At 38.6% G+C, this 122,782-nt stretch overlaps 1 protein-coding gene across 3 annotated transcripts; it reads left to right on the top strand.

The window, feature by feature from the left end:
* The first annotated feature begins 38,132 nt into the window (after window positions 1-38,132).
* Window positions 38,133-107,115, top strand: SYT9 (synaptotagmin 9). 3 transcript variants are annotated; one of them, XM_057410946.1, is made up of 8 exons: window positions 38,133-38,400; window positions 70,900-71,251; window positions 74,158-74,704; window positions 101,826-101,946; window positions 102,973-103,144; window positions 103,760-103,889; window positions 104,463-104,619; window positions 105,685-107,115. In XM_057410946.1, the coding sequence occupies exons 1-7, from the start codon at window positions 38,253-38,255 to the stop codon at window positions 104,568-104,570; spliced, it is 1,578 nt and encodes a 525-aa protein (XP_057266929.1). In that variant the 5' UTR covers window positions 38,133-38,252; the 3' UTR covers window positions 104,571-104,619; window positions 105,685-107,115. The 3 variants fall into 3 exon arrangements, with proteins under 3 accessions (XP_057266929.1, XP_057266930.1, XP_057266931.1); XM_057410947.1 differs by lacking the exon at window positions 104,463-104,619 and having other exon boundaries at window positions 105,685-107,113; XM_057410948.1 differs by lacking the exons at window positions 104,463-104,619; window positions 105,685-107,115 and having other exon boundaries at window positions 103,765-103,889.
* The last annotated feature ends 15,667 nt before the right edge of the window (window positions 107,116-122,782 follow it).

Below are 122,782 nucleotides of genomic sequence, written 5' to 3'. Positions count from 1 at the left end.
CTGCCAGCATTTGACTCCTAACAGGTAATGGCAGACTCCTGCACTGAAAGCAAGCATCCCAGTTGTGCACACAGCACACCAAATGGTCAGCCTCCCTCCTGGAGGAGCATGACCAGATACAATGCGCTGTGGTGACTATTATAAACAGTTAATAACAGAGGTCATTTCAGGTGCAGCATTTACAAAAAAAAAAATCATCTAATTAAACCCCCAACATCTTACTACTGCAGCCAATATGAAACTCGGAAAAATTACAGGTAGCTGCTATTAATCAATATAGAAACAATCAAGAGTTTATTAATTTATATTAAATTGCCTTCTTGAGTGAAGAGAATTGGCAGAGAGGAGCCCTGAGACCAAATGCCTCAGCAAGGTAAGTGGGATTTTTTTTTTCCAAGTGTCAGAAGAAGCTAATAAAGTTTTATCTCTTATTAATACTTGTTGCTTCTTGCCAAGAGGGAAGCTCAACCCACTTGTTAATTCTTGTTAACTAGTTTACCAAAGTCCAAACCACTCACAGGCTAGATTCGTCAATTTACAATAAATCTCAGATTCATGACTTAAACTTCAAGACGTTAGTCTACACTGGTGCCAAAACCTACAGTATAAAGACATCAGAAGACAGGGAACATACATAAGGCTAAATGTAAGCTTTTCCCCTAGCTATTTAGTTCAGGCTAACCAAGGAGCAGCAGGCCGCATGCCTTGTGGTGAACCTGTGAGCAGGAAAGCTCCTGGCTCATGTACAAGGAAGTGAAAGTGCCTCAGAAAAATATTTCAAAAGGTGGTTTTGAAGCCCAAGAACACCAGATAACCGAAGTACAGAACACGATACCAATGCTGAAACAAAGACATCTATCCTTGTCTATACTAGTTACCAGCAGCCTACTACTTTACTCTATAAATATTACTATCAATCAGGGTGATCCCAGTTTGAGCTCTCCCTGAATTGGAAATAGACTGGACATCTGATAACTTTCCCTTTGAGCAAAGATATCTCCCAAGGTTTGGGACTCCTTAGCTGAGACTAAGAGATCCTTCTTTGCCCAAGGCAGAAAGACCCCTTACCTGTGACAGATCCTCAGTGACTGATAGCATGCCGAATTAATGCTAGTGAAATATTACTAATGCACGTAGCTATTCAATATTATTATAAACACTGTATAGATAACACCATTTGGTATAAGCTTATGTCCAAGGCTGAGACTGGACCTAGCTGTACCTAGGCTCCGTAAGGATTTAGAAAAGCAAGGGGGTACACTCTGAACCTCATGACTCAATGGAAGTGTCATCAATATCAGATAACAGGAAGGTCTTCTTTATCCTTTGCACCACCGCTCTCTGTATGAATTATTCTAACTCAATTCTAGCTCAATTTTCCTTGTATGTTTCTTCCATGCAGTAACTAATGAGATGAATCTTGCCATCAAACATTTTAAACCTTGGTAAACCACTGTTAAACGTTGTTAAATTCCACTGAATATATTGAACTATGTCTAATTATTATTTTAACCTTAATATTTTTTTGCTGCTTCTCTCTTTCCAGTGATGTGCATTCCACTCATCCGAGACAGCTGCACAATGGTGAAAATGAAGATACCAGACCAAATGAAGCGTCCTTTTGTACAGAACCCAAATTATACCCAACCAAATTGCTAAATATATGGTTTCTGGGATTTAAGTCAAGCAATACAGCCAGGGAAGGACCTGGCTGAGGCAGAGGAGAAGCTACAGTTATTTGGTTAAGAACAGGGCAAGTGCTTGAGCAAGAGGAACCATGGCAAGCATTGGAAGGAGCCAACAGCTCTCTTGCCTGTACTGACAGCTAATTCAGCAGCCATTTGTAACACAAAGAAATACAAGCTATGTTGTGAACATCAGGTTCCCTCAGACCAAGCTCCGTTTGTTGAGCTGGTGAAGTGGAGAGATAGTACACTGCTGTTCATTTTCACCTCTGAGCTACCAGCAACAGTTTTGCTCAGGAAGAGGCACATTCAGCAATCCCATACAGCAAGCTCATTTTGCTTACTTCCATAGGATGAGGGCTCAACCCTGCTCTGGGAAATGAGATTTGTGGTGGGTACTGCCCACTGGAAAATAAGCAGGTGTCCTCCTAAACCAAAAATATACCCCTGAAAACAGGGATGATTGCCAAAAGGAATAAGTGAGTTTGACTGTATCAGGCAAGAAGGCACCTAGGTTTATCCATCTGGAAAGGACTGCCTATCAATTGATTTTGATACACTGTTCCTTTCCATAATGCTTCTCAAATAGGTAGATAAGAAAATTAAAAAACAGTGATTCAAAAATAATGCAGTTTTCCTTGAAAGTCTGCTTCCCTTAGATTTCAAGTTTATCAAAATCTTAGATGCTGAAAAACATGTGTCATTTACCATCAATATTTGAGTCTACAACCAGCCATTGTTTCTTATAATGTAAGGCACAGGGACTTCACAGCCAGACATACAGCATGTGGTGCTCAACTTAATTCACAAATGCTTTCTTTTCCCAGAATCACTCTATACACATTCAGAAATAAAACCCCACCTTTTCTTAATTTGATCATGTATCTGGATAATGTTTATGAAGAGGCTGTACATCCAAACCTGCCATGGGATGAGGATATGTGCAAACAGCATTACACCAGTGTCAACTCTTTTCTTCCTTTCAGAACACCGTCAGACACCAATTAGGTCTCTTTTTCTGAGGCAAGATTTGCTTCCCAAAGTTTATACCTGAAAGGTCTATCTTGACTCAGTGCAGCCTGGCAGAACTAACGGAATAACTAACCAGTAAAAAATAAGAGTTTTTACCTGTATTCTTCCTTGCCTATAACACTAAACCACTTTTCTAGTAGAAAACCATGATGATGCTTAGATTATTTTTTCTGTTTATGCATATTAATCTCCCAAAGGGAGAAGCATAATTTATAAAAGCCATAAAATATAGAAGTACAGTCTTTGTACAATCATAAATACAGAGAGCTTTTCAACTGCCAAATGACAGCTTAGCAGATGATTACCTGATCTTCTCTCTGATGGTTATTTCTCACTCTTACACCAAGGAATACTACTTTCTGAATACTGGTAGCATTGTGTAAACATTACTAATTACTTCGCACTGCTGCAGTATCCTATGGTAGTAGCCCCAGATACGGAAATCGTGACCAGACATTCCTACTGAAGGATTCCCCAAGGGCTGGCCACTGCAGCCCCACTCAGACAGTCATTAGGATGAGGCATTAGATGAAGCGCACACTTTTCTGCACAGTATGGGAATGGAAGGGAAGGAGCTTCGCAGCACATTTCTTACCAAAGAATGTTGCTAAGCAGTGCCTTTCCATCACAGAGCAGCTTAATAAAAAGAGAACCATCTTGCAGGATACAGCTGCTGATGACAGCCCTCCTGGACTCAACTGAGACACATTAAAATAATGCAGTGCAAACTAATGCAAAAAGCTGCACGCCTATTTCTAGCTCTAAACAAAGGATGACATAATTTTTAAAAAGCTTTTTTCTAAACCTATCTGGCTGCTGGATGAATAATCATCATGAGCAGCTTCATCTGGATGCTCACAGGTAGTGCAAATACATTAGAGATGGATGCAGAGTTCTGTGTAGAAGCCTATGATTAAGCAAGCTAATGATCTGAGAAGATGATCTGTGGCAGAACTGGTTCGATCTTATTTTGAACTGGCTTTGGAATTCTCAAATAAGTGTTTTGAATTAGTGGGTAAAAGTCCCTGGTAAGTAATTTGTGCTTACTGATAGATGCTAAATGCCTCTCAGTAAGCACATAAGAAGTCCCTGAAATGTTATGGAAAGCCTGTGGATACACAGTTTATTACAGCCAGCATTTCTTCCAGTTAATGTACGCAATTGACAACAAAAGTCAAAGACTAATTTTAAGGTTGAAAGGAACCTGTGGAGTTCATCTGATCTAACACCTTACTTTAAGCAAGAACTAATTCCACACATATTCTCCTTTTTCTTTACTCACAATATCACAAAATAATATTCAGTGTATTGAACAGTACCGGTACAAGTGCAGGGGTCTAGTGCAGTCTAGCAAGAACTGAAGAACTTATCAGATGACAAAAGCAATCTTTATTCATACACTCACAATGCTGGAATTTAATGTTTTGAGGGTTTGGTTGTTTTTTTTTTGGGGGGGGGGGTGGGTTTGGGTTTTTGGGGTGTGGTTTTTTTTACTTATTAAAATCAGCTTAACGGACAAGCCTCATTTCTGTCCAAGCCAGCGGCTCCCTTCTCCTATGGAAGCCCTAACCACCCCCCATAGGACGCACCATGCTCCACAGGACCAGCAGAAACAAAGATCCCATGGTGATGCAAAGCTCAGTGGAGATTTCAGAAACACAGCAATAGGTTTTCTTACCAACACTAACACAAACCCAGCATCTTGAAGCATCTTTGATTTTAAACCTGTGTGGCAACCTGTGCTACTTGGGCAAAACAAAAGGATTCAAACCAAGATTTGTCAGTTGGGAGCCTGGCGCCTGACAGCAGTATTTTCAGTCCAGCTATATCTCTTGCAAGGACTGAAAACAATGATGTGTACCAGCCAAGTTACAAAAGTGGGTTTAAAGCCATAAGATTTTTAAAGCAGAAAATGAATTCCTTTTATACAGCACTAGTGACAGCCATTCTAGCCCTTGCAGCCACTACAAAATGGGATATAGAAAATAACTGATATTTTAGTAGCACAGAATATATCATTTGGGAGTTCTAAAAATCTAATTTGAAATACCCCAGCAGTGCCTTATGGTAGCAAAGGTTCACCTCCCCCAGGCTTCCCTTTGCCTCAGCCACTGTGGAGGGGTGACATTTCCCACTGTTCATTCTCCCTTGATGAGCACATGTCATGCGCTACAGGAATTGCATGGCTGCGCATTAGATGCTGGCCTGACCCAGAAGAAAGCAGTGGCTGGTAAGGCAAACTGTATCCGTCCTAAGTTAAATACCAAGACAGCTACAGTGAACTTGCAGCACATCCAGCAAAAACATTATCTGTTTGGATTGGGGTTTTTTTGCTGGTTGATTGTTGAAAAGCATTTCCACAGTAAACAAACACTCTTGATGGACACCGAGTCAACACTACTGATGAAAAACGTCAGGCCAGGCATACTGATCACATTCTCAAAGTTTTTCATATTATGTTTTTACAAAACCAGAAGCTGACAGGATTTGAGTGCCATCTGATTAACTCCATGTTATTTTTTGCTTATTATTTGTCTTATTTTTAAAGGCCGTATTGAGACCTATTCTATGTGAAAACACTGTCCTTTGAATAACTATAATCATGAGATGGTGTATAAAATCTTCTTTCTTCTAACATTTTTCTTTCCCACCCGTATGCTTATAAGTAGGTTTTACTTGCATTGGAACATTCATGGAGTATAAATAATACAAAAAGCATGAAAATCAATAGCGCAGGTAGAAAATTAACACTTCTTTCTAGTTCTTATCTTTCAGTTAACTTTCTTCTAACTGTACAATAACTTGAAGCAAAATCTCTCCTTTGAAAGAAAGTGCTAAGTAATATTTCCAGTTAACAGTGTACTCCATCTTTTAAATATACATACTGTCACAGGATATTAATGCAACAGTCTCAATCTCTGATAACATAACACTGCTGGCTATGAAGAGCAGGAGCTAGGATAGCTAAAGAAATCCTTGCGAAATCAAGCAAAGGGAAATTCTGGTGCTTTAGCAGATGTTATGTGCAGGAAATATTAAAATAAACTTATTCCAGTCTCTGCCAGGTCAGTTCTCTCTTTACCAAACACAGCCCATTCTCCAAAACATTGTTTTCAGTTACCTCCCATTGGCTGGGTAGTTTGTCACAGGCATATAACTTTCCTTCACACCTCTACAGATACCATGCATTTAGTAGACAGAGCCTTGAGTTTGAAAACAAAATTTAAAAACAAAACAAAAAACACACACACAAAAAAAAAAACCACAAACCAGTAAGAAATTAATATTTATGTTTTAAAGTTCTGGCTCATTATTAGACAGTGCTTTCCCCAAAAACTGTTGTGAGCTTTTCAGTAGCTAATCAAACATATATTGCTTTATAAGCTATTAATATTGTATCTGCATAATTGATACTGTATATAGCAGTCTCAAAAAAAGTACAAGTCAAAGTGAATTCACTAATATTTTGAGAGTTATTTAAGAACAAACGCTTTCAGTACACTGTAGTGTGGGTATGCTATTTAGGGAAACACAAATTGAAATAACACAGCTTTGTTCTTAGCTTAATGGCTATGTCTCCTTTGCTAACTACAGAATTTTCAAAAAGCTTGCAAGCACTTAAATGAAGGTTTGGAAAAATTAGGTTATTTTAAAGCTCTCCTTTATAACCTTACTTTGCTTTATGAAACATTAATATGATATTTCAGTTTTACTCTGAATCTTTTGTTTGCCTTTTTAAGCCACCTAATACAATGAGCCCTCTAAAAGTCCCAAAACTATCCACGAGCAATAGCTGTTAACAACCTAGTGAGATTAGTTTTATTATGGAGAACCTTTCTGGGAGACTTTAGATGTTGACTATACATTTAGTTTACTAAAGTTCTTTTGCAAGACTGGCGGTGAGCATTTTTGCCATGTTTGACTATTCCCTAGAAGAGCTAGCACAACAAAACATGCTAGTAAATAAGTCAGTAATCTTGAACATCTTTGCCTTTAAAGAACAGAACATTAAGCTAAACAAAGTTTGAACTGAAAAAGCCACAACAATTTCCCCATGATAGCTTACAAGATGCAGTCAACATTTCAGGTTATCTGTCCTTTCTTCAACTAATATGTTTCAACATTATACTGTTCATCTCTGAACTCTAAAGACAGATGCTGAAGATTCATGTGCAAGTGAGCCTCAAAGGCAAAGATTGACAAAATATTTCTTGCACATTCATTATAGGAAGACAAAGTAGTTTCAGAAGTGTGGGGTAAGAGGAGAAAGAAGCTGACAATATAGAATAGGAAAAGAAAAGCAGTATTTTTTTCCCTAACATCCATTACATACTTATATTTGCTTATAAACAGTAGAGGTATTTATATTCATGGTGATAATAAAATTACAAAGGCAGTATACATTGCAAGGAGTGTTTCCATAGCTATTTCAGTATTCTTTCATAAGGTGAATTATTAACATTAATATTACCACATTTTTTAAAGCAAGGGTGTGGTATCATGAATTAATTTACAACAATATGGAAATACTGTGTACATTTGCAAGCAACAGACTTAAAATGGTAGCAATCAAGTAACACTACCTCATGTTTGCAATTGTTAAGAGTTATGCATTATCCTATTAAGGATGAATAATACATGATTTTACTTTTTTTCTAACCCAGATAGTTCAAATTTTCAATGAGAAGTACAGTCACTAGGTTATTTGGGTTTTTTTTGGTTTGTTTGTTTGTTTTTGGTTTTATTACAACCTGGTCATACAGAATTTGCTTTGTCAAAATTATTCAGCAAATATGTATATCATTCTGAAAAGCATTTGGCTTAGAGCTACCAAGTTTTGTACACGGATGTCATTTTGTGCAATTTATCTCATAAACACGTTAGCATGTTTCAAAATAAGACAAGATGACAAACAAACTGTTCTAGCTTTACTAGCTGTGGCAGATGGCAGGAAGCAGAATGTCTGGAGCCTGCCAGATAGTTGGCTTTGTCTAGACCGGACAGGCTCAGAAGGCATGGTACAACGGATGGCAATGACCATTATTTTCTCCCTCCCTCCCTCCCTCCATCTTTTTCTGTTTATACCTTCCACATCCAAATCCAATAGATTCAGGTCTTTAATTTCCTGTTGAAGAGAACATTCCTTAGCCTGGCAGCCCAGCTGAGAATGGACATAGGAACAGAAATGCCTCAGCACAGAGGTATAACTCTTTTCATCAGCTACTCTCTAACAAAGACTACAAGCATCTTTAGGGAAAAAGAAACAAGACGGGTCATTTGCATATCCTACTTGCTTCTGGAAATCTGCTGTCTGGAAACCTCTTGAACCTCAGAGGACCAGGCTACTAGATGCTCTGCCTCTCTTTTTCTCCTCCGTAAGTATATTGGATTTCTTTCTGAACTCTTAGCTTTGCCCTCTATCACATCCTGCAACAGTAAATACCATAAATTGACCATTTTTAAGGAAAACCAACCCAACCTCAAAATCTCCAAACCTCTGTTGCAACAGTATTGCCCAGGAACTTCATATCAAAGCCCTGCAAAAAGCAGCATCTCCAAACATAAAAAAAAAGATTACAAACAGAAGTTACCACAGAATATCTCAAGTTGGAAGGGACCTTTAAGGATCAAGTCCAACTCCCTGCTTCTCATGGGACTACCTAGAACTGAACCATATGACTAAGAGCTTTGTCCAAGGCTCCTTGAACTCTGAAAAGCTTGGTTATGCTCCTCATGAACACTGCACAGCTACATAGTTCAGTTTTAGCATAACCAGCACTGGAGTTATTAAACCTAGTCAAACAATCTATCAGAAGAAAAGTTCAGTTTCAAACCAGCCTGCCCCAACAAGCTTCTCCCAGTCTATAGAAACCCAAATGTGAAAGTCTCAGTGCTCCTCCCATGCAGGTGCAAGCAGAGAACAATCTTTGTCAACTCTGCTCTGGCCATGGTTGATACACGCTCCTACAGCTTAACAGAACTCTACTCCTCTCCCAGATGGCCTTAACCACAAGATTAGAAATAGGTTATTTGTGTTACTTGCTCCCTAAATAAAAGTCTTCAGTTCAATTACTAATAGCATCATCTTTTTAAGTATCATAACTCTGACTTCTGCTGGATGTCACTATTAGACTTGAATAAGGAAAAGGAAGGCAGAGATCACTTTTCACCATGCCACACCTTGAGATGAGCATTTTGAGAAATACCGTGTACCGACTGCTCCCACTCAGGACTTGTTTGACTCTGAGTGCGCATACAGAGAGCCGGGACTACATGAATAGGTTTGCTGAGGAGGTGGCGAGGCATGGAAGAAAACATCCTAAACCGCAGGGTAAATTTTGCAGCACTTTGGAAGTTACCTCTTATCTCACAGCAAAGACACTCAACACAGGAATGCTAGAGGGCAAAGGGGAAAGAAAAATTTGGTCCTGGAGAAACAACCTCCTCTCAGACCTCCTGGAGGGAAAAAGCATTTCAAATTGCAATAAAGTCAAAACACTCTATCCAGCCCTTAATAAATTTCTTTATATAGAGATAAAAGTTTGTAGCCAGGGCCCAAAAGTTCTGCTCTTTTCCGATTTTAATGTCAATACAATTTTTCTCTCACATGAACTCTTAAAATACATAAAGGTAGCATCCAGCACAGTGCTGCTTTACTCAAAAAAACCTGGACACGCTTAGAAACTAAATGTTAAAGACCCTCACCTTACCTTGAATCACAACATATGTGATTCAATGTTTTAGTACTGACTGCAATGTAAAGAAATAGAAATTCAGTTAGCAAAAACTCTAGCACCTGAGTACCCAGTAGAGTTTTACAATTTGTATCCCACACAGTTGGTGCCAACAGCTCCAAAGGGAATTAGGAAAGATGACGTTTTTCCAAGGACTTTGTGCACTTTGAAGCCAAAAGAGCTATCATATACTATTTCTTAAATCCTGCTTTCTAAATGTCTGAGAGGAGCCATTTCTGTTTGGCTCAGAAATTGCTTTAAAGAAGAAGAGGGGGAAAAAAAACAAACAAACAAACAAAAACAAAAACAACCAAAACTAATTTCCTTTTAATGGAGAGCAGCATTTTAATCTTATGACTCTCAACTTTTATTACCAATTTGCTGCATATTGCATCCAACTGCCTGCATAGGAAGATTTCAGTTTGATATACAGCATTCCTTAAAGTAATTAAGGTCCTTTTTTATACATTAAAAAAAAAAGGAGGAAATTATCCAAGTCTTTAAGATCTTTCCTCAGACTGTTCAGCAATAGCTCTAGTATTTGATTACTTTTCATATTTGTTTGTCAGATATTGGTTTATATGCATATAAGAGAATTAGTAGATGCCTTCTATCGTATTCCATGAATCATAGAACCATAGGATAGTTAGGGCTGAGAAGGATCTCACTCCAAACCCCCTGCCATGGGCAGGGACACGTCACACTAGACCATGTTGCTGTGTTCAACCTGGTCTTGAACACTGCCAGGGATGGAGCATTGACCACTTCTTTGGGCAACCTGTTTCAGTGGCTCACCACCCTCAGAGTAAAGAACTTCTTCCTTATATCTAACCTGCTCAAGTTTAAACCTATTCCCCCTTGTCCTGTTGCTACAGTGCCTAAAGAAGAGTCCCCCTCCAGCATCCCTATAGGCCCCCATCAGGTACTGGAAGGCTGCTATGAGGTCTCCATGCAGCTTTCTCTTCTCCAGGCTGAACAGCCCCGACTTTCTCAGCCTATCACCGCTTAGATTTGGTAGAAGTAAAATCCAAATAACATTTTTTTATCTAATTATTTCTGACTAGTCACAAGAAATTATAAGAAGTCACAAGCACACTTACTGCAGGATATTGGAGTTACATGTCAAAATAGCAGCAGTTATTACCTCATTTATTTCCACATGGCCAGACAAACATCCCCCAACATCCCCTTGAACACATCTGTTGTATCTCTTCCCTGAAAATACATCCATAAGTGGAATCAGTGCTTCCGTTGCTTCTTACATTGCAACTCAATCTAGCACATTTTTTACTGCCCAAAACCAGATTCTAGCAAACGGCCCTGATATCCTGATGCAGCAGACATGGCACCCTTATCTTTCTTTTTAAACCAACAAGAAAGGTTAATTGAATATTTATAAGAAACTGCAAAACTTCAGCATTCTTTAGGCTTAGTGCACTGTACCGAGTATGCTTAACAAATGCTTCAGTTTCTGTAAAACCAGGATGGGTCAATAGGATATGTAACTGTTGGTAAATTATCTTCTCCTGGCACTATTGCAGCAACAACTAAACTGCAAGAATAAGGAAGTTAGTTGCCGTCTTTGAGGAAGTACCCCAATAGAGTTCCATTTTCCCAGTGACCTAAAAATACACTGTTAAGAAAAAAAAAAAAAGGAAAAAGTGTTTGTATAAACAAAGCGTCAAAAGCCATCAGTTTAGAATTTCACAGACAGTACAGCATTAAGTGATGCAAACTAAATAACAGGCAATAGCTAAAATAAAACAAATGCATCTCTTGCGGACACTATCAATTAGAACCGGATTAAAAATACCCATATTCTCAGAAGCCCTTAGATAAACTATTAATGGAGTAAAGTCACCAAGTTTTCCATGGAGTAAAAACCTATCCACAGAACAAGGGCTTCCCAATCTGTCTTTCCTACACGCTTATGTCTATTACACAGGGAACACAGGAGGTTCTGCATCAAATTGTACTTTTTAATTAACTTCAACTGTATTCACCTCTAGCATTTTGCAAAGTTAGCTCACTTGCAATCTCCTGTAAAAGCTTTTTTGAGAAAGTATCTGCAAAAGCTCTCAAAACCTAAGTGCTAGGCTAATCTAATAAAACATCTCAAGCATCCCAAATAAAAAGAAAAGTTTCATAGTGAAACTGCCACCTTGTTGATAAAGAGCTTCATATAACCTTGACTCATGTAAATAATTCATAGGATTATGCAGTAAGTAGTTTAAAAGTTGCAGGATTTTTATGAATTTTATGAAACCTAGGCATTGTTATTTGAACAAAAGCATTTGCTTTTATTTTCTGGCTTCTTTTCAGAGTCTCCTCTGAACGGAATAAAAGTATTTTAAGCCAAGCTGCAGTTAGTTACTAGTATAATTATGTATACCAAAGAAAAACAGATTCATTAAAATATATCTAGCTATAGAGATTCTCCACAAAGCAAAGACCTATAATGAGCAATAAAATGCTAACTTCAAATAATTACCTTAAAAAAAAATGGAGCTGCATTACACAAACTTTATATTTAACTGAAATTCAAAGTATCATTTCAATCCATTTCTATCATGTAACATTTTAGAATCATTAATTCTGCTTTCTTTCTGCTGTTGAATACTCATACCAGTGCCACAGACATGGATGGAAACTGGGTAAAAATCTTAGCTGCATATAGGGAAATCAGGATTTTATCTGGAAATGAAGGAACATCAGATTACCTACAGTCAGCAAGGCTTTGTCACTCAACCTCAGCTCTCCCTAGGGCAACCATTCAGCCTTGATGATTACTCCTAATAGGTCTAAAAACCTGACAGTACTAGTCAGTTCTGCTAGGTTTCATTATCATTGCCACTGACACTGTATGTCCAACTTAAGGGTTTCTAGTTTATTACTCTTCTGTGAATAAAATAAGCATCTAGAGACTGCTCAGTTTTGTCATGTCCCCAGGTAAGATGGACCTATTTGCCTGGTGAGTCACCTGATCAGATTCAAAGGCTAGTTTATGAGACTGGCAAAAACCCCCAGAGCTTAATCCCTGGCATCGTTCACCAGCTATACAGACCCTTAACACCATGCTGGTGACAAGGACACAAAGGTAAGCACCTTTATAAGAACAACTATAACACTTGTTCCTAACATTTGCCATTTACTGATGACTCGGTTAATAAAATCAAGCTTCTCAAATTTTGTCAGTTTTCATACAAAGACATGACAATATGTTTTCTGGTAGGAATTCACATGTCTTTTGGAAAGCAACTTTGGCTTTTAAAAATATGTCCTGTTTTTTCTGCATCTAGATAGTTTCTTTTTCAAGTGTTGTACTGTATGTCAAAGTTTTAGAACAGTTATCCTAAAAATGTACTTACAGTAGCTAAACACAGACCAGCTTGCACAATAGTAATTAAAAAAAAAGTTCACAGATGGTACCAATAACATGTGGAATAAGCTAAGATCTAATGACAGTGTACCTATTAATTTTCATCCAAGATTACCCATACATAACTGAGCTTCTTATTACCACATTAAACAAATTAGACAATGGAAGACACTTATAAAAACAAATGTACACTATGATTAGTCATCCAGAAATGAAACAATTCTGATCTGGATAATTCTGCTCATTACTGTAGCTTTGCTCCTGTAATTTACTACTCTGTTTGTCATTAATTCACTGAAAGTCAGATCTATGCATTTCAGAGATTTACATAATGAGTATTTGAGATCTTCTTTGTACACAAGTAGCCATATTAACCTCATAGAACGCAATTCCCCAAAATGGCGAGTTGTGTTTTGCATTTTTTACTTACTGCTAGCTAGCTGCATTACAATATTAAGTTTGAAATTTATATTACAAATATTAAGCTGTGTTAGCCCTTGAACAGAAGTTAACTGCTTTTCCCATTTGTCCTGGGTTCAGCAGTAGCCGTCATGAACCATTAGATCTGTAACATGACTCCAAAACACTCAGTATCTCCAGACTCCCTTAGACAACTCAGTCTTTTTATTATTATTTTTTTTAATCTAAAGAAATTAAGACAAACACTGACACTCTTACCAGGACTGCTATATTACACCTCTGTGATTATGTAGTTATGTGGTTAAGGAAGAAGTTCTTTACTGTAACGGTGGTGAAGCACTGGAATGGGTTGCCCATGGAAGCTGTGAATGCTCCATCCCTGGCGGTGCTCAAGGCCAGGTTGGACAGATCCTTAGGTGGCACGGTTTAGTGTGAGGTGTCCCTGCCCATGGCAGGGGGGTTGGAACTAGATGATCTTAAGGTCCTTTCCAACCCTAACTATTCTATGTTCTGTTTCCAGCAGCCATGTTTCCAAGATTCCTAGTACAAAACCCAATGAAACATCAAAGAACGCTTCAAACAGCCTGGTTTTAATGTCAGACCCCCCCCAAAAAAAAAAAAAGAAAAAAAAAACAACAAAAGAAAAGAAAAAAAAACCAGACAAACAAAAACCAAAACAACAAACAAATAAACCTCCTAGTAATATGTGACTTAAAGAGCAAAAATTATGAAATGTTTTGGACACGCTTATCTTTTTCTACATTTAGTGTTACACAATTTGTTATTCCTTGTTATATTATCAGTCAGGAAAACAAAACAAAACCAAACACTAGTGACTTTTTCATGTGAAAAAGTAACAGCTAACCACAACAAAACTACTGCATAATATTAAATGCTAATATTGACTGGTGTCCATTGTTCCTTGGATAACTTAATTTGAACACCTCAAAACCCATTAGCAAGCTTTGCACTCACATCAAGTACTTCACCTCTTATTCCTGTTTAAGATTACAAGCTTCCATTCAAGAGTATCATCATAGCACTAAAGCTAGGCTCCAGACATTTTTAGGATGTATGAACATGAAATCAATAAGAAATCAGGTCCTCAGCTGGAAAGTCACAGAAACAACATGTATGCAAACCATTCCAATGCTGTTACAATTTCTTGCCACCTAACACTGCCATATCACTCACCCAAACACGCAACTGCACTGTCAGATCCACCAACCATTTTCAGCCAAACCACTCATAGCTCTACTGCAGTCTGATCAAAGCAGAACCCAGCAATGCAAAATCCAATCTTCTAAAATCATAATTCAGTGAACAGACACAAGATCTTTGGTGACAATCTGCAATTGATTGGCATGGTAATAGAATAAAGCCCACTAACCAGGGGAAAAAAAAAAAAAAAGATCAGGAAAGGGAGTGAGAATGCTGCCAGAAGTGGTGCACTCCAACTACACCAACAGTCTCCAAGAGCCCAATAACAACCAGAGCACACAATAAGGAGTGAAAAGGGAATGCGCATTTTGCCAGCAGAGCAAGTATTCCACATTTTTTAGCAGCATAAAAATTCAACAGAATATAGCAGCCTTGGAGTCTTCATTTTCCACAAGAGACAATGTGGATTCCATGCTATACTAATTACACAATTGTTGATAGCACTAGCAAAACGATCTGCCAGTTGGACAGCCTTAGCCCACAACAAAATGCAATGTGTGAAATAAAGTCACCTCTTGAGGCACACAAGATGGCGTAAACATAGCTGCTGTTCTAGAACAGTGCAATGCACTCCTGGCAATGAAACTAGCTATTTCTATAGAAAATGTTCAGCAATTTGTTTGAAGAAAAAAGCCAAAACACATCCTAATTCACAGAGATAAATACATTCTGTGCCAGTTTGTTCAACCAGAGGACTCTCAGATTGTCTTAGTACGTGATTTCTCTGATCAGCCTAAACTGATACTAGATTTCTGTTTATCTGGAATTTTCAGAAGTCAAAACTCATACCACCACACTGTTCTCTTCAGTCTTGGAAATTGATTTTTTCTAGTTCTTTTAAAAGTCTAGCACTGAAGCAAAACTCATCCTTTATTATAGAGGAAAACCACATTAGGAGCTGAGAAGCTCAGCTCTTTGCTGTTACCTGTGAAACATGTTATAGTTGGCATCAGGAGAGAATCAAAAATAGATCAAAGGATGAAATAATAACTTCTTTTCTGCATTGCAGCAATAATTTTATCTTAGAGTACATGCATTACACCATATGTATGTGTACATATTATACTGGAGAACATTCCCATTACATTATCATCTTTCTAATGCTTGAATACAAGTCATAAGGTCAATAGTTGTATACAAATCAAACCCAAGTAGGCCCATTGCAGGTGGTCATTTTTTCTTGTGTTATACACTGCATTGTACAAGAAATATTCTTGCAAATAAAGATGCTTAGAGACAAAACTCTCCCAAGACTGTATATGCCTAGTTGCTGCATGTTACCACAACACAGTTAGTAAAAATCGCCTGTCACACCCTATCTTTTAAAGGGAACACAGCTCTTCTTTTACATTGCTAGTGTTTCTGACCTACAGTTGTCCGACTCTTAGCACCTTCCCATGCTCATTTTCCTTGAAGTGCATTGTCAGTGTCTCCATGGGAATAACAACTACTCCAGTGATATATATTATAAATGAGCTCTTTACCATTAGCAGTCCGAGTTTTATAGAAAGAACATATTCTACAAAGCTTTTATTTCAAATATTTGCAACAAACACAACCTTGCACTGAAGACAAGGCTGGACAAATGGCAGAGAAACTCCTCAAATTGGGAGCAGCAGGAGGCAAAGGGAGCACCTTGTAATGCTTTGATTTCTAATTAGAATGCAAGATGCTTGAGGCAAACAATGTATCTGTGCCAGTCAATTAAGAGTGCTGCTACTGTTCTTCCACTGTACCCCTTGCCTTAGCAGAAGACAAAAAATCATTACAAAAGGCTTACTGCCTCAGTGTCTAGGTAGTTTTCAGGAAACAAAAAAAATTATTTATATCAAAATACAGTCTAGAGATAAAAAAATCCAGATACAACTAGAGTAATTTCATCTTCTGGTTTCCAAGGAGACAAGTGACCTCTATATACTTCTCCTAACAAGTGTATCAGGAGTACTTTGCTATACTTTTATGGCAAGTAAAGCCATAAAACCTGCAAGAAAATACGTTAATGCCACAGAAAAAAATTGTCTCCTCCAAAATGAAATTATTCTTAAGCAGAACAATTTGGGTAATTAGTTTATCAATACAGCTTCACTATTGGTGTCAGTTCACAAGCTTCCTTTTAAGACAGCATACACTGTAATGTATGTTGCCAATCTTTATTTTAAAGAAGGAAAAATAAGGCAAGAAAGGCTCCAATATGGAAGCACAGATAGTATACTACAACTAACAGAAGATCAGGGCAGTACACATGGGGCAAAACTTCCTGTGATCTGAAATCCATCTTTTTGCAGTCCACCAGCAATTCTTTGAAGCAAACGTTTATGTTGTACCAGCAATTCTCTGTTTTAGTCTTCCAGAATCTCAGGAGGATTCTGCTTTCTTCCTCAGCCAATTTCAGGGAACCTACTAGAGCCCACACTACATATAAGCGTATTTTCAATACCCTCCTAATCTACAAAAAGCAGATTCAGTTTGGCAAAGCACATAGTTAAATAGATTCCCTGTCTTCCCCTACTTCTCTATAAACATCACTCACACATTTACAACTATCTTTTTCCAGAGAAACTGCTTCAAGTTTTTCTATTAAAATTTTACCACCCATGTACAGGCATCAGCACGCATTTTTACTTTCTTGTGTCCCTTACCATCATTTTCCTGCTGTCTTTCTTCCACGTATTCATTTCAGGCCGAATACTCCAGTAATGCAGAGATGAAGATAGCAAACTGCAGGACCCAGATGTGCTGCTGTGAGTAAACAGCAAGCAAATAGCAAGCCTGGGGTAAATTAGGGCTAATTTCAGGCTGTCTCTAATCTATCTCAACTGACAGTAATAAGAGGAAACCAAGAGCTCATCAAAATATCTCAAAGCCCTAGGTACCAGTTCTACTTTGCAATTGTACAGCAGATGATCAGGTTCTGTGTGGCGCTTCTGAGATTAGTTTTAGAGACCTATACTACTTGCATAGTAGGACTAGGAAAGTGGCTTTCAGATTCGCTACTGATGATGAGTCCCTGCATCCTCAAACACATACCTGGACACAGGCTAAGCAAAACATCTATGAAATGCACTGAGAAAAAGTTTTGTTTCAGGAGACAAGAAAAAAGGCTGGAAGAGATGGTTGGTCTGGACCTCGCTAATAACACGTGTGAGAATATCAATGTCTGAAGGTGTTTTAAATGAGATCATGAGAGAGAGGTCCATGATTCTGAGGAAAATAAGAATGAGGGAAGCTGAACAGCAGCAGAGCTATAGGTCAAACTCACAGAAGCATTAAATGAAGTGAAATGTGAATAAACACAGGAGGAAAAAACATCAGCATGTAGTGCTAGAATCAGGGGTTGCAGTGCAAAATGGATTAGCACAAAGACAAAAACAGCAGTAAGAAACCTAAAAAAACAGACCTAGAAAAATATAAGCTTAGGACTTCCCCAAGAAGGCAAACAACTAATGAAAAACCGCAAACACATTCAATACCTGGTTTTTGTTAACCTTCAAAGAAGACTAAGAGATCAGATATTAAGCACAGCTAGTTATAAGAGAAAACAGAACCAAGAAAAGAATTTAAAAAATCCAGAGAAAACACCACACAAAATCCACACAATCACAAAGATACCTTATAGAAAAAGATTCCTAGTTGTTCTGTTGCCCTTGATCCCACACCTGACAAAATGCACACAGAAAAAAAAAAAACACGTAGAAGTGGCCTAGTGAATGCTTACAGTGCTAGTACCACTGAGCGGAACTTTGATCCACTACAAATTCAACAGCAGAACTGTCACCCAAGTTCTTTTACTCACCAGCTGCCTGGATCATAGACTTTCCACTACTCGTGATGAATTTTACAGACAGACAGCTTCTCTGTTCAGACTTCTTTCCACTACAGAATTCAGTTTTTACACCCTTTTGTTGACATCTACGTACTGCGGTATCCTATTTTACCCCTTGATCAGTCGAGCAGGCCTTACACTCTTATTTGGCTCATAATTCTCTCCAATTGTTTGCATAAAGTATAGTCTTTCACTGCAGAAGACAAATAGAATCACTACTCCATTTTCTATTTTTGAACATTTTTTTCTTTAGAGAAAAAGTGCTCAAATTACCACTTTTGTGTTTTCCTATCCTCAAAGCTTTCTGAGAAATGCATATAGCCCATTACCGATAGCATTTTCCTACTACTGGAGGAGCTCTTTCGTTACACAGATAGAAAGGAAAATGAAGGAAATCAGAAAAAAACTAAAATGTTGAGTGCTTCTGTGCCCACTCTAAATTCTCCTTTGGAGCACAGCCTCATCTGATTGCAAGACCCTTAGTACTCACAGATATGTGGTACAACCTGACACAGGTATGCAGCATCATTGCACTAACAAGATGAGGAACACATGACTCTTGCACTGATATCTCTGTGACAGGGCATTTGCCAGAATTCCTGTGCTGATAAGCATGTGATCATACAGAAGCTTACATAAACAGGCAGATAGACCAAGCTAGATAATAGAAGATGTGACACACACTGACGAATACATTTTTGGGGCACAAGTCTTACAGCACAGTCAGCAGAACGTCCAAGGCAAAATGGTATTTATGAAGCAAGGCTAAGCAAGGTTATTAATCCTTTTCATCTAATAAAAAATAAAAAAGGTCTGCTGCATACAGTTTAAAGAAAGGTCAGACGAGTATGAACCTTAGCTCATGGAATTCTCACTAAAACTGCTGCTCTTATAAAAAGCCTTCTTTTTCCTACAGACAAGCAACAAAGCATCTGTCTCTGTTCAAAAGTCTGCAAACTAAAAGCACAGTAACAGATTCAAAACCATGTATGCTATAAAGCTATAAATCAAAAAGCTGTAGTATGATTGGGCTGAGATTCAGTGATTTATTTTTTTTTTACTATGAGTGAAGCTCTTAAGATCTGTGCCCTTCATGACTACCAATAAACAGCTGAGATATATTTGCTGCTGCATGTAAATCTCAATCAAAGGGAAAAAAAGGACCTTCTTACCTGCAGTAAACTGTATTATGGAATTTGCTATGTTACCACTATTTATCCCAGGACAGCACAGGATCCCTGCAGCAGAAAGTCTTCCAGGGATTCACAGTTGCTGGGTGCAACTTCTTAGCTTAAGATAACTGAACATTGTCTTCAGTCCGCCACCTGGTGAGCTTTTAAGGCAGCAGGATGCTGATATGACCTTAGCACTCAGAACATCTGTAGCACTCCAGGAAACTTAGGTATTGCCAGTCTCCTTTTATTTCTCATTGTTCTCTTTAGAAGAGAGTTAAAATGTGGCAATAAACGGGTATACAGATAGCCTAGCATATGCCCCCTTGATACAGAGCATTTACTGAAATCTCTTCATAGAACAAATCTAATCTAAGAGTAGGTCACTAAACTGTGCTAAGATCTCATTCAGTCTGAAAATTCAAATGATTTTGCATTACACAAGTTGTATTAACAAACTGTGTTTATGGATTAATTCTAATCTGGGTTTTCTGCTTCCAGCCTACTCTTAGAACATTAACCTTCCCAGCTAAATTCTACTGTTTACAGCTAGGATATTGCACTTAATTCACGGTGAGTTCTTTGCAAATTAGTAATCTTAGTTTTTGCAAGATGGAATTTACTTTATAAATACACTTCATCATCTAAAGGGTTAAATATTTTTAAAATTCTACCATTCAAATGGTTAAAGACACATGCTTGAGCAGCATATTTCTTGAGAAGTAGTTTTGAATGCATCAGTGAAAAATGTACTTAGGCTGAATTCAAGCCATATGAAAAGTCACGATACGTATGCAGCTTTTTCACTAAGATCATCATGTGTCCACTGAGAAAGGCTGTACTACATACATATATGCTGGTTCACTCAGATGAAAGCCAGATTTTCTAAGAGATCAGCTGCCATGTAGAGATCATAGCAGGTTGACATATTTTTCAAGAGAGCACAGCACGCAAAGTACTCCCTATGCTCCTCCTAAAGAGAGGCGCTGCTTGGAGAAATCTAGCCCTAAGGGAAGGGAGGGGGTGGAGGGTTGAGCCTTTTACTTTATGCTCTGAAAATGTAATTTAATTGCACAAAGACAGGCTACACACACACAAAAATATCTTTATATTAGTCCTATTAGTATATATATGATACTGTTCTGTAAAAGAGGTAGTAATTTCTAACCATAAAAATGTGTATGTGTATATTGAGTTGTTTATGTAAAAACATTATATCTGCATGCTTTTCAATGAAAATTTTAGTTATGATTTGTACTGTTTAGTTATAAACTCTATTTATTTATTTACCAAACTAAACACAGCATGGAAAATAACAGTTATACATTGCTAAACTAGATTGTCAAGGAGAAGGTTTGAGTTTCAGAAAACATAATAAAGAACTAAATTCAGTAGTCCAAGGTCCTACACCTGGGTTGGAGCAATCCCAGGCACAGCTACAGGTTGGGCAGAGAAGAGATTCAGAGCAGCCCTGCGGAGAAGGACTTGGGGGTACTGGTTGATGAGAAAATGAACATGAGCTGGCAGTGTGTGCTTGCAGCCCAGAAAGCCAACTGTATCCTGGGCTGCATCAAAAGGAGCGTGACCAGCAGGTCAAAGGAGGTGATCCTGCCCCTCTACTCTGCTCTTGTGAGACCTCACCTGGAGTATTGTGTGCAGTTCTGGTGTCCTCAACATAAAAAGGACATGGAACTGTTGGAACAAGTCCAGAGGAGGGCCACGAGGATGATCAGGGGACTGGAGCACCTCCCGTATGAAGACAGGCTGAGGAAGTTGGGGCTGTTCAGCCTGGAGAAGAGAAGGCTGCGTGGAGACCTCATAGCAGCCTTCCAGTATCTGAAGGCGGCCTACAAGGATGCTGGGGAGGGACTCTTCATTAGGGACTGTAGTGACAGGACAAGGGGTCACGGGTTAAAACTTAAACAGGGGAAGTTTAAGTTGGATATAAGAAGGAAATTCTTTCCTGTTAGTTTGGTGAGGCACTGGAATAGGTTGCCCAGGGAGGTTGTGAATGCTCCATTCCTGGCAGTGTTCAAGGCCAGGTTGGATGAGGCCTTGGGTGATATGATTTAGCATAAGGTGTCCCTGCCCACGGCAGGGGGATTGGAACTAGATGATCTTAAGGTCCTTTCCAACCCTAACGATTCTATGATTCTATATACAACTGCCTCAAGGTTAGAAGCAGGACAGGAACAGCTGGACTAATTACTACTAAGGTTATGGATCTGCATAGGAAGGGTTGTAAAGCTAGAATTATTATTGGATGAGTCTTTTATTTTGGACAAAATTTACTAGGCTAGCTACCTAGAGAATCAGGTTTGTATCACTGGCTAGGCTTATTATTTGAAATAAGGCTCAGATCAAGCTATGGACAGGAATTAGGAGAGCACAGGCTAAAGACCTACAACAATTGATGCTAGCAATGATAAATGGAAATTCCCTTGTATAGGAATCTGAAGTATGCTTAATCTAGACTCATTGCTGCAGCTGGATATCTTCCAGACACCAATACTCCAAAATGTAGCTCTAATTCCAGTTCCAACCTGAGTAAGAGATACAGTTTTTTCCATCTGATACATTTATGGTGAAAGCACAAGTTAATGATTTATAGTATAAATGGAAAGTGGTCATATGGCCAGGGATCTATTCAGGGCTGAGGGAGAAAGAATCTTTAGCACTAGATCTTCGAAACAGTTACACAGCATTATTACAGAATCATAGAAGGGTTTGGGTTGAAATGGACAGGTAAGATTATTGTCATGGTTTACGTCCAGCCATTAACTCAAAACCTTGCAGCTGCTTGCTCACTCACTTCCCCCTCACTCCCAGACAGATGGGGAGGAGAATCAAAAGAATGTAAATCCCATTGGTTGAGATAAGAACAGTCCAATAACTAAGGTATAACACAAAACCACTACTGCTACCACCAATAATAATAATGATAAGGGGAATAAAAAGAGGAGAGAATATTAAAGGGGAAAAGGAAAAGAAAACAATAAACCCAAATGATGCACAATGCAATTGCTCATGATCAGCTGAGAGATACCCACCCCAGCCTGAGCAGCAGTCTGGGCCTCCTGGGTAACTCCCCATAGTTTATATACTGGCCATAACATGCTGTGGTATGGAATACCCCTTTGGCTAGTTTGGGTCAGGTGTCCTGCCTCTGCTCCCTCACAGCTTCTTGTGCCCCTCCTCACTGGCAGAGCATGAGACTGAAAAAGTCCTTGGTCAAGGTAAGCACTACTTAGCAACAACTAGAAACATTTGTGTGCTATCAGCACTGTTCTCAGGCTAAAGTCAAAAATGCAGCACTGCACCAGCTACTAAGAAGGAGAAAAGCAACTGTTACAGCTGAACCCAGGACAATTATCTAGTTTCAACCCCCTGCCATGGACAGGGCACCTTCCACTAGACCAGGTTGCTCCAAGCCCCATCCAACCTGGCCTTGAGCACTGCCAGGGATGGGGCAGCCACAGCTTTTCTGGGCGACCTCTGCCAGGGCCCCACCACCCTCACGGAAGAACTTCTTAAGATCTCCCCTCTGTCAGGTTAAAGCCATTCCCCCTTGTCCTGTCACTACAGGCTGCTGTAAAAAACTTGTCTCCACATTTCTTGTCAGCCCCTTTAGGCAGTGGAAGCTGCTCTAAAGTCTCCCTGGAGCCTTCTCTTCTCCAGGCTGAACAAGCCCAGCTCTCTCAGCCTGTTTCCATAGCAGAGGTGCTCCAAACCTCAGAACATCTCCACAGCCTCCTCTGGACTTGCTCCAACAGGTCCACATACCTCTTGTCATCTTGCCCCCCAGCTGGATGTAGCACTGTGAGGGGGGTCTCACCAGAGCTGAGGTGAAGAATGCCCTCCCTCGACCTGCTGGTTATGCTGCTGGTGATGCAGCCCATCACAGGGTTGGCTTTCTGGTCTGCGAGAGCACACTGCTGGGTCATGCTGGGCTTCTCATCATCAAATATCCTACAGTCTTATAAAGTCTAGTTTCTAGTATGGGAAGACAATTAACAGCCCAACAGTCATGGCTTAGACTGTAGCTAAGGACTGCTCAAGAAAGGAGAGCCTATGAAGCTGACATGGGTGTGAGATCATTAAATACAAGCAAAACCACAGGTAAAAGAATAAAAATGTATTAATAAGGTTGAAAGTTATACCAGATGTGTACCTGCTCCATTTTAGCCCTTTAGATTTTTAAATACCCAGCACACATTTCACCCTCTCCCGTCCTGCAAACTGTATTGTATTTTCCTCTCCTGTCCATAGCACTCACTTCAGACCTCTGAGCCCTTCAAGATTCAGCACTACCTTCAGTTCTGCAGATGCTCCCAAAATGAGAGTTGGAGGAAGCACGGCTAAGTGAGCTGTCACTCCAGTTAAGGCAAGTACTAACTAGCCTGCAAGCCTACATTCAGAGTTAGCTTACAGGGAAGTAGAGAAGCAGGAGTGAGATGAATGCTGCAGGTTAGGAGGCTTCAGGGTGATGTGAGGACTGTGGAACAGAGATTTAAACATGCTGCCACTGGCTGTCGGGTATGTTAAGTCCTACTGCATTGCTGAAAAATGGGATTAAGGTTAAGGACAAAGCTTGAAAAAAGAGAGCATATGCAGCTGAGTGATAGAACTTGACATGCTCACACAGCTAAAATAAGAGCTTGAAGAAATAGGAAGAAATATAATGTCACTCCTTCTAAAACCTGCATAAGAGTCATGGGTACAGCTCACACTGTGACTAGTCAGGGAAAGAAAAACTAGAGGTGAAACTAGTCATGGATCATGAACGACTTAAAATGAAGACACATGAAAGAAACTGTAAAGGAGTTACTACTCCTGCTAAAGCAGGCAACAATCCAGAGGAGAGGTTGAGTTGGTGTAAAATTGGAAATGGATAGCTGAAATGCCAAAATTAATGGTGAGTCTTTAAAACTTCACAGGGATAAAATGAGGCATGAAGGAAGCAGAGGGAATTAAGCTACCACTCCTTCTAAGACAGATACCAGTTCATGCTTGAGAAAAGACTGGATTTTGGAGTTAAATCTAAGGAAATAAGAGCCCACTGAGGGCTGATAATGCTCCTTGAGTGCTAAGCAAGGTGTAGGGCTGGTTCAGTTAGCATTTGTCCAACAGCATAGGCTCTGCCTTCTCAAAGATCAGCTAGACTGAGAAAGGTCTAAAGGCCTGTCAGAAATATCTGCCATAAAATACTGAAACTTTAAATTCAAATAATGCTGCACATGAACATGACACACACAAATATATATCTGTGCTTCAAAAATCAGTAATCATCAATAGCCTTCAATAAAGTGCTCTTGCTTTTAGCATTTAACAGATGTCTAATACATCTTAAGTAGTGTGGAGCGTAGAAAAAATACTGGCCTCAGATTTCAAGTACTACCTCTCTATAATTTGTAAGCATCTCTTGAAAGGCAGAGTTTTAAGTTTTGCAAGGGCAAGTTTTGCCTTAGATAGAAGAAAACCTCCTTCTCATAGCAGCCGTGAACCATTTTTTCTTTTAGTCACTGCCAAAAGATGGCTGACATTAAGATCTGCAGATGGTCATACAGTACATGAGACTTGCCTGTAATCTTAGGATTCTGTGAACTCATGAAGATGACTGATGAATGCTTTTGTTCAGGTAGAGACTAAAGAGTAAGTTGGCTGTAATTTTGCTAAAATCAGGTTAGTGGTTATGGTTACACCCCTCACAATTTAGTAAAGTTAACAGTAAGAAAATGTACTGGAAAGGCCCAGTTGTTCTCTGAAAATGCACTAAAGACTATTTTTGGTGCTCCCTAATGAGGAAAAAAAAAAAAAAACAAAACCCAAAAGAGCATTTGTATCACCTTACATCTCAGCAAGGGAGTTTATATTAATGGGGAAAAACATAGGAGTTAAAGAATCTTCTTTAAAAGTGCATATTATGAAGTCTTTCAGAATCCATCAGCTTTCTGCCTACAGAAGAAGATACACAATGACAGTTCCCATTCTAAGGTTTCACACTTTTATCTGACCCCACATGAGGATATTACAGTACTATGATGTTTTAAGTCTTTTCTCTTGGCATTCACAGTTCTTATGACAATCTACCCACCTTCTCCTTCCACAGCCTCTATGTACCAGTGCTCACCTTGGTTTATAATCCAGTCTACTGGAGTTTAGTTATATACGACTCACTGTTTTTAATTTCATAACAGTTTCTTTCATACTTTCAGTGCTTTTAGACTTACAGTACCTTCTCTGCATTGCTTTGTGTTGCCCGTCACACTCTCTGTTGTTACTGATTTTATTCAGAGTTGATGCTCAGCATCCTTCGGAGCTTTACCTTATTTTACAGACATAGGCTGTAATACTTCCTTAGGGCTTGCCTGGTCATTGCTATGTTCCTTGGTTGAGATGAACATAAAGTGCTCAAAAAGTCATTGATGGTGCACCACTGAGCCTCTCCTGCAGCAGGTGTAATCAGAAGCTAGGATGGGTGTAGCTGTGACAATATCTGAAGGTTAAGCAGCTTGTCACCCCCTTCATCCTGTCACACAGAACATCTGCTGAATCTGCTGAACTGGACACTAATGACAATTAGCCCTTCAGCGCCTCCTGAAGGAGATTAAAAATCTTCCAGTTCAACCATACTTCCAATTATCTTAGCTGTGTGCAAAGTAGAGCTATTTTACCCCAAATAGCCCAGCCTCTGTGAGTTCAAGTCATCCTGAGTTAAGGAACCTCTCCCACTTCTGCAAATACAACCTTTTTCAAAGCAGCTAGAGTGCCATTTTTCCTAACCTCTATTGATTAAGCTGGTTTGGACAACTCTGGGGGATATCAGAGATGGCTTTCAAAGACTAAATTCCAATGCTGAAGGGTTGTGCAGACTTGAGACGGACAACCACATTTTTGGGAACAAGAACAACATTGCATAATCTTGCTATCAAGTATTCTTTCAGGTAAGACTGTCACATCATCTGGCTGGGAAAAGAGAATTCTGTACACTACTCAATTGAAATGAGATATATTGGCACTGTTATGCTTACAACATAAGTAAACTATTTTATGATTGTCCATAGGCAAGCATGAAATGCATGGGTAAGTCTGGAAATATTACAAAATGCAATCAATGAAAGACAAAATACTGTATCTAAATTCCACCCTGTAAAAGCCACCAGTTTCCTGAGGCTGTGTAAAGGTATTATCAACTATACAAAGAATGCTAGAAACTATAAAAAGGGATGAAAAATATATTTGAAACTCCTTTATGTGCAACCCTTATTAATTTTTTTTTCTGTGACATAAACAAATACTAGCACACTTCAGGACTTCAGTTTAAAACAAACAAACAAAAAACTACAAACTCCACAATATTTATTATGTTGCCTTAGATCTACAGGGTATATCAAAAAAGCCACAAATTCCACAAGGCAATTAAAGTTTAAGGTAAGATGGAGATGTAGAAGCACGATGCATATCGAACTGGATCCTCACTAGTACTTGCTAAATTAAACCAAGGTGTATTGGAAGAGGCCTACCTGTTATGTTTGATTTTTTGCCTTGACAACAATAATGAAGGTGTTATTTCATGCACTTATGGAATTATAAAGAATTGGTATGGCTGGTGTTTCAGACTATTTAATCTGTTTATATCAGCAGAGGGATTCATAGGCAAAGAAAGCAGGCAGCAGAGTGAATGCTATAATCTTTTTCTTTAAAAATGCAGTTGGCACAGAAATTGTCCATTTTACTCAGGAGGATGCAATTACATTTCAGCCTTCATGCAAAGCTAGCTTCATGAAATTCAAAAGCCTGTGTATGAAAAGAAACATTACAGCAGGGAAAAAAACAAAGACTATAGCTGGCTATGGATCATTTCTCCTTCTCCACATGGTTTGAGGGAAAAAATTGCTGGATGCACTGGGTGATACCAATCTGTAGTAAGCAAGCTTGTACCAGCCCTGCCGACCTAATGGCAACAAGACGTCGAGGACTGAAGAGTACAGACTCCTGGGGAAAGCAGATAATCAACCCTTCATGTCTTGAATAAGAGATCTTATGAGCTGCACAAGAGAAAAAAAAACAAAACAAACAAACAAATAATTAAAAAAAAAAAACAAAACAAAAAACCCAACAAACAACAAACTGAAAACCCAACCCACAAAAATCACCAATAAAAAAAGACAGAAATGGGAAGTCATCCTAGGTCTCAAGGGAGGAAGAAGAATCTTGCTAATAAACACAAATCCAGCAGCTGAGGCTGGAATAAGAGAAGCCCCCCACTTACTCCTTACACTGCCAAAGCCTTTGAGAAACTGCAACACAAATTGCAGAAATGCTTGAACCGAACACGTTTCCATGAGGAAGTGCCAATCTGTTTCTTTGGTTTAGGAATGTTAATAAGAAAAATCAATTTTCTGAGCAAGACGGGAAGACAAAAAATGTATAAGGTAGATTTTCTTCCTTCCTCTCAGCTGGATATAGCAAAACTGACTGTGAGAAAACTCAGAAGGAGGTATCAGGCATTTGATTCAGGGTTCTCTGTTCCCAAGATGTGCTCCTACCGCCAAACTCTTTGGCTAAATGAAGACAGTCCCAATTTTATTAGCAAAACAAAACAAACAAAAAAAAAAAACCACAAAAAAAAAACACTCTCCAAAACACTCTGAAAAAAGCATGGTCTCTGCCCACAAGGGAACAGAAGTTACTATGAAATTCCTCAAAATTTCAAAAAACTGGAAAGATATTTCTTATCCGACTCTGGTTGTCAATAATGGAACAGAAGGAAAGTTTGGACTCAGATACAAACTATAAATACAACTTTTAGGTCAGAAACTGTCAGCTTAAGAAGTTGCACTCCAATTATGTAAGGCTACAGTAAGTTAATTAACATTTATTAAGCAATGTTAGTTCCCAAAGTGAGAAGCAGCAAATCCAGTCAGAAGACTGCTTCTACATTCACACAAATAGAGCTTATGTTGTGCGACAAGAACTGAATGCAAATATTGGCCTGTAAATTATTGAGGTCATTACCGTGTGGATTTAGATACTTTGATTAATGTTAAGGATTATGACAGATAGATGTGCACTTAGAAAATAAAGGGTGCTCACATTTTATCAGCATTTATTCTTTTTTTATGAGCATCAAGTTGTTGGACAGAAGGAAAAGTTTGAAGACCCTTTTGATGAACACCTTAAAAATGTCTAGTTGCTATCAATGATGAGATTAAAAATTCCGTACCCTTGATAATTTGGCATGTATGTCAAGAAAAAGGCAAGTTCTTAATAATTTTTTAATTGTATAAATACAGAAATATGTATATATATTATATATATAAATATATATAATAATTTTAATTTAAATATTAATAACCTCTTTGTTAAGTGAAGAAATTTAAGTCACCTTTGACAGTTCAGTGAGGAAAACTACCAATAAAAAAATCCTATCACACATTTCATAGATTGCGCACATTTATACTGGCATAAAATATACACTGAAAAGTAGGCATATCTGTCTGCTGTAACAACTTTGTATTTTTTAAATATAAACAAAAGATGAAGTGTGATAAATTAAGTTTGTCCACTGTGTGATTCAGGAGGAACTGTAAAAGTTTCATATCCCAAGCCTTTCATTCAATTCAACAGTGCAGTACTAAAGTAACCCCCTAATTATCCATGCTTATGCTACACCAGGACAGTTCAGACATCATATGAATGAAATAAATTTGTTTCTGAGGGAAGTGAAATATGCTCCAGCTACCCATTAAATTCTCTTCAACCCCAGTGGGAGTTTGAAACCATGACTGGTTCTTTGGTCAGCTTTGAATTGCATTTACAAATGGAAACCTGCAGTCCAGAGGACTAGATAAACTAAACTTTGAACTAAGATCACACAAACAAATTTCAGAACCAATTCTGCAATGTACTGAAATGTTCCTATTGTATCAAATCATACCAAACACCCATACAGATTACTTTGCTTTTACCAAATTTTATGAGTAAAGCCTGTTCTTCAGTGTAAATATAGTCACCATAGTCTTCACAATGAATTTGGTGGGAATTTTACTGGATGTTAAATGGTCTGAGGTGGGCTGCTTTTGAAATAAAACAAGCTTTTATGTTTTGTCTAAGCTTAATATTCAACAGCAACTGCAAAGGTACATTTTTTTATTTCAGAAAAAATATTTTAAATCAATTCTTTTTTTGTTTAAACCGCTTCTAAGACATCAAAACAAAATGCTTTTGCATGATTTGCATTAAATATAAAAATTCATTGCTCACCTGAATTTCTTCCTTATCCACCTAGATACCCTACTATTGCATAAAAACTTTATTTTCTTTATTATTTGTAAAGTTGATTATGTTCTGTCCCACTTTTCTATTTAATTATATTCACCTTCTATTTAAAGAAGCCAGAAAACCTAATGAACTTTTCCACAGTCAAAAGATCATTCTCTTCTTTTAGAAAAGCTTACGCAAACATCTATTTCTTTTAGCATTTGCTCACAGGTCATAACTCCAAAGCATAGTTTTCTAAGACTTTTTTGTTTGTTTGTTTGTTTTGTTTTTCTTTTAAGGAGACCCTTCAGCTTGTCTATATCTGAGACTGCAGTATCCAAAACTTGCATGAGATGAAGCCTCAACAATTTAAAACATGGATCATTCTATCCTTAGGGTAGATAATTCATTCTTCACTTTCCACTTCCTAATGTGGGGGGAAGGTGCAATCTACTTTCACACATAATCCTTGGGGACAGGCAGATGCCTCAACAAAATTCAAAACAGCTCAGTTACTGACCAAAGAGTTTGTTGGAGACAGCCTCCTCCAAGTATAGCCCAGGGGAATGCTGAGATCGGCACAGTATTTTACATTTTCCCTGTGTCTTGCGGACTGAAAGGTGGATACCATTATCTACCTGCAGTACTGCTTAGAATCCTCCCCTAAAGACAGACACTCTTCAAGGAGGTTAGCATCTAAAGATACAGCAGATAAAATGACAGAACCTCAGTATAAGAGCTAAAGACGACACTCTTCCAGGAGGTTAGCATCTAAAGATACAGCAGATAAAATGACAGAACCTCAGTATAAGAGCATCTCATTTAGATCACATTCCAAAAAGGCAAGACTAGGAGTCAATTCTTTGCAGGACAGATTTTTGCCCACAGGTTCTGGCTCACAGAAAAACTTAATAGCCCAGTTACAGACACCCTGTGCCCTCTGCCTTACTAAAGCAACCTTATCCCTTCTGGCTGAAAAGACACTGCTCTGTTGAAAAGAACTGAAAATTCACAGTGCCAAAAGAAGAATGCACATGACACTTACGGCTAAGATTAGCTGACATAGGATGGGGAACATTTCTGTGACAGCTTCAATACTTAAGAAGAAAAGTATGGAACATTGAATCTCAATTTCCTATGTAGTGGTCTACAGTGGATTTTTCTTCCTGCAGTAACTAATAGCAAAAGCAAATCCTTCTCACATAGCAAAATAGGTGCTTACCATCCTTTGTTTCTCAGCAAACAACCCATATGTTCTCCAGACACTGATAATTTGTAAGAGTTTATTTTTTAACATAAACTCTGGCAAAATATGAAAGTTCAACTGCTAGCAATTGCCAATCTTCCCTAGATTTAGGCAACAATATATTTTGGGAGTATGACTCAATAAAGCATTCACATGAGCAAGTAAAGCAGGTGGCCAGGACCTAGCACATAGCATCAGATTCATCAGAACGTCCTCAGAGAAGGAAAACAGCTCTTAACTGTTTGGGGAGATGATCAGAGGGTGGAAGAAAAACTGGTCTATGTTGTAACTATTACCAATTACATAACCAATAAATCAAAGTTCAGAGTCTATTGCCTCAGCATCGCAAAAAGATATATAAAAGCCCAAACTCTACTCTTCTATCAAAGCGTTTATCATGCTGTTGCCATTAAGTCTCAAAGAAACTCATTTACACACAGGGCCTCAGTCATAAGTTATGCCTGCACCAATGGAACAGCTTCCCTGAGTTTCTGTCAGAAGTATCTCATAGAGCCACACAATTCATTTATTCACCTGTTTCAACTGCAGTAGAAGAAGTTGGTTGTTAGTCTGTTGGGAAGGGAGATGTCCAAGCTACCCATAAAACTCCTGCTGTCTTATGCAGATTTACGCTGGGCACTGGGTCCTGTGGTTGCAGAGGACAGAAGACCAGCAGCCACTGCACTGAAGCACCGCAAGTCACACTGCAACCAAAATGGCACATTCAGCTGGAATTCTTTAACCTCCTTCTTCAAGTGAATTAAGCAGAAGAGGAAACTGAACAATGTTATTTCTGTCATTTGTTTGCTTAGTAACAAGGCTGTGACCAAGTTATGAAAGCTGGGTAGTTTCAGGATAAAGTTTTTCATCTTTAACTGGAGATTTGGGAAAAGGATCCTACCATCTTTACTCACACAAGCAGTACAGGAACATTACTGCAGTCAGTTCTGATTCAGTGATAACTTGGGAAGTGTCTAACTTTAGGGATATGGATTGTTCTATTTAATTAAAACCAGAAGTATTCTGGTGATTGAATCAAAAAAGTACGTGCATGTGCTTCAACTCTGATTTTACATTATTCAGTGCCTTTAAGGTTTGCTAAGCCTGGTTCAGGTTTTATATACAGTCCTGCATACTAGCTAAGCTCTTATTTTTCTCTTTTTCTTTTTTCCTGACAAGCTACTTTCAGTGACATTTACCACGTCATCATTCCGCCTTGCAGAAAATGGGATCTATTTTTCTATGCATTTACAAATATTCAAATGATATAAAGATTTTGGTTTTTTTTTTTGTTTGTTTGTTTGTGGTTTTTTTGGTTTTTTTGTTTTTTTTTTGTTACTTATTGACTACAGATGCATAAAGTACAGGACCAATTCCTATCTTATCTGGCTCCTATTAGCATGTTAACATAAACAACAAACTTCATTGCTATATCTGGAATGAGTAAGACACCCCATTTTCAGGAGATTCTTTTTCAATATCAAGCTTCCATCTTCCTTAAGCTTCAGCATGTGAGAGGAGGATACTAGAAACAGTGCCTCAGAAAAGAACAGAGTGATGGTTGTCCAGGTTAACGTAGGAACACTTTTCAGCATATTCCCCTTTTCTAAAAAACAGTCCACCAAGCAATGTAAAGGTCAACACTACTCCTCTTTAACCAAGAATGACTAGCTACAGCCGCAGCACAGTTTAGGGGCCACACTGTAGCAGTAAAAGACAGATATCACAGATGATGCTTTTGTTATTGGATCATCCTTTTCTTGCAAGGTAAAACTAAACTGATTATTTGATTGCTTCTGTCTGGGATATCAATTTCCTTCTTTCACACCATGCCTTCATGTGTATTTGTAAGATTAAAACTTCAGTAATAAAAGCAGCATCAGCTAACAGGCAAATATTAGGGGAAAGTGTGATAAACAATACCCAATAGCACAGGAACAAAATCACCAGACCTTAGAAGTCAGAAAAGACGGCTTCATACTCAGCATGTTGACTCCATCAACTTCCACTTGACTTTCTTCAACATTTGGGTCCAGTGTCAAATTCTGATTTACAGTTGCATAGATATACACAGAACTTCAGCTAGAGAGGAGCTCAGTGTAGCTCATACATGGCTATGGCTCCTCTTGGTAGCAGGAAGCTTTTTTGATGGTTCTACGTATGTTTATTCACAAGATCAGATTGCTGGCAGTAAGGGATGGAAAGCTGGACAAAATTGCAAAGGGGAGATAAAAAACACTGACTTGTGGAGACAAGACTTTAAATCCATGTGAGCAGTCAATAACAAAAACCACAGACCACAGACTTGGGAATTCAACAGTTCTCCTCAAGCTCAATTCACTCTCAAGACTGAATTATTCAGTACACATTTATTTATTTTTTTTTTTATTCCCCAGTAGTGTTTGCAAAAGCTGCTAAAGAAGAGATTGTCAAATTAGAATTAGAGTTAAATCAGAAGAGGTGTTTTCCTCCCTCTTTCTCTAGTTTTGAGGAAGCTTTCTTAAGATAGATGAAAATAGCAGGTGACAAGTTACAGCACCTATAGTCCTCTCCTAACAATGTGAGGTGTATGAAGATCAAGAAAAAAAACCCCAACCTGGCTATCTGCTATAAAGGGGTCATGAAAATGATTCATCATCTGAAATAGCTTGTCTTCATGTTACACTGTTTACAGTCTTCTGGGCAGTGTCTTCTACTTTGAGCTTGCATCTCTTCCCTAGGCAATAAAGCTTTGTCCAACAGCAACATGGGAAAAAAACCCTTCCCCTAAAATCCCGTTGATGAGCTACAGTAGATGTAAAGTAGCTGTCTTGCTTTTTCTCATAACCTTCAGTCAAGCAATGCATTCACTATCCACACTCCTTCAACTCACTTCATAAAATCTAGCTGAGCCCCAGTTGTATCAGGACACTGGCTGTCAGATGTATATTCCTAATCCCCTAATACAGCACAGCTTCTAGTGAGGCTTGATGGTATCTAAGAGATCTGACATACTTTTTTTCTGCTCAGTGAAGGACAGACATTTTGCTCTTCCTCCAGGACCTGCTGTGAGAAAGCAACCAACCTACCTACCATAATTCAGAATACTCTGTAATGACATTTTACCGATTCTGACTTAGAAACAGCTCACAGGCCTCCTGCAGAGGAAAGAACAAAGCTGTGTACTATCCAGTGTTTAACACTGTTTTTATGCATTATGTTTTAAAAATCTGAACAGATGTCAATAAAAGACATGTGACTCTACGTAAAAAGCCTTAAGATTTTATAAATACCTTAATGAAAATACACCACCATCCCTTCTCATGTTGCTGTAACACAGTATTGAACACTGATCTCAGAATCTTTAAATGCCTCCATATTATTGCCTCTATGGAAGAATAGCTATCAAGGTTTCGTAAGACATTCCCTCTAGTTAACACTGACCTGTGTCCATGTGACCTCTAGCAGCCAATGAGTCAAAAGCCCAAAGGGGGGCATACCTATTTGCTAACTACCTTCCCTTTAAAAGCATTCCTAAAACCTTCTGTGAAGAATAACTAATGGACCTTAATAATAAAGCTGCCCAGAAAAGCACCAGCTCACAAACACTCAGTAGTCATTACCCATGTTACTATTTCTTGTATGTTCACCTGAGCACTTTCTACTTTCAAGGAGTATAAAAAGATATATCCATTAAGAACAGAAGGTAAAGATTATATGCATCTATGAGAGACAGTCAGGCAGAAAGTCTGGCACAGCCAATAACAAAGATTTGATAGGCATATCAATCTTTGGTCCTAGAATGGCATTTCCCTTCTCCAGCTGGACTTCAGCACAAGGGCATTCTTTAACCATAGCAATGTCCTCCTTGATTTCTGCCTTTTCTGTAATCACAGAGTTCATCCACTTTGATTTCTGGGAAAAAAAAAACCAAAACCAACCTTGTTTGTTTTGTTGTGTTTAGTAAGTTGATGGCTCTACATGTTTTCCTGATTACCCAAAATACACTGGCCTCTTTCTTCCCTTTTGTTAAAGAAAAGGGCATTAACATGATGAGCTATATCCACGTATTTGTGGCCAAATGTCATTCAACCAGTTATAAATAGTTGATACTAATCTCTGATATGTTCTGGTTGCAGCATAGCCATAATAAAAACTCTGATGCAAGCTGCCTCACTTTCTTCCAGAAAGGCATTTGTTTCATCAACGCCTTAGCTTTGAAGATGATTTCATTGCCAAGCAACCCCTGTGTGACTGCCAGAATACTGGGGGAAAGCTTTATTTCAAGAAAAGAAAGAAGAACATGTAAATTGATGATGACAGAACTGTTGGAGGTCAAACAGTTAAACTTATTCTGACTTCATGTGTAGCAGTCTTGGGGATTTTTTGGGCTGCTCTGAGCTAAACAGCAAAAAATAGACTTATGGTCAGTACAAGTTGTAACTTGTAAGATAAAGTTAACAGGAGTGATCCACTGCAATGCCCTTCTAGGACAAAAGTTAATTAGTACTACATTCACTAGGGGTCTCAAACACAACACAAGCCCCTGAATTGGCAAAATCTTCAGCTGACACAGGAGAAAACTCACCACAACTAGAAGTGCCTGCAAGAACAGAAACATGCAATCGATGAGAACAAATGGCAGATAAAATCCAGCTCTCACAACAGGAAGGAAAAGTTGCACTTGCTTTGAGACACAGCAGATTGCATTTACTGCTGTTATCTCCAGAGAGAGACATGGGAAATTGCTCAGAGAGTACACTTAGTACCTGCCAGAGCTTTTGAGAATAGATGCCTTTGGTTACTAGCAGTAATGTCCAAAAATTTAATTGTCTTTCCTCCACCAGATTAAAAAATTTCCAACCCTCACCATCTGTATTTACAAACATCTCAGCACCTTCAAACTGCTGCTATTTAAAAAATTAGGCAAGATATTTTAGTTAAAGGAGAAAGATACAGAAATTACTGCTTCATCACTAGCCTGTCCAGAGCTCACTCTGCAGCAAGCCAGATTCCCAAGCTAGTGATGGGCTTGTGGTCCCACAGGATAAAAACCACAGTCTAGTAAATGCATTAATATCACATTGCAGTTGATCTATTGTCTATCCTGGACAGAGTACAAGCTATACAACAGCACAGCCACCTAGATCAGGGCCAAACTACCAAAATATAGCCAAATAAGCTGCATGAATAAGTCATGATGCACAAATTGTACAGTAATTCCAAACCTGGTCTCACATGTGATCGCTTGAAGACTTGGACTGTAATTCACTAATGTCTCCGCCTGTGGTCTTTGATAGCTCCTCTTTCCTCCTCTTTATTAGGCATTGCCAGCTCTGTCCAGGACTCGGATTTTGTGCTACAGATGTAAAAGTTCCTATTCCTAGAAAACTTACATATGCACAAGTAATTCACCAGCCCTCTTGAAACTGGTTTTCTCAGAAATGTATTCTGGTATTTCTGGTTCTAACGAGTTCTCTAAATTTTACCCTTTCTTCACTGAAGCAAGAAGAGCAGCATTACTGCTAAAGCCTCCTCCCTAGTTTCAGAGAAAGAGCTGTGATTGACAGCACCTTTGCAGAACTGTACCTGCTCATGCTCAGAGAAGTAAGCCAATCACACTGGTTATTTCCAGCACCAAATAAATATTTGTGGAGCGCTTATTGAAACTAGTAGGGAGTTTCCCCATGTCTAGATGTGAAAACATATACTTAATGTTATAATAATCTCCCAGTTTCAGAAATATGACAGCAACAATTGTAACAGCTACACATCATTTTATTACATATTTTCTTCTCTAATAACAAGCCAGTGTGAAAGAGTTGCCTGTTGATTGATGGAATTATACCGGGCTTATACAATCAAGTTTTACAGACATAATTTTTCCGTTAGAAGGGAAAAAGTAATGGTTTTAAGACACAAGCAGTGCTGCCAAATCACTAAGAGACAACAAGCTATATCAATATACAATTTTTGTTAACCTCTACTCCATTCACAGAATACACCTTAACGTTTCAATGATGCACTTTTTCCTTAAAAGAAGGGAGAAAATAAAAAGTTTCTACTAGAAGATGTTGCTGTCTACATGCTTTCTAGAACCGTTATTCACCAGCCTTCAAACAGTAGGCTGAACATCCATACCAGTCCGAACTTCCCAAGCTCATCATGGCCTCTAACATTTGCTTAAACTATGACAAAAGAGGGGAGGGGGGGAGGATCACGTTAAATGAAGCAGCCATTTCTCAGCTTTTCCCTTCATGATACCCACCAGCCTCCCTCCCTACAAACCCAGAAAGCCAAGCAGCACCTTACAAATCTCCTGCTTGTCAGGATAAACATGCTTAATGGCAGACAGATTCTCAGCCTTCAGCTCCTCCAGAAGGCTCTCCTACCTTTCCCCTCAGGCTATGGCCGGTTGGCAGGTGCCTGAGATTTCTCATGGGTGCTTTAACTCTTTCTAACCCATCACCCAGGCCAAACTATGAACTCGCTTAAGAGCATCCTCCCGTCCAGAGTAAATTTCTAACGTTTTCTCCTCTGCTAGGCTCCCGACAGTGAGGACACACATTATTTATCGACTGTAATTTCAAGACAATTAGCTGAGTGAATGGAGTAATTTCCGAACAGGCAGTGGGACGCAGAGAACATACGGTATTTATCAGACTGTTAACATTAAACGCCCACCAGCAAGGCGGAGGTCTGGGGCTGGCCGGCGATGGAGGGCAGGATGTTGAGGATCTGCCTACAGGACCTGCGCTCAGGACCATCCTCCATCACACCCTGCGCCGCTTCTCAAGTTTTCCTCCGCACCCCTTTCCAGACACGGCCGGGTCGCGGGGTGCCGCGACTGGACCCCGCCGCCGAGAGGGCTCCCACGCAGAGCGCGTCTAGGGCTGGGGGCCGCGGCCTGGGGCAGCCCTGCCCTTGGGGGCGGAGGGGCGCGGCGCAGCCGGGCCGGGAGGAGGCACGGCCCGTCCCCGCCCGCTCCCGCCGCGGGGAAGCGCTGCGCCAGCGCGGCCGCGGCCCTCCCCACCCTCGCGTTCAACTGGTGGGACCCTACCGTCCACCCCGCTCTCCACCCCCGGCAGCGGCGCGCAGGAGGCGGCGGGACGAAGCCGGCGGCGGGGACGGGGACAAGCGGCGGGCTGCCCTGCTCGGCCCGGCGGGGCGGGCGCCGCTAGCTAAGGATGCGGGTGGCGGCCCGGCGGTGCGGGCGGCTGCAGGCGGGTGGCGGGCAGCGGCGCAGCGCCTGACCGCAGGGCTCGGCTCCTCTCCGCTCCCGAGGATGCTGCGGGGCGATGCCCGGCGACAGGGAGGACGAGATTTGCGAGAAAGCGCTGCAGCTCCTGGCAGAGCTGTGCTCCGTCGGGGCGGTGGAGAACGAGAACTGCCGGGATTTCATCTACTACCTGCGGGACAGAGCCCGGCCCCGCCTCACCGACTCAGGTACGGCCGCCGCTGTTGGCCTGCAGGCACTGGCGGCCTCCCCCGTCCCCTGGATACCGGAGGAGGGTGAACATCCCCCGGCGTCCCCCGGAGGCCGGGTGCCGCGGGGCGAGGCCTGCCGCTGGGTGCGAGCGAACGGCAGGGGAAAGGGGCTCCCGGGAGTGTGTGGGAGGATTTGCCCCGGTCTGGCCGGCGGAGGATGCTCATCCCGGCTCGGCTGCTTGCCGCTACGCCCTAAGCTGCCGGGTCTCTGTTAGAGGAGTCCGGCGAGCAGCTCTTGGAGGAGAAGTAGAGCCCTCCTTCGGCAGCTCTCCCCGCCGCATCCCGGTGCCGGCAGCGCGGGCTAGCCGGCAACTTCGTCCCGCCGCTGGGGTCTGCTCGGCTCCGCCTGGCCCAGAGCGGGCCCGGCCTCCCTGCCCTGCGCCGCCTCCCCGGAGCTTGCTGCAGTGCCACAAGCCCGGGGCACTGCCTGGGCTCCTGCGGCCCTCCCCGCTACGCCGGGTTCAGTTGTAAAGACCGGTGGTGGGGGGGGGGAGGGGGTGTGTGTTATTGGAAGTGGGTGTTATAGCTCAGTTTAGATGCAGCACAATTTAACCGAACTTTCTAATTCTGTGTATTTCACAAGGAAAAAAAACCCTGTTTCTTGGTTTCTGCAGCAGATGTGGGGTTGTAGGTCTGATACAATGTACACTGAGTGTTTCTGCGTGTGCGTGCCTGGATTACGATTGCCTTTCCATGTCTTGGTATGACACAGAAACTTTAACTTAAGGAAGCTTTTTAACAAGAAAGCTGAGCTCCAGCTACATGAAAATGTTGAAAGATGGCTAGTGTTCTGTACATGTCTGGCTGTAAGGAAAAGGCAAATTGCAATCTGAAGTAGGAATCTGTTATATTTCTTTTTATACTGTCAGGTTGAGTTTGCTCAATTTGAGGATAAATCTAGAGCATGAAAGGCGAAGTTGATAAACATTTGCTGTGTTGGAAAGCTTGGCTCAGCTCAGCTGATCCTCGCAGCGCGGTTTTAATTTATTTAATATTCTCTGACATAAATTAGGTCATTTAGCATGGGGTAGTCTGATGACATGCTAGTCTTAAATCTTTTTTCTGTATTTTGTTGTGTCTGAACTAACAGTGCAATTTACTGACAAATGCTGGGATGTGCTGAAAGGCCTGGCAAAAACAAGTAAAACTAAGAAAAAAATGGTGACAAAATGATCTGCTATGATAATAAATGAATAAGGAATTTTCTGACATTCAGTTTGCTTGTATCCAAAGCTGTTTGCAGCCATTCTGTTTTCTGAGGGGTTTGTTGTTTTTTTTTTTTCCCCAAATTGAAGTGATTTATGCAATGTTTTAGAAGGATTCTTTAGAATTAGGTAAATTTAATTGTTTTGTTCATATAGGCAGATTGAATTGCTTTGTTCACATAAGCAGTCATTTTGGTGGCAGACACCTGTGATTTTCTGTAATTTTCCTTTATCAAGGGATCAGTCATGTATTTGTATGTCAGGTGATGAGTCCAGAAATGTTTTAAATCAGTACTGACTTTGAATACTAAATTACTTGAAATGCCCACGGAGACTTTAACCTCAGCTACTTGGATAACAGCTCTTCAGATTTCTTTCAGAAGCTACCTGCTTTTTTTCTCTCAGCCTTGGGCAAAAAGTCTACCTGGCATCTGTTTGGGAGCATTTTTAAAACACGGTCTGTTCAGTAAAAAATTATCACCTCTACCTAAAGATTTAAAAAAAAAATAAAAAATAAAATATGTGTTTATTTCTACCTGTTTTGCTTCAACCACTATTATCCAACAGCCTTCTGGTATTGTTGCAAACCTGCTCAATTACACAGAGCAGCGGTCCCTAACCTCTGCCAGCCAATGTGCAGCAACAGGGAGCAATTACGCTGCAGGCAGCATCTTCCTGTTGGCCTCAATTTTAACATTTTTATTTTTTGCAGCTGCATCCAGTCACAGAGGGTCTAGCAGGCAACATGTTATCTGTAAGCCCTGACTGGCAGATGCTTCTGTAGGAAAGCAATATCAGGAAATTATTAATTTACCTTGTCTTCTGTTTCTTTGATTAAAATACATAGATTGTCCCAGTAAGCTGGCTGCCCATTGGTTTGTTTATCTGGTCCTTGGCTATGATGGTATGGGCTGCAAGAAGGCAGTGTACGTGACTTCCAAAATGAATTAATGCAATTCACAATCAAAGGGTAGTACATTGACCCATCTAAATTTACTTAGTGACTTTCATTGACTTAATGATGGCATTAAAAAGCCCTGACAGCTAATCCATTTGCTTTCCAGCCACTAGTCGTCTAAACACAGGGGGATGAAGAAAGCCTTTCCTGAAAGACAGCGTCGTCTTGTTAGAATTAGGCAAAAGATGAAGCTAGCCTTGTCATGACTTTTTCCCCTTTGTGAAGGTGATGTGTACTTGCCAAACTGAGCAGCTTCCTCTTAGGCCAGCCAAAAGAGCTACCAAAAAATCGTGGGCAACTTTGTTAGGCTTGAAAATAGTGCAGCTAGACAGCACACACAGTCAGCTTTTGTACAGGAATTAAAGCCTGCCCTTATGGGAGTTTTTCTGCAATAAAGTGGCTACTTGCCTAAATCCAACTATGTGGTAGATACAGATGATTTTACAGCACATTTGGTTTGAGCCATTCCTGTGTGGAGTTTCTGTTACATGAGTGGAAGGGTGGCTGTACAAGTGCAGTAGTTATTGGAAAAATCAAACTCTAGGGAGGGAGAGCACTGAGGGGTTGCTGGGCCTTATACCAGGGTTCATCTACAAGCTCAGCCTCCTGGCACCCCTTGGTCCCAGCACAAAGCAGCCAGATCCCTGGAGATCCACTCACTTCTTGTCTGACATCTGATGCAGTTGGCTGTGTGGCTCCCCAGCATCTGGTCTGAGTATTTGGTGTGTGACTCAGCCTGGGAGGGCAACAGAAGGGGACTGGATGGTTGTGATATGCACAGCATCTTCAGGTTTTGTAATTTGCCCTGTTATGGGAACTGCTGCACAGTGCTTGGAGTGTAAGTTTAAGGGCTGATGAGTTCTAGGTTTAATGTGCTGGTCTGCTGGATTTACAGGGTGACCTGGGGAGTCAGATTTTAAAGGTTTTTGGAAAACTAAAAATGCTAATCTGGCATTTGGTGAAAAATCTTAACTTATTTCCATAAGAGTTGTATGTCAGAGCACCTATGAAAATCCCAAGAGGCATCCTAAGCATTTACATACCTTAATAAGTTGCTTCTTTTTCTGTTCCATTCCTCCATTCCCTATTTGTAAAATGTTTACAATATTTCTATATTCTACCACTCTAGTCATACTGGCATTTGAAAACCATCACTCGAGCTCATGTAATATCACCCCATGGTGCTGGATAAAGCAAATACTTGAGATGAGGAATAGAAGTTGCTTGACTAGAAGAATTATACTAATGTGTTAACTCAAAAAAAAGAAAACAAGAACCCTAACCAAAATCAAACAACAAAACCAACAAACAGGAAATACAAAAAACAAAAAAAAACCTCCAAACAAACAAAAAACCAAACAACAAACCAGAAAAAAATAAACAAACCCATGAAGTCAGAAAATCTTAATGGAGGCTCTGACTATTAGAAGCATTAAGAACAAAACCAGTTGCGTTTCCCTGTGGACCATTTGTCTAATAGATTGGTCTTACAACTTCTTCACTGAAAAACTTGGTGTGGCATAAATCAAACCTAACAGAAAAGATATATACTTGTTATTGCTGTTGTTGGAGTGAGTCTGTGTTTATAAAACACCAGCTTCATAGCAATTGCAGTGAGAGACTGGTATTGCTCTTTGTAGACCTGATGAATTTCTGCACTCCCTTTTGTTGTAGTGTTTTGCCAACTTCGCAGCAACTTGTGCTTCCGGCATACCTTTCAGCGACTGCTGGATAGGGCAGTAAAATGTTCAAGGCATAGTTGCATGTTTGCTGGCATTTGCTGAATATCAGTAAAATTAAGTTATATATAGGAAAAGTATATGAGTTGCACACTGTGGTGCTTTGCACAAAACTTCCTCTCCTTAGCACATTCTGCAGATTGAATTTTTCTTCCTTTAGTTAAAAAGTATGCAACCCTTGAAAACCTGGAAGAAAAAAATATAAAAAGATAAGAGGAAGTTGTTATGAGCCCTATACTTACGAAGATAAGGGATATAAGAAAAGTCTAGGCCATTAATCATAATGAATTTTCATTAATTTCATAGCAGAAAAATGAATAGAAATAAAAGGTAAGCTAGGAAAAAAAAAGCTCTCATTTTCTGTTGTGTTGGATTGCATGTCTTGAGGATAAGCCAGTAAATCTTAAAATGTTCTTAATTATATGCTTATAGATACTAAAACATGGTGAATCTTGTGGGCATAGTGATGGCCATTAGGCATAAAGAATGCTACGGGTTATAAGATCAGTACTGTACAGTGACAGAAAGTCAGAATTTAGTACTTGATGGAGGGTAAAAATGGTTGACAATCAAGAAACTTAAAAATGTGGGAATGGAAATGTGATGGATATTGAAGAAAATGTATAAGAAGGTGCAGTTATGGCCTTGCAGTAGGATTAAAGAATCATAGTAGTCAGTGCTGTATTTTTAAATGTATACTTTTAACTACAGGAAAGAAAAGCACAAAGAAACAAAAAGGCCTGACTGGCATAAATGTAGCCTCACCCCAGTGGTGGAGTGCAAGAGCCAAGGCTGTGGCGAGTGTCATTAGGGCAGACTTGTCATTGCCTAGGAAGCTAACGCAATTAAAAAGTATCCGAGCAAGCTTGTCTTTAATTCAGAGCTGAGTTTAAAACAAAACCTTTTTTTCAAAGGTTTTCAGAAAGTGAACTAATTTCTTAAGAAATTTTTGTAACTCAAATGACTTAGTGATTTATTCCCCCCACAGCTTTCGGCAACATATCAAGCTGCAGTTTCATCAAGATGATAAGCACATCTAGATTTATCTAGATAAATGCAAGAAGCATTTTTGGGTTGTAAAGACATGAAAAAGATCTGAGTGGGTGAAACAGCTTTCAGTATGTTTTTATTCTTATTTTACTCGTGATGAGCTCACTATATTTTTAATTCTATTTTCCTCCTGCAAAATTAATGTAAAATGCTGCCACTTCAAATTGGTTGTATTCTATATGTCGTGCTAGTGCAAAACTCTACAAGATAGAGGAGAAGTGTGAATTGTATTCACTGACATGATGTCAAATGAACAAAGGAGTGTGAGGCCCAAGTTCCTTTGGGTTTCAGGAACCAAAGTACTGTCAAGAGTTAAAAAAAAGTACAGTGATGTTTTATATTTTAGGCTGAAAGTATGTATTCTTTTTCTCTTCTGTAAAGTCAAGAACATGATTGCAGAAGGTAAAAATGATTTCCGGTTGCTCTGCTAGTGTAATTCCCATCAAACAAATAGGATCTCAGAGGTTTTCCTGTCATACTGGAAGAGCTTAGTATTGTTTTTTCCCCACAAGTCTGTTTTAAGCAGATAACTAAACTTTGAAACAAAGTGTAGAAAAGAGCAAATTATGTTCAAAGAAAAGGGACTACCTGTGTGCGTAATAATTGTTTGAAGCTGTAATTAAAATAATTTAAATAAAAGTAAAGATTTTGCTTTAACATCATTGCATATAACAGCTAACCTAAAGATGTATAGATCATTAAGTTATAATTGACACTTCAAAACCAGAGAAAAGGAAGGCTACAAAGATCATTCTTATAATAGAACTGATGTTAGGCTTTGATCAGGTTGGATCATAGTCATATTAAATACTGTTTAAATATGAAACGACCCTTGCACTACTGAAATCACTTTACAATTTTCAGTGATGCAGAACAACTTTAGTATAGTAGTACTTTCCTCTGACTTGAGAAGACAAACATGAGTAGGTTTTCTGTAGTTTGTCTGACCAAGACTCAGACCACTGCTGTCCTGTGACTGCTCTTGAATGTTGTGGGATGGAGAGCAAGTGTAACTATGAGAAAAAGACAAGAGGAAGGTGGCCTCCAGCCCTGCTTGGCCTCTGCATTCATACTCAGTATAGGTGTGGAAGCCAAGAACATTCTAGGGCTTCCATTTCCATTTTGGTTTCACTTCTCACCTATATGGGAATTGTACCAGATGTCTGTTGTTTACAGTGTGCTCTTAGGCACTACAGCATAATATTGTATTATGCTTGTGTTAAATAGACTGATACCAACTGCACCACTTTGTATTTAGTAAAAAAAAAAAAAAGTATGTTTGCTCATATGCTATATTCATTTTATATATATATATATATATAAATAGTATCTATTTACTGAAGTCATTGCAAGCAGTTTTGTGAAGTCATCCTAAAAGTCTGAGTACCATAACTGACTTCTGGTTCAGTTGGTACCACAGTTTATGGAAGTCTCATCCAATGTTCAGTGAACGTTCAAGAAAATGGTTATTTTGAATTGTAACAAAAATAGATATAATTGAAAATAATCTAATGAGTAATGATAAAAACATAAACCTTTTAAGAACCAGGATGGCTAAATAACATACAGTCTGCCTTACTCCTCAGTTCTCATCTGAAATGCCAGTTTTGTAATGCAAAACATTAGGGTAAATTTAGCTCTTATACATGTGACTTTGCCAGTAAAAGTTTATCCCTGCATTTGTCATAGATCTTATTTCAGTGGGATTTGCACATTCCTTCTAGTTAGAGGGGAGAGGGGAAAGAGTTGGCTAATTGTAGGTCCCTAAGAAATATGCCTATTTCCATAGGCAACAGTTTGTGTTTGAGGACCCAAAGCTCTGATCACCGAAGTAGAGGTGCTACTGTAACAGATTTATGGGTCATTAATTCCTAAAAAGCCGTGAACCTGTGTTACAATAATGCCATTTTTAGTAAGGGTGGAATTCTAAGTTGTTACATTTTTGTGATTCATTCCTTTAGTGACCCAAGTACAGATGATTTGCCTCACTTCCACCCAGATAGCTTTCTGGAATTTTCCTTTATAAACTAATTAGTGAGAGTTTAATTACACTGACAATTCAGAGACCTAGAAATGCAAGTCCAAAATGGTTGCTATCATAACAGCAGATGCATTTAAATTTGGTCTTGAGGCTTTGCAGCTCTATGGCATCTTTGTAATAAGTAGAGGTTGAATAAAAAACTGCAGCTTACTGTGTTTAAAACCCTGTTTTTAGGTTTTAATTCTTCCTCCACTGAAAATAATGATCACTGTTAGCTTAGTGCAAAGCTGTATTTAAGAACATTGTATCGTGCATCTTATGCTATATTTTGTAATTAATTTAAGCCTTCTGTGGTTTTATTTAGACCAAAGAGATAAAGAGAGATTATTTTGGTCTAAAGCTTTATGTCAGTTTTCTATTGCTAACAAAATTTTAGTTTGAAGGGTAAGAATTTATAATAATTAATTACAAATGGGAGGATTTTTCATAAAAATGCTGTCCATTGCAAGTTAAAGAATCTAATACCTAAAATCCATCATCTTACAAGATAAGTCTTTTTTGCATGTTCTGTAGACTGTTAAGTAGTGAGTACTTGATCCAGTTATTGGAGAGTAGAGAAAAAAATTCTGTCCCATTAAGAAAATGTTACATAGAACAGCTGATGGCTTGCACATTTGTTACATTAGCTATTATAATAACCCTGAATCTTTGATGTTCTAAGTTGCTCAGTATGTTCAGCTGCATTTTTCTTTTTTGATTTTAGACATTCATTAGCCAAGTAAAATCAATTTGGCTTCCTTTGGCAGACATGTACGCTTCAGGATTTTATCTTGACTACTTCCTATGGTTAGTTGGAATTCAGAAAGACAGTAGATGCAGTTGAAACTGACATATGCATTTGTGTGTCTGGAACCAATTTACGGTTGATGTGTGTCTACCAAAGATGAATGTTAGAATAGTTAGAATAGAATAGTTAGAATACATAACCAGTCAGAAACTGCTTTTAGATTATTGATGTAAATCCACAAAAAAAAAAAAAAAAAATCAGACACTAATGACTTTGGAGCTAAAACTTTCAGAGGACATGTAAAATCATAACAAATAGGATTTGAAATAGGGTCATGCCAATGGAGTTAATCGTTTCACTAATACATATTAAGATATTACAAAAGGTGCTTATCATATCAAAGTATATAAATAATTACAGTTTGTAATTCAGTAACAATTATCCTACTATAATATGTAGAAAGAAATGTACAATGCTAATTAGAAAATGATCAGTGAGGTCTTGTGATCTTCTGTTTCCATTTGTAGCAGATTTTTTTATCCATTTAAAAGAAGTTTATTTATTTGGCTAAGGTCTCCCTGCACAGCATAAAGGAAGAGAGTATTTCCCAAGGCTGGCTAGAAGGAAATAAAGGAGGTATTGAGTTGTTTCTCAGTGAGTGCTATTCTATTTGCTATAGTAGGGCTGATGTAGGATGTGTAGCAGTGGCATTATGGCAATTGTTACCTGCTGAAAAAAGCTTTTAGATCCATTAGCAACCAAATACAAGAGAAAATAAATCTGGTATTGCTTAAGAAAATATGGAAAGCTCTGAACAGAAAATTCTCGTATCAGTACTGCTTGTTTTTTTAAGCTTTACCAATTTGCTTGGGGTAAGACACAAGTCTAGACTAATAGCTCCAATTTAATTTTATGATTGTCCTCTCTTTGCAGTAGATCATGCTATCAGAAAAGGCTTCTATTTCTGCAGATATCACTAAGGCAGCCATGGTAACAAAAGTCTAACTTCTCCATTTTTTGTTTAAATTTACAATTACTAATGATGATTAATGTTTGTTCTAAATTTTCTAGCTGTTGCACAAAGAAGGAAGTGAGAGACCTCATGGTGCAGCAGGCATAAGCATGAAGCCGGTCGCTTGTGCTGCATAGGAGATGGGCGTGAGGAGCAGGACAGGCAGCCAAGCCTCTGACAAGGGAAACGTCGCTCATGTTCCTAAGAGGCCAAAGAGCACTAAGCAGATATGCTGTCACTCAGAAATTAGTTAATGGAGTTGAAGTCTAGGATTTTGAGGACCTGGCTAGAGAGATGTAGTAGTCAGGAAAAGCTGTAGATACACCTTGTTATACCTTTGTATGAAGTTACATTTCTGTTTTATATTGCACTAAAATTTGCCAGTTTTCTGAATTTCAAAGCCTTTTGAGCTTCTTCTTAGAAAAAAAAGTAAAAGTGGATCTGTCCAAGTGGTTTGACTGTCTCAGAGTTGCATCAGATGCTCAGTGCTTTTTTTGTTTGCTTGGTGGTTTGGGGTTTTGTGAGGATTGGATAGTTTGGTAAGCCTGACTGAGGAAGCATGATTTGACAGGGACAGCAGGGCTGTAGCTAGGCAGGAAAGAAAAAGCTTGGCCATTGTGCCTTCACCTCATAAGGAAAACCTGTCACCTTGGCCCTTCCCTGTGCAGCAGCATCACTGTTCCCACCAGCTTCTGTTAAGTGCAGAAGTTGTAACATTTTTATATCTGCTCCTGTTCTCAAGTTTATGTCTTGTTCCTACCTACCTTTTTCCTTCTCTACCCGTCTTGTGTTGTAGTTACGTTATGAAAAATTATTTGACTAGTCAAGATGATTTCTTTCATACTGCTTCTATGACCAGTGATGATAAAATAGCTAAAAGTAGTACCCAAAATAGCACTGCACAGGTACAGCTTTGCCTGAGTGATTTGATAGTAATTATTATATCTGTCCTGTGGTGTAGTGTTACGAGTGTGACCCATCACTGTGAAAAAAACCTGCTCTTTCTTCCTTCAGTGTATTTTTCTTCCTTCTTTTCTGTTTTTCTTGGAAGCTGGAAACCAGAACAGACCTTAATATCAAGAGAACCAGAAACATCTTCAGACACCTCAACTTTTTTTCCTTCCCAAATTGGGGGAAAGCAATTTTTCACCTTTAGGAACATCTAAATTCAGTCTTAAGATTCACTTCTCATCCTAAAGGCTCTGTGCGCCAAGAGAAGAAGGAACAGCTATTTAGTTAAAATGGAAGTCTTGGGATTTGACATTTTAAGTATTTTGGCTGTTTTGCCTCCTTTTTTTCTGTACCCCTTTTTATGAGGAAGATTTCCAATAGTAGTTGTTGCCATGGTACTAAGAAAGGTGTCATGTTTTACTAAACAAGGTGTCTACTCCAATCTTAAAGCTGTGTTTATGGTCATATTGTGAAAAATTATCTCTTCTACAAGTCAGGCTTGTTTATACAGAATTAATGCAGCACCACTTCCCTTATTCCAAAGTGGAGGGAGGTTCTTCAGGTCATTCCCTGTGTGTCAAGGCAAACGCGAGCTTCAGCAGTGCTGGGAAAGCCTTAGAATTAGCTCTGTCCTTCCACTCCCTTGTTAGTTGTTCAAATGAACAACCGCTTCACGCCCTGCCGAGCAGCTGATTGGCCTTGGAGGGAAGAAGCATCTGAAGCAGTATTAATGTTTCATTCAACATCATGAGAGTCAGGGAGGAGAGGAGGTGAATTAGGGAATTCAAAACCCCAAATCAGTACTGCTTTTTATTTCACCAGGCTCTTTTCTCGTAAGCAGCATCTCTAATTGTCTCCCACAATGGATTTCCTCTCAGGACGGTTCTGCTGACTTTGTGAGATTTTTTTTTTTTTATTTTTTTTTTGCCAGGGGTAAATTTAACAGTGCACAGGGAGGAGTTCAGCCCTCTCTCTTCCCTTTGCTTGTCTCTCTCCATTCTATGTGCCTTCTCCGCAACTCTGTTAACAGTACCTAGTATGAGGTATGCTGTATACAGTAGCAATGAAGCTGTGCAGTCCATCCATCCTCTATTTTCCTTTCTCAAATCATCACTGTTGCATCAAGACGTAGTATGTTTGCCATTTAAAAATCCCTTTTTATTTCATCAGAAAGCAAAACAGATCAGAAATCCATAAAATTAGTGTCTTAAAATGCTATCTCAAAGATAAAGGAGCAAGCTAGATGTGATAAAGAGATCAGTAAAGCAATGCATGACAGCAAGATCAGCCAGCTGCATCTGGGAAATACACAAGTCCTTGGACTCCAACAGTAAAAAATGTCCAGAACTGTAAAAGAGAAGCAATTCTTACTTTTCTGTAGCAGTCCCAGCAGTTTGAAATATGGTTGTCATCTATTCCAGTGTATTTATTCCAGTCATAGCATCAGTGATGTTAAAATAAACATCACCTCAGAGTGGATATTCACATAAGATCTTGGATTAATTGTAAATAACAGACCACGTGCCAGGGTTATTAAATCTGGAAATGTTGCTAATAGATAAAAGCAGTTATCTTAGGAGTAGAAAAAAATGTTAGATACAGAAGTATTGGATCACTATCCCTTGATTAACAAGGATGGACCGCTTTTACAATGTTTCGAGCAGTACTCTTGCCAGTAAATGACAGCAAATAGATGCTAAATCTTTAAGTACTTCTGAAATAAACATTAGTATTGTTTAGTTTAAAAGTATAAATGTTGCTTTTTTTTGTTTACTTATTAGTATTTGGAGAAAAGAAGGGAAAAAAGCAAGCTTTTAGTGAGTATTTCCAGACTCAGCAATTAAATGAAATGAATGATGCTGACACATTTCATTCAAGGTAATGGGAGGACTTACCCTAGCTAAGAGGAACTAGAGACATACAAAACAGCACAGGAGATGTCTGCCTATAAGTCCTGCAAATCAGTTATTACTCTATAGTTTGTTACTTGTTTGATTCAGGAATGTTGTCTAGAGACAGTATGGTTTAGTTGACTGGAAAAAGATTACTAGTTGGAACTGTGAAAACTTAGGCTCTCTTCTTAACTGTGCCAGTCACTTGGGATGTGATCTTGGAGGAATCTCTCAGTGCTGTTTTTCCCCTGTCCTTTCAGTTGCCTTTTCAGCACTGATATGCAGTTAAAATTCCAGCTAATCCCCTGTGAGCAGTGGTGAAAGCAGGGCATGTCTCAAGCATGATGTCAGTAAAGTACTGAGCAGAAAAGTGTCTAAAAAGCAGGCAAGAGAAAAGAGTGGGTCCAAGGACTTCAGTCAAAAGTAGTCTTCCTGAATACGGCATGCTCTGTTTTCAGAGTGAACAGGTAGCAAGAGCCTGTACTATGCTGGGGCCTCTCAGTACTTTACTCTTATAAATAATAAACAGAATATATTTTCCTCCTGGGTAGTTTAGCAAATAGAAATGTGCCTCTCTTATCAGCAAGGAAGCCATAATTGAGAGACAGAGATTTGATGGAATGCACATTCAGATGGAAATAAATAAAAGCATAAGAAGGATTTCAAAACTTCCGTTTCTGTGCCGCCACGCTTAATCTGAATGTTTAGCTATGGAATTTATTCATGATATCTGTTTGCAAGCTTAATGTTTCAGACCTAAATCCCACCCCACACTCTAGCCCGCTTCTGTCTGTACAACAGTATTAAAATGGTAACTTTTAGTTATCTTTCAGAAAGCCCAGCATTTTGCCATTTACTGCCTCTTTTTCAGCATGAGAGTTTAAAACATTTGCTTTCCTGGTCTGGGTTGGGCTGCGAATTAACATCTCGGCATGATACCTTTCAAGACTGAAAGTAAAAGGACTGCTATGCTGGTAATCCTGTTCACATTATTGTAGCAGAAATGTACAATGCAAACTATGTTTCTTGAAGGGAGAAGCCTTTTAATATGCCCCCATTCTCCAGTTTATCACACACACACACGATTAAAGAATGTATTTTTACTGACTCAGTTTACTTGTCATTAAGGATATATATTTGTTTACTAAAGTCAGTATACCTCAACAAGCAGGTTTTGGAAACCTATAAAGTTTAGGAAAACCTAGAAGTTTAGGAAACTTATAAAACTAATCACCCGCCCCTTACATGTGTAAGTCCACAACAGAAATTGTTTAACAGTGGGGTAGCTCTACTCAGAAACCTGCTAATAGCCTCACTTGCACAAGTCTGGAAGCTTGGAACATGCAGCTCTTTGAAGTGCATGGTCCTTTTCCCTTCTTCTTCCTTTCCTCCTTCCCTTTTTAGTTCCTTTTTGACAACTGGTTGTTTTGTTTTTTTTTTCCTGAAGTGAATGTAATCTTACCCTTACAAGTACAATGTTTCATGGCCTTAGCATTCACATTTTAGTCATTCAAAAAGCTATTCCTTTTTCCTACATTCATCTGAGTTTCTATAATTTGGGGGTAAAACTTGATCCAGCTGTCAGTCAGATTTCAAAACCAGCTAAACCAGAGGCACTGAATTTGACCTCATGGCTTCTGTAGCACTACTTTCACTCAAAATCATCTCCGAGAATAAAATTTTCAAAGAAACATCTGTGAGTGTAACTGCTCACACGCCGCTGAAACTCAGTGGGAATTTGATGTATAAGCCCTTCACATATTTTTTTTAAAATCCAAGCCCCATAGTTTGGGGTTGCATAAAGTAAGAAAGGACTGCTGTTCAAAATACTTAACCCAGTGTCATAGCAATCCATTTTGAATGATCATATATTTCATTTCGTCTTACTTAAATAATAAGTGTACGCTCTAACAAGCATAATGGCAGTAATTGACAAATTCGTCCTTAAAAATATAAGAATGTGACCAGCTTTCGCCTCAGTGCTATGAACTGTCAGCGAAAGTTAGAAATCTGCGGTCTGAAAGGTAATCTTTGCTAACTTAGTGAGGCAAATACAGGTTATTAAATGTCAGATTAATGGTAGGAACAGTGTTAATTTAAGAGAAATAGGATTGCAGACACTTCCTGAGAGAAAGATGTATACAAGCACCTGATTCTAGAGATGAGTTTTAAAATAATGTTCATGTAACTTTATGTAACATTAAAATAATGTTCATACACAGTTTTAGGTAAATTTTTTTCCTAATATAGTCAAATGATCAGAAGTGTGGGTTTTGGTTCGGTTTGGTTTTTGGCTGTGTGGGACCATGAGAAGTAGTAGAAATTGGTGGGTGCCTTATCTACCTATGGATGTTGAATGACAAAGAAAAAAGCACCCAATGTTCAAAAAAATCCTGAAATCATTCAGCTGAAGTAGCTGAAAAATTAGCAAATCCCATCAGTGTGTTCCAGTTAGCAAGGAAAGTGGGTTGTAGCTGGCTCTGGGGAGCTGAGAAGAAACCCCCATTACTATTTTTAGTTGCACTTTTTTTCTAAGCAAGAATAAAAACTGTAGAGACCAGAAGATGGAAAAACATTGACTAGAAATTTACTATCAGTTTAGTCTGTTACGTATGCTCTTTTTTCCCTTAGAAGCAGGAAAATTCTTGGAGTTCTTCAAAACCCAAGGAGTTCCCCGGATCTGAGAGCAATCCAGCTGAGCAATGCCTGGGCGAGAAGACATGAAAGCTGTGGCTCAGTGTTTCCAAACTGTTTTCTTACGTGTCCCACTGCTGTGGTGTTAATGGTTCCTGGGCACAAGGGGCTGCTGCCAACATTTTCTTCTTCACACTGTTTTTGTAATTCTGAGGGGGAAGACAGGAGAGGAGCTGTTCTCCCCTTGGAACAGGCCTGAGGAAGAGTAGCTGGGAGGCAGCAAGAAGAATGTTGAAAAGTTGGTAGTCCCTTCTCTACATCCCATTTTTTTATGTGCACCCACCTGGAAAGGCCAGTGTGCAATGGGGAGGGTATATCAATGATTATAATTGAAGTAGTCTTAAAAAACCTTGTACTGTATACCATGATTATAATTTTTCTCTCTGGTAAGGTGGTTTTTCCTCTGTTTCTTATTTATTGCTTGAGTGAATCTAATAAATTTGAAATTATGTTTCAAAAGAAGTAAGATATTATGCAACTGGTGGTATTTCACTGCAGAATAACCCCCAAAGGGATTTGTAATCTCTTGGCACTAACATCATCTAACAGTGAGCCAAATTGAATAATAAGCTCAGCGCTATGAACACAGGTTTGTAATCAGCCTCATTCTGTGCGGGTTAGCCTTGCCTAGTAATTAATTATTATTCCATATTTATACTATCAACGACACGCAGAGGCTGGCCTAAGCATGCTGAAGCCGCTGGCAGCAGCTGCAGCAGTGTATGTACATAAGGATATGTTGTTCTCCCACTGTAAACGTATGCTGTAGACAGTCTCCTAAAAGATTTGTCAGTAAGCCTTCCCTGTAGCTAAACACGAGACAGTACATGCTGGACATCAGTCAAAGATGCACAGTGACATGTAGTTTACTAATTACTATTAATGTTTACAGGATTTGGAATGTCCTAATTGGTTTTGGCACAGAAAGAGCAGTCTACTAAATTGCTTGTCACCTTTGTTTCATCCTAGGCCTCACTGAGAATCTCATATGCAATTAACTGTAATTGCTATACTGTATTTATTCTGAAGTACACAATAGTTTATTATTTTGTTATTTGGATCTCAAAATTGTGGAGTGAATGGCTTATAAAAATACAATTCAAAATAAGGGGATCTTCGTGGTGAGGGATTTTTTTCAGAGTAGAAGCTCATTGTCCTCCTGTACTTGAAATCTCATTGACCAGGGAGAGTAACTTGTGCATAAAGACATGTCAGGTGCCTCTTTTTCCCAACTTGTGTGGCACAAGGAGAGGAGTTTGATGTGCTGCACACCATTCTGGTTATAGTACTGAATGTCCCTGTTGTGCTGCTACTGGGAGTGGAATTTGATTCAGTTGAAGGACACACCAGGTGGGCCTAGAGCACTAACTGCAGGAGGACACCGTCTCCACTTGCTGAACCCTCATGTCTAGCTTCAGCCTTGGTTGTACGGGGAGGATAACTACTGAAAACATACCCACCTGTGGTGTGTCTCACTCAAATGAGTACTACCAGGCTCCAAGTATAGACACAAGGCAAAACTGCAGCAAAAAGAATCCTTCCCCCTCCTCCAGTGCTGTGTTACTAATGTGGACACATTCTATATTATTTAGGAAGACGCCAGCTAAAGATGCTGGAACAAGCTGTTATGCTGTCTGTAAGACAGAGAAGTTGTTTTCTGCATATAGAACTGTGCTGTAAGTCCTGAAAGGAATGCATTTCCTCCACATATTCTAGGTTACAAGGTGCAAGAAGCACTGAATTCCTCACATGAATATATCTGCCAGCTTGGACTGGCAGTGTTTTCTGTTTAAACTGCCAGAGCTCCAGAATGAGCATGGACTGCCTAGAAACCTCAATAAAAGAGCTTTGCCAAGAAGTAGTCCAGCAAAAAAAGTGAAGCCCTTTATACAGATAAAGGACAGGAATTCGGAAATGATTCATTTACGGGAATGGAAAGCTGCATAGTCTTCTGGTGTCACCCAGTGTTGAGGATGGAGGCATATACCCAGAAGTAGAGTGCAAGCTGGATCGTTTATTGAAAAGATTACACGATATTTATATGCTTCCAAGCAATTAGCTGAGCACATCTGTGTTTGCCTTGCAGTTACATCAGGTGAAAGGTCTATCTGATTTTCTTATCGACATCCTCTTTCCAATTCTGACGTCCTTGTTCCTTGCCAGTTCCAACATCTTCCAAGTACCAGTCAGGGACAGGTCACTCTTAATTGCCGGCTGTAGTTCCTCCTTCTCATGGTCACTCTTAATTGCCAGCTCTAGTTTCTCCTTCCCATGGTCTCTGACAGCTTTGATACATTCCAACCCCCACAACCCAGGGTTTGTATGGTGGAGCACAGGTCTGGTTTTCAAGTTCAGACTGACAGCACCTGCTCTTTTCATTTCAGAGTGGGTTGTTCAAGGACTGGCTAATCATAAGTTTCCTTGCTGTCCTTGTTAAAGCAGAGGATAGGTACTCTTTAGTTCCTCATATTAAGAAACTAGCTGTTCTCATTTTTCTGGAGAAAATAATTTCAGAAAATACAGATCTAGCTAAATTAATTAAAGAAAATGCAAATCCAGTAGAATGAGAATGTGGGGTCTACTAGCTGCAAGCACAGAATCTCTCCAAGAGTCTGAATATGACAAATAATGACAATAGTTCTACATCTAAAATATTAGAAATATCTTCTATCAGGATGCAGGATGAAAACAGAGACTATTTGATTCAAATTTGCTTTACCTGCCGCAAGTGGAAAGGCAAGCCTAAATGTGAACTGATTTCCAGCACCCTCAAACTATTTTAGAGCTTTTATTTAATCCAGTTAATTATTTTGCTATTCTCTGTTCAATTAGTTATCAGATTAAACATTTTATATAATATGTAAAATGGTGTTTTGATAATAAAAATTATAAGAGGAATACTACAGAGTTTGCATTAGAAGAAAGCATAGGAAGATTGGGATATGCAGAATTCCAAGTTTAAAGAGGCTATTAACTTTGGTAGTAATTACATATATACGTATATACTACAAGAAGATGGGATTGTATTACATGGGGTATGAAAGACTACTATAAATCTTTACTGTGGGAATCATTTAGCATTGTACATGAATACCATTGCTTGGATTATCTGCTCGGATCTTCCAGCATAGTGACATTTACCAAAGCCTATATTTCTTTTTTTTTTTATTACAGATGTTGACTGTAGTTGCTTTTTGTGACATTTTAGGCTTTCTGGGGTCTACTCTGAAAAAAAATACATCTTTATTTACGAGCAAAGAATTTATGCGTGGAAGTCCCTATGTGCTGCAGAGCACAGTGACATGGCTTTCAGTTATCTGTACCACTTTGTTTCTGCACAGGTCTGTTCGTTGTGGGTTGGTACTTTATGTGTTGGCATTATGCCTGCTGCCTCTCAGAGAGCAGGTGCAGTGGGAGAGATGACAGCTTTCTCAGAACTCAGTTATTTAATTAACTCATTTATAACTAGATTATTGGAAAAAGCCATACCATCTGTTTAGTGGTCAAAATCTTGCTTGTGTGCTAAGCAATGCTTATTAAACTCTCTGAATCCCTTCTGTTTAGTCACATGTTGTTTCACTAGAAGCAACTGGAAAGTTGCTAGACTCAATATTAGAAGTGAGAAAATCCAGGTTCCATTTTCAACTGATTTACCTAATTTCACCTTGTATCTGTGCTGCATCTTGGTTTGTGTTGCCTGCTTATAAAAAGACATTTAAATAATGTTGACATTTATGGAAGGAGGGAAAAAGCTACTTAGTGATAAACAATCTAATCATTGTCATAATTTAACAGCTTTGTTCTAAAAGCTACTTGGTAATGTGTGTTGAAAAACACTGCAAACAATTCTTCAAATGTCCATTAGGGTTTCTAAACACATTGCTTGCACTGTTTACATTCCATTAACATTTGTCAGACCCAGATTTACTCCCAATGGTTTTAACTATGTATGTCCAGACAGTTGGAGAGCACACAGAAAAACTGTAATGCTTTCTAGCAGCTTTCATGAATAAACCTCTATTAAAAAAATAATTAAAAAAAAAGATAATTTACTCATTCTATCAAAAAGGGCAATATTAATAATGAGTTAAGGACAGAAAGCTGTGATTTATGTCTCAGATGTATAGCAGAGTTCTCTAAGCTGGTAAATAAAAACAAAATCTGAAAAAAGATAGCTTGCAAATTTCTCTTTAACATCCTTTTAAATTACATCTTTCTCTGAAAAATCTGGATTTGCATTGCTTTTCCCATTCATATGATATTTGAAATTACTGGAAGAAAATATTTTGAATGGACCTTGTCATCATCCAGCAGGGCAGAAGTCATTCTATTTGTGGACAGTAATGATACACGGTGCATCAAAGGTAGGCTGAAGATTTTGACAAGAAAGGTGTCAGATAGCCCCTTATCTTAGTCACTCCTGAATAGTTTCACTCCTGGGCGTACGCTAAGCCTATGTCTAGCTGCTAGGAAAAATCAGGGTCTCCTATGTGCACAGAGGGTTTATTTTTGTAATTCTGAGGTCACTGTGATAAGCCCTCAACTGATGACTGTCATAGAACAAAATCATTTAGGTTGAAAGGACTTTTAAGATCATTGAGTCCAACAGTTAACACTGCCAAGTCCACCACTAGAGCATGACCCTAAGCGCTGTATCTACATGTCTTTTAAATACCTCCAGCGATGGTGACTCAGTACCTGTATGGCCAAGGAGGGCAGCTTGCTTTTGGCACAGCTTGTTACAACAGAGCAGGGTTCCTACAGTAAACTGTGGCTCCAGCCTTACAGATCTGAGAGTTATTATCCCCCTTAATATGCTTTACTCATCAGAACTTAACTCTTTTTTTTTTTTTTTTTAAACACCAAATGCCTAGAAGCAACTTCATTTATTAAGCTTGTATCAATGATCACTTCCTGTGAATTTAATATATACTTCAGAATCTTAGCTTTCCACCCATGCTGATTTATCTTAGGTTTGGGATGTACATATGTGGATGTGTATCAGAGGGGAGAGATGGAGTGAGGGAGAACAGAAAGCAAAGGAGAAACTTTTGAACACTCAAAACAATGTAAATCAACGTGGAGCCATCTGCCTAAGTCTGAAGCGTTTGAAAAATCGAGTGTCTGAACTGCTGCTATTCATTATCATCAAGGGAAGTAGGTAATCTTTGGGATGCTCTTAAAATTATTTTTTTAATAGCTGAACATTTTTAGGTGTATTGAAGTACCTCTTGATGTACGTTAGATACATTGAACCTCTTCACAGCGGTTGATACTGGGTTCAACAGGCAGTCATTCCTATAAATTACCTCTGGTATAAAACGTTAAGGCATTCTGATCTTCCACTGACCTCAGTCCCTGCTGCTCACAAGTGGATGTTTCCTTATTTGTGCAGAAAGGCTCACGGTGTTTCTTAAATATCTAAAATATAAAACACTTCCTGCTTTTCTTGGGTACAAAATGTACCATGAGGCCCCTTGCAGCTTTTGAAATCTCTGGACAGATGCAAAGCTAATGATTCACGTAAGTTACTATCAGACTTAAACCCCTGAAATGCTATAGCATTAGTATCTTGACCTTTATGTCAAGATGAATGAAAAACGATTTAACTCCTGACTCAGCAGGCGTTCCTGATTTGTTTTTACATATAGGGCAAAAGTAAGGTGTTTTTCCTAAAAGCTGAAACATCTCAATCTTAAAAGTTGTCAGAATTTCTAGCCTTAATGAACTATTTATTGATACTATTATTTGCAATTCATATTTTTTAATAATCTATATTTATAATTTATCTGATTGTTTCTCTAGTCCACAGCTATGTTTATTGTTGACAGGAAGGTACAAGAGGGATCAGCAAACTTGGGAGTTAACAGCACGTAGGGTTGTATCAATCCTTTTGTTTTTGTTGCTTGTCCCCCACCTGTCTGTTTTTAACAGTTTTCCCTATGAATCCAACAGAATATAAGAAACTCCTAACCTTTAACAGTAACTGATTTGTTGGGCGTGTCCCTTTGACCATGTGGTAGGGCCATGTTTCTGCAGGTATAACTCAAGGAATTTAGGGGCACGTGAGCATACTAATCTTTACCAGTCACTGACAACAGCTTGCATGACAACTATGAACACTTGCATCTAGACTTTGGGGAGTAGCAACCCCATGGGTACTTCCCTAATGCTAAAATGCTCTGTTCTGATTTATTATCTTGATTTTTTTTCTTTTTTTAATCTATTTTAGCTCAATACAAATGCTTAGATCAGCAGTTGGAGAGAGTAAAGCCCTGAACTGATCCCTACATTAATCAATATTACAGCAAGCTCCTGCCAGTTTACTGTTCAGTGAGAAAACCGCATGTTTGTATGCCTCCTGCATGATATTGAGCAAGAATACTGGTAAACCTCGGAAAATAACTATTGGATGTGAATATTATTACCATCCTTCTCAGTATTGAAACTTCAGAGCTTTCATTTTTGGGACCCAGTGTGCAGTTTGAGCACACTCACTGGAATGACAGGATTAGATTCCACTGCCAAATACTGGTCAGGGTGGGTGCATTAATTTGAGGTAGGTGGGTATCTGTCACTACTACATGGTGTTCAATATTTACTTTGTTGATCATAATTACAGTATAATAGCATTCTTCTCCATAAAACTGGTTGAACACAGGAAGAAAAACCCCTCAAGCTGTCCAGTTTCAATTTTGCGTTCACAAAGTACAACATGAAATTGTGTAGTTTATAATAATAGTTCAAAGAATTGTTGCTACTATTTCCTCTTACAGATTATTTTAAGGAATGTCTTGCATGACTATACAATTACACCCAGGAAAGCAGAAATCCAGATGTGTTCAATTCTTACTCAAAGCACACATAAGCAAGTTTATGTTCTCCTTTATATTTGGATTTTCCAAAATTAGGAGGGCTTTCGAGAGCATCTCAGCTTTAAATTGATCACTTTCTAGGAATAAAAAAGCGGAAGAGCAGTGTGAATGATATTTTTTTATCAAATCTGTTTCTCAGTTCTATTCTTCAGCTCTTATGTCTTTAAGTGATTTCATTTTAGATTTCTCTTGATTTGCTGCACTTAGTTTTTCTGGTTTCATATCTGTTCTACAGTTTTCTCTTAGTATTTTAGACAGACAGGATTTCTAGAATTACCCACACATAAATTTGTAAAGGCCTTGAACTTGTTTCTTTTGCTCTCTGGAGATGAAAAGGAATGTGAAAGAAGTATATTTTGCGTATTTATTCTAATAGTAGACTAGATCTTATTGTAAATTACTAATTCATTATCTTTCCTAGTAATAAATATCCCCATCAGTAAGACTTCTGTTAGACCCTAATACATATGGATCAGACCAAAAAGCTTCGTTTTATAAAACGGGAACCCTACATTCACAAAGAACAGATGCCTAATACATTCACCATGGCTGACTTTCTGAAGTACTTCTCTTAAAAAGTCAATGTATTACAGTGCATCTGGCTCCTCATGTAATAAGGATAAATGCTTTCAAAGGTGTCTTTATGCCACCAGGTCCCTTCTAAAAGAAAAATCAGGCTATTTAATGAGTTTAAGATGCTAGTGGTTTGTGAGAGTTTATTTTTAAAGAATAATGTGTAACAAGTCCATGACAATCAGTTAATATTATGAAGTCCCAATCAAAGCAGTTTGAAAATATTGTAATCTTTTGAATCTAGGTATTATGTAGGGATGAGAGTGCATTCATTTATTAAAAAACAAACATAAAGACCAGCCACACTTAAAACCAGATATAAACATCTCATTAGATTCATGAAGGTCAAAATAAGTAATAAATTTCCTCTCTATCCAGATCAGTCTATGCAGGCAGTTTCCCTGAATTCCCTTGTGATGTTTCAACACTTGTGGCAACTGTTTTACGATCTGCCAGTATACACAAAGCAGATGAATTCTGGCTCTTCCTTAAATGTGCAGCAAGGATTGTAAATATTGAACCACTGGGATGTGCCAAATTCCCATAATATAGGCTTAGAGTAGCTGATTCTGAAAAGGAAGCTAATGAAATAATTGACCTTATTTCCATTCCAAGTAATCTGACTTTAAAGAGAAGCTTGAACTTTTATTCTACATAAATTGCCCAGAAGAGTAATACTGTCTTTTTATGCCTTACATTTTTATTTCCTTTAAAAAATCCCTAAATTAAGAAAGGTTCAAAAATAGACAAATTTTTTTTAGGTTATTCAAATTTAGGAAGACTAACGATTTCCACTGGGCTTGTGAAACTTAAAGAGACAAGTAGCCAACTGGTAGATGAAATTCAGTGCTTCCAATGGAAAAGAAAATGGAAATTTGAAAGAAAAAGATGTTGTATAGATTTGTTGTAGAATTATATGAGTGACACAACTCCTATTAATCATTATAGCTAGTTCTGTGGAATTTTTTTTTTTCATCATATAACATCATAGGCATTGCATTATGGATGTCTCTATGTATTTATATATATTTACATATACATGTCTTTAGATATGAATGTGAAACTTAAATTTTGCTAAAGATCAAATAGGTCTTTAAGCACTTCAGTGGTCTGTCCACATCTCCTGTGGCCCTTTAAAGTCATTTAATTCCACAAATTTCCCCACCAAAAGAAAGGCATTGAATGAAGCATTTGAGTAATTTTTTTTTTTTTTCTTGCCTGTAAGATTATGCCCTAAAGGAAATCAAAAGGATTTTGTTAAAACTTTACAGAAAATGCTGCTACATCATCATTATTATTATTATGTATTTTTTATTATTTTTATTATTCTGTATATTTTATTGTTTTCTTTATTCTGTATTGTCTTGAGCACTTTGGTACAGTATTGGCATACAGTTTATACAAGTGGTAAATCAGATGCTTCTTTCTTATTTATTTTAGTGTTCTCAAATGCTTCTTTACTATTTATTGTAACTTACTGGGCTTTCAAGGAGTATAACGGAATTTAGAGTTTGTCAACATGATTCATTTAAGCTGGTTGCTCTTCTGTAACATGGGGACTTCCTGCTGCTGGCTATACTTTGCAGAAGTAAATGGCAGTTTCTCTACATTGTTATTCATAGCATCATAACATACAAGATTAATGTGTGCCCTGGTGGCTTATTCATAAAAATATTCACAAATCTTGAAAGTTTCATACTTTCAGCTACTGCTGAACCTAGGACAGTATCCACCCCTTATTCCATACCATTCATGTCATACTCAGATCCCACATTTTCAATATACCATCATTCTTACCTCACATATATACATATATATACATCAACACAGAGAGAGAGAGAGAGAGATCATTCCTTAGTGCATGGACCAATCCCTATAAAGCTGCTGAGTCCATCCAGTCCATGATGTTGGGCTCCATCTCTTGTTAACAGTCTTTCAGAGCAGGAGAAAGAGTGTCATGTAGTCAGTCTGCCAGGCCTCCCCATATTTGTACTTCAGCCATCGTCCTCCATACCAAAGAGGCTTTAACCACTTGGCTTGCTTAATTGCAGCACGTTTCACACTCATGAATAACCTGGGCAATAGTGTCTATTGCTAAGTCCACCCCTTGATCATGAGTCCATCTCTGTGTTACATCTCTGCCCTGATGGCCTGATTTGTCATGGGCCCACCAGGCTCAAAATAATTCACCCTTCTCTTCAGCAGTTTGTGCAGTTTGTCACTGGGGGCTCTGGACAGCTGCCTTCCATATCTGACTCTTCCAAAGCACTGGAGGGGCCCAGTGGACTAGATACTTGCCCATACTGTCCCACACACCCTGCCACTCATGACTGTCCAGCTTCTGGGAAAAGCTCTTGGTCCTCCTATATCGTCGTCTGATCCTAGACAAGACCCAAACCTGACTCCGCTTAACTTTTGAGATCAGACGAAATGGTCATGGATAAAGCCCGCTCTGAATGTGTGCCAACATGCTGATCCCCATCACAATCAGCAGGCAGGCCTCAAGGGTACCCAAAGGCCATTCAAAACCTTCAGAACTCTCAGTTGATGCTGCTGTACTTGTCACTGGGGCTGGTGTAGCTGCTGTGCTTGGAGTTGGAGTAGCTGCATTATCTGTTGTAGTCAGAGTTTGAGTAGCTGCTGTCCTTGTCACTAAGGTGTGTGGGAATGTCTCCCTCATAGGCTGACCACCCGAGGAGGGGAAAAAAGATGTGTAATTGCTAAACACTTCCATTGTATACCTCCCAGAGTATAGAGGTGGTAACCACACTGGGAATGCAAGCCAGATAAGTTTCATGATCAATGATTCTATTGTATTACAAGTCATTACCATAAAGTACAGTGAAAGAAGAACCTTAGCCCAAGACCCCCAGCCCATAAACACTAACACAGCAAATGTAAGTAAGGTACAACATGCTGAAACTGTGAGATCAAGAGCAACAGATTTGAGAGTCAATAAATCAGCATTGTGACAAGTGACTATTAATCCAAAACAATGAATGCTTATCACAAATACGATTAGACACCCTCTGGTCAGATCTGTCATTATCTTAGCCCTTCGGGCCCACATTGGGTGCCAAAAGAATTGTTGTGGTTTAAACTCAGTCAGCCACACAGCCGCTCCCTCACTCCCCCCCCTCCTTCCTCCGCCCTGCTCCTGGAGGGATGGGGAGGAGAATCAAAAGAATGTAACTCCCATGAGTTGAGATAAGGACAGTCCAGTAACTAAGGTATAACACAAAACCACTGCTGCTACCATCAAGAATGATAATGATAAGGGAAATAACAAGGGAAGAGAATACAACACCTCAGCACCAACCGACTGATACCCAGCCTGACCTGAGCCCTTCCGGGTAACTGCCCCCAGTTTATATAGCGGGCATGACGTGCTGTGGTGTGGAATACTGCTTTGGCTAGTTTGGGTCAGGTGTCCTGTCTCTGTTTCCTCCTGGCTTCCCCTTCTCCCTGGCAGAGCATGAGACTCAGGAAGTCCTTGGTCAGAGTAAACATTACTGAGCAGCAACTAAAAACATCGGTGTTATCAGCGCTGTTCCCAGGCTGAAAGTCAAAAACACAGCATTGCAGCAGCTACTAAGAAGGAGAAAAATGACTGCTACTGCTGAACCCAGAACAATAACACACAGTTTGTCCAAAAGTTTCTACTAGAAAACATGGTTGTTCTTTATTCATTCTTCATCATTCATGTCTCTATTCAAACTTTACATTCTGCCAATGAGGGAACATACACAGTATGTGCCAAAAGTGTCTAGTCACTTCCTGTGACTAGATGAGAACTTAAATTCTTCAATAACCCCATAAACTACTATTTACCATCCCCTAAAAAAACTCAGGGTAAACATTTCCAAATTATTAATTAGTAACTCAGTTCACTTTGCAAGTGATCCTACAAGAAAAAGAAAAGCCTTAAGTACATCATATTATTTAGTCCAATCAGGTAATTAATCTGATTCTATTTAACCTGTCTTAACATAGCAGAAAGAGTAGATGGGTGGCAGTGTGCATTACAGCTCTTGAGTACAGCTGTGGGAACTGTAAGTCTTACAAAGCATCACTGCTCAGTTTTTACACTCTGAAGGACCTAACGGGACTGATGGTTGTAGGTGTTTGCAGTATAAATGTATACCTCCAAAATTCCTTTCAGCATATCACGTTTCCCTTTTAGCTAACAAGATATGAGTGTGTCTCAAATGCCAAATGGCTTTTATAAGATTTCATATTCATTTGCACCAGCTACATTCCAGTCCTACAAATGGAGCACTCGAACTGATTCTGCATAACAGGATGAAATAGAGCTGTTTAAGCCATTTCCATGTCATGTTACACAGAGTACTTGACAGTCTGTAATGGTATCTTTAAAAATGGTGTTCTCTCTTCTGTTATTATTTATGCATTTTTTCCTGATTACAATATTTTTCACTGGATATTAGAAGACCAAACATATACAGTAATTTTGCATATTTTATCAGCTGTGCAAAGTATGTATTCAAAGAGAATATGGAAATAACCAAAAGAACCAAGTCTCAGATACAGGAACCTGGATGAATCTTATTACAGTTGTGTATACACAGTCGCAACAAATTTTATTTTCTACTATGCTTTGCTTGTGAAACAGAAGCTTTAGTTTTTACAAGAGGAACAACATAATTCTTTGTCAATAGGTACTACTGCAAGATGTCAGAAAGACAAATGCAAGTCCTTGAACACATGACTCCTCTCAACTGTATCTTTAAGAATCCCCACTCATTCAGCCAGATTAGTAGATATTTTTTGTTGCTTACAAACTCTAGCAGAATATTACATGTCAGATAAGTTGTCAAGGAAATTTGCATTAATGCAGACTAAATATATTAAGAGGAAATAGATGTGCAAATAAGAAATTATTCTTAGAACAAGTTTAATTTACTGTGTTACAGATGTTAGGCTTGATCATAGTGAGTATGCTTTTCAGTGTTGCGCTCACGTACAATTTTGGTTGCAAATAATAATCAATTCATACAATAATCAATTCATACAATAATCAATACAAACCAAACATACTGCTTCTATAACTTTTCTTCTTAATTACCAAATTATATATCACAACAATTGCTGTTGGAAAAATATGCTGAGCAAGCAATTCTCTATTGCTTATGCACTTTCTGTTATATTTTGTATGGCTATTTAGTAATTCTGATTTCATATTGAAATTGTGCTATGGAATGTGTGTACATTTAAACTAACTAATAATTACCTTGATGAAGACCTAAGATTATATTTCATTGATCCAGTTCATTTATGAAACTTAGTTGACTTTAAACAATACATTACACACATTTGTAACTCGAGCAACACAGATGAAGAGAAAGCACACACTGACAAACTGGAATTCATAACACTGTTTAGGAATAAAAATATAAGCAAGTCACTCAGAGGATCAGAACAGTGGCTTAATCAACACAAAAGCTTTATGTACCCTAAGGCCTACCTATAGAGAACACATAACTTGAAAAAAAAAAAAAAGTCACTAAAAGCTGGTAGCAGCTTCAAATTCCAATAAAACCCACTTACAGATATATTTTTAGGTCATGAAAATGTTTTTATTATATGAAACCCTGACACTGATCTCACTTAGGCCTGTTTTGTTAGCCCACATTCATAAATTTCAGGATCAGAGTAAAAGTTGGATTAATATGTGCAATAAGCCTAATAAAATTGCAGATTCAGCCCCTTGGTTTTCAGCTGCCTTACCTTAAAGAATTTCCCAGAAAGTTTTTAAACACAGTATTAAAGATAATTAACTGGTTCTGGAATATTTCAGAGAAGAATGTTATTAGCTGAGTCTCAGGAGTCTCTCAAAGACGCACCTTTCATCCTGAGCAAGTGCCAGCTATGTTAATTAAGAAAAAGTTGTGAAGCACAAATGAAACTACCCTGCAATATTAAGCTAAAACTGCTTCAGTAGGGACTTCAGATACTTCCTCCTAAGACTTCTCCTCTGGAAAGATAGGCTCTTAGGCTTCTGTTCTTACAATTATGGAGCTGAATTATGGCTAACCCTCCATAGATGCATTTGCATTAAAAAACAAACAGCGAGCGATTGCATCCATGGAGCCAACCACTTTATTACCCAAATAATTATATTACTGATCAGCAGTTCCTTTGATCAAATGTCCTGTCTATTCCTGGTTGATCAGGAATTCCCAGCTGGTTTTTCTTCTTCATATGTTTGTTCATATTTGCATCTTTTGAAGTCAGATTAATCCAAATAGTTTAGCCTTGTGCCTTTTAACTCTGTAACTCAAATTACACACCTGTAGACATGCATTTTTCTGCATTACCTATTGGTCTCTCCCATTGTTGGCTGATTCAGATACTTGAGTTTGTATAATGTTTAACAATCCAAATAGTAACTTAATAAACACAAGAAGAAAAAAAAAATTCCTTATTTCATATATGAACAAAGCCACTACTGTTTTTTCTGTATTTCATATCTTTTTCTACTATATAATGTACAAAGTGCAGTTATATCTTAGTGCTTTATTGATATTTTTGTATTGTGATCTAAAAAAGTGTTACCCATTTAGTATCTTACCCCTAACAAAATAATTATTAGTCTATTTGAAGGCGGTCAAACAGTGAAATAGGTTGCTCACAGAGGCTGTGGGGTCTCCATATTTTGAGAAATTTTGTCTGGGCAAAGTCCCAGACAGTAGAGTACCAGGCTACTCTAAGGTGTCCTTGCTTAAGCAGGGTGTTGAACTAAATGACCTGTAGGGTCCCTTCCCCAGCAATTCTGTTTAATTGGGTAATCTGAAGACAAGAGTATTTAAATGCATATCATACAGTGTCTTTACATAAAGAGTTGGGCCTTACTTTTTTGTATAACAGATCTACTTTAAAATGTAAGTAAAAAATTTAAAAAAGATCCAGCTATGACTTCATAACCAAACTGAGTCTTTTTGATAAAGCTGTCATAGAACTGATTGTAATAAAATCTGTCACAGAGAAAGGCCATGCTCATCTCTCCAGTCTGTGATAATAAGTGACGATGTGATCCATAGGCAGAAGATTCTGCATTGGTTTTAACCTTGTGATTGCTACCAAAAAATGAGCAAATTACAAATTATGCTGACAGGCATGGGAGACTAATAAATTGAAAGTCAGTAGAGTAAAAAGGATTTGAACATGAAAACCTGGTCAAAAATTGATTAGTACATTAGAATATCTGTAAGACATGCCATGAGCAAGATATTCAGGGACCCTACGTGTCTGTGGCCTTACTGCAAGCCACAGCTGAGTACCTGAATTGTTATAACTGCATGGAAATAATTACGTCTTCCATGCCCTCTAACAATGAAGTCACAGTCTTCATAGACAAAAAATTAGATGAAGCTCACTAGTCTTGAGAGTGTTTGATCTGAGGTCACTCTTGAAGTTCTGTCTTCTTATCTTCTACCTCCTTTATTGGTATATGAAAACATGTAGCAGACGATGTGCTTGTAAAAATGAACTGCAAGTATATGCTATTATATTGATTGGTTTCTTTAACCTGTTTTAAAAGTGCATGTTTTTTACAGAAAGTTTAGATTTACTTTCTATGAACACATTACCCATTATCAACACACTGTAATACTGCCCAGGTATTCTGACATGGAAGAATTTGGGGGTTCAGGTCACGCTGCAGCCATGATCAAGAAACTGTATTTGCAAAACTCTGACTTGGATGCATATCTTAAGACAGTTGGCTGGCATTGTGGTTGCACCATGAAAGAGATCAATGCAAGTAGCTGTGGCACAGGGTCCTTCCTTGTGTTCATGAGATTCTTCAGTGCAGAGATTCAAGACCTCTTACCAATGCAAAGTAGGGACAGAGTAGATACAGTAGTTAGCCACTAATGGAACTGGCCAAATGCTACAAGTGAGCACAGATGATCATCAAAACCATGGCACACTGAATTTATATCTTTCTTTTTTTCAGTGCTAATGAAGAAAAAAACCCTGTTCCTTCTGAAATAATGCCTTTCCTCACTGGTCCCAAAGCCCATGCCTGCTTGTAAGCTGCTCAGCTTTGCCTGTAGTGCTTGCCTACACTTTGATTCACAGTTGTAGTTTAGACTTACATCAGATACTGCTCTGGAAAACACATTGCTCTAATTCTTGTGAAAGCAGAGTGAATTGAGAAGTAGCTGGATTTTTGAGGAACACTTTCTGTGCTGCAGAGCTCTGATTTTTGTGAGGACAAGCAAGTAAAGACTTATCCTGCTTTCATTACAAAGCAGAGAAAATCACTGGCATCAGATGAGTGCTGCTACCACATGGGAATACAGATAAACAGGCTTAGAAAAACTGAGACATATGGAAAGATGGGAGTAAAAGTTACAGAGAATACAGTATATAACAGTACAAAAGGCTAATGTTAAAGCAGCACCAGCGTGCAGCCAAAAATCTCTTCACTTGGGACTGCACTCACCTCAGCTATTCAAGAATCCTAAAATAGTTTGGGTTGGAAGGGACCTTAAATACAGATCACCTAGTTCCAACCCCCTGGCACGGGACATGCCCAGTTGCTGAAGATTGCCAGTGAGATGTGCAATATATGAAAAACACTGTCCAGTGAAAGTGTACAGTTTGGAGCAGTGCTCTTTAGCCCCATTGTCTTTCACAGAAGTAAGACAGGTAATATGATTGTCCCTTTCTACCCACAGAACTGAAAATTTCAAATTAAAATGGTTCCTAAGGAGTCAGAAAGAAGTAAAATCAAGATGATGAAGAGTAATCCCTTTTATTCTGTGACTTGGCAAGTTTTCTGAACTGTGTATTACCCAGCTTCTCTGAAAGTAAACTGTGAGATAAAGAGTTCTCAGTGTTATGTTATTAAACACAGAGGTATATTATTAAAGCCCTTCAAACTCTCCAAATGAAAAGTTCTCCATATTGTTCTCATGTATTTTATCTCAGGATGTCAGTTTTCTCAATGACCGTGTCCTCTGCTAAAGTTATTCTCAAGTTAGGGGACTGTACTGCTGGTCTACCTTTCAACTGGTTTCTCAACTTCACATAGTCTTGGCATTGGGCAGTCTCCAGTTCTTACCTTGCAATCTTCTGGCTGGTTTATGACAGCTTTCAGTTTCTCATTCTTTCAATGCTGGATCATTTACTTGAATCAGTTTTTTGAAAATGTGACCTTTTTGCAGACCTCTGACGTATTTCTTCCTTCTCCTCCAAGGAATCCAAGACAAATTGCTTCTTTCTGAAGGTCTTCTTTCACTACTGCATCCCAGTTCCTCTGCTTTTTAATCAGAGTGAGAGGTTGTGCTCTGTCTCTGCTGCCAGACTTGTTTACCAGTAAATATTCCAAAAATACCAAGAAGCACTATTCCACGTTCTCCCAGATTGCCTTTTATGCACAGGAGGAATTTCTTTAATTAATTTCAGCTCTGAAACTCTTCACTATAATTCAAAGCAGCTGCTGTTCTGTCCCCACTGTTGATGAGCTTTGTCTTCATATGTCTGGGAGAAGGACAGAAAGGGCCATGCTGGCTAAAATTGTTTTAAATTGGTTTTCAGCGTGCAAAATAAACCAGACAGCTCCTGGGTGAAACTGACTGTAGTTTCACTGCTGCCTCTGCAGACATTTAATCTCTCTGGCTGGTGAGGATGGGACTCACAGCAGAGACAGAAGGTATTGACTTTCCCACTTTTTTGAAAAATACTGTTTTCTTCCCCACCTCTCCCCACCCCCCTCCCAGCTGACTGAGGCGGTTTCATCTGAATTGTCATTCTTAAATAATTGTCCTAGTAGGAGCAGTACATTTCAACCTCATGCCATCCTTTGCAGATTTAGGCTAGAGAGATGCAGCCTGACATTCTGAGGCTCTACACACTGTGAAGGATTGCTTTGATCAGGTTGTGTTTGTAATTTGAGTCAGTAAAATAGAATTCTTACTAATTGTGTTTAAGGCATGATGCATTGTGTAATCCACAGAGAAACTCGTTTCAAAAGCACTTTAAAGGCAAATAAAAGACAAAATAAAAACAGCTGTTCCACTGAGTCATTTTCCCAATGTGCAACTTAAGCAAAACAGAGAAAAAGTCTCTCCCAGTTGTAAGTTACTTGTGTTGATATGATTATGAAGGAGGGTAATGCTAGTAATGTGGGGAAAAACTACAGAAAACTCATCTCCACATTTCTTTTTATACCAGAAGTTTGGAAACAGAAAACAAAAAACTAAACAACAAACCCTTTGGAGTAAAAAAAAACCAGAAAAATCTGTTTCTTAAGAGATACTGGTACCTAACTAAATTATAAATAGCAAGCCATGTATTGATAGTCCAGTATAATTTGCAAAGATAAGAATGAGTGGAAGATGAAAGGAAGGGAATTAAAATAATGAAACAAGATACTAAAAAAATCATGTCACATGTGCATATGTGCATATTTTCATGTGTTCGAGTATAATACAGTCTCTGGAAAAGAATGCTGTAAGATCTGGTAAAGGAAATGGAGGTAACTGCACTACATGAAAATAAAGACAAGACAAAATGTACAGCAGGCACTGCTTTTTCATCAGTAGAATTTTGAGTGAACGAGTGAACAGCCCTTTTCATCTTAGAATGGCCTTCAGCCCACACAGCTTTCAGAGAGAAAATGTAAACTAAGTTCTATCAAGATAAGCCTTGAAAATACAGAGCTGGAAGGAGTACAAAGATGTGACATGCATGTGTTTTTCTTGTTTCCAGATATCTCAATAAGCTTGCTCTCCTTAGTTGTCACAGCCTGTGGACTTGCTCTGTTTGGTGTCTCTCTGTTCGTATCTTGGAAGCTTTGTTGGATCCCTTGGCGAGAGCGTGGTCTGCCATTTGGGAGCAAAGACAACAAACAAGAATCGCTGAACTACACAGATACAGAGACCAATGACCATGACTACAGTGAGGATTATCTGGGACAGCCTACAGCCTATCCGGAGTCCTCCATGAAGATCAGCCACACCTCCCCTGATATTCCATTAGATGCTCAGGCAGGAACGAAGGAGAACTGTGTACAGAATGTGCGAATGCATCGTCAGGTCACTGAACCAACCTCTTCTGATCGGTCAGTAACTCTAGCTTCTCTCTGATATTAATGAATACAGGTGCAGTCAAAAGAGCACAGCTTGATTATCCAGTACACTGAATGTATAATTTTTTGCCACATTCTTTCTAAAATAAAATTGCACAAAAGTTATTCTTTGAGGTATGCAAACCTCTTAGGTTAAAAGGACAGGATCACAATACTATTCCACTCTTCTATCAACTACTATCTCATTTGTGCCTCTCCCTCAGAAGCTGGACAAGACAGAGCACTGTGTGGCTCTTAAAGCACCAGAACAGCCTAGATTTAGCTTGTAAAGCATATTCATTTGCACTCAGCACTGTTGCTGAATACTCAGTGATATGTCCTCAAAAATTTTACAAGAGCCAAAGGAGAAAAGTAGGGCAAGCTAATGCAGCACTTGGAAGTTAGAAATAGGATTAAAAATCATGACTGTGGGGGGAATAGTGACTGAACAAGAGTCAGTGGGGTCTCCAGGGCAACTGGAGAACCAGTACAGGAGGGAAGAGGAAAAAGAGAGGGTAAGTGTGTGTATAGGGGCAAGTGATGAAAGAATTATATTTCACACAGTAAGAAAAAGGATCAGCATGTGAAGAGACAGTAGATGTCTTGAGTCAAAGCAGATGTACTTCAGCTGGAAAGGTACAGCGCTAGCCCTAATGCTCTTTACTAGCCTCCTTCATGGACATCTAAGAAAGCAAATTTAGCCAAGACTTGTGCCTGCAGGCACACCTGAACATGGGAATGATGACAACAGCCAGTTCAATAATTGCCAGTTGTCCAAAACATGTCTCAGAAAGAATTTGAGAAGTCCACAGAACATTGTTAATGTTACATAGTAGAAGATCCAGGTGCCCTTCCTCCTTAGATTAGCATAAGAATGACTTCGGCTTATACTGTTGTAGGAATCTATGGGGAGGTCAAAGCCACAATTACGGGTACTGAAGCACGACCCTGCCACACGTAAGATTGAATTCCAGCTAAGGACTTATAGCCCACAAGTACAGTACAGGACTAGTGCTGCTGTTTTCAGACTGCTGGGAAATACATATGTAAGACTCATTAGCAACAGAAGATTCATATCTGACATCCTAACATCAAGAGCTCTCATGTGTCTTTGATACTGTGAAAGTATTGTGCCAGATACAGACTTCCTCTGCTACAACAGGGCAGCAATTCTGATACTTAATCAAATGACAAATGCAGAGTATCACCACAGCATAGTCGTCTCACAAGGAGTAGCAGCAATCCCAGTCTATAAAAGAGCTTGCCTTAGTATCCTCAGTGCATGCACAATGTCTTCACTCTTGTCAATCTCTGCAGACCTTGCTTCTGGCAGCTGTTTCCAGTCTGGCTCTCTCCAGCAGGTTTTTATTCCACTGGCTCTCTGCCCACAAGGGCATGACTTGTCCAAGTCCCACCCCTACCCTATATCATTTCCTGATACAGGCTTTGCACTTTAGTCCTTTCTTTCATTGCCTGTTACTTTTGATCAGGTCTTCTCCAAAAGACTCTTTCACTGATCAGGAGGGGCCGATCTACCTTGCACTGTGTACTTTGTTCAGCTTTGTCTCTGCTGCTTTCCTTCATAACTGAGTGGTTGTGGCTTTCCTCTGTGGCCACAGAGACCAGGCACCAGCCCCACCACAGTCCTTGCTAAACTATCTCTCCAGCCTTTCTCCCTTCATTTTATTCCTCCCACTTTGGTGAGGAGCATAAGAGTTAAATAATAAAAATCTTTTTTTGTAACATAATAATATTTTATCCTGAAACGACTATTATATAGCTATAAAGTTATGTACTTATTATACAAGAAAAAATAGGTTAGTATATAAGAGGCTGTTCCTGTTTTAAGCATGCATAAACACATATTCACAAGGAATGAATGAACAGTGATAGCAGAGGAACTATTGCTGATTATATTCAATATAAATAGCTTCGGACTAATCCTGTGCTAGCATTTTCCACATGCTCTTTATATGTACAACCACAGCTCATGGTACTCCAAGACTCTGGATGATTGCTGCATATGAATAGGAAAAAAAGTGGAATCCAACTCATACAAGGTTAGAATTTTACCTAATCCAGTTTTCACATCCCACTACCCTGACAGGGTTTGCAAATTTGATTTCTGTTACTATCTCATGAAGTGGAAATTTCAATCACAGTAACTGAGTGACTCCAGGTAATAAATTTCACTGGACCGAAGCTAAAAGCAACTTTTCTCTCCTCAGAGTAATGAAACTAAAGGAGCTTTTCAGCCAAAGTACTACAGAGTTTATTATATCAGGTATGAGAGGAAAAACAAAACAATTGTTGAGGAGGTCAACAAACCATTTCAGACCAGAACAGCCCACTTGTAAATGTAGTCATAGTAATTAAGTAACTAAGTAACTAAAATGCAGAGGTGTTAGGAAGTTTCCTCCTTTGTCCAGCTTTGCCTTAGAACCAGAAATCAGCAAGCTCAGCTGGCAAAATAGGCCATATCCTACTCCATTTACATAATGTAACTCATTTCACTGGCAGTAATCCAAAGACCTCAGTTGAAAATGGTGACAAGAACATCTACAGTTCTTATATCACATTATACTTGCCAGTAAGGCAGATCCTTTGGATTTGCAATGGCTGTGAATTTGCCTTTGTCACTTTCTTCAGCCATGTTTGGAGCGTACATACCACTAGGTTGAGACAGAGGAACAAAAAATTATGTGATATGAGCAGTCTAATGCTCAAGGTGAGCTCTCACAACTGTTGGGTATCATGGTTTATCACTTTATGCAAGTAAAAATCTGACCCCATTGTACATGACAAAAATATGTCAAATGAGAACAGTATCTTTCGTATATGTGCACAGATTCTCATCGTATTCAACACAATCTGTTTCAATTCTTTCATTTCCACTTAAGGCATAATTCAATCCGAAGACAGCTCAACCTCTCCAACCCCGACTTCAACATCCAGCAGGTTCAGAAACAGGAGCAGCTGACAGGGATCGGCCGCATTAAGCCAGAGCTGTATAAACAAAGATCAGTGGACACAGACGATGGCCGGAGGAGTAACAGCAAGGCATGTGGAAAACTGAACTTTATTCTGAAATATGATTGCGATTTAGAGCAGTTAATAGTGAAGATACACAAGGCCATCAACCTGCCAGCAAAGGACTTCTCTGGAACTTCAGATCCATATGTGAAGATATATCTGCTTCCTGATAGGAAAACAAAACACCAGACTAAAGTGCACAGAAAGACCCTAAATCCAGTATTTGATGAAGTTTTTTTATTTACAGTCCCATACAATGATCTGAATGCAAGGAAGCTCCATTTCTCAGTGTATGACTTTGACAGATTCTCCAGGCATGACTTGATTGGCCAAGTGGTAGTGGATAATTTTTTAGATTTGGCAGATTTTCCCAGGGAATGTAATATTTGGAAGGATATCGAATATGTCACCAATGTAAGTATTACAATTTTCTTTTTTTGAAAATTTTTGTTTCTGATTTTATTTCCTTAATCTGATAGTAACTGAAATTGATACATTTGTGAAGGAAACTATTCTCTCTTTTTCTGAAGCTTTGACCTTAATCCAAGGAAATTGATGGTACATTTTCAGTCTTCATTTCTGATTCTTTGGATATATTAAAGAATGTCTTATGTAGGAGGTAGTGGATTTAGTCACTGTCCTGCTGATGAGATAGAAAAGCTGGAGAATGTTTTCCTCTTAATCATACTTAATCTAAAACTTACTTAAGGAAATACCGCTTCTCTTATTTTGCCTGTCTTTCTGTGTTTTGCTTGAGTCACCACATAAATTACAGCATACTAATCAGCCAGAAGTGGAGATCCAAAAGTTCTTCTGTGGTGCTCTTCAGTCCTTCAGAAGCCTATATTCTCATAAAGTAAGATACCACCACTCTATAAACCAGGGAAATAGAGTTCAGAGTGTGCTGTTCCATGAAAGCAATGAAAAACACTGAAGTAGTTTAACTCTTTGTTTTGTATCTTTGTTACATAGGGAAACGGGAAACTTAGAAGTCCGTATTTCTGCTATCCCAAAGTCTCTGTTATCAAATTCTATGCACAAATCCAATTAGTGATTAGGTACAAACCCACAAAAATTACTTTTTGGAAAAGAAAGAGCTTTCTTCTCAAAGCATGAGCCAACCTCCTTGTAATGCTCTTAGAAGTTAATCACACTCATCCTATGGAGATCAGACCTTCAGTGAGAATGATACGTTACAGAAATCCTCAAAGGTACTATTGCCAAAATTCAGTAAATATTTCATTTGCTATGTCAATCTATACTCAAATTTAGCGCACATTTTAGAGTCAAATAAACCAAACATTATTAACAGTAAGATCAAAGTGTGAGTTTGTTAGACCTCAGTTCAGGAAAGCATTTAAGCATATGCTTAGCTGAGTGTAAGTAGCTGTTGAAAAGTAAAGGATGTTCTGAGCCAAATAACTTTCCTGTATTCAGACCCTCATTTTACAACCTCTATGGTCTGGTAGCACACCCATATTACTGACCAAGTTGATTAAATCCATCTTTTTGTTTGGAATTTCTGTTTGAAAATTTATATTGTCCTTGTTTTAAGGTGACTTCTCAGTGTTCTTAGTCAGTGTTACCTATATTCCTGTGTGAAATGTGCTGTGCACCCACTGCACAATCCTCTTCCACGCTAGGATGGAACGCAGTAGCAGCAGTGCTAGCAATTCCCTCACTCAAGGTACAGGCAGGGTCATGGACACTCAGCATCACAGGAGGATGAACCCGGCTTTTCTATGAAAAGTTACTGCTCTTCAACTGCAAGGGAAAAGTAAGAAAATGACAGAGGAGATGACAGTCATTCTAAGTGAAAGCCTGTCTTCATACAGCATTACGTGTCCCAAGCTCAACTTCAGTTTTAAAATCAGCTAAAAGTTGAATGCACATGCACACTGGAGTTACTTTGATACGTACTAGGCCTTTTTCCATGCTTTAATTTGGGCAAGAGTGTCTCCGGTATTTTCTTTTTAATCACATCCCCTTACAAAGTTCAGAAGCAATGCAGCATATAGTTTGTAATCAGATTTCCTATAATCTCTGAAATTAAATTCAGGACTGAAGTGATTATTAATTCTGATGAATATTAATTCCTGTGTGAAGTGTAACCCTGTTAACCAAACAACACAGGACCTGCCATCTAGACTCATCACTGGGTTTTCAGCTAACAGAGACCTTTTCAAAGCAAATGATGCATAGTACTTAGGAGACACAATCCAATTTTGGCTAATGTGAGTTCTGAGATAAAAGTATCAGATAAATGAATGTATGGAGTATTCCGCTTACTAATTAACATTTTCAAAATTTCAAAGGTTAGAACTTACTCCATGAAGTTATGAGAAACCCTCCAAGCATCATTTAAGAAACCAAGTTTCAGCACTTTTTCCTGTCTGTGTAGCTTAGATATCTTGCAGACTGACAGCAGAAGCTGAACCCTACGGGCTACTCAGTGAAGCTGCTGAAGTGAAAACTCCTGTGGCTGCACTTCAAACCAGGCCAGCAAGCAATAGTAATGAGCCTCTGAAATAAATCTCAGCAAAGTTTAGAGCGCTGTTGGGCTGTTTATAATTGCAAACAGAAACTGTATCAACTGTAGCAAGTGTTCAATAACTTTATATTTGAATGTCTTGTTTTAAATAGTATTTACAGAACAGACCAATGATGGGCAAACTTACCGAAGGAAATTCACTTGATGTAGATCAACAAAGAGTGCAGCACAGGAGGTATAAACCAAGGAAACACACTAGAAAAAGGGAAGGTTCATACAACTACACATGACAAGTTTTGTCATACTCCTGAAGAGCACGTTCATTTTAATTCCTTGTTCATCTTATTACACTGCATAACCAGGAATCCCAGAGGGCTTTATTTTACATTCCCCATTTTATTATGCTCTAATCCAATTTGATACAGTAATATAAAATAATGTATTGAATCCTTTGCAGAGCAAAATAACCTACTTCAGGAGAGCACTGCGGCTATGCCTGTCATGTCAGCTTTACTGCAAACAATGCCATTCAATTGTCCTGTTATGCCATATGTTTTCTTCTGTTTTCTAATAAGACTGAAAGATTTTTTTTATCCAAAACCAAGAGGTTTGATTCTTTGGACTATAACATCTGCTGCTATCCCAGAGTTTGAAATTATTTCATAACACAGACAAGCATTAGCATAAAAACTTTCTACATGCTCAAAAGCAATCTGCCCCCAAACACAAATCTCTAATATAAAAATGATTGTTCTTCTAATCCCAGGTCGTCTGTGCATAAAATCTCTTTCCTATAACACTAGCACTTTTTCCAAGCAGAAAAAAGCAGCAGTGGGCTGTTTAATGGAGGAAATAATTAAGTGGATCAACCTTAGATGAACATGAAATGAACTAGATAAGCTTTTTGTGTATTTACCAGACAGATTACACTAGTTTCTGGCTCACCAAGGAAAAAGATATATGTCATTTTTAGGCTGGGTTCCAGCAGTTGGCATGTTTTGCTTAGTAGCTTCTTAAACATGTTCAGGGTTTGGGGTGTTGGGGTTTTCTTGTTTGTTTCTGTAATGTTCATAGATTGATTGCATTTTTTTGAAAAGAGTTGTTAATATTTCCTTGGTTGCTGTCTTTAAACTCAGATGTGATCAGGCAAAAATACATGGCTTGTGAAAGACAGGTTGTTGTTACATGGTCCTTTTCAGGTAAAAGAGAACTTTCTCTTTAAGGAGATGATAGGTATCCACTTGCATAACTTGCTGTGCACCCAGAAAGGAAAATACTTTCTCAAGAATTGCTAGTTAAACACCAGCAGGCAGCTATAGAGAGAAGGATTACTGGGAATCTGGTTCTGGTTAATACTGGCTGTTTGGATTCTCAAAATGCTTGCCATTTGTCACTTGCTAAGCAAGCGGTCTTTCTAGATGAGTATTGAAAAGTAGCCTTCACTTAGAGCAAGGTGATAATCAGAGTAAAGAACAACGCACATTTCTATTCATACCTGGGCCAGCATTTTCAAAAATGGCTACTCATTTTTGGAGGCAAATTTGGTGCTTTCGTCTTACAGTATATACAGCTTTTGAAACTTATGCTATCTTTTCACATATAGTTATACTTGAGATCTAAGCATGGTACAATGAAAACTGTTCTTTTCCCGAGTGTCTAAACTTATATATATGCTTTAAAAAAAAAAAATCATCTCAATTTCATAACACCCCATTGGCACCATTTTCTCATCTCACCCTAAGGTTGTACAGCCTGGACTAACCTGTTTTCGTGACTCTTTCGATTACATTCTAAAGGGATATTTACAGCAGGATTTGCAGTGATTATGCACCTAATAGTCTATAAATTGTAACTACCATATTGACTCCTACCATTTATCCTTGTTGTGTGATTCCTTTGAGGCCCTTTGCTGTATCCACCTCCTGTAAAGGTGTGAAGTAAATTGAAACTGATAAAGGTAAAATCAGTTGCTCAGATTCAAACCATGGTTTACTCTTTATTTGCCATCAATTGGAAAGGACAACAGAAAGAAAGGATTCAAAAGGTTACTTTGTTTTGAAGTACTTCTGCTTTTGTGTTTAGGTGAACATTTAAGAATGCAGCATCCAGCCCCCAAAATTAAGAGATCATATATGATTATATGATAATATATTCATATAGTCATTCAATATGATAATATATTTCACTCACAAAAGGAGAGTGAAAGTATAGAAGGAAAATATTTCTGAGAGAAAGAGAGATTACAGAAAGACAATGCTGGGTAATACACATAGAATTTGAGAAGTAACATGTCACAGACTTTGGAGAATGTTATGGTTTGCTGAATATCCAGAAGATAGTTATGGATAGTTTAAAACTATAAAGATGCATAAGCTCTGACGTCCAGAAAGAGCAAGCATGTGCTTGAAGTTGCAAAGCCAAGAGATTGATTGCATCTGTTTTTAAGAATCTTCAAGCTCTTTTAGGGTATATGTAGTGGTCAGGAATACTATAGTGTGTCAGATCATGCTGAATTCCTTTCACGCAGAACAATGAAGAAAACCATATTTTATTTTATTTTTTTTTGTTACGTATTTAAGTTGTGTGTTGGCATACAAGATAGTGTTTTGACAAAGAGAGAATTAGAAAGTAGGATGGCTCTAAGTATTTGAAATTCTGCATTCTAGAAATGTTAATTGTTCACTGCTGTTATTATCAAGTTTGCTCAAGAAAGAAAGATTTGAGAATTTGTATTTTTAGGCATTTATGTTGTATAACTGAGATGCAGCTGGAATCATAACATTACCAGAAGGAAGTTTCAAGTTCCCTGTTTCAGATATGTTAATGCCAACCACAGTAAGTGTGGAAGAGAGACAAAAAGAGTTTACATTATTTCAGTGGGTTGTTTATGGAAAGCATGATAAAAGTCTAAAACACTGAAACCTGACCAAACCTACCAGATTTTTTGAGTTCAAAACTATTAAAAAAAAAAAAAATTCTCAAAGGTTGCATTGCTCAGGAGCATTCCTGCTAAGAGGCTGTGAACTGTTTAATGTGTGCCAAATGCACATGCATAGGTGCAGGTCATAATACTTAGGGCTTATACCCTCAAAACTTCCTTCTTTGAAAGAAGTAGGTAAATACTGTCCCTAATACATGGGCAGTGGAACAGATGTGGACAAAAAGGATGTGACTTGCTCAAGACATGACACGACGAAATAGCAGAAATGAGACCGGGTCCAGAATCTGTAGATTCCTGGCACCAGCTTTAATCAACTCTATGTAGCACAGCTTATGTTCTTTGACAGATACTGTAGCTGGCAGTAAGTCAACAAAGTCCACCTACTCTGATTTTAAAAAATGTTCAGCTTGTCAAGATGTTTTAGCTAGTATTTCTAAAATTCCTCTTCTGGCAAGTTGCTGGGTGTGGAAGAGCAGTGGCATTAAGCAAGATCTCAGGAAAGCATTTGAAGTGTTTACGATGGTTATCAAAAATTCTTGAGTCAACAGTTTGAGAAGGAACAGAATCAAACCAAATCTGTCTCTTTATGAAACCTGATCCAATCCATCCATGTTATGTGCCATATCTACTTTTCTGCACTATAGCAGTAAATGGGAAACACTAGTTGATTTTTTTGTTTTGTTTTTTTATTTTTTTTTGTAATACAGAAATCAGATCCAGTATTAATCTGCTGTTCCAATGTGTAAAACAATTAGCCTTTGGCATCAGGGAGGCAATCAGTTGTTGATGTGGACAAGTACCTGTTTAATTGATTTGCAAATACGAGTCTCTCTGGAAGAGATAGAATTGCAAACCTATTAGTCTTGCCCACAGTAAAGCATGCCAAAAGCTTAAGGAACAACAACAATTATTTAATGGCTAGCCAAAGTAAGGCAGTAAACACAAGAGGTAAGATTCACCTCACTGAAATTTTAGATTTATTTAAAGAACCCCAAAACCAAAAACCACAATCAAACCCTGAAGTACCCAAAATGGTACAAGAATCATAATTGACTTCAGGGGGTAGATCAGCAGACATTCATCTTCTCCTAAGTCACGAAGGTCACTCTTTGTTTCATGATTTTTCCTGAATCTTCTTACTTAATCAAATGTACAGAAAAAATAAAAGTCCACTTATAATGAATCATTTCACAGCCAGAAGGTGATAAAAAGTTACAGATTTTTAATCCTTCAGATTTCTAAGGATCACCACGGTAAGGATGAAAAAGCAATTAATTAGCCTTCAGCATCAGTACAACAGGTACAGTGGTCATCATACAACTGCTGGTTTTCCTACGCTTTTGCATTATTTAATAATCACATATTTAAATGAGTTCATTTCAAAACTGGGATTTTCCATTTGTCTTTCTGTGGTTTCTTTTTTAATCTAATGATTTTGCTAATTACTTTGTAGAGAAGATTTGTCAGAAATGACATGCATTTCAGTGATGAGGAGAGCACTCTGCCTGGCTAACCAAAGGGCAGACACAATTATGTACACTTTATATAGGGTAAAGATAAAATATTGACGTGTTTTCAGAAAATTTAAAGACGCAGATGCCTATTTATGTTTGGAGCAACAGTGAAAGTGATATTCAGTAAAACTGGGAAGGGTCTGAAGTAAAAAGAAGTCAAATGCCTTGAAGACATATGGTATGGGAGGGAGCTAAGCTGGTCCCCGTGAGTGGCACAAGCACTACCAAGCTTGGCTCTGAAACCAATGGAGTCTATTCAGTGCAAGTGATTACCCAACAGCCTTGTAGCTCCACAGGCATGCATGGTCAGAACCAGGATGAGTCTTGTAATATCACTGAAGCCTCAGCTAACATTTATTGGGGGTTTTGGGACTAGTTTAAGAAAATGCTAATTCAGAGACTTGTTTATATGTGTTTGTACCACTGGAAGTTCGCAGAACCCGGGAGTATGGCCATCAGAATTTACAAGTGAGCTTTTTCGATCTGGATATTTCTCTGCAAAAAGCATACAAATAAACAAACCAACAAAAGAGGCAAAGTCAAAACTAAAGCCCACAAAAAAACACCAAACAAACATTTAGCAGAAATGGGACCATTTCAGTTAAAGAATTTTAAAGTTTTGGTGTTTTTTTTTAAGTCAGGATTTTGAGAAATTTCAGAATAAGGTGTTTTGAGTTCTCATTTGAGATTTTCTTCTACTGCAATATTTTAAAATTTTGAAGGCTGAAATAGGAATGAAATGTCCTGTTTTCTGTCAAAGCAAAAGGTTTCAAGTCAAGTGAGGCATATTGTGCCTCTAAATGGACATAGCTCAAAATTCCTTATGAAATTAAAAGTCTGGTTTCTACACTGATTCTTCCCCTGCCCATGATATTCTTGAGCTCTCTCTTTTGTCTTTGTATTCTACTTGTTTCCCTGGGGCAACAACCGCAAAACAGCAATAGTGTACAAAGGATACTTTCATGTATACATTAGCCTCATGCTAAAAACAGTTAGATCCAATCCCAAATTCATATTTTTCTATATGTAGAATCTGTAACTATCCCTGTTCTACACATTATTCTTCTCCTTTCTTCTCACTCTCTTCTGCTAATTCTTTTTCTCAAGAAACCTCTCTCTAACCAAGCCTCTCAGGGGTAGCCTTCAGTGAAATAGCTCACAATAACATACATGCTGCATATAAAACGAAGCCAAAATGTGATCCTGGTCAACCAAGCCTGTCGCTCAGTTATACCATCCAAAATTGTTTAGTGGGAGCTGCAAACACAGACAAAAAAATATCTCTAGCATTTTACAATTCATAGGCATCAATTCTTCCAGCTGAGCAAAGAGCACTTGCACAGCGTTTAGGCTAAAATAGCTGTATTAAGGTAATCTTGGCTGTAACCATTCTGCACATAATTCAAGATTCCACTGTGCCACAGCCTTTTTTCTACAGAGTTATACAACTTTCAATTGAAACATGTATTTATCCAGGCAAGGAAAAAATCACTTCAAACATGCATTTAATTATTGAACAGTTTGAGGAATGCTTACTTTGTCTTTTTTTTTTTTCCTATCAGAGGTCATAGAAAGCATTTTGAGAGCTTGTGCATTCATCCAAATTTCTGAAAAATCCTACTCTTTAAATTTAGTTTTAATATTTGAAGCCAAACTTGAAAGCATTCTTCCCTCTGAACATACTGTGCTTATGTGAAAAGCCTCAAGCCGTTTTTAGTCTTTAATCCCCACAAGATATCACAGCCATCAGGCCTCTTTCTCCACCAAACAGTATTTCAGAGTTTTACAGTTTTCCTCTGTGTACAGTCTGTTTACTCAGTTCTCATGTTATTTTCCATGGTCTTATATTTAAGCAGTAAGTGGGCTTTTTTGTTATTGTGTATTGTTTACTTAGGGATTAACTGTAACTGTGCTCCAAATTCTTACCAATACACAGTGGATATTTCTTCAGGGGATAGCCTACCTACTTGGGAAGCACCATACTTGACATGCTGGCATCCCAGCACAGCCCAAAATATGTAATTGCTTGGGTACAGTCTTGACTTCACCTTTTCTAGTACACCAGTGTCCCAGGTAAATAAGTAGAAAAGGAAATGCCGCTACAAACAGGCTCTTCTTCTCATTAAAGATTTGTCTGTCCCCATTCAGACTCTTGTTAGAGGATGTAACCTGTCTTATATTTAACCAATGAGGATTACAGGATCTTTCCGGAGTCCTGTTGGAGAGGACAAAACATTGTCTGCACAGAAGGAAGGAATTACTGGATCATAACTGTAGTGATTCAGAGGCATGGGTTTTGTGCTTACAGGCTAAATTCTACTGCTTGTTGAAACTAAGATTAGGTTATACGATTTGCTAAATAATCACACTCTTCAGACCTCCCCACTGCCTTTGTCACTGGTAAACATTAGAAGTTACAGCTGACTGGTGCCCACAGTATGGCCTGTATATGTATCTATAGCTTTTCTAGCATCTCTCCTAGTTTAGGAGACTTTTAGCAGCAAATTGTATAGTTTGAAAGAAATAAAAGATTAAACAACTGAATGGACATAAATGAGAGTCGAAACTTTAAAAGACACACACTACATTTTGCTAAGATAAGATCAGCAAGTACACTTCCAGATACTGTAGAGGCCCTAATTGTCCCTGGGAGGCCTCAGAGATGTACATGACAGCTTTTATCTCTTCACTCCCCAACCTTTCACAACATTAGGGCCACTTTTGACACTCTGTAGAGAACCTTGCTCAGATTATTGAAGGAAGATACATAGCTATGCTCTTCATTCTTTCACTTTGTAAAAAAAATAGGTCACTTGGCAGACAAACTGTCTGAGGGAGGAGGATCAGAAAGGCATCACTCTTCTTCCATGGTGAGCTATTTTTCTGAGAGCAGAGCCAAAGGAACAATGGCAAAACTGACTAAAAGCTTTTTCATCAAGATTTATTAATTCCAAATTTACTACATTTTCACAGAAGAGATCTTAATTTTAACTTACTATTTAACTGATTTTTCCTCTAATTTTCCTCTAATTTCCTCTCATGATTTCTCTAATCATTCAGGAAGATGTGTCTGTATCAGAAGCAATATACAAAGTATGTTTCCTGGAAAAATCCAACAGGCCACTACCACATCCCTCTGTGTTTGCCTGGGTAGGATTAAATGACAATCACATGCAAACCTTTGCATTCTGCACCAGTCCTCATAAACAGGGACAGACAATTTGCAATGCACACTCAAATTCTAGAATTATGGGTATGATGACTTCAATAGTTAGTCTCACTAAAGTCACTGGAAGTATTCCCAAGGTAAATGAAGCATACAGTTGTTTGCAGTGTCTGAGCCTTCCTATGGCTCCTTAGCAGAGAATTAGAATGAGTATTTCACACCATGTACTTGGTGAAGTGACAGGCTTAAACGACAAGACTCCATTAGCAACGTCTGTGGTATCGTGACATTTGAGATGTGTATAGCTACATGTTTCTGGCACTTCATTGCTTGATTAAACACCTTGCTCTATTTACTCAAGAAAACAGTAGTTACAAGCTACATCTTACCTTAGTGAATGCTTAATCATTCACTACTTCTTTCATCAGAAAAACTCAAAATTAAAGCTACATACACCATCTGGAAGAAGATGACATCTTGCTTGCGATGGGCAGGGAAGCAGAAAACAGCTGACAGCTGGAGGGTTTCACAGTTGATTATATGAACTATTGGGATAAAATTCCCCACTCAGATTCTTGTGCCAAATCTGGCGTCTTAGAAATAAGAGTTTATTGCAACATCAGAAAACCTTGCTTGTCAAGTAACCAAGTACTAACAGCCACAGTGCAAGTGGCTGAAATCCATCATTCCTCCTAACTCCTAACATTTGCTCTTCTGTTTCCTGCAGTAAAGTTATTTTAAAAGGAGTGGTGAATAGAAGACTTGCAATATCATCCAGTGTCTAATATTTTCTAGTCAGATAGAAACTGCTACCCAAACACTATGAAAGTTAACACAGAGGACTAAAAGAACAATTCCCCATACTGTATTTGGTATATTTGTTTTCAGAACTCATAGAAATCTGTATGTGTTTTCTTTTTAAAAGCATGTTGGGGGGTAAAAATTATTTTAAAAGCCAGCTGTGTTTTAATTAACCATCTGATCTACATTATGGTAACTTTTGAACAACCCCAGCAATAAAATAAATATGTATGCAGTAAAGGGAGACAAAAGTGTATACCAAAAAAGATAGGAGAAAACAGCAGACTTTGGTTTTGAGCCCCCTGAGAGTTATTTATGATCTTCAGGAAGAAAGGAATCACTTTAAAAAATGAAAACCTTTCACTGTCTCTACTCCACTGAGCACAGAATCTTACAGTAAATGCTAATCAAACAATAAACTTCACTCTATTGGGACCACAACATTTTATGCAGGTAGAAATTAGTAGTACTCAGGATGAGATCTTGACTCTGCTGTAAAGTCAGGCAAAGAATTCCCACCGAAGCTCAGACTTCATGCATATCCTTTTGTTATAGTTTGAAAATACTCTTGTAAACAGTACAAATAACTTGAGATATACAACCAAAAATTCACTATGACAACAGAACAAGCAAATGACCATCCTTTTATGCCTGTCTGCAAAATAAATACGTGGCAATGACCCTCTCAACAAAGATTTTAATCTTCTCCTCACCGAAACTTTGATGGCTAAAATATGAGTGAGTTATCAAATTTGGTCCTGGAGAAAGCAGATAAAAATCTCTCTGAAATTGCCCAAGTTGTACATCCACAACTTCAACTTTTGACTTGGGCAGCAGTCATAATAGAAAGAAACCAGAACAGGTTATTTTCCCTCAAGGCTTCTGCTTGAGTCCCCCTAACCCATTTCTCTCAGTAGCTCAGCAGTGTTTCTCATTTGCCAGCTCCTTTTCCAAATCCTTCACATAATATGATATATAGAGTGGCAGCATTCTTGGGAAAGCTATGAGAAAAAATTAATTCGATGCAAAGCTTTTATTATAAAACAATGTATAAAAAGCTTTTAATCCTACCTATAACTGTAATACTTTGTTCATAAAAATATGGGTATTTTCAAAAGCACACCAGTAGATATAGCCCTAGATTTTCACTCTCTTCACCTCCATCCAGTCACTCTCATGTTCATCTCAAAAATAATTTGTCAGGAAAACTTCCAGAGCTAAAGCAGCACAATTTTTTCCAGATAGTCTTGCTCCAGAAGTCAGGATGGTCAGAGATAACTACACTAAATTCTTTCAGAATTTTGTTTCCTTCAAAAAAATTGAAGTCAGGCCCTTTTAAGGGTCAAACAGTACCCAAAATCATTGGTCATTCTCAAAGTAACAAATAGTTCTAAAGTGAGCTCACCACTTATGACAAATCAACTCACAGCTTTGATTTCAACTATCAAATTATTTGAATTACAAGCAACTAAACCAAAATTTGGGGAAGGCATCTATGTGACTGCAAGATACTGTTTACTAAATCACTCGCAGACTTTTTAAAAATGTACTTAATAACACTAGTTATCCTGAACAGAAACATAACCAGGTTATAGTCTGGGCAGCTCACTGGACTATACCTCACACAAATGCACATGATGCCATTGGAAAGGCAGAAAAACAATCCACAGCAAAAGATCATTTTCCTCTCTAGGTACCTTTCACATGTAGCATGTGTAAAGTAAAACAAGTTAGAAGACAAGTATTCTAAGAGGAAGAAGTGCTGTTGACTCACTTTTATGGACTTAAAGCACTAAAGCACTTCTATATTTAGTGCTCCCTTTATCTCACATCTTACACACCCCCCTGTGCATTCTTCAAGAGAGAAAACATGCTCACCAAAGTAGTCCTGAAATTGCCTGCAGTACACGTCTAAATATAATAGGGAGGCACAAGCATATTTGATAGAGAACAAGTATTACAGAAAAGAACTGTTATCATACTCTGCACAATCACATCTTTCCCTGCTCACACTGTAGGCACCTGGATGGTAAACTTGATTTCAGAGTCTGCATTTTCTAAAATGGATTTGTTTTCTTCCTTCCCCTTCCTTCAGCATCCTCACAGTCTTCAGTTTCACTTTAAAGCTCTTTTTTCTATACAGCTTCTAAGTACATGTAGTAGTGTATTGGTAAACTGCCTAGCAGCTTCAAGATTAAAATTATTTGCAAGGTAGGTGAACAGTCCACAGCAACAACATAAATTTTCCTTCACCAAATTCACTTAGCCTAAGTGTACTAATGGCAACAGTCCAGAACTGTCTGTGAAGAAAAGAGTAGTTGGATTTGCACGAGCTTTTGGGCAGCATCAGCAATTGAGATACTGAGAAACACTGAAATGTTCCTGGCATCACCTAAGAGAAGTGGTAAAAGTAATCCCTCATTGCTAGATCACCACAAATTCCACAGCACTGATTCAGGAAGGTTTGCCCTGAGAGGGTTTGATACCAGCAGCCTGTCAGCATGCTTGACAGTCAGCAAATTTTACACAGTCTGTTATGAAATTGTCAGTAGCATCTCTGGGAGGAAACAGAGGAGCCTACCTTCTTGCCCATGTCCCATCCCACACCCCAGGAACACAGCCACCAAACCACCAACTTCTGATTCAAATATGAAGTTTTTCTTTGTAGCATGGTTTAAGAAATAAAGAATGAAAGCAGTTCTCTTTTTCACACTTCCAGAATGACACTGTCTTGTTATCATTAATTCTATTGTCATTCTCATCCTTCTTTCCTTCCTCTATTATTTTAATTTCTTTTGTATTTGAAAACCAGAGAGTTTCTAAGGCTTAAAATGAGACAATTAAAAAAAATGAGACAGTATTAAAGATTTAGGGGTTTTGTCTATTTTGGCACATTTAATACATGTGTTTTATAGAATTAACCTTAGCATCCATGATTATATTCTTCCATTCATCTTGCAATTAAAATAGAATTGCTGTGCAAGGACAATCAAAGCAGTACAACTGCACACTTTTTCACCCAATCTATTAGCGGAATATTGCTAGCAGTGAAGTAGTCTCTTTACCTTGATTGCTTTGCTTTGAAATTTGCAGGGATTTTCATTCCATATGACCCATTTAAATAAATTAAAAAGAAGTAAATTAAACTTCTGTGGAAATTGCTTTTCTGTTGTTGAAAGTAAGTAATATTATAGAGAAGTGTTACTAGTAAAATGTTGTGAAATTTAGTTGTGCTTTCAGCCTAACAGAAGTTACATGGAATGCTCTCGGACATGTTTTTGAGCCATAATGATCCCTTTTAACCATTTTTCTTATATTGGTAATTTCTGTGAATCGTGCATTTGAGTCTGATAAGGCACCAGCGTTACTGTTTATACAGGTTACATCACAAGCCAACTTTTTGTATTTAGTTGAACCACTAAATAGTAACCAAGTCCATTTCAAAGGTAACAGGGTTTCAACATCAGGGAGTGCTAGAAAAAAAGCTACTTTTAACCAACAAAAGCCCATGAAATCTTTTCAGTGGTTTCTGACCTGTGGGGGTACATGACACAACGCGACAGAATTGTCTGTAGAGAAACAAAACAAATGGAGAAATTTCAACAGAAAGATACTTGATCCTTGGCTTTAAAATCATAAGGAAACCCAGGAAAGGTACCTTTTTGAAAGAAATAATATTTTTAATCTAAATAACTTTAATCTAAATCATGATGAAGAAAATGTCTGTGTTAAGTTGTAGGGGGAAAAAAAAAAAGGAAGAAACACATTCATAAAATGATGCTTCTTTCCCCACCTGCTAAATGGGCACTGAACTTAAAGTGAGTTGCACATAGAAAATGTTACTTTTGAAAAGTCTTGCACATAGAAAATGTTACTTTTGAAAAGTCTGCCTTAGGTATACCTTATTAACAGAGGTAGTAATTCTCTTATTACTCTTTAGTGGGATGAGAAGCCAAAAAGGATCAGAAAGAGAAGAAGAACACACCAAAAATTTCATTGAACTTGGATTTGATATCCAGATATCAGATGAATTTTTAAAGGATTATACAGTTTGAATTAATGGCAATACACTGTTCACTGATAGTTATTTTAATGTCTGTGAAAGGAGCCCATTGTGTTCAAGTGGGCAAAATCTATGGGCAAAATGCTTTTTTGCTGCCTGTTTATAACGAACAAAGCACATGTGCTTCTCCAGCTTCTGCATTCATTACACTGTAGCCCTGAGCAGAATGAAGCCCTCCTGGCTGTCCCAGGGCATGTACCCAGATATGTATATAGCAGACCACTGTATCTTCTCTACTGAAATTAGACCAGAGATGGAATCACACAGCAGATGAGAAAATTCAACAAGAGATGTCTGTTTTAAAATAAATTACAAAAAAGAAAACTAAGATATCTCAAAGAAAAGTTCTGGAAGGGCAAGAAAGACGTGGAACTGCAGCTCAAAGATTGGCAGTAGCTTTCTGGTTTTCAAGCACATTATACTATTTAGACTTCTCTTTTTCATAGCAGCTTCTTCAAAAACAAAATCGTAGGGCAAACTTTTCTTACACTAAAAGTAGATTCAAATTTATGAAAATGGCCTTTCTTTGTTATCCATTTTGCATACAACCTGTGCTAAGCCTGAGTAGCAAGGAAGTCAGTACAGAACAGCTGATGTAAGTATCGTGAATATGTCCACAAAACACTATAGGTGCTTACACAAACTGAAAAGAAAATGTTTGGTTGGTTGGTTTTCCCTGATACTGTGATTCTCTCCATCTTTTTTCAGCACTACTCAGATACTTAGTTTCTCTCCTTTTCAGAATGATGCGCTCAGAATGCATGATACAAAAGATGGCTGCTATACTCAACACAAAATGCCTGCACAGATAATGACATTCAGTGCTAAGAAGGGGTGAGGAACTGTTCACATGGCGCAAAGCTTTAGTATCATCTCATTTCAGCAGCATGTCTATATTAGCATTTTTAATATAGAATGGCCAGTCTGCGAGCCGTTACCTGTAATGAAGACTTTGTCAGCAGGGCACAAGGGCTGGCTGCTCCATGCATCAGGAGCATGGGGGGGCCCTGCTGCTGCTGGGCAGGACTTCGCCAGTCAGCTTCCATCCGCATGCCCCAGCCAGGTGAACTGAGGGTCAGCCTTTGGCATCATCAGCTCCCTGGGGATGGGTCAAGCCAGGTCAAGATGTTTGCCCACGGATGGACCCGGCTCAGCGAGGCCCACGGCCAGGCAGGGCAAGACTGTGGGGAGCTGGAGACCAGCATCCTGCCGTGTCACTGGGACGAGGTCCAACAGCCCTGGACAGGGCTGAAGTGGGGACCTTTTGGGGAAATGGCGCCATTGGTAGGGTGAGCGTAAAGTCCTGTGGGGTGGTCAAGGCCAGTAAGGCCTGTTAAGGCCCTCAGGGTCCTGACATGCTGGTTGCTTTCAGGTTTGGTATGTGGACAGATAATTGAGTGGTGTTAGAAGATGGAGTATCTTGTGATATTTTAGCGAAGCTGGAAGTGCACATGCAGCCATTGTAACTCAAGGTAGAGTGAAAGGACAGTCCGTTAATTTTGGTACAGATTTAGTTTAAATTGACATTTTAATTTTAACACACTAGGAAGGAAATACTAACAGGCAAGATATTTTGGATTAAAATATTTTGATCGGTTAACTTATTTTTAAAACCAGTTTTCTCTCTTGTAATTTTCCTTCAATTTGAGATTTTCATTATTAGGGAGGTATTGAGATAATTGAACATTACTTTCAACTTATATCAGAATAGAAGCAAGAGGTAACTGACAAATAATTCATGGTAGAAATAATTTTATGCATTAGAATGGATTTGCTGCTTCATTTTCTTTAACCTCACATTTGCCTAGAAGTAGTGAATACTCAACATGTAATTCAGCCTTTCTTGTTACAACGAGCTATCATTTAACCTTGAAACCATATTTTCTCATTGCTTTCCATCTGCATGATGTTTGTTCATCAAGAGTTTCCTTTAAAGTGAGCAAGATTGGCCCACCCACATTAGCCTGTATTGTGCACTACAGTGCCATTAACCTCCATTTTCCTTGTTTTTTTTCAATCTCAGTATTTCAGCAAAAATTGAGGTCTAATCCAAATCAATTACAGCCTGCTGATAAATTACTGGGTTGGAGACCAGTAACAAGTGGTGTCCCTCAGGGATCGGTGTTGGGACCGATCTTGTTCAACATCTTTGTCGCTGGCATAGAAAGTGGGATTGAGTGCGCCCTCAGCAAGTTTGCTGATGACACCAAGCTCTGTGGTTCGGTTGATACCCTGGAGGGAAGGAATGCCATCCAGAGGGACCTTGACACACTTGTGAGGTGGGCTGATGCCAACCTCATGAAGTTTAACCATGCCAAGTGCAAGGTCCTACACCTGGGTCGGAGCAATCCCAGGCACAGATACAGGTTGGGCAGAGAAGAGATTCAGAGAAGGCCAGCGGAGAAGGACTTGGGAGTGTTGGTTGATGAGAAAATGAACATGAGCCGGCTTCAGTGTGTGCTTGCAGCCCAGAAAGCCAACTGTATCCTGGGCTGCATCAAAAGGAGCGTGACCAGCAGGTTGAAGGAGGTGATCCTGCCCCTCTACTCTGCTCTTGTGAGACCTCACTTGGGAGTATTGTGTGCAGTTGTGGTGTCCTCAACATAAAAAGGACATGGAACTGTTGGAACAAGTCCAGAGGAGGGCCACGAGGATGATCAGGGGTCTGGAGCGCCTCCCATATGAAGACAGGCTGAGGAAGTTGGAGCTGTTCAGCCTGGAGGAGAGAAGGCTGCGTGGAGACCTCATAGCAGCCTTGCAGTATCTGAAGGGTGCCTACAAAGGATGCTGGGGAGGGACTCTTCATTAGGGACTGTAGTGACAGGACAAGGGGTAACAGGTTAAAACTTAAACAGAGGAAGTTTAGATTGGATATAAGGAAGAAATTCTTTACTATAAGGGTGGTGAGGCACTGTAATGGGTTGCCCAGGGAGGTTGTGAATGCTCCATTCCTGGCAGTGTTCAATTCCAGGTTGGACAGAGCCTTGGGTGAGATGGTTTAGTGTGAGGTGTCCCTGCCGATGGCAGGTGGGTTGGAACTAGATGATCTTAAGGTCCTTTCCAACCCTTACTATTCTATGATTCTATGACATGTCAGATACTGATGGAAATTCATTAACAGGTTTGGTTCTCATTTTGGGAAACTACTGCCTATTCTTCCTGGTTGCACTGTTGGATTGTCTTGTGAAACTGCCCTCTGTGAGGCATCCCCTGTCTGCCTGACCTACTTGTCCTTCCATTTTTACCATCTTCACCTAACATCAAAACTCATGTTTCCCAGCGAAGAGCTCCCTTACATTTCCTTTTGAGAAAACCGTTGCTCTCCAAGATATCTATTCATATAGAAATCGATTTCTCTTTAATTGCTGTTCCCAAGCTTGTCAACATTTGTAAAGTACCGCTGCCTTCTCTGCGGAGGTTTGACTTAGCTCTGTGCTGAAGTACTCTCCTTTAAAACTTTAGCATTTTGAAATCAAACGCACCCTCAAGAGACTTCCCTTTCAAAAGAAATTTGAAGCCCAGTACCAAAGGTAGCAACCTGTAAACACTGACAAGGTAGGATACACTGAAATGGGATATACTAGAAGATAAGCAGCAGCAAATCTGCCCAGAGCACCTCGCTTGTAAACTCACATCTTACAGGTTGTGACATTTTCATTTATAAATAATAGATCAGGAAGATGAAATTATTTTCTCTATCTCTCAGGCATTCCCTGTCCTCCACACATGCACCTCCTGTCCCCAGGTAACAATCAACATGATAAAAGGCAGCCTGCAATGCCTGGAAAAGAAGAGTCAAAGCAGACATTTCTGTATTATTACTTCTATACTGAACTTCATATTATGTAGAAAGCAACAAATGATAGAAGACTTGCAAAAAGCAGTAACAAATCAAGAAAACAAAACAGTTTTCAGAGGAACAGTTTAACTTACAAGGAGAAACTTAAACCTTAATTAATTTCTTTCTCTGACCAATGATGCCATCTAGCAAGCCTTCAGAAACAACTCTATGCAGGCTCTTTCCTTTTCTCAATAACTGAAGTTACTACAGAATTTTTCTTTTCAGAATACCTCTTTTCTGGTTTTCCTGTTAAATAAATTCCTGACACAGCCACACGTACATAAACAGGACAGGTACTCCAACTTTTCCAATCACGTTTCTACTGTTTTTCATTAGCTCGATTCAGACTGTCTCCCCAGTTCATCAATTTAGTTTGAACAAATGAAGACATTAACTCAATCTCAGTAGCTGTGGGATAATTCATTAGACTCACTCTTAGGCCCAGATTCAGCAAAGCACTTTAGTTGTTGGGAATTGAAAATGCATGTAAAGGATTCAAAGCCAGTAAAATCTAGGATTTCAGCATAGGTTTAAAAATAAGTATGTATACGCAGTTTACTGAATGGAGGCTTTTTTAAAGTGAAGCTCTTATTAGAGAATAATTTATCAATAAAGACTTAAATGACTTGATCAACTGAGGACAATCACTGCTATCCTATTTACAGGATATAAATTATGACAATGCAGATGTTGGGATTTTAGGGAGATAGGTACATTGACTGCCTGACCGGGAAAGGCCTCTGTCCTTGACTTACTAAGGACATTGTGGCAAGAGCAAGTTATGGGTATGTTCTTCTCAAAAACATTAACTGTATTTGTTCTTAAATATATAAAGGTGAAAGGCTTATCATTTGACTCCAGCTATCTCGTTCTAAGATATCTTGACTAACTGACACAAAACAAAGTCATGTCTGGAGGATCCCCCTTATGTGGACTGCAGTGATCTGCCTTAAAGCAGTCATGACACAAGGATGATGGAAACAAGAGAGAAAAAAAGATCCGTATCAAAAGATCTTCAGGCTCTGAAGTGGAGATAGGGGATATGCTACCTGCTGAGTGCTTTACTTTTGATCCTGTTTTATATAGAAACTGCCAAGATACTGGGCAAAACTATGAGTAAGTTAAAATGAGAAAATAAACTCCCTGAGCTCATACCGGCTCTCTACAACACAGTCTGAAGGAAGGATTCATACTTCTTTCAGCCCTTATGAAGTACAGCACAAAGTTGTGATATTCAGATTTGGTCTGTCAGGCAAGATTTCTGACTGACCATAAGGTGTTTCAGAATGCCTCAGAGATAAGGTAATAGAAACTCTGTTGTGGTATTACCTTAGCATTACTAATATAAATTCTAATAGAGAAAAATCAAGCCACATAGTTAAGCATCAAAGTTGAAGGTAATCTTCACTGTCAAGAGAGTATTTTTTTTTAAATTACAACACACAACATCTGTTTGCTGGATGGCCTAAGTGCTTGCTTTCTCCCCTGTAAGGGTTTTTTGCTTAGATTCTTTAGCTGATTAGTCATGCAAGAGCCTTCCAGCTCCCTGGTATTTTATCAATGTGTAGTAGTAAATGCTGTAACACAGACAAGCCCATGGAGAGAGTACTAGGGATTCAAATGTTCATTTTCTTATCCTGCCTTTTTGTGCATCCCACCAGACTAGCTTCTCTATATATACACTTTGTGCAGTTGTGTAGGCATAATAGTTGATAACCAGTCTATGACTTGACATGAAAATTATATTGTGTAGCCAAAGCAGTATAAAATCCAGAATTAATTACATGCAAATACTTCAGCTTTCTTGTATTCCTTCACTGTAGTGAAACTAAGCTTCAGACCTTTTTTTAATGGTCTTTCCTAGGAAGTGAAATCAGACAAATTTTTGTATACCTAGGTCTAAAAGCTTCTTTACTTACTTGCTTTCATTTTTTAAGGAAAACATGAATAAACACAGACAATAAAATGCAAAAATTGGAATCACTCTGAGAAAATAATACAATTTGCAAATTAACTTAAAACATGAAGTATAGCCTGACATTGATGTATTGAAAGAATAATTGTAAAGGACCATTCCCATTTTTCGACAAACTTTAATTAGCCATATCTCTGTATATATATTTTGATTGAGGCATTAATAAATAATCTACTTCTCTAGAGTTCATTTATAGAATCATACAATAGTCAGGGTTGGAAAGGACCTTAAGATCATCTAGTTCCAACCCCCCTGCCATGGGCAGGGACACTTCACACTAAAGGTGTGGGGGTTGACACACACATGACACACCATGTCACCCAAGGCTCTGTCCAACCTGGCCTTGAACACCACCAGGGATGGAGCATTCACAGCTTCCCTGGGCAACCCATTCCAGTGCCTCACCACCCTTACAGTAAAGAACTTCTTCCTTATAGCCAATCTAAACTTCCCCTGTTTAAGTTTGAACCTGTTACCCCTTGTCCTATCATTACAGTCCCTAATGAAGAGTCCCTCTCCAGCATCCTTATAGCTCCCCTTCAGATACTGGAAGGCTGCTATGAGGTCTCCATGCAGCCTTCTCTTCTCCAGGCTGAACAGCCCCAACTTCCTCAGCCTGTCTTCATACAGGAGGTGCTCCATTCCCCTGATCATCCTCGTGGCCCTCCTCTGGACTTGTTCCAACAGTTCCATGTCCTTTTTATGTTGAGGACACCAGAAGTTTGATTGTAAGAAAAATGTCATGAAAATAGAATTTTCCAGTCATACTTTCTCTATTCATCTTAAAATGTGTAATGAGAACGCAGCTGGCACTCTTCTAGTCACATGCAAATCAATTAAAATCAAACATTTCTAAAGAGTTTTTCTAAATATACATTTCTCATAAACTCAAAGTAACTCTATGATTAAATAATCAAAAATGTAGAGCTAACTTCATTAGTTCATCATGTTAGATACTTTAGATTTACTATAATTCCCAAACAGATTAGAGTCTCAAATTTGTTTAATATAGTATTTGTGTATTATTTGTGTCTTGGACATGTACCTCAACTTAGATCTGAACCTAGACTTCTCAACACAGATGAACAACTTCATAAATCTATATCTCCAAAACCAGATAGCACTCCTTAAAATGTTTTTAATTCATTTATACTCAGCACTTATACCTAGTATACTTAAAATGTCTTCAGCAGAGTGAAGCTCTTCTAACATAAATCCTTGCAAAATTAAACCCCTGACATTATCAAATATTAGGATGATGCTCACTAAAATTAGTCTTGCAATACAGAAGTAAAATTCCATTAATTCCAAGAAAGATTATGAAATAACTAGGAAGATTTGTTTTTTGTTTAAAATAAAACTCGTATTCTTCAGCTAGGAGGGAAAAAAATGAGAGAATTTAATTAAATACTGGTAATCAATCCTTTCTGTGCTTTAAAAGCTCAAATGATAACATCTCTTTTCATGACACCTCTGAAATTTTCCTGTTTTACAGTGACCTTTGCAGAGATATGTATAACTGCTAAAGGAGGTCATATGCTAAGTTACCATTGCCTGAGCTATACAGCTCTGACGTAGCAATAAGAACTTCCAAAGTCTCTAAAATCACTAGTGCCTTAAAAACGTTTTTCAACAGCCACTTTAAAATAAGTGAGCAAGGGCACCACTGCCTGTGAATGCTCCTATTAATGGTAAGTTGATGAGATGCATAAAAATGCATCAGAGCACAGTCCATAATTAGTGTTATTTTTGCAACATACCAGAAAAATAAATAAGCAGTGTCTGTCTTTTTATAGCTGAAGAGCTGAGGAGCCTGGTATATTTGAGACATATGTTTTAATTAGAATGGCACAGGCACTACATGAGAGCAAGCCTGTCACAGCTTGGATGCTCCAGAAATAAAAACCACAAGTTTCAGAAAACTGTGATTGCCTAACTGGTGGACAGCATACCTTCTCCTAGAGAAGAGGCAAAAGCAGAAATTGGAACCTATAATTTGTTTTGTTTCCTTCCATCCCTTGCTGCCTGTTTTCCATGATTTTACATACCCGTTCTCTGCACCCAAATGTATTTGTGAGAAGGGAGAGGAGAAATCTCATCCCAAATATCATACCCATTTGTCAGAAACAGCTCAACGACCAGGTAGCTCACAGGTTTGATCAAGCCTGAGCTTCCTAACGCAGCCTCCAAGGAATCAGTGTGAAGCCATTTAAGGGCCCATTGTCATAGTCACCTTTAAGATTATACACCTCCATGTTCAGTGTGCTGGGTTAGACTCAGATGACCAGAAATGCTTTCTAGGAAACGCAGGAACAATAAACCTTTAGGTAGAAGCCACTGAAAATTACTCAAGTAATATGATTTTTATGGTACATTAAGTATTTCCACCAGAAATGGAACAAGAAAGAAGCATAATGGGATAGGGGAGTCTTACCTCCATGCTCCTAATGGCAGTAAAAGGGTCCTATTCTATCCTGAGGTTGCAGTACAGGATTCGTTCCCTTTGTGAAGATGCGTTTTTCAGGCTAACCTTGTGATTTACCTCTCCGGTTTGAACTCTCCAGCTGACTTCTTACCCAGTACTGAATATATCTAACTCTCCCAGGTAACACCAGGAAAATTTTTAAGGAAGAAACTTGATGCTCTTGCCCTGTTGAATAAAGGGCTGTATTAATAGAATACGGGCTCAGAGACAAATCTAAGAGGGATTGTCAGAAATAGGCTGTGCAGCTCACTATAGGACACTCCCAACAACATTGAAGCACTCAGCCATCACCCCAAGAGTGAAGCTGAAGACTGGGGCACTGGAAAAGCAGACACCAATTTTTAGAGTACAGGCATGAGCAGGCTATAGATTAAAAATGGAGGCAGTGCTTTCTTCCTCTCAATGTGGACAGTTTTTGAGGACAATGGGAGAGGAGCCTGGACCTTAGGTACATTTATTCAGTTCTTACAATATGCTACCTGCTGAACAGGACTAGAAGAAAAATAATATGGGCCATACTCATATTGAAAAGATCATTGTTATAATTTAATTATCTCCTGAATATTTTATTCATGTTATTAATACTATTAACCAGCCTTTTGGTCTGATTATATTAGGGCTGACCTGGTTGCTCTGTGACATGCACAGTACAGTGTTATCGCCACACTAAATAAAGTTCAACACAAATTTGGAATGTACAAAATGCATGACTTGATAACCTACAATATTATGAAATCTTTTCCTAAGCAGGAATTCTAAAATGTGTCTCTGGCAGTGTAATATTTATATCACCACATTTTGTTAAACATACACAATAACATGCAAGTACTCAATTCAAACAGAAGCATAATCCTTGAAGAAGATCCTACATTCTATGCTTTTTAATTCTCTTCCTTAAGGCTATTTCTTGGTAACACAGTACACCTCCGGTGACAATCCGTGGCTTAAGCCATTTGGCTCAGTGATTTTAAACCAGTGAAGATATGCAATAATCCTCTCTGTGCTCTGTTACACAGACCTCAGTTCTGTTAAGAAACTAAATTTATTACAAAGGACCTGGGTGGAACAGTCATTCTTGCCCGCAACACCACTAATCTCCAGCCAGAGCATGTTGCCTGTTTCACTGTAGTTACCCAGATGGATGAGCACTCACAAGCAAATTCTGTGGTGCAATCACAGTTTTTGCTTCTCTTTGAAGAATAGTCCCTCCTTAAGTTGAACCTTGAAGCCCCAAAAGCAAAGTTTACAATGTTAGGAACAGTTAAAAATGTTGCCCTTCCCTTACAGAAAATAGGGGTAAGCAGGGTAGAGTAGCCAGAGCACAGGGAAAAGCTATCTTTCCCAAATTAGAAAAAAGATCTATCTTTCCCAAATTAAGAAAACATTTGCAAGTAACCAGTATTATGGAGTAGTAGTTAATTCCCTACAAATCAAAATGAAATTGTGAGAAGACAGGGCTTCTTTTTCAGACTCAGAGTAGGATTTGCATGCCAAAAAATATATTTCTTTCCCGCTGCTGCCTGCAAGCTTTCCTTCAGTTTTATTCTCAGACTTCCATGGTTAGATTACTACTAGCATTGGCTTATGAACAGACTGAATCTCACAATCATCTGTGACCTAGTGCTATGACAGATCCAACTTCTAGAACTGGAAAAGGCTGAAGAAATTACGGGCTCTGTTTCCAGTTTAATAATATTTTTCCTGTACAATGCCTAGTGCAATTTTTCAAAAAGCATCAATAAAGTATTATTATAGCATTTGCTAAAAAAAATGCATCACGGTTTATGTGATGATTATTTTTCAAGCATAAGGCAAAGCTTGTGTATTATTATGGCATAATTCCTACATTCAACACATATGATCTCTTCTTTCCTAACCAGTTCATTTATGCAGAGGGTTAATGTTTTTTTCCTGGAATTTGTATCTAAAACAATTGCATAGTAATCCCTTTACCTATGAATACCTTGATAAGAATTAAAGAAAGGTTTTAAAATGTTTATTCAGGATGATCAAGTCTGGCATGGAAACTCCTGTATTTGGTAGTAACTGCAAAGCATTTACAGTACTCACATAATGAATTATCTTGTCACCATGTGGAGCACTGGAGTTTTATAGAGAATGACTTTGCTGTGGTCGACAATATCTAAGTATACCAGATACAGAGTTAAAACAACAGTTGTCTGAGAGCTTCTTTATGTTCAGGGAAAACCTGCGTCAACAAGGCTATCTTCTCCTGAAAGTCTGTGGCCAATTCATTAAAAATAACTTCTCAATCAAAATTTTCAGGGACAAATTCCCCAAATTGCGAAAAGGTGGCTTCACTCAATAATTTCTTTAAATGTCTTATGAAATTCTGCTCCCCTCAGAGTTCCTGCATGAGAGAGAATTCCACAGCTACAAACCTCAGCACCTCAGAGTTGGGGATGTACACTTAAATGCTCACAATGGGAAGGATAAGTGAAATCTCTGCTTCCTGTTCCCCAGGTTATAGGAACAAAGCTCCAGCTGACTGCTGGGAAAATTTCAGAGATCAGTTATTCCTCCTGTAACGTTAGCTAAGAGAACTGTCTTCTGGATGTGCTGAACACACTTTAGCCTGTAGGACTTCTCAGAGCATCACCTTCTCAAACAGCACTTTGATCCTTTCATAGCCCAAGCGAGTCAGTGACACAGTTTGTTGCAGCAAGACTGCTTCCAATTATGAGTCATCAAGAGACACTAAATAGGGTGAGTAATATCAGCCTTCTTGATATTGTCACACAACCTTTATTAGCTTTACGGCTACCATGAAGCACTGATCTTCAGAATGCAAAAGATGATAGTTGATGAGGTCAAGTCAGGGTTAAAAGCTAGTTATTACTGATAAAGGGCCTATATCAGCTTTTTCTTTCTCTGTCAACATTTTTCATCAATAATAGCACAAGGAAAGTACTTATTTCTGTACTAATGTACATGTTTTTGTTGTTTGGTTGGGGTTTTTTTCCTTGCATGAGCTGAGAACTAAAGTGAAGAAGCTTCTCTTGAGCAAGGGGCTGGGCCAAGTGATCTCTAGAAAACCCTTCCAACATCACATTTTTCTACAGCTCTGTGACAAGGATTCTTTCTGTCCTGCCCATCTCTCCAGCTAACTCATGAAGCTATGTAAAGTGACTGTATAGGGTATGGGCATTGGTCTGTACACCGCCTAGCTTAGAGACAAACACTAACCTCTTAGGTGCATTTCAAGATATTTTCATTCAACACCCTTCATTTTTTGGTGATTGGCGCAGAAGGAGCCAACTTGGGCAAGGAAGTGAAGCTGTTGCACAAAGCTAAGTGGGCAAGACACACATATTCCACAACAGCTGTATTTCCCTTCCTTATAAAGCCTAGAATGTAGCTCTGAATTTGCTGGACAGAGTAACTTTTTTAGACAAGAATTGAGGTTGCTGGAGGTAGGTCTATGAAAGTACCACTTCACTGCCCTGTCAAAAAAAAAGCAAATTAAATCCCCAAAATCATTTAATACAATCCTTTATTCACTATATATTTATAAAAGAGATTGATTTTATTTAAAAGAAAACAAACCACAAAACAGAAAAATCAGATGCTTTTGTATGAGAAAACACGGTTTTCTTATTTTCTACTGCCTTTCTGAAACCCTAATGCCACTGACACAGGAAAAGGTTACAAACCATTCTGTCAGTGAAAGAGGTGGATAAGGTTACAAAAGGGAGCTTGTCTATGCATGGCACAGCACTCTACTTCTGGTGGAGACTGTCGCATTACCACAGTGACTTCACACCTACCACACCTCAGTTTACGAAAGCTTGAGAGTTGCATAAGGCTTTGACCTGCCCAACCAATGTCTTTTTTCAGTGTACCTCTCTATGGGTATCCTTTTGCAGACCAGAAGGAGAGGCACAGAGATCTGGTGCAGCCCGTCAACAATACACACAAATCACTACAGACATAAAATAGAACAAAGACTTTCTAGTGCCCCAAGTGTATCTCATCACTTAAATGTGTTTCGTCTCCAAGTACTGAGCACTAGAAACTGTAACCACATTTACTCTTGAGAATTTTGGTTGTCTATCAACAAATGTTGCAACCTTCTATGCAGATGGGTGTCGGGTTTTTCAGATATATTTCAGAATGACAATTCAGCTTTTGCTTGCATAACTGTAGATCCCCAAAGGTATATTTTTATCTTTAGCTCTTGTCATGGGTAGGAAAGTTGCTATTATTGCTTCACATTATCTTTCTTTCCTTGAAACAGGATAACGTGGATCTTGGTGACCTGATGTTTTCACTCTGCTACCTTCCAACAGCTGGTAGACTAACTATTACAATAATAAAGGCAAGAAATTTAAAAGCAATGGATATCACAGGAGCATCAGGTAGGAATGAATTTAATGGTCAATGTGGATTTCTGTCCTGTTTCCCTCCTGAGACACAGAATCAGCACTGTCGAATCCCAGAATGATTTTTGAGAAGAGGATTCTACACTACAAGCTCTTGAGTTACTGGAGCACAGGAATTTCAGAGAAATAAATAATATATTTCAATTTGCTCCATTGCAACCAACAAGGCTTCAAGATTATTATTTCTGAAGTCATTGTGATTCAGAATAGCACAAGTTAGCCAAACTGTGTTCATAACACTGGGAAATTGTACAGCAGACTATTTGTTACAGCTATGGCACAGAGCAGACTGACCCTCACTAACAGTCTCTCAGAGCCACGGAGCCAATGCTGCTGTTGGTGGTGTGTGGACAAAATGGGATCATCCCAGATTCCTTTCAGCAACCCTTTCAAAACTTGATGATGAAACCAAGAAACTAGTTTAAATAAGAGTTCAAAGATGACTTTTACCTACTAGCAGGGAGTTGTAGAGCTCCCAGAAAGGAGCTACAAAGAAATACCTTTTTTTGCTACACTGAGGGGTTTAAACTTACTTACAATTCTCTTGAGAAATATAAGCCACTAATTGTTACTCTCTTAATTATTTTTACCATACATCAGTAAATCCCACAGTGAAAAATATTGTCAACTTCTGTTTGTCCTACAAATCTGCACAAGTAATTAGGCTGTTATAAATAGGCTGATACACAGGCTGTTGTATAAAACAGTCATGTATAACACGGTTCAGTGGACATTTTAATACCCTTTGAGAAGTTGATACACAACAAAGAGCTTCTTGAACCTAAATTTTTCATTATAACCAGTCAATCAGGTAAAGCTTTCAAAGCTCTACTGCCTCCCAGGAATTCCACGGTAATAAAGAAGCTCAAATTCCAGTCAGGTCCAGGTGATTAATTCCGCAAGCAGGTATGGGCATACAAGAAGGATGCTTCCTTGACTTTCCCTTTATGTTTGCTTAAAAACAGCAAAAGAAAACCAACTTTGTTCTTATGATTCACACAGATCCCTACGTGAAGGTTTCTTTAATGTGTGAAGGAAGGCGACTAAAGAAAAGAAAAACCTCCACCAAGAGGAATACCCTTAATCCTGTTTACAATGAAGCCATAGTTTTTGACGTCCCTCCAGAAAACATTGATCAAATTAACTTGTCGATAGCTGTTATGGATTACGACCGGTGAGATACCTGTAGCTGTAAAATAACATCATCTATTGACTTACAAAATCTTGCATAGTAGTTCTGCATCCAGAAACAAAGCTATTTTTTTTTCCCCAATAAACGGGAAATTAATGTCGTGTTGAGTTTGGTAGAAGACTAAAATTTCTTGTAACACCAGGCAGAATTTCCTTCCTGTATTTTAAAATACAGATTTGCATCCATAACTGACATAACTAAGCTGCGTATCTATCTACCTGAAATAACTGAACATATCGTACAGTCGACACACTGATGTTCTGTTTTTCCACATTTCTCCGTTTCTAAAATTACGGTTTATAGCTTATTTGTATTTGTAACTAATTACAGAACACAGGCAACTAACTTTTCATGTCTGCAGGCAAAATTAAGAAACATGCACACAGACACACAGTGTATGCTATAATGGGGAAAATACTAAATTGCTGTGATTAGTGAGAAATGCAAAGAGCAAACCTAGGTACTTTATAGTTCCTTATATTTTTCAGGCAATAATTAATTATAAAAATCCATGATTATGTTTTTAATGAAATAAGTAAATGATATGGTTCTAAAGGTAAAATTTTAAGAAAAAAATATTATGGAACATTTTCACAGTGTAGGTCACAATGAGGTCATTGGAGTATGTCAAGTAGGCAACGATGCAGAAAGTCTAGGCCGTGACCACTGGAACGAAATGCTGTCATATCCTCGGAAACCCATTGCTCACTGGCATCCCCTTGCAGAGGTAAGATTTTTGTTTCTTGCTTCCCCATTGCTATAATTGTGAATATTCTTCCATATGGCATTAGAAGTTGAATAAAATTTTATGAACAAAACCAAGATCCACATGCATGCACTAAAACATAGAAAAGAGCTCAGAAACACTGGTATTAAAAGTCAGATATAACATGCAAGTTAAGTCTGCTCCTTTCAATTTTAGGGAGACAGTAATAAATGTATTTAACATATATACATGGGAAAATGAGCATTATACACTGGATTAAGGGTTTAGTTTTGCTTTTTAAATTAAGATCTTGGGTAGCTTTCACTGCTAATTGATGTAAAGAAATGGACCTTGTTTACAGAACAGCCAAGACCTATTTTTTTTATATATAACAATCTAATATGACTTCTTCTCTCGTAACAATATATCATCCATGCCACTAGCACATCTCGAGGGATGCCTAACTGCACTGAAAAAAAAATGTTTAAGTGTCTCTGGAGATCTGAGGTGCTGATAAGAAGCGACACAATCAGAAAAGCTTTTTAAGGTTCCTATGTTTTTTTTGTTTTGTTTTGTTTTGTTTTTTGTCTTTAGGGCCCTATTCAGCAGAAATGTTATGCAGGTCTTCTGCGCTTGGATGGCTGCCGAAGAGGCTTCCTCACCCTTTTAACCTATTCAGCAGAAATTTGGCATTCCTGTTGAACTCTTTCTTAGCCATATCCTCAGGGGCTATTCCACAGAGTCCAGTGGGGTAAAGATGTCCTTTTAATCCCTCTGTCTAATCCTCTCCCCAATACAGGGAATACTAATCCTGACTCATGATACACAAAAATTTGTCAAAGATCTAGCTAAATTGCTTCCTAAGAGTTACCATCACTTGTTGCTATCACTGACTAAAGTCAGTCAGTAATCCCAGTCAAAAGAAACTACTATGTTATAGCTACAATGTTACCCCCAATGCAGAAAGACAGGAAAGACCATAGTATTCATATCAGGCCACAAACAATGCCATAAGCACCTAATATACAGACGCAGAGAGTTTGCAGCCTCTCTGAGTATACTTTATGCATCAGAGTGCGACCATGTTACTAGAATACAACTGAGGACTTCACCTACTTGTCTGTAAGCACTAACACTAGGTAGCTGCATAAATAATTGTTGGGCAATAGGAAGATGCTAAAAAGTAGCAAAAATAAAATCACAGTCTTGCCCTGTGTCCATAAGCAATTACATTTATTGGTGCCTGGGACGACAGCAGCACAGATTCACCAGTGAGAACTTTGAGTGCTCACAGGCTCTGTTGCAGTGGGTATGCACCATGCCTCTTCAGTACAAGGGTGCTGACAACAACTAAGTATGCCATGAAAGAAGATCGAGCAAAGTGGGGGAGATCTGCCTATATGATTGCGCCCTCAGTGACAAGCTAACTATGAGCTGAAGTGCCACATTTGAAAAGCCTGCCTGGGCATTTGGGAGCTGGGTTTAGAAAACTCAATCACCGAGTTCTCAGTTGTAGCCAAGCATTGATAGGAATGGCTTGACGTACACATGAGAAATAGTGTAATTGTTACCATTTCCCAGAATACAAGAAGTGTCTCTTAGCAGAAGTTATCTACATCCTTACATCCAACCTGTCTTCCCTCTTTGATAAATTTTATTGCAGCCAGAGCCCACAATTAGGTTTTGACAGCTCTTCCCTTTTTACAGGCATCCTGTTCTTTTCATACATGCCTGGCTAACTTCTTTAGATTGCATTACTGTGGACTGTTTTTCATGTCACTGAGCTAAACAGAGACATATTTTTTTTCCTTCCCAGGAATCAAGTGGGGGAGGGTGTCCAGCGCATCCAGGCTGTGCAGAGAAATATATACACAGCATATCATTTTGGTTCCTGAATCAGGATTAGACTCAGCGAGAGCTTCTGGAACTTCTGTGGCCACAGCCATAGGACCCTGAATATTTGCTGAATAGGACCCTCAGTCTTCTACTGTGTGAAGAGCTATTGGTTTCAAGTAGCATAATGTTATCCATTTATAGCATTAATTCTCCAGCTGACAATATTGCTACTGAATAGATTATTTGTGTGGTCGTAAGCATTACCCAAATTCAAGTCATAATTTCTCTTCATTAGAATAACCCAGGTTTTACAAGCAGCATGATAGCAATGAAAACCAACAAATATGGGAAGCAGAAATAAATATGGTTCTTGGATTTGCAAAAAAATGAGAGTGCAGTATTGTGAATGGATAGCTTTCTAAATATTTTTTCAAGAATTACTGATATTTATTTTTTTATGACAAGTTGTGCTCTCAGTCTCAGTTGGTGCCTCCTTTCCCCTTATAGGAAAGCTATACATTAATATGATTCTTTGCAGAAATCCTTCAAATCTGAAAAACTGAAAAAAGTTCTGTTGGGTGAGAACAAGATACATATGGTATTTGTAATGGCAGTATGCTCTTTTAGAAAGGAGGTAACCATCTGTGTAGCAAGGAAGCTGTTAGTCCTTAACCTTTGTGGGTGATTTTCCAGTCAATGTTTCTTAATTGTGTCCATGACTCTGCAAAAAGTTGGAAACATATTGCAGGCGGCTATGCTCTGTTACACCAACAAGCACACACATGTGCGTGCATGTGCACACACACACTGTCATTTTAAAATGCTGTTCCAAATATATAGTGCCTGTGAAGACTTTCTCTATTATTTGTAGTACAATTAACAGAGCTATTTTACTTGATGGTATATTGTAAATGCCAACAAATTCTGAACATTAAAAAAATAATCCAAGCACTGAACTCTTTCACATGATGAAATCTGTGTCCTGGAACAAGAGCCCCTGGGATAAATTTTTTGCCACTTACTTAGCCATGTGTGGAGTTCTCTCTTCCTTCAAATTTTTGTAGAGAGAACTTGATTGAAGTTTTTACATGGGAAATTTTATTTTAAAAATGCAGACTCAAGGTGTGAGCATTTTATACAATCTCAGCATAGTTGCCCGCTACATACTTAGCAGGTAGGGAGCCCTGATCTCTACATGGTTTGGGTAAGTTGATGTGTACACCCATTGCTTCATGTCTTGCATGAGTTGAATGGTCACCAAGCATTTTGGATTTAAAATTTTCCCAACAAAAATATGCATGCACTGACTGAGTAAAATATTTGAAGTTTTGATCCAAATTCTGAAAAATTAGTTTTATAACCTATGAGGATCTTCAAGAAAATCAGAGTCTCTGTTCAGTGAGCATTTATAGTAGCATCCAGCAAACCACAAAGGCTTAGAGATGAGGAAGAAAATCTAATTTTTTATTAAATTCTCCTAATTCTTGCTGACTCGTGACTTGCAAATTGTCACTCAGGTTGTGGCATTACCACATGCTTTTTAAAAACATCTGCCTTTTCATTGCAGTTCCTATATGAAACAATAGCTATTTTCTATATTTGGGTACTTTACTCTTCACCTTTATAGTCCATTTAACCAAGGCTATTCCCTAGACCCAAAACATTTTCATAATATGGTTCTGGTGGGACAGTAGATTGCTACTGTTTTTGGACTGCAGCACATTGAAAGAACAGAGGATATGCTGCTACAAAATCACCTGGAAAGCCAGAGAAAACTATGATCCCAATACTCTTCATTCTTTCTTTCCTGATCTATGAATCTCAGAGGTAAATTAATAGAAGTCTCACAAGAATAATTCCTAAGTTGCAACCTTCATTTATTTACCTTCATTTATTTTCTTATTTCCTGTAAATAGATAATTATGCTGTATGACAAGTATCATAATTCTAACACAGAAAAGAAAATCCCTTAGAAATGCATCTCAAAGATTTTAATCCCACTTCACTCGTTAACAACATGCTATTAAACTGTTACTTTTAGTTTTCCATAAGAAACCACCATGTCAGATGAAATGAATTTTTTTTTAATGAAAAAACAGCGACACTGACGCCAATTATAATAGGCAATTGTGTGATACTCCGATGCCAAAATACAGCACAACCCTTCTGCAGTCGAGTGCTCAAATCATTCTTTATCTGTTTCTGCTGAAATCACAAGACATTAAAAGCATTTATATTCTCTTTTGTTTAATTTTTATCTGTAAATAATAATGGAAGTGGACAAACACACATGCATCTCAACATGGGGAAGCAGGGACGACCAGAACAGAAAGCAAATATGTAGCATAAAAACCCCAGTGCTCAAACTGTTCCTACCAATCAATGCAGACCAGCTTAATATGCCAGTGGATCCACAAAGCACCAAAGCAGTACATGGAAGAACCTTGTTATATAGAGGTCAGCTACCAGTAGAGGAACTGCTGGTTCAATCCAAAGTGAGACAACAGTAGAAGGCAATGCAAAAGAATGAAAACAGAGGTCCACCCCTCTTGTCTTGAAGGGATAGATACTGGGGAGGGGGATGTTGGTTGTTTTGGTTCTTTTCTTTTTGTTTGTTTTGGTTTCACTCACATGTTTTTAAACACCAAACATGATATGTAGCTACATTAACATGAGCCCTGAAAGTCAGAGGGACGAGAGAGATTTACATGTTTGTCACTCAGCAACATCGGAGCACCGAAGGAACCTATTTGCCATTAAAAAAAGAAAAAATAGCTGCAAACTCTCTTATTGCTTTAAATGTAATAAACAGTAAACAGGAAGGGAGAAAGAGGAGTAGAAATGCAGGTGAAAAATGTTTGACAAAGTTAGGAATATCTGAAATCACTTTACTGTTAAGGCATTTTGTTTGAACAGGAAAGTGAAAAAATCATGGACTAGGTGACTTGATCTGAAATGTAATCAAATTAAATGCTTTCTTCACTTTAGAACAGTGCATTGTCAAATGATTACATCTCAGCATCAAGTGAAAAAGCAATTACTTTCATGTCTAGAAAGGAAAAAGCATGTAGAGAAAGTAATCCAGAGTCCTGCAGAATTTAATAGAAGCCCTCTGCGCTGGGAAAAATGGCAGCAGGACAGACTTCGTAACAGCATCATCTTGCTGTAATTGGTGCAAAACCTTGCTTGCAACCCTAATTCTGTTCTGAAGTGGTAGCCTTACAGTATGGGAACTGAGCTGTGCAAGGTATGAATTATCTTCGAAGGGCACTGCACATGGCCGAGTAGTTTCAAAAGCTGCATTTAGAGTTAATTTGTAATACAGTGGGTTGCTCAAGGGACTACAGATGCAAGATATCCAGGGTCCTGCAGTTCTCTGAAAGGATCTTCATCTCCTCGAAGGTCTGTAAAGTGCACTAGTCCGGATGGCAGTGATGGGCACTGTTCAGGAAAGGTACCATCAGGACATACCTCAACTGATGACTGAACACAGCAGACATGTCAAAGAGGGGAAGCTGACATGAGGACTTGTAAGCATCTGGGGTGTTTGTTTGTTTTGTCTGGGTTTTTTAGTTCCTCCTTTTGCTCAATGTAGACATTGTAAAACTGGAATGTTTTACTGAGTTGCATGCTGGCCAGCTGTCATTTTTAATACCCATTGCAAAGGTGCGTGAAGAGAGGTGTGTTTTTTTGGTATACTTTTGTTTTTAATAACACATGTACATTGTAGTATACTTTATGATTTCTTGTCCAATAAATAGAACTGCTATCTCTATGTTTCATGTCTAATTTTGGAGAGTAGAGCCATACCTGTATCAGGGCTCTCTCAATTAGGTGAGCATTTTATTCATTTAGTAGAAATAATGCATGATTCCTTTTGCAGTGATGGTTTGAGGGACAAAAGATTTCTTAATTTTATAATATGTATTACAATCTTCTAAACACAAGTAAAAATGTACCGTGATTTATTTATATAAATCTAGTCTGAACAAATAAGTTTTGATCTAAATAAAAACTCTGTAAGAAATTGTGCAATTGTAATTTATTACTATTTTGTATTTAAACTATTAAAGTTCAAGTCATTAGTCAGAAAGCCAGAAAACACTTTGGAAATGTTTTAACTCATTTTTTCTCCATAAATGCTCTGTTTTGATAAAATAAATGAGACCAGAGAGACAAAGCTGTTAACATGACAGTTACTTCACAGCACATAAATATAATTGGGGGGGTTGGGTACTGAAATCTCCTCTTGTTTCATCCCAAAGCCATAATCATCATTACAGAATGATTTTTAAAGATACCAAACATGAATCTCATATATACTTAAGAAAATCAAGATGCTACAGAAGTGCTTCTACCAAGTGACAGTGTGTTAAATTACCAAAATTAGTATTTAGCATGGCAGGCTAGCAAAATTAGCAATCCTCCTGTCAACACCTGACATGTAGCTCAGGGAAATTCCCAGTGGTCCCCTGGCAGAGACCAGAATCAAGTGGAAAAGAGAGCACAGATGCATCTGGTCTAACCACACAAACCGCACCCAGAAATGTGATACTCTTGTCCTTTTTTCTTGTCTTTTTTTCACACCAACTGAAATTACATATCTGTCAGCAAGGGCTCTAAATGTGTGTGACAACTGATTAAGATTGTCCCTTTAGGGATATACACAGTCTCTCGTCATTTGGAACATATAGGCTAGCATATTAATAAAGGGCAGCTGACAAACAAAATGTGGCACAAAATAATTTCATGCAACTAAGAATTGAATATAGTTCTGTTCATTTCTTGGAAATATTTGATATTGCAGACACGTGGAAAAGAAACAAGAACAGGCCAGTAGTTCTAAAGTTGATGTTATTCTTAATAACGGTAGCACCTTCAGGTCCTACATAGATTCCTATTTTTCTCCATTACATACAGATACCTGTACATGGGGCTCCAGACAGCTGGCATGCTAGATAACAAGAGAGGTGGAAGATTAACGAAGAATACATGTATAAGCACTTCATCCCTGGCAAGGAATGTAGTGCTAGTTATCCCGCTCTGTCCCATAAACTACTATAAGAGTAGTTATAACACTACGACAGCAGAGATGTATGAACTTCAAAACTGTTTTTAATGTATTTCAAAAATAGTTTTGCATGTTTCTGTTTCTTTGTTAAAAAGCAAGTAATACCCTTTCTTCTGTCAAAAGAGGTCCATTTATGTCTCCTTTCAAGACATTTTTCTTGTATAATCATCCTATATGTCGTTATGCATAGCCTACAGACTTGAAACAAAACTCCAGTAAAACTGGGACAGCTGAACAACTGATTGAACAGCCTGACAATGAACTGAAAGTGAAAAGCCAAAGATTGAGAATCCTCACTGAAAAAGCCTTATCAATATCAAATAATGTATCTCACATAACATTAAACCTGAGAAGCCTAGTGATCCTGCACAGCCAATATCCAGTGAGATGAAAATTAAGGGAGACACCTTGTTAATGATAATCTTTACTAGCAACTGACTGTGACTTTCCACTGGGGAATGCCTGGTGAGGGTATGCAGCAGAGTCTAAAAAGTTCCTGAAGTGACAGGTGTGCGAGTGCACAGTGGTGTCCCTGAAGAGCTGAAGACAAAGTAAGAAGTCAGCAACTCAGAAAGCAGAGATGTGTAACAGGCTGAACCTCCACATCCAAAGACATGATCAGGTTAGCAAACTTTGTGACTCCAAAAGTAACCTTTCCAGGGAAGGAAATCACATAGTGTTTTGTACCACAAACTAATTGCACTCACGTCTGACAATATTGTCACTAAAATTTGTCATGGTGCATCCTGACAGAGTGTTCTCTATGTAAGCAACATGAAAATTTTTATAAGCCTTGTATAAATTCTAAGCAAAATAAAAAAACACCTTGCTTTCTTGAAACGGTAGATTGGTTGGGGTTGAATTCTTCCCCTGTATGGGTTGTGCAAATAGGAAGTTCCAACACTCATAACTAAGACCCAAAATTGCCCCTTAGTGACAAGAACAAAGTATTTCAAGTCACCATCTTTATCACCCTGATCAGTATTCTAATATTGCTGTTTAAACACCACCAAATAAATTACTGGCTATATCATTTCCAAATTAATTAACCACACCATCCAAAAGGTCATGGCCTGAAATCACTTAATAATTTGCAAATAACTGTTAGTGAATTTATATTCCAATACAAGCTCAAGTAGGAAAAGCTGTAAATTTCTATAATGTAAGATAAGCCACTACAGTCTGGTTCAAAGATACTAAAGAGAATAGCTTTAATATTAAAGAATCATTTTTAAGTGTGACAAATGTTAATAGGCCTTAGGAAAAAAAATGGTATATTTTTGGTAAGTTAATAAAATAAGTTTAGGCCATCATGAACGGTGATGAGACTTCCTTAAGTGGCACTATGCCTCAAAGGTAGCAGAAACCTACTGTACACCTGGGAGGATGATTATACCCCGTTCAGTACCACACAGTGCTAGCAACAGAAACTGGGAACAAACATTTTACTACTTCAGATGGTTTTCTTGCTATTGGTAGCAGGAACTAAGGTTGTCTGTCATATTTTCCCAAATTAATGCATTTTGTTCCTTTTTATCCAGTTGTTTGTAAATGTTTTAAGACTTCTTCCCTTTCTATACTACTTGAACTACTTGAAAAGTTAAAGAAGTGGATTGAAACAGGAGGAACTCTCAGTATGACACTGGAGCTGAATCTCCTCTGGGTAAGAAAGAGCAAGAAGTTGTTTCCTCCTACTCTTAGTTTAGATCCACATTAAATCAAAATTAATTGTTCCAAACACTGTCAAACAAGATCACTCAAAACAAAAGAATTCCTTCCTTTCATCAGGAACATCTTTAGGTGTGGCTCTGCTGAACCACTTTTTTGTTTCCTCCAATCTGAGATTTGGGGTGGCATTCTCTCCCTCTCCCTTTTCTGCTATCACCTTGCTAAGGCAGAATAGCACATTTCAGCTAAACCTTCAAAAGTTCTGGAGCTTTTGAAACAAGATCTAAGATGCTTTGCCTTTGAAATTCTATTGCAAGTAGAACTAACATCTAAGTTGCATCTATGTGTCTGCCTAACAGATTTTCATTTTAATTGTCCACTGGTTTTACTGTGGGTTTTTTCCACTTCTGATAGTTGCCTTCTCTTCTTTTCCCTCATCAGCTTTCCCTAGGTGACTTTTACTAGACAGATTACTTTAGTCGTTTTCATTCTTCGTATACAAGAAACCTTTCCCCCAAGACATTGATTTCTCCTGCAGTTTTCCCAGTAAGACCAGGTCCAACAGACAAGGCCAGTAATGAGCTGTTTCAGCCTTTACTCACATGCTGTCTGCTATTACCTCTCAGAAATAACGTTTTCATTAGAAATATTGTATTCTGTCTTCACATAGTAGATCAAAAGTGTAGGGACATAAGGGCTACTACAGAATGTCATAACATGGTAGAATAAATAGCCAGATTGCAATTTAATTGGTTAATAATAGTAACAGCCACGCCTGAAGCACTTATGATGAATGCTGCAAAATTGAAGGTGATAGCAAATCATAAAATCAATAGCTACTCATGTCTGTCCCTAAAGACATCAAACATTTGTCGACAATATGAAGTTTGAAAAAGTACATTTTTAAAATATTTCAAGCCATGACATAGCCTGAAATGTCAGAGCATTCTGACACTTGTCCAAAGTAATGCTCAGGAACACAGACAGCAAATGGACAGGCAAGAGAACTGTGTTTAGAAAAGGTGTTACCAAAGGATTCAGGTGAACTGACATCATGCTATCCAACTGCCAAAATAACAACAATTAATTAATAAATACCTTCTGGAAGTTTCATTTAAACCAAATGCACAGCGATTTTCTAATACTACTGGCCTTAAGAGAAAGAGGTTTGGATTTACTGCTCTATATTAATTTCCTTTACCCTTTGCCACATGCTGTACCTTCTTATGAACTGTTTCAAAAAGGGTAATTACATGAGAAAAAGCAAAAAAAAAACAACCCATGAAACCTCTAAATCATTATTTGTTTGGGATTCTTGAGTAAAAAGCACATTTTGAGGGATAAGACAAGTCAGATCTTCAATCTGTGAGGAATGCAAAACATCATGCATTTAGTACTAACAATTGCTAGCTACTTGCAGAAGTAAAAGAATTAGCTCATTTCCTCTTCTTCTGTCAAGATCCCATCATACATCCATTTAGGTATATCCTTCTGAATCAATTCTTGAAAACATGCATGGAAACAACGTGTACAATATGCATACTCATATGCCATACAAAAAGAACAGTCCATATGTATATCAGAGAAACACCCAGGAACATAGTCAGCCATGGAAAACAGAACCAGGGAAATCCCAAGTCAGGCAGGCAAAGTCTGTTTTGCTTTAGAAAAAAATGTAGCTCCTGTAGGATATGGGAAATATCAAACTAGCTTACAGCCACCACTGCCCTTCTCTCCTAAATAAGCTTCCTGTAGGAATATAAATATAGTTTCAGACATTTACTCACATCTCGTGTCTAACATACTATTACAGGAATAGCTTTCACAATGTGTTAACAAGCCTCAATTTTTATCGTGAGTTTACCCTGACTCTTCCAAGCCCTCAAATACCAACACACAGTGATTTTTATGCAACACAGTCTTGAACTGAAACCTGAGCTTTTGGACCCAAAAGATTCAACATAAAACTTTTAAAAAAATAGTCCCACCAAAACCACAGTCATGCTCCATGTGAACCCAGATAGAGATTATTAGAATTATACAGTGCTTCTATAGCAATTCATGTATCTATGCATCAAGCCACATTATCTTAAGTGACTTTAATTCATCTTTCTGCCTTAAGTGCTCCAACAGTGGTTTTGTTTGTTTTGAATTTCAGACTAAGTGCCATGGATGTGATGTAGACTGTGCCTAAAATAGCATTCAGGTTGCAATTACTGTCTAAGATCTAAATTACAAAAACCTGTCACACCATGAAAAGATGTAATTATCGGAAAGATCTTGCATGCATAGTTTGTGCTCAACCATCAACTAAATCATTACGACCTAATCCTGCTCATAAATGGAATTTCACAGATTCCCAAATTCCTGAAGCTACAAAAATTTGTTTCCAAGAAAAAAGTTACCACGTTTATTGTATGACTTAAGAGAGGTATATTTCTGTGAAGATCAGGGCTGCAAGCAGAGTTTTTATGTCTTTCCTCAATGAAAGAACATACAATTGCCAAGTGCTAACTGAGGGGTAAAATCCAATATTGTTTATCCACTGCAGGTAAGTGGGATAAAAGCCAATTCAACTCAAACCTATATGCAATGCTGAATTTTGTAGAATATCACACAAATCCCATCTGCATCTGTCATCACCACTTCAGTCTGCCAGCATAGCTTTTTTACTTTAGAATTTTGCCCAGACTTCCAGTTTCTACCTTCACTAAAGTAAACCTTTTTTTTCCTGCAGCTGCTCCCTCACTCCCTGCCCCCCCCCCCCCCCCAGGGATGGGAAGGACAATCGAAAGAATGTAACTCCCACGGGTTGAGATAAGAACAGTCTAGTAACTAAGGTATAACACAAATCACTGCTGCTACCACCAATAATAACAATCATAAGGGAAATAACAAGAGAAGAGAACACAACACCTCAGCACCAACCGACCGATACCCAGCCTGACCGAGCAGTGATCTAGCCCTTCTGGGTAACTGCCCCCAGTTTCTATACTGGGCATGATGTGCTGTGGTATGGAATACCTCTTTGGCTAGTTTGGGTCAGGTGTCCTGTCTCTGCTTCCTCCTGGCTTCTCCTCCTCCCTGGCAGAGCACGAGACTGTAAAAGTCCTTGGTCAGAGTAAACATTACTGAGCAACAGCTAAAAACATTGGTGTTATCAGCGCTGTTCCCAGGCTGAAAGTCAAAAACACAGCATTGCACCAGCTACTAAGAAGGAGAAAAAATGACTGCTGCTGCTGAACCCAGGACATAGCCACACACATCTGACATTTGTGAAACTTCAGATATGTTTACCAAATGAACAGGACAGTAGAACAGTAGCAGAAACACACAGTAGTCCAGGGTTGTGTGTCAAACAAACTCAAAGGAGTGGTATATATTTGAAGAGCCTAGAAAGTATTCTTAGCCTCTTCTTGTTCTCTTTCCTCCTACTGACACCGTTTCTATGCCAAATGTGACAGCTCAGAAGCAGTATAATGCCTGGGATGCTCTGCAGGGAGTCAGTGGTGAACTCAATGCTCCCTTTTGGGGAATTCGTAGAAAGAACCCCCAGACTAGAGCAGGTGGAGGAGGCATTTATTCTTCTCTGATGGGCCTTTATAGCCTTCACTCTACTCTCAGTACCTTGAAGCTGCTGGAAAAGCTCTGTAAGAGCTTTCTTTTCCCAGTTTTTTCCTTTCTGATGCAATGTCTAAAATACAGATCTTCTCTGACACAAAGACGTTTTTTCCAATGTAACATATTCTTCATCAGTTTACTGATGCTCAAAAGGAGTTACCTAGAAAGGGAACTATTATTCAACTTTCCTTAGTCTTATTCTACTGACTTCAATTTTGCTGCAATTATATTGCGGTAAGAAACCTGTGAAACAATTTCAACAGAAGGCCAAGTGTAAGGTCCTGCACCTGGGTTAGGGCATTCCCAAGCACAAATACAAGATGGGTGGAGAACGGATTTAAAGCAGCCTTGAGGAGAAGGACTTGGGGGTGTTGGGTGACGAAAAGCTCACCATGATCCAGCAGTGTCCTCTTGCAGCCCAGAAACCACCCTTGTCCTGGGCTGCATCACCAGCAGCATGACAAGCAGGTCAAGGGAGGGGATTCTCATGCTCTACTCTGCTCTGGTGAGACCCCCCCTGCACTCCTTCATCCAGCTGTAGGGCCCTCAACACAAGAGGAATATGGACCTGTTGGAGGGAGTCTACAGGGTGCCATGAATATGCTCCAAGGGCTGGAGCACTTCAGCTCTGGAGACAGGCTGAGAGAGGAGAGCTGAGCTTGTTCATCCTGGAGAAGAGAATGCTCTGGGGAGACCTTAGAGCAGTCTTCCAATACATAAAGGGGTCTACAAGAAATCTGGAGAAGAACTTTTTACAAGGGCATGTGGGGGTAGGACAAGGGTGAATGGCCTTAAAATGACAGAGGAGAGATTGAGATTAGTCATTAGGAAAAAATTCTTCACCTTGAGGGTGGTGAGGCACTGTCATAGGTTGCAGAGAAACTGTGGATTCTGTGATTGTATGAGCCATGTAGACATCTTTATTAATTCATTTAAGATAAGCCTAGCTACTCTGTTTACTTTTTCATAGTATGTAAAACAGCCTGTGAAGTCAGCTGATCAGTTGGTTTGGGTTTTCACTTACCTAACCCACGTTGTACAGCTAAGAGAGACTAATGCTAAAAGATAACACTGTTGAAGTCACTAAATTTCTGTTGCCTGTCAGCTGGCAAAATACTTCAATGGAAACCAGGGACTACATACCTGTGTTTGAAGAAATGTTATTCTGATCCATTTTACTGCTTAAACCAAATGTTCTCCAGCAATCTGCAGAGAAACTTGAAAAATACGTTTACAGCTGTGGCTTTTTTAGTAAGAGATCAAAAAGCTTTAAGATCATTTCAAACATCACATAATCTTTATTATTATTCAGTGGTTATGTTCTGATAATTCTGCGAGGCTTACCATGTTAGGCATTACAAAAATGCCTGACATCATTTCCAGCATGCGAGCTGAAGAAGCAATCACCAAGCATCAGGAAAGTGAGTGAGAGTGAGAATTGGATAACACAAATAGGAAGAGACACTGGCTACTTACATGCACATGGAGGAAGAACTTGGACTGTACCTTTAACTATTATGTTATGGCCAAAAACCACCTAACTCTGGATCATTTTTCAGGTGACAAGAACACGCACATGTTAGCCTGCATCATCAGTGGCCATTAATACTCATGAACCACAGATCTGAAATGCCTAATCCTTTTAATCCGAGTGATAGACACTCATCCAAAAGCTGAATGAGTGGCTGGGGTTCTGGGTGGGGTTCTTTTAAAAAAGTACATCTGTCCCTTGTATTGTGCATGCCTGTTTTGTTTTCCTTTTATTTCCCGCTAGATCTACAAAAAGAAAATTTCAGCTTGTAACAGTTCCATTTACTTCAGGTTTTCCTGTACACTCAAAAAACGCTGAATAGAAAACCACTGTGAAGACTCCAAAGCTGGACACTTATAACATCTGCAGATTTCTTCTCTACTCATTTGTTCCCAAACTGTGATGAATGCTTCTAGGATTGGCTAGTACTGATAAAATTAATAATAGCAGTAACATATCTGATCTTTCAAATCTGAAGTATTTGACTGCTCCCACAGCATACATAAATATATATATGTGTATATATATATATGTGACATCACTGAAGGGACTAGCATTCTAGAAAAATGCACTAGGCACAACAACAGCTACACAAAGTAATGCGCCATTTTCACTAAGTACCACCAATACAGAGACTTCAGGGCTTTGCAGTATTTCCATTGGTCTACCTTCATCTATTAATCACGAGCTTTATTTGCTAGGTAATTCTATAAACAAATTCTCTTTAATGTTATCTTTTTTAATTCGATCAGTCATAAATCTGTTTTCAACTTCTTGGTGTCATGAGCAATGGCCATCACTACTGATTATGTAGAGGACACTGAAGACAACGAAGGTCACCTTCTTCTATCATCCATTGTCATGCCATTCACAATGTCTCTGAAAAAAAGCCTTTTGCTAAATTTCTGAATGTAGCAAAGAAGAATTTCTGAAAGGCAAAGATTTGGGGTTTGCTGAACTATTTGAATTAATTGCAGCATCAGTATAGACAAATGAATGCAATCTGATATGAGAATTATGTCTTCAGTCACTGACACTTTTTTCATGCTACCTACTCTGAGCATTCCTCTTCTGTGCCATGATTTCTGTTCTGGAAATAAAAGTTAAATGCATTTCTCTTAAGCCAACGAAATGAAAAACACAGGATGTATCTAGGATATACTAAGAAAAATACTGTATGTCTTCTCATCTCCAAGTAAACTTACATCATTCATCCTTTTAGATATAATTTCCTCCTTCCTCTGTCTCCCTGTAACTCCTCTGGCTGTACATGCTTGGAATATTCTCCTTGGATATGCATATTTTCCGTTAGAAGAATATTTCTCCTACAGACACATAGAATTTATTCAAAATCTGTCCCACTAATCATGTCTTCTCTAGCAAGATGTATTTCAAAGGATAGCCATTTTCCTTTATCTTCTCAGCAAGAAGTAATGCTGCCCTTGTTCCTCCCTACTGCATCAGAAAAGGTCCCCCAGAATAACACCTTTATAGGATGAATTTTGCATGGATCATTCACACAAATGTGAATATTCATACAAATTCATAAAAATGTGTTTGAAGCTCTAAGTCTTAAACATAACCATGGAAATGAAGATCAATGACAGATCATTTCCAAGAGGCATACCTGCGAGACTGTTTCTAGTATTTCTTATCACTAAAACTGGATGTTAGATTAAAGTCTCTAAGTTTAGCTCCAGATCCAAGCCTATCCATAAACACTCTTGTCTATTTATACTGAGGTCAGACTCAGTGCTGCCTCATAAGCATAAACTGATGTCCACAACTTCAACTGGAATCCCACTAGATGGTTTGAAATCTGTCAGGATGATGAAGTGGACTGGGTGCCAGTAACAGAACAAGAACACAGGTTTTAGTTCTTCATTTATGATGTTGGTTTCTGCAAGTGTAAGTCATAACCCATGCCTCAATTTCCCTCTCTGTAAATCAGGAATACATATTTTCACCTGTGAAATATATCACGCTGTGTAGATGGCAATGGCAACAGTAGTTCAGTGACAGTTTATTCTATAATTAAAAAATATTATTTTTGCTATTAATCCAAATTACTCCTGAAACTAACTCAAGGAAAATGGAGAAAGATTTTTAATAACCCACTATTACAGTATTCCCAATTGTAAATAAGCCACTATGAAATTTCAAAAAACATATGAAAAGGGAACATTTAAAAAAACATAATAAACACCTAAGAAATTATAAAATTCTGAATTTTAGTGAAATTTTCACTGAATTTTAGTGAAAAAGTGTGATAATCCAAATTACTGGCAGTGTGTCGTGGTTTAAACCCAGTCAGGTAATTTGTTCGCTCACTTCCCCCCCTTTCTTGCCCTCCCCCTGCTCTCGGAGGGATGGAGAGGAGAATTGGAAAGAATGCAACTCCCACGGGTTGAGATAAGAACAGTTTAGTAACTAAGGTATAACGCAAATCACTACTGCTACCACCAGTGATAATAATGATAAAGGAAATAACAAGGGAAGAGAATACAACACCTCACCACCAGCTGACCGATAACTCGCCCCCCAAGCCCGACCAAGCTCCGACCGATACCTCCTCCAACCCTGCAGTCCCAGCCCTTCCGGCTAACTCCCAGTTACATCCTGGGCATGACGTGCTGTGGTATGGAATACCTCTTTGGTCAGTTTGGGTCAGGTGTCCTGTCTCTGCTTCCTCCCAGCTTCCCCTCCTCCCTGGCAGAGCATGAGGCTCACAAAGTCCTTGGCCAAATCAAAACATCGCTATCAGCTCTGTTCCCAAGCTGAAAGTCAAAACACTGCACTGCACCAGCCACCAAGAAGGGGAAAAACGACTGCTACTGCTGAACCCAGGACACAGTGTCAAAGGAAAGTAATAGTAGAAATTATAAAATACTTGTAAATTTATAAAGCAAAAAAAATCTTTGAGAATTTTTGTCATTCAATATTATTTCCCAAATAAGCTTTCAAGGATTGAAAAGTGTCCATGGAGACCTCATAGCAGCCTTCCAGTGTCTGAAGGGGGCCTACAAGGATACTGGAGAGGGACTCTTCATCAGGGACTGTAGTGACAGGACAAGGGGAAATGGGTTTAAACTTAACAGGGGAAGTTAGGTTGGATATAAGGAAGCTCCTTACTGTGATAGTGGTGAGGCAGTGGAACAAGCTGCCTAAGGATGCTGTGAATGCTCCATTCCTGGCAGTATTCAAGGCCAGGTTGGACGGAGTCTTGGGTGACATGGTTTAGTGTGAGGGAGGTGTCCCTGCCCATGGCAGGGGGATTGGAGCTAGATGATCTTAAGGTCCTTTCCAATCCTAACTATTCTGTGATTCTATGATTCTATGACTTCAGTAATTAATGTGCAACCATTCAAGATAAGTTACAGTTAAAATGAAATAGTAAAATGTATCATAGCTTGTAATTTTCCTGAAGTAACAACAATTTCTTTTGCTTCATGTCTTTCGATATATCATCACACAGCTATTTGCCTCTTTTCAGCACTTTGCCGTTCCTTGACATCAAATGACAAACACACCACTTGACAATTATGAAGCATGTTGGAATGAATGATTACTTTCAACATTTCATGAAAACAGCCTCTTTGGAGTTAGGATGCTGCACACTTCACAATGGGATGCTAATTAGAGATGAGTCAAACCAGCCAGGTATAAACTAGATTTTGTAGTAACAGTAGGTATTAACTAGCTATAGCCAGATTCTATGAAGAAAATGTGAACTTCTGGTCTGAAGCAATAGCCATACTCTTATAATTTGAGTAGATAGTAGAGAAATGACAAAAAAAAAGTATATAGGATGTTCAAGTTCTTTGTTATCTGGGGGCTGCAAAGCTACAAGCTGCCAGCTCCGAAAAGAATACAAAGCACCTAACTAAAGTGGTAATAAGTTAGACTATAATGTAATAACAGGTTATGTGAGAAGAACGTGGTGATACTGCCTATTTTTCTGAAGTTAGCAGGGAAGAAATGGACTGAAATGGAGTAGCATAATAAGTAAAAAAAAAAAAAAAAAGGAGGACGCAGCCAGAGTTTTTGTTAATGGGAGTCAAACCCATGTTCTGGTCCAAGGCTGTTTCTGAATTTTGTCCATTGTGTCCTTCATATTAAAGATAACTGGATATCCAGGGCTTCTTCAGGCACTGATTCTCCACATATAAACTTGGCAAGTCACTCAAAACATTAGTATTTCTCAGATCTAATGTTTTTGCAAACCTCACATAAATATCTTAATGGAGCAAAATATTCAAAACTGCAGCTTTGGATTTAAGCACCTGAATTCCATCAAATGCCCACTTCATGCCTTTAAAACATTATGATCATTACTGACAGAAACCATTACATTTTTTAGTCAGTGTTACATGTGGCGTGTCAAAGACGGATTCCAGCTCTGGTGAAATCTGAAGACCTTTATTTCGTGTCTCGCATCCCTTTTATAGTCTACTAAGTGCTAAGTAGTAACTTTCCACTCTTTTACTCCCTTATCATCCTGATTTAGCAAAACTACTCAGGGTTACAAATATTCACACTGTTTGGTCTGTCTTTGAGATGCACCGCCTTGCAAACCGCCTGCTTTGTTTGGCTAACCGATCTTTACCCTTCATTGTTCTCTTTACAGTTCCCAAGGCTTAGACCCCAGCAGGGCATTAACACCTGGTGTTTTCTTCACCGTTCCCAAGGCTTAAGCCTGGCCAGGGCAAGAGCACCTGGTGTTTTCTTTACCGCTCCCAGGACTTAAGCCGGACCAGGACGATAACTCCTGGGTCCATTTCCTTAACTATTTCTATCCGTCACCCACAGTTACATATCCAGCATTTTTCCTTAAAATCAAGGTAGTACCAAGATGCTGAATGAGTATCTCAGCTCTCACTTAGTTTTTGAGAAGGTATCTGAAAAAAAATCTGAGTGTTCAGAAATCAGAGAGTAAATTAACTCTACTGTATTAGGTTTTGGAGACCTTCAGGCCATCTGCTGAGAAAGTGGAAAACCACAAAGGACTACTAACTCCATCTAATTTCTGAAAGGAAGTCTTCTATCATCTCTGTTAGAAGGCCTTTAGTCTAGACTAATACAGAGTTTCTGTCTCAAACAACTGTTGATTCCTAATTGTAGTGAACAGTCCCTGTTAGAGATTTACATTCCGTTCCAGAGCACTGAGCTTGCTTGACACAGTCCTTC

This window comes from Pezoporus wallicus, unplaced genomic scaffold (genome assembly GCF_028554395.1).
Source record: "Pezoporus wallicus isolate ANWC-B61680 ecotype Strahan unplaced genomic scaffold, APGP_CSIRO_Pwel_v1 contig_5958, whole genome shotgun sequence".
Classification (NCBI taxonomy): Eukaryota; Metazoa; Chordata; class Aves; order Psittaciformes; family Psittacidae; genus Pezoporus; species Pezoporus wallicus.
This window is presented reverse-complemented; position numbering and strand designations above follow the sequence as displayed.

What these genes read in the sequence shown, in the direction of transcription:
- SYT9 (XM_057410946.1), top strand. Translation starts at nt 38,253, where the DNA reads ATGCCCGGCGACAGGGAGGACGAGATTTGCGAGAAAGCGCTGCAGCTC. An exon ending in GCCCCGCCTCACCGACTCAG is followed by an intron (nt 38,401 to 70,899) that starts GTACGGCCGCCG and finishes TCTTGTTTCCAG; the next exon opens with ATATCTCAATAAGCTTGCTC. An exon ending in GAACCAACCTCTTCTGATCG is followed by an intron (nt 71,252 to 74,157) that starts GTCAGTAACTCT and finishes TTTCCACTTAAG; the next exon opens with GCATAATTCAATCCGAAGAC.